The following is a 144,157-nucleotide window of genomic DNA, read 5'->3' as shown; positions in this document are numbered from 1 at the left end:
CGGGAACAAATCCAATTCAATATGCATCATTCCAAATGTATTTCCTGGCCTTACTAAGGGAATCCTGTCCATTTTTTTACTGCCAGAGAAGACCGAAGACGGGAAGACAGTTCTTTGAAATGGCAAAGATTCCTTTATGTCTATACTGCAAAGCCACTAATTGAAGAAGAAAAGGGAGAGGCTTGGCTCCAGACCCAGGCATGACGATGACCTGGTTTGGATGTAATGTTAAATCATACTTTTGAGATGGGTATTTAAGCCCATTTTATTCAAGTGGGGCATTAAAAAAGTGTTTTGTTTTTTTACTTAAACCTTGGAACTTATTCACTTGGTACTAAATTATGATTTAGTGTTACATCTGAATGCAGCCATTATGTGGAGAGAGATGGGCTACAAGTTGATATGTACTCATTTAGCCCACAATTACTGGCTGATCCCGTGATTTCATGGGTTCACTTCCTCCCCCCCCCCCCCCCGGTTCTAATATCATAATCTCCCATTCCCTTATTCTTTAGAGAAATGAGAGCATTATTATTTTTCCATATACAGAAGAATATTGTGTCCTGAATACTGGGGGAATTTGGCGTTTTCGTAACGGCATCAGGAGGAGTTATGTATGTTCAGATCATGTGCGACCAACATGCTGCCATAAACTGTGCAGATCATCCCCAAGAGATGGCCGGACGGAATAATTCCACCATGTTGTTGGCACATATTAACATGAAGGAGACAGCAATAAAAAGTCTATACTCTGATCCCATGGCAAGAGCTCTGGTTTCACAGCAGCCTCTTTACTGCATAACACTTTTACGACTAAGTAAAAGGTAAAAGTAGCAACTTAAGCATTGGTGAGTAATGGTTAAGGCAAACTTGATTCCTGACTCAGTTATATTCAGCTAAATGACAGGCTGAGTTCTCATCACTTTTGACTCTCCCACTTAGTGCAAACATTTCCTGACTTATTTTAAGATCCGGGGTTATTATATATGACTTTAGAGATGACTGATGTCCTCCAGTGGTGTCCAAATGTTTTCAATTACCTTTGATCCAGCAGTGGGGATTATCATTTCACTTCTCCTCCTAACCTCGTGTTCTTTCATACTTATGTCAGAACTGGTCTGCAGCTATTCTCTCAACTACACTTTATTAAATCTGCTTCTCCCTCAGAGACATTTCACAAAGCTGTTTTAAAATATACAGGGGGGCAATCCAGATAATGTTAAATACACTTCAGTACCCTTGAAACCAACATTGAATGTATGCTTAGATCCCATTAGTTTCAATTGGAAACTGGAAATCAGGAGCCCAGATTTTACACTTCCTGGGCAATACCCAACTAAGGAATACTCAAAATAGATGTGCTGAAACCAGTGGACTGGATTTCAATAGGTCTACGGTAATGAATAACATTTCAGATATTGATTCCTGCCACAGTTCTATTTTCTAATGACACATACAATACCATCCTAAAGCTGCAATCCTATAATACCTACCTGGGAGTAAATCCCATTGGGAAATACTTCTGAATAGACATGCATAGGATTTATCTTCCAACTGAGTACTTCTAAGTAGGGTAAATGTTTTAAGTAAATATTGGCAATTATCAGAAAGTTAAAAATGACACTTTTTAAAGCTAATTTAAATGCCATTGTTTTCATCAGGACTAAAATGTGACTAACAGTAAAAAAATCTTTGCAAGTTTACTTAGAAGTGAAGTCCACTGAGTTCACCAGGGCTTACTCTCACATGAGTATACATAGAGTATACCTTGAGTCTCTGTTAGGGGAAAAGGTGGGATACAAATAATAATAATAATAATAATAATAATAAGGATTGAAGAGTAACTTTCTCTAGACTGGGCCCAAAAATGCACCCCAGGCTGCTACTAGAGTTAATTCTCTTTGCTTATCCATCCTGGAAAGTAGCAAAAGTGATTAAGGAGCATTATCAAAATGAGAGTGAACGCTAAAGTGGGGAGGGGGCGACAACCTCCAAACCCTCTCAAATAGGAGAAGTGGAAAGAGAGTTAAGAAGGGAGTTTGAAACATAGAATTCTCTATTTCAGGTTTTAAAAACCTTTTTTCTAAGATTTCTCCTACACACACAAAAATAAAACCAGCAGGGGCACAAATGCAATTTCCTGTCCTATCTTTTCCCCCAGTTCATCTTCTGTCTTAGCTATAGTGGTTAAACACTACAAGAGGTTTTCATCAATAATTAACAATTTGCGAGAAATGTTAAGGCTTTGCTATGATGAACTACCTTGTCAAGAACAGACCTATACTCCACCAATAGCATACAAATCAATATGGCTAACCTGATCCAAAACACCCACCCACCTCACTCACACATGAAAACAAAGATCACCACAGCCAATCACAAGCAAACAATCACACTCTAGGCCAACCCCAACCTCTCTCACCACCAAAGGAACACAAGTGAACAACACAAGCAACGCTGACACCAAACTCTACATACATTAAACATAATAGAAACACCGCCACCCGACCCCACCCCCATCCATCTTCCCTCTCTCCACCCCCCTTTCTTTTTTCTTTTTTCTTCTCCCCCTAATGCCTCAACAAATGAAACGGATTTGTAAAAATGTTACATGGAAGAAAAAAACACACGAGGCATTACACTTCTGTAAAACAAGAAAATCCTTAATAAAATATTTTTTTTAAAAAAAGAACAGACCTATACTCCAGACTTTTTTTCAGGGGGAACTCACTGGAACCCAGTTCCAGCACCTCTTGGGTGGGTGCCATTGCCACTCTAAGAGAAAGAGGGAGATGTTCATGGTGAGTTCCTGCACCTCTTTTTCTAGAAAAATAGCACTGCCCATACATGGATGGCTTGTACACCCCAGGTAGTGTGGTTGCTGACCTTGAGCCAGACATCCTGGAGGGTGAAGTCAAATGGGCCTTAGAAAGCACTGCAAATAACAAGGCCAGTGGAAATGATGGTATTCCAGCTGAACTACTTAAAATTTTAATAGATGATGCTGTTAAGGTGCTACACTCAATATGCCAGCAAGTTTAGAAAACTCAGCAGTGGCCAGAGGATTGGAGAAGATCAGTCTACATCCCAATCCCAAAGAAGGGCAGTGCCAAAGAATGCTCCAACTACCCCACAATTGCACTCATTTCACACGCTAGCAAGGTTATTCTTAAAATTCTACAAGGCAGGCTCAAGCAGTATGTGGACCGAGAACTCCCAGAAGTGCAAGCTGGATTTAGAAGAGGCAGAGGAAGCAGAGACCAAATTACAAACATGCGCTGGATTATGGAGAAAGCTAGAGAGTTCCAGAAAGACATCTACTTCTGCTTCATTGACTATGCAAAAGCCTTTGACTGTGTCGACCACAGCAAACTATGGCAAGTTCTTAAAGAAATGGGAGTGCCTGATCACCTCATCTGTCTCCTGAGAAATCTCTATGTGGGACAAGAAGCTGCAGTTAGAACTGGATATGGAACAACTGATTGGTTCAAAATTGGGAAAGGAATACGACAAGGCTGTATATTGTCTCCCTGCTTATTTAACTTACATGCAGAATTCATCATGCGAAAGGCTGGGCTGGATGAATCCCAAGCCGGAATTAAGATTGCCGGAAGAAATATCAACAGCCTCACAGATGACACAACCTTGATGGCAGAAAGTGAGGAGAAATTAAAGAAGCTTTTAATGAGGGTGAAAGAGGAGAGCGCAAAATATGGTCTGAAGCTCAACATCAAAAAAACGAAGATCATGGCCACTGGTCCCATCACCTCCTGGCAAATAGAAGGGGAAGAAATGGAGGCAGTGAGAGATTTTACTTTCTTGGGCTCCATGATCACTGCAGATGGTGACAACAGTCACGAAATTAAAAGACGCCTGCTCCTTGGGAGAAAGGCGATGGCAAACCTAGACAGCATCTTAAAAAGCAGAGACATCACCTTGCCAACAAAGGTCTGTATAGTTAAAGCTATGGTTTTCCCGGTAGTGATATATGGAAGTGAGAGCTGGACCATAAAGAAGGCTGATCGCCGAAGAATTGATGCTTTTGAATTAGGGTGCTGGAGGAGACTCTTGAGAGTCCCATGGACTGCAAGAAGATCAAACCTATCCATTCTTAAGGAAATCAGCCCTGAGTGCTCACTGGAACAACAGATCCTGAAGCTGAGGCTCCAGTACTTTGGCCACCTCATGAGAAGAGAAGACTCCCTGGAAAAGACCCTGATGTTGGGAAAGATGGAGGGCACAAGGAGAAGGGGACGACAGAGGACGAGATGGTTGGATAGTGTTCTCGAAGCTACCAGCATGAGTTTGACCAAAATGCGGGAGGCAGTGGAAGACAGGAGTGCCTGGCGTGCTCTGGTCCGTGGGGTCACGAAGAGTCGGACACGACTAAACGACTAAACAACAACAGCATACTCGGTGCATTTTCATGGAATGATGCCATCTACCATCCCTTACTGTTAAAAGCACGCTCTACAAAGCTGTTAAATCAGAGTACTTTGATAACTGCCAATTTTATTCTATTGAAGGAAACAGGACAACAGGACTGAACTGAAGGGTTCCTATATATCTTGGTTCTGGATAACAGCCTAAGTGATGTATTCAGTGTGTTTTAGAGAGCCTTGCTTATGACAGGCTCTGTTAACACAAACGTGAAACGCAGTGCCACAATCCAGCCAGGAGTTTCCAGAACACTTACTTTAGCTAACATAAAATAACTTGGTACCCAACGATGAGCAATTAGATGTCCACTCTGCTAAACACCTGGACTACAAAAGATGCTGAATCACTATCTTTTTGTAAACAAAATTTACAAAATAGGGACAACGGGGAGGGGATTATTGCATCTGGATTTTTATTAACGCAACGATTCCACCTCCTTATGCTTTAGCGCTAAATATATCTTTATGGTACTCACACTCCACCTCGGTGATGATAATGCTCTGAATTATTTTATGCGACCAGCTGCTTTTGTTTTTGTACTCCTTATCACTTCTACAAACCAGGGACATATTAACTGTTATCAGGTATCGCAGTACAGTGTGGCACCCCCCTTATTCTCATTAAGGTTTTACATTCTCAAGTGGGGGGGCTTGTTTTCTCTTGCTCAGTCACTTTCTGAGACGTGGCAGGAAGCTGTGTGTCAGCAATATTATATTTGGTTTCAAACATCCCAGGGGAGAGGGTGATTTTTGAAATGAGCTCAGAGTATAATGGATCCCATGGCAGAATGAAGCTTTCTCAATGTACTGTGGTTGGGAGGAAGTCAGTATTCTGTCAGGTATGATACACATTTTTTAGGATTGCTGTAAGTCTATGCTGACTTGAATGAAGGCATAATATAAGACCAAGAGGTTTGTCTTTTAAACATCTAGGTGTCCCAGGCTAATAAGGTTCTGATCTACTATGGAGGACAAGGCAGTGGGGACCACTTCACATTCAAAACACACACACTCACACCTCCAGCCACAGTTATTAAGATACCTTAAGCTCAGAGAGTCCTTTTCACATGTACCCAGTCTGAAGGGCTGGAACACACATTTTGTGTGTTCTTGGTGGCTATTTCAGTTGTAGGACTCTTGTCCCTATAAGTCCACAGAAGTCCATATTCAAATGAGTTTAAAGGCATGGGGAAATTCATACAGGAAGTTCAAGGAAGTTAATGTACTGATTGATTAATCAGTTAAAGCCCTTATGGGTAATCGACTAAGTTTAATAAATAAATCTCATATGGAAGCTGCTTACAAAACCCCAAGAGCCATCTCACATTATGCCTGCAGCAGCAGCCTCTGCAGCCCATCTCCTTCCTCCATGACCAGGATTCCTAATTTTTGGCATTTCTTTCCCATCTCCTCCCCAATCTGTATGTACTATTCTGTTCTTAGTTAAAGGCTGCATACACAACTCTCTCCCCTCCCCCCCCAAAAAAATATTCAGGGATTCTTTCTCTGCGGATTTGTTCCAGCTAATTTGTTAGTTTTTACTCTAAACTGCTATTTTTAGGAAACGCAGGTATAATTGCAGATTGCTTGTTTCAGAGGGTGGAATTAATTTCGCTGCATGAAAACATGCTAAATTTTCCTAGTAGCATATTTTCAGTCTATATATAACATGATGCATTCCAAGGAACAAAACATACGATCAATAGCTGGAGGGGAAATTTATGGCATTGCATGTTAAATAAAAACACTTTCTAATGCAGATTTCCAAAACAGAAGGCAGCATTCATAGGCAAACCATTCCCTGTGTATTTGCCATGCTATTTTGGTATCAGATCTGTAAGGAAAGGGAAATACAACAAACAGCAGCTAGAAAAACTGATGCTCCAGAGGAGAAAACAATGTGGGTTCCTATTCTTAGGCTACAGTATGTACCCATTTATAGCACAAAAAATAATAATTTTTCCTTACCTGGAGACATTCACACTTGTCTCCAACGTTCTGCTTTCAATCTAGATTGATTCTAGATCCCACTGTACATAATAATAATAATATAATAATTTATTATTTATACCCCACCCATCTGGCTGGGCTTCCCCAGCCACTCTGGGCGGCTTCCAAGAAAATATTAAAATACAGTAATACCTGCAGCCATTCGGTTGTCTTCTCAGTTTTGTGTGCCCGTTCATTTCAGTGAAGGGTGTGCATGCAAAGGAAGGCATGTAAAGCTCAGCTCCTTCAGTTTAAATGAGCTTGAAGGTTCATACAGGAGGTCCAGGGAACTTCATGTATTCATTTGGTCACCTGCACTCATTACTACTTAATGGACTCTATGGGCATGACCCAACCAAAGTTAAGAACTTTGAATTTAAGTTGAGGGACTTCGTTGAAATCTCTTCCCCTGAAACCCATGGCATTTGCAAGGGCTCAATTATGCTTTGTGTTCCACTCACATCACATCAGCTTATCGTGACCAGTGCTTGCTTACTAAATAAATGCTAAACACATTGTGGTTGTTTTCCTGTGGTTGGTTACCTAGGCTGGAGTGCTGAATCCCTTATATCTTGCAGGTGCCATCCCCACCCTCATCTTTGTTTTGTACACAAAAGCCATTCCAGTTGGCAAATACGTGCAGCGCAATGGCCCCGTAACATATTGACACATCAATCTAAAGCATTACTCGACACCAGAAAAGGACAGTCCTCCTAAATCATGGCCCTTAACTTTCTCAATTACTGCTGCAGTGATCTGACTGCCACAGCGCTTGTTACAGATCTAGATCAATACCTTGTAGAGGCTTAGGGTGCACAAACTGCATTTCCTTAAGCGCATAGTTGCTTAGATCTAGCACAAAAAGCATTTGGCATTAATCTTTTTTTTTAAAAAAAATGATATTTATTCAAAATTTCATCAATACATAGACACACAAGAAAACCAAGAAAAACAGAAAAAAAATATATACAGCAAAAAACAAAAGAAAAAAACCCAAAAAAGAAAGAAGAAAAATACAAATCTCAGATTACAACTTTTCATTTGCTTAATTCTTGAACCTCCTCACACCTCCCTTTTTGTATTCTAGTTTAATTCGTTATTTCAGCAAATTCTTCCCATGTTTCTCAATTTTAATTTAAATGATTAATCTTCACAATCTATCTTATTTATTAATCAACATAACCTTTCCATCTTTTAATATAATCTGTTATTCAATTTACCTTAATCTCTTTAACCTTATCTTATCTTAAAAATCTTAAAATTTCAAAATTTACATCATATTCATACATATCTCCTTAGATCATTTCTACTAAAGCCAATTTAGTTCCTTTCCAGCATATTCCCTCATATTTCATTAATGTTGCACTAATTCCAAAATCAACAAAAGAATTTCCCTTGATATCTCTAATTTTTATCCAACGTCCCTTCTTCCTGGTTTCGGGTCATGTCAGTCCTTTCTGTCCATTACATCCAGTCCATCAATCTGGTGTTCTAATGTCCGAGGCCCTTAAATCTCTTCTATGCCCCTTCTGCAATTTTTTTTGTTCTTTGTGCTTACGCACTTCTTTGTCTATTGTTGGTTTCTTGGGGAGTGGGTCTCCGGAGGGTTCCATCCGGTAATAGTTTCCATTTTCCTTCATCAGACTGGCCCCTTCCCCCCAGTCCCACTCCCCGTCTTCATCTTTGTAATCCAAAAAATATTTATCCAGAAGATAATTGTTCACCTGTTTCATAGTCCCACTAGAGTTAAAAGCTTCCTTGACTTCACATACTTCCCAGCACTCTCCAAGTTCAATCTTCCAACGCAGTGGCTTTTGTTCCTGCAGGACTTTGGATCTTTCCATTTGTGTTGTTTGAGGAGTAATCACTGCCTCTTCCTTCTCCATCTGCCCTTGGACTTGCCTTGTCAAACCAGATTCCTGAATTGATCGCTGTATAACTTCTTTATCCTTATTCCCTGTTAAATCATATTCAGTGGCCACAGCACTCATCAAGTCCAATTTTTCATGCATCAAGTTCATTTTCTCATGCAGCTGCTCCAGCAAAGCATTAGTCATGTCAAGGGCAGACACCAAACCTTCCTTCCAACACATTTCTGTTCAAGGTCAAGGTCAAACGGCTGGTCCCACAATCCAAATCTCACATCTGTAGAGTCTCCAAGTAAGCTGCAACAACAAACTGACAGGCTCCCTCTAGGGGACACAATTTCTATTGGCATTAATCACCTTGGCAAGCTGGATATATGTTTCAATCAGACCTTTTGTGTCAAGGCTACAAAGAACGTCAATGCCACCCTTAACTCCCACCACATGTTGGTTATCAGGCAATCTCGGAGAAACAAATCTTTTTATTCACCAAACAACCTCCTGGATCTGACCTGAGAACAACAAAACATTAAACAAAACCCCATAGCCATGCCAGCCAGCATTCTTTATCCTTATTCAGAAGAATAGAAAAATGTATCATCATTGTTTTCCAATGCATTTGTGAATTCTCAAAACAAAAATATTTTAACATTTTCAATCTAATCAGAACAGGCAAGGATACATAACATGTAAAATATGCGTCCTAAATCCCAACTATCAAATCAGTTTATCTGAGATGGAGAAGAAAACAGAAAGCATAACAATACCAATCAAACATGCATAAACCCCTCAACAGATTCCCACGAAATTATCCAGAATTATCCCCGAAAGGGTGGAGGGTCGAATCTCTTACGAGCCTAAGTGCATAATGAAAACCTTATATTCATCTAAATTTTGAATACAGATTAAAAATAATGGAAATGGGGATTCCCTGAAAAAGTCATTAGTTCTGGGGATCACAAATTTTAATGATCTTTGTTTATTTGGGTCACTGAGTAACTTCAAATGAAAGCTAAGTTAAAAATTGATAGGAGCACAGTTCCTTATTTCTGAAATAAAAGTTCACTATTATATAATTTTACCAAACCATCCCTTTGGGCTTCTTATTTGAATCTGACCATCCGAAGCCTAAGTTTGTTCAGTAAGTTCAGCCTCAGTTTGTTCTGTGCCCCATCTCTAAAGTGAAGTTAATATATTAATACATGATGTTAACAGTTTCCTTTCTACCCCTTCAGGCACTCCCCTAATAGTTCAGCTTTATTACTATACTGGCCAGAGTCCATAACAGAATCGCAAAAACACAACCCATACATAAAATGGTTAAAAATATTACTCATATCTGAGAAATTGTTTCCCAGAAGAAATGTGAGGTTGCTCTTATTACTGTGATGATGACTGCAGACTCTCTAAATCATAAGCTTACTAGTGAACTGATGCAAAAGATTTGGCTGGGTAGTTCCATTCAATATCTGAAATTCTTCCCCTTTAGGGTCTGGCCTACTTTTTAAGACATCCTTATCCTTAGCTTCAGAATGCTCCCTTATATTCTGGGTACTTTCAGACTGTTAGCATTTTGCAGGAGGTATTCAAGCACAAACTGAGAAATATGGCTTTGTGACTTAAAATGTACTAAAGTGCTCTGTTGCCCCTGGTGCAACAAATTCACTTCAAATAAAACTGGACCGTTTGCAGTTTGGAAAGTGACGGGGAATTGCAATGAAAAGTGTGGAGTGAATGAATGATTGACAGGAAGATGTACAAAGACCCTGCCTGCAATGGCTGCAAGCCCTGGGAGTGACCACAAGCCCTACCTGCTTCCCACACACCTTCTGGCTTCCTCTTTCTTCCCTGTCCTTTGCACCCTGGACTCTCTCACTCTCTGAAGGGATGCAAAGCAGGCAGATGAAGCAGGAATGGAGAGACAATGCACCCTCCCAGTGACCCCACCCTCTCTGACCTACTGGATTGTTGATTGAGAGGCTTCATTGCAACAAGCAAAAGACAAGAGATTTACAGCACCTTTTATTATCTGAATTTCCCAGCTGCTCAGTTAATTTATTAACAAGAGCAACTCCTGAACTTTAATCTCATCCTTGAGTCCAGCGCTGCAAGTTTCCATTTCCTTCTGCACTTTTTCTGTGCAGAAAAGGTGCTTATTCGCAAAAGCCATCACAACGTTACTAATAGCCTTACTTTTTGCAGAAAACTTAGCCAAAGAAAGCAATTTTGTGCTCCGTGAAATTTTAGCTGCCTCGATTCTGCCAAAATGAAACCCTTCCGTTAAGTAAGGGTTAAAGTAAGTTGGGGAACAGATGTTCGTATCTATGGGGATACCCTGGAAAAAGAAAGTGGCATTTAATATATAGTTATTTAAAGGCGCTGTGGTCTAAACCACTGAGCCTAGGGCTTGCCGATCAGAAGGTCGGTGGTTCGAATCCCCGTGACGGGGTGACCTCCCGTTGCTCAGTCCCTGCTCCTGCCCACCTAGCAGTTCGAAAGCATGTCAAAGTGCAAGTAGATAAATAGGTACCGCTCCGGCGGGAAGGTAAACGGCGTTTCCGTGCGCTGCTCTGGTTCGCCAGAAGCGGCTTAGTCATGCTGGCCACATGACCTGGAAGTGGTACGCCGGCTCCCTCGGCCAATAACGCGAGATGAGCAGCGCAACCCCAGAGCTGGCCACGACTGGACCTAATGGTCAGGAGTCCCTTTACCTTTATTCTGCTCTTTCAGCTGAAAGAAGCTCAGACATCTCAATGATAAGACAGCCCATGCTCTCAGGCTTATAACCTAAATGGCACCACATAAAACTGAGACGTATGGGTCGGGTGAGGGAGCACTAGTTCTTGAAACAATATTGAAAGGAGAAATTTGGAAAGGAGCTACCATACGTTGCTGGTCTTTCAGCAGAGCCCTGGTGGCTGTTTCCCCTTTTCTTATCTCCCCAAAGTATCCAGTCAAACAACTGAGTTCCCTCAGCCTTGGCAGTATATGCTATTGTAAAACCTCGGGGTTTTTTGTTTTTACTGTTTATTATTCTGGCAAGGGTGTTTATGGCTCAGTGACTTCGCCCAAACAAGTTTCAGGTTTGCTAACAGTCATTATTTTGTCTTCAGGGTGCAATTTATATACATTACAGGGAAAACAAACTCCAGTTGGACCAACGTTAAATATATTAAAAGGCACTTTTAGAAATGTCCAGCCTTGCAAGCAATCTTATAAGTGGAAAGTAACCAACTCCTGAATCAGCACTCTGCTAATTGCTCTTTGCTGGATATCTTCCCTGTAATAAGCACAGGGTAAAGGGGTGCCATGAACGTAACTTCTGTAAAATGACTGGAACTGGATCACATTACTTGCTCAATCTTCACTTTATGTGGTTACTGCCCACCAGCAGTTGGTCACTTTATTTGTATACAGCTTTTCCGTATACACTACAATGGAAGCAGTTCGCAACAAAGCATGAAAAAATCCAACAGAAATATGCAAAATACAAATAAAGAAACACTACATTATCATTCATATTGTCTCTCTATAAGAGACGAAACAAAACAATCTCATAGTAAGTACCTAACAAAAAAGTACTTCTAAATCAAAATAAACAAATTAAAATTCATGACTAAAAAGAGTAAAGACACCCTTCTGATCTAGGAGGTAGCAGCAATAGAATAAGATATTTTAAAAGGTTGAAAAGAGAGGCAACGGCAATACTGGGTGCTGCAGAAGCCCCCTCTGTCCTCTATGGTCAAAAGCTCTCTTCTCTAGCATGTGTCGGTCATCATGGTCTGTCCATCATCTTGTTACAACCATACCTATGAATGCTCTGTTTGATTAAAAACAGGTTGCAGGGGAGGCTTGGTTTCTCCAGTGTGGATACAAACAACTAATTAAAACAGGCACCTTCAGTGACCACATACCAATGACACCCATGCAAATTACAGTGGTACCTCGGGTTAAGTACTTAATTCGTTCCGGAGGTCCATTCTTAACCTGAAACTGTTCTTAACCTGAAGCACCACTTTAGCTAATGGGGCCTCCTGCTGCTGCTGCCGCACCGCTGGAGCACAATTTCTGTTCTGATCCTGAAGCAAAGTTCTTAACCTGAAGCAGGATTTCTGGGTTGACGGAGTCTGTAACCTGAAGCGTATGTAACCTGAAGCGTATGTAACCTGAGGTACCACTGTACAAAGTTGACTGCAAATACCTACAAACAATTTGCACATGTGTTGCTGATCAATATGTTTCGGCTAATTATTGGACTTCAGATGCTGTTGGAGTAGAACTCTCATCATTCCTGATCCTTGCCATGCTGGCTGGGGCTGATCCGAGTTGGAGTTCAACAACAACTGGAGTGCCGCAGGTTCCCTACTCCTTTGCCAGGCTGTCATCTGCCAATGATTGATAAAAAAATGTCTCACTAAATGAATCCTACTTCCACAACCAAAACGTTGACTAAGCTGTATTCTTGCTCAGTCCATGAGAGAATAGGAAATTTTGTATAGAATAGCAATTACGTAAATCCAAGAAAGCATGTTGTGTTTTCTGTTCTGAAAGAGGTATATTTGAATTAATCTTAAGAGATAAGTAGGGCTATAAACTATTAAAGAATTTGCTATTGATCATTTTGCATGCCAAGGAAGTGATTCATCAGTTGATCAAATCATTATATTTAACTAAATCTGCATATTAACCAAACCTCAATGACAGCACCTTTAGAGATACTGAAGAAGCAAGAATGACCATAACTTAGAATACTCCTTACTACAAAGCGGCAGTGGGGCGGGGGAATCTTTAATGCTTTGTTTGTCACTCTTGGGTTGGAGTGTTGTTTGGGACCTTTTGTTGTGGGGGTTGCTGATGCTGTTTTTTTTATATTTCTATTTTAGATCTTTTTGTGATTTATGTGGAAATATTTCAGTTTGTTTTTTGTGTTTTTAATGCTCTGTTTATTGTTTATGACTACTTTTGTCACGTTGTAGTTATGTATTTTTTTCACGCTGCAAGCTGCCTTGAGCATGGTTTGAACTAAGGAAAGGTGGCATACAAAATATATATATGTATGTATGCATGCATGTATGCCAATACCTAAAACAGAAACAGAACCAAAATAATCTAAAACAAACATAAACAAGTGAGCTCTTAAATCAAAACCCTCCAATTAAAGTTGAACCTTGCAGATTAAAATTGGTCCATTGGATTGGTTAACTAAAACCTAAAAGACGCACTTAGTTAGAAGGAAGCCCATTGATTTTAATGAGATTTACTTCTGAATAACCATACATAAATTTGCTCTGTTAATCTACGAGTCTATTGATCACAATTTGCAGGCCTAATTATTCACAGTGACTACATTTGAATGGCATGCATGGTGCAATGTGAATAAGTTGTAGTAAACCTTGGGTTCACATGCTACCGCTCCACTCGTCCTGTGTGGTCAAGTGGGAGTCTGGAAACTTTCATTTCTGCTTTTGTTTAACTGTAGCTTGTGTCTGACTCTGAACCAGCATACTGTGGTTAAGAATACATGAACTATGGTTTGTTTGAAACAAACAAACTTGAAACCACAGTTCTTTGTACTTCTGATATATGGCAAATGATTTTCATTACAGCATAGACTCGCAGACCATATCATAGAAAGAATGTTGTACTATATTTAAACATTACAAAGAGTCTTGTGGTACCTTACAAAACTTAACAATTTTTGCTTTAGTCAATAAGGTGCCATGCGGCACTTTGTTGCTTTTGCTATAACAGACTAAGAAAACACATCCCAGTTCTTGAAGCATGCCATTCTATATTTACAATAAAAATAGTGAATTGTTTGGCAGGTAATATTGTATTCATGATCTTTTACAGTTTCGGGGGGGGGGTGGCAGGGGTATGCATACCCCTAAACATTTTGTGAATCTTTGTACTTTTGTCCATTTACTGTATTTACTGTATTTATTTTTCCCGATTTGAACTATAAAATGGTGATTTTCTTGAGTCAAAATGAGAGTGCCCCTAAACATTTTGGCACTGATCCTTTATAAGGAAAATGAAAGGCAGCAAATGAAATTTCTCTGAGCATTCAATGGGTTGAATCTAGATCTTGCCACCCCTAGTGTAGACCTATTGAAATCAACAGGATTCAAATTAGTCATGACTAACTGGTAAAGGTAAAAGGACCCCTGACCATTAGGTCCAGTCGTGACCAACTCTGGGGTTGCGGCGCTCATCTCGCTTTATTGGCCGAGGGAGCCGGTGTACAGCTTCCGGGTCATGTGGCCAGCAGGACTAAGCCGCTTCTGGCGAACCAGAGCAGCGCACGGAAACGCCGTTTACCTTCCCGCTGGAGCGGTACCTATTTATCTACTTGCACTTTGACGTGCTTTCGAACTGTTAGGTTGGCAGGAGCAGGAACCGAGCAACTGACTAACTGACTAAAGTCCCTTTAATTTCAGTGTGATCCAAGTCTAGATCCAACCCAACATCTTCCTGGAAAGATTTTTCTTCTATTGATCGTTGGGGTTTTTCTAGAAACAAACATCCAATAATAAGATGAAGAGGTCTTTGAATACCTGCAGAGGACTAAATAAAGCGCAGTATGATTCTATTGCAGCAACACAGGCAGCGGAGTGATATGGTCAAATTCTGTACCAGGCGATGGAAGAACCAGTTGTCAAAGATGCCAGATTCAATCAAGAATATATTTGGCTCGAAGTGACAGGTGTCAAATATACAGAGAACATGGGAAGAGAACCTAATTTCTTCCTGACAGAGAAACGAAAAGGGTCATAAAAGAGAATATTACTACTAGTCTTTCAGCTAAATGGTAGCATTCAGATTCTAGCCAGTACCAGAGAAATTCAGTTGACATTACACCTGAATGCTGTCTCTTTTCCTGCCAGCAAAGATGATGAAAGGAGGAAGATGAACTGTAGAGGAAAATACACTACACATCCAATTTCTTCAACCTTTCCTCATAGGCTGGTTTACAGACCCCTCACCATCTCCATTGCATACTTCTGAACACATTCCAGTTTCTCGATATCCCTCTAAAATAGCAAAACCCAGAAGGATACAGGGAGGAATTCGACGTCATGCTCTTCGGATTGCTCTGTCAGTGTAAACAGGGGAGCATACCATTTGGGGGTTCTCCTGACCCTCCAGAGTGGATTTAGGGGAGGCATAGTGCAGAGAGAGCCATTGCACTATGAGAAGCCCTTGTGCTGGCTTCTACTAGTGTGCCAGATTAGTTGCATCATATAGCCCACACTGTACCAGCTTCCCATGAAGAGTATCACAGGGGATATTGTAAAAAAAACTTGCTAGTAATTCCATCAAAAAGGGAGAAAAGGTTAGTCTACCACAAGGGTGTCCAGGCTTTTTTCAAAGGGGGGCAGATTTGATGAGGTGAAGGGCTATGAGGGCTGACCAAAGGGCCAACCGAAGTTGTTGACTTTTTTAGGATTGAAGTTGCTGAGGAGCTTTTTTTAAGGATTGAACTGCCACAAGGGCTGGATTAAACCGACCAGCAGGCCGGATTAGGGCCCCAAAACAGACTTTGGACATGCCTGGTATAGCATGACATATTCTTAAGAAACACATACAGTGGTACCTTGGGTTAAGTACTTAATTCGTTCCGGAGGTCCGTACTTAACCTGAAACTGTTCCTAACCTGAAGAGCCACTTTAGCTAATGGGGCCTCCCGCTGCCGCCGCGCCGCCACTGCACAATTTCTGTTCTCATCCTGAAGCAAAGTTCTTAACCTGAGGTACTATTTCTGGGTTAGCGGAGTCTGTAACCTGAAGCGTATGTAACCTGAAGCGTATGTAACCCGAGGTACCACTGTATGAGCTCCTTGTAACCATAGAGGGTTTTCACCCTAAATATGTAGAGACAATGGGCAATGGATTTTGGGTATAACATCAAGTATGATGCTTGGGTGAAATTGTGGAATGAGAGTTTAAAATTCACAGCATGTAGCACCTTAAAAGAAAATGTACTGAAAATGATGTACCTCTGGTACCTAACACCTGTCAAGCTAGCAAAAATGTATAAGATGAGCAGTAAAATATGTTGGAAATGTAAAATGAAGGATGGAGATTTTTTCCACATGTGGTGGACATGTGAGAAAACGAAACAATTTTGGGATTTGATTTATAATGAACTGAAAAAGATGTTCAAATATACCTTCCCAAAAAAGCCGGAAACTTTTTTGCTAGGCTTGATGGGAGAGGAAAAAGAAAAAGTAGACCATTTATGTATGCTACGACTGCTGCTAGAACTTTGTTACCCAAAAATGGAAAGTACAGGAATTACCAACAGTGAAGGAGTGGCAGACGAAGATGGTGGATTACGCGGAACTAGCAAAACTGACCTACAGGATCCGTAACCAGGAGGAAACAAAGTTCTGAAGAGAGTGGAGTAAATTTGCGGCGTATATAACTAATAACTGTATAAGTCTGAAGACATTAAAGGTAAAGGTAAAGGTACCCCTGACCATTAGGTCCAGTCGTGACCGACTCTGAGGTTGCGGCGCTCATCTTGCTTTATTGGCTGAGGGAGACGGTGTACAGCTTCCGGGTCATGTGGCCAGCATGACTAAGCTGCTTCTGGCAAACCAGAGCAGCGCACAGAAACACCTTTTACCTTCCCGCCGGAGTGGTACCTATTTATCTACTTGCACTTTGACGTGCTAGGTTGGCAGGAGCCGGGATCGAGCAACGGGAGCTCACCCCATCGTGGGGATTCGAACCGTCGACCGTCTGATCGGCAAGTCCTAGGCTTTGTGGTTTAACCCACAGCGCCACCCACATCCCCTGAAGACATTAGCAGCACTGAAATAAATCTTAGGATGTGGACTGGATATTATGAAACTGTGGAAAGGGAATTGTAGTAAGAAAACCTGCTGAAGGGAGGGAGGGAAGTCAGTGCTCGGCAGAGTGTTGAGAAAGAAAGTGGGTATATGATCATGGAATATTATTGTATTTGGTTTGTTTATATGAAATGAAAAATTAATAAAAAGCATTTAAACAAATATGTAGAGACTGATCTACATATGATCTATTCTAAAATTATTATTTTTTTTGAATTCCAGGTATTGATGTTAAGCTGACTGGTTGATATTTACCTGGCTCCTGGTTCTTCTATCTTTCGAAGGTCAGGACTATGGGATGGGTTTTAATGGGTAGGAGAGGATATATTAATTGCAATTTATCCTTCCAAGCGCCTATGTGTGTGGGTTGAACAGTTTCAAAATCCCACCCTTGGCAGCAAAGTTAAAAAGCATAGGAATTAAGCTGCAAAGCCTTGTTTTGAGCAACTCCAGCTATGAAATAAACTGGCGCCCCTTTCTTACCCCGCTTAATAAACAATCAGGCAACAACCTGGGAAGTAAGCTTAGAAACATACTTTACTTCTAATGTTGCATTGGTTCACAGCAATGGCAGCAGTGAAAACTATTAAGGCAGAATACTTCTATTTACAGGATAACCAGCTTCAGGCATGCACCTAAAGCTGGAGCAAGCACGGACATGTCTGCATCCTTCAAAGATCAAAGGAAGAAAGAGAGGAACAGGGAGTACTATATGCTCCTTTCTCTTCAATATAGGAGGGGAAATGACATCACACAGAGCCCTCTCTACCAATTGCATTTCTATGGTTTGAGTATCTGCCTATCAACAATACAGCTCTGTGGACTTAGCCCCTTCTCATGCTAACTGGTAAGAATATGCATTTGTTAGGTTTGGCTGCTAAACTCCCACAAGGACAACATTTATCCACCTCCACTTTCAATCTCACTGCACTTTGCTCATTCTCCGGTAATTTTTGAAAATGATAGACAGACACTGCAAGATCATAATTCAGAAGTGTCAGATGCAATAGCACTTCATATTGTGGTGGTAACCCGGAAAATGGGAATTGAATTTAACAAGCCCAACTTGGGACATATGGTTCCGCCTGAGGAACCACAGCTTTTGGGTAGCATGAACACCAGGGAATTGCTGCATAACTGCTAGTCTCCCCACAGGAAAAGATGAACCAGCTGGAAAAGCTTTAGCGATCTTATCTATGCCTCGGGGAACCTGCGTTTGTGTTCACAGCCAATAACCTTATGTTAGTTGGGAAGCTTTCCAGTTCCTCCTCACTGTTATTGTTTGGTTTCCCTCATTCCCTAGGAGATTAAATACAGGAAAATAGGATCTAAGCTGATCAAATTCAGCAGGCTGCTTCGGAGATTTTTTTTATCCCTTTTTTGGTTACCAGAAGAAAGGTATATAAAGGATATATTTCCTGGTTCCTACACAAAGAAATACATTGTCAAACAAAGATATCAAGCTATTTTACTACTTAAAAAAAAAAAGGATTAAGATTATTCAGAAATTTCCAGGTTATGACAATAAAGAGTGTAATTGTTTGAAATCAATAATGGTTCTTAATAAAATTAGTGTTGGAAAATTCATTACTTTGAGGAAAGGGGAAAGGGTAGGATGAAGGAGAAATGTGTTTCCCTTGAACTCTCTCTTTCTCAACTCCATACAGAGAAGCTGCCCCTCTTGTGCTGCAGGATGTCTTTATTTCACCCCCCCTGCCTTTGGCTCCAAGACCAAACACGGCAAGACAAGTTCATTACCAGAGTCCTAGTTTTATTTTATTCTATTGGAACTTGGAGACAAACTCTGCCTAAGCCCTGTGTGCTGCTAACAAAGCAGCATACTAGTGTGATTTTTTCTGCAGGTGGCCCTGCTCGGTAACTCAAGTTGCTTTTGGAGAGTAAAACACTTCCCCACTTCTGAATTCCCAGGTGTAATATGAGCATTAAATAAGACACCCTGCCAATCCCTACAGTTATGTTACTTAGGCGTTATAATGCCAGAGTAGGAAGCAACTGAGGTTTGGCATGACTCTGCGGTGGAAGGGAATTATTTAAGCTTTAATCAAAGGTGATCTAAAGTGATGTGTATAAAGAGGAATTATTCTGAGTTTTCCCTAAAGGGATAGGTTAATTTACTCAACCCCAATGTTTCTCTTAGAATTAGCCGCTTCTTATCTGCTATCCCCATGGAGAAAATTAAAATATATGTCTGAAAAATCTGATGTCTCCTTCAGTGACTGCTAGTGAAAATCATAAAAGATGTTTTTAAGATATGCATAATTTGACAATGGAATAGCATTTCAGGAACAAAGCAGGTATCAAGTGCATTGTTTTTGTTTTAGTAAGCCTTTTGTGTTCCCATTTAGTATTTTTATGCTGTGATCTTCAGATGAAAAGTGGTATACAAATTTAATAAATAATATGAAAGGTGGTTGCTGCACCAGGAAGCAAGTTCAGGGCACTTACTTGGATTCACAGCAAGGTTCAAAATTCTCGGAGATGTTCAAAATTGAGTGGCAAAAAAAGAGTGTGTGCTCAATGCATTAGCTGGACTACTTTTTAATATATTTCCCTTACAGAGCTACACTCCCCATAGTTCCTGTGGAAATGGATTGTTAAACCACTTTGTGAATTGCAGCTGTGTGCAGGGAATAGGAGTTTCCTAACAATTCTCAGCACCTTTACCAAACTAAATTTCCCAGGATTCTTTGAACAAGGCCATTACTCTTTTAAAGTAGTATGGCACAGATTTAAATGTAGAATGCACTGAGTAACTAGAACTAGCTTACTATAATAGTAGTTTTCAAACCTTCGTTATATTAATGTACCAATGTATATTAATGTTTCCAAGGGACAGAACATGCCTTTAAAATGTTCTAAATGCTTCCAGAGCTTCTTAACAAATGGTATAAGTAAATAACACAAAATACAGCATCGTTGTAAAACAACGCATCAATACTAATTAAGTTAGAATGCTAGCGAGCTGCTAACAACCCCCTCATCTCTTTGGACTCTTTACTATTTCTACCTTTTTCTTTAATTATTTCATTATTATTATTATTATTATTATTTATTAATATCTTTTCTCCAAAGAGCTCACGGTAGTATAAACAGTTGTTTCCTTTCCCGTTTTACTCTCACAACAGCCCTGTAAGGTAGGTTAAGCTGAAAGGCTGAGACTGGCCCAAGAATACCCAGTGAGCTTCATGGCTGAGTTGGAATTTGAACCCTAGTCTCCCAGTCCAACCAACACTCTAAATGCTACACCACAATGGCTCTTCTACCACATGCTGACAGCTAGGGCAAACAAATCCTTGATTTTCCAATCGGAGAGAATTCCATACAGTAATTATGGATCAATAGTAGAGAATGGTTCTTTGTGTGTGTGTGTCTCTTCCCCTATACACATCCTTGCAAACTTTTGTTATGAGCACTTAGAGCAATGTAACTACAAATATGACTTACTTCCAGCTATGTGGGTATAAGAATGCATCCTCAGTTGACCCTAGAGATTGTAATTAGAGAAGAGGATTTATGTAAGTATATAAAGCCTAAATCATTAGGGACTTTAGAGTCAAAACCACCACTGCATCAAAACCATAACTTTGTCTGGAAAACAAATTTACGGCTTGTTGTACATTGAAAGAAAACTACATGAAAATTATGTGTCATTGGTATTTGACTCCAGTAGAATTAGCAAAAATGTATAAAAGCACCTCCAACTTATGTTGGAAGCATAAAGATATAGAAGGTACTTTTTACCACATGTGGTGGACATGTAAAATAGTAAAAGACTTCTGGGAAATGATATATAATTAATTGAAAAAAATATAATGAATTTATCAAAAAACCAGAAGCCTTCTTACTAGGGTTAACAGGAGATGAAATATCAAAAGATTAAAAAAGACTCTTTATGTATGCGACAACAGCCGCAAGAATGCTACTTGCCCAGAAGTGGAAGGAAGAGAAAGTCCCGACTAAAGAAGAATGGATAACCAAGATGATGGACTATGCCAAAATGGCAAAGATGACCATGAGGACCAGGCACCAAGATGACAAGAAATTCAGTCAAGAGTGGAAAAAGTTTATAGAGTATCTGAAAGACCACTGTGTATGCTCAAAAACGTTAGCAGGATTGTTGACTCATAAAGTAATATGAGTCAAGGTAAAAAAGGAGATAAAAAGGATTAGAAAAATGTAATTAGATGTAAAAAAATGGGGGGGGGATTGAAAACCGGGGGTGTGGGGGGAAGTCTGAGGGATTTAAGTAATCCCAGGAGTGTAAAGCTTGAAAAGGATGTGAATGTATAAGAAGACTGTTAAAAATTATATATATATATATATATATATATATATATATATATATATATATGTATATACTTTGTCTGGAAAACAATAGCCATGACAGATGCATGGTGTTCACAATGAAAAATTATCGTCAAGACACAAACTATCCTCTTCAATACCAGCGACACTTCTTTCCATAGGATTTTTCCTTTGATAGAATTCACTTGGTTTTCAGTTAACTGCAAATGTCAGTGGAATCGAACCATTTGCATGCAAACTTTTGTGTATGAAAATGGAAGGAATAGTCTAGTTCCAAAAATAATGCAATCTAAATTAATGTGCCTTTTTTTGAGTTGCTGGTGGTTAATGTTGGCCTGGGAACTGTATTATCAATTCCTGCTGTGAGAAACGATATGATAAACTGCCGCTTCGCTGTTGTGGATTAATTAAGAGAAAAATTAAAGAAAACTACCTACATAAAAAGCCATGTTTGTCTCTGGGGTTTTGTAAAACTGATACAAGAAAACCACTGTAGAAAAAACATTTTGCAAATTGTTTAATCTAGTTCAGCAACACTGTGTCACTGGCTAATTTATACACGCCTAATAGGTGTTTTTGCAAATACCATAGACTTTTGGATGCCTTTGATAGAAGGCCAAGGATTAAAAAAAAAAAAAAAAGATCTTTGCATTGTGTATTGCTCACATCCTCTCCTAAAGTAAGTACAACTGCTTGCCGTGGGTCAAACTGCAGATATTTCACCACACTGAAAATGTAACCCCTTTCCATGTTTGTAGTAACAGCACAGTTATTCATTAATGAAAATTTTTATATCATGCTTTCCATGAGACAATGTACCAGAAAAGGTAAACTAATTTTATGGTCTATCTTCATAGGATATTCAGCTGACAGTCAAGATTTGTTTTTATCATATAATGGCCAGTATATTAGTGCTTGCAAGCATCATGGCAATGTTTCAAACCTGAGATTCCTAGGCCCCCATGAATTGATTCCCTATTTCTAATTCTTGATTTCTTGCCCTATGACATCCTTTATTCTTCTCCTTTGCTATTTAGGCAATTCTCTAAAGTATATTGTTTTGCGGGGAACTATAGAGATATGGCCATTTTCACTACGGCGATCCTTCCCAATCATTTTTCACAAATTCTGAGGCAGAACTGGCTTGTAAATTTTAAATAACAACATTGCTGTGCTTGCCCAGTTGGATCAGGGCTGAGACACAGAGCATTGGAACTTTTTTTTACGATAAAGGAATGCTAGAATACCAGGATAAACAACCAGAACAGAAATGAAGGTTCAAAACTTTATGTGCCACAAGGACTCTCCAGCTCTCTCCTGCCATTTCCAGATTTGAATTAAAATATTTATTTATTTCCTAGCACCATATGTGTACATGGTCGCAAGTGGGTTGCTTGTGTGTAAGTAAGGGGGGGGGAGAGAACGCCTGTATAATACAGAATAAATATATCATAAGTGTATCTAAGAAACACTAACAGATCAGGTTGTCAAATACATATGTTGTCCCCAGTGTTTCTGCTTTGTAGGGCTGCCAATCTACTACAATCTTGTTTAAAAATACAACATGAATTTTAATCATGGCATAGTTCCCTTTGACCATTTATATAGCTTTTCTTTCGTTGCTTGTTAGACGTTTGTAATTTTCAGATTTTAGGAATGATCACTCCAATACATTTTAGGGAAGGTGCCCATTTTAAAACCCAATGATTCCTGTAACTTTTAACCGTTGGGATTCATATTAAAGTGAAGAACTCCAGATATTTTAAAATTAGTTTGCTAACCTTGCTGTATACAGTACCTATTGTTTCCTCAGGGATACCAACCTTTTTATTTGTCAGGCTTATTCTAACCCCTTTGCTAGAGGTTCTTTAGCCAGGACAAATAATGAGGGGGGAGCCTTTTTTTGCTGCCCCATTCAACACATTCCTCTAATCTTCAAACACCGCTTTCCATTCTGATACAAGCACTCATAAGATACACACACTAATTGCTGATATCCGCTCTTTCAACAATTCAAATTAACACTTCCATTCCAATTTATCAAGCACCTTAATGGCATCCCAAGGGAGTATTGCTAATGGTTGTTTGTATATTTCCGTGGAATCCGTTGTATTAAGTTGTCTTCAGATAGGCTGTTTATCTTTTCCTTACAAACCATACATGATCTTTGTGCATGTAATTAGAGGCTATATTTACCAATTGTTCCACTAGGAGGCTAGTAAAACATGGAAATGAAGTTGTTACTAGGGAGATAGGGCGATAAAATTCAACTACTTAATTATCTTTATTGGCTTTCACTAAGACTATAATCCTTGTTCGTCTCCGAGAACTAATAACTGATCCCCCTTCTTTTATTTTATTAAGTAATTTGGCCAGAAGAGAGCTTACATACTTACTAAATATTTTGTAAAAAAAAACTGCTTAGGTATGTGCCCAATTCTGGCACGGTATTCAGTTGAACGTTCTTTTATTACCAACGAACTACATGTGACATTCCAAGGGGGGGACCTATTGGGTTGTTTTTATTTTTATTATGTATTTTGTGGTTTTATATATTGATCTTATTCTGTGAACCACCCTGAGACCCCCAGGTATAGGGTGGTATATAAATTGAATGAAGAAGAAGAAGAAGAGGAGGAAGAAGAAGAAGAAGAAGAAGAAGAAGATAACCTTGCAAAAGTACAATAGGTATTGTGAGCCCATCTTGGGGGAGCAGCACATTGAATACCCCATGATCTGTGGGTTCAGGCCAGAAGATATCCCTCAAGTTTATTATTTTATCCAAACATAAGCAAGTACAAACATAACCCATCGAGAGAAACAACGTCAGACCAAAAGCACTTTGCGGACTAAATACTTTTCACCAGTGCTGGCAGGTTGGTCTTTCTAAAGCAGCGCAACGAAACATGAATCCTAAGATTGTGATGTACTTTGATTGAAGAAATTACCGGTAATTTTAAGCACAGAATACACACCATGAAAATACTGTGTCTCTCTGTCAAGAACAATATGACCTAAAATTGTGCAAGAAGACTAAGCTTTGCAACGAATTTTTTGTTGGGTGTGTTACATTTTCTGTTTTTCTTCAGTTAAAATATTTTTTTTATCCTGCTTAGTTTAATTTGCATTGCTACATAGAAAGCTGTTTCACGCAAGTTTGATTTCTTTCTAGAATCGCTGTGATATTTATTTGTTGAATTTATATCCTGCCCTGCCTTCCAAAGTGGCACATAATTTGTTTTGCGGAGGAATGGTCCAAATCTAAGAGTGTTTTATCACAAAATTCATACAACAATATGGAGCGCTGTTGATGGGAACGGCATGTATGCAGCTTGTGAGCATTCCTTGATATAGCTTTATCAATTTATTAAAATATTTCTATGCTGCCCTGTACAATTTATTAAAACATTTCTATCCTGCCCTGTATAATTTATTAAAATATTTCTATCCTGCCCTCTCTAATATGACCCACCAAATGTTGGACTCCCAATTTCCACCATTCCTGACCATGACTATTGGCCATGAGATCTGAAAATTAAGCCCATCATTTCCAGGAGACCACAGCTTCCGATCTGTACACTATACATATTTAGCACATATATTTAGCGGTACAGCCTCTTTAATTCACTTAGGTCAGCAAAAAGCCTTTAGGGCTTCTGCGACTGGATACTAAGCTGTTTCTAAGGACATACGCCTTAACCACTTGCTTTGTACAATACCTTTGGTAACAGCAAAATGCAGAATTGTATTATATGAAAAAAAACACCACGTATTCATTATTAATACATTATAAATTAAAAATGCGGCCACAAAGAGATCCAAACAGACAGCATTTTGCTGAGAGCCGCTAAAGGATCAGGCATGCGCTAGATATGGCTTTTACTGTTAATGAAATTCAGAGGGCACTTATTTTAGCAGAATGCCATTTGTTCGGGATTAATGTAATGATCTTTTGTTTTAAGTGAATAAACATTACATACTGGACCAGCTGAGTTTGGGATTTGGGAGTCCCAAACTAAATTGAAAGAAATGAACATGTTCTCTCTGCTCCACCCCCACCCCCTTTTCAAACTGTGACGTGAAGCACAAAAGTAGAAAGATAAATAAAACGGGTGCAGAAAATAGAACAGGGGAGCTTTATATTTTGGAACTGTGAGCAATAGTAACATGGTCAAAATCCCCAGTCAGCCCCATCCTATAAATGTTTACTCAGGTGTAAGTCCCACAGAGGTCCAATGTGGTTTACTCTCAAGTAAGTAGACACAGGCTTGCAGCCTAAGCCATGTTTCCCTTCAACAAATCTTCTGACAGAGAAGATGGAAGGAAAGAGAAAGGCCTGCCTATCTTTTAAGCTGATTCTTCCAGGCGGGAAATATTGGAGGAGACCTCAACTGCAATGGCCATCTTCTACCCACTTATTTTTTTTTGGGGGGGGGGGAGTCCCACTGAGAATTACTCCCAAGGAAAAGACGCTAAAAACATGAAGGAAAAATGGGTCACTATTGGGGGGAAATACCGACTTTTTTTGTCATTCCTGTCAGGTTTTATGGTTTATGTGTGTGTGGGTGTTTTCGTAATAGAAAAATAAAAATTTTCGTAATAGAAAAATTTGTGTTTGAAAACAACTACATAGAAACCAGATGTTTAATTGTCACAACTTTACTCTTTGTGAGGAAAGAGGGAAGATTACCCTCCACACACACCCCATGATGGTGCTTGAGCTTAATTTCCCCCCAAACATAAGGGGGGTGGGGGGGTCAAGAGCCTCCATTTCGCATGTTAATCTGAATTTGATCCCCACTGAGTTAAATAGGATTAACTCCCATGTAACCGTGTACAGGATTGCAGCTTAGGGCGAAGTCCCCATTTTCTGTCCCTCCTCCTGGTTCGCCAAACGCCTCACAACATTTTCCCGCCAAAATGAGTCCTCATGCTGGAGGCAGTAGAAACACAGAGAAATAATAATCCGAGCAGTCATTGCTTGGAGACGGATCTTCAGGGTGCTTTTATGCCCCCCTTTCCTTTTTTTATTTTGGCTTCCAGTTAGGAAGTAATAAAATCCCTCTTTTTGCTGACCCCCTGAGGGTGGCTGAGGTGTTGCTCGACCACAGCTAGAGATGCCATCTTTCATTTCTGGCTATTGTTTTCTATGAAAGGTCATAACTTCCAGGCTTGGGGAGGACGGGGGTCAAGGGTCTGAAGGAACATAAAAGTTGGAAGTTTTTTTGTAAGACCGACGTAAAGTCTGGCTGTTTCCAGAAAGGGCACCGCCGCCTCAGAGTACACATGGTTTCTAAAAGCCACAATTCCTGTATACCGCAACACCAGGATTACCTGTTCACTTCTAGATATTTATCTCTAACCAACTCCGTTTGTATAACTATGCTCAGAGACTATATAAATAACCAAGCAAACTCGACATTATAATAGCACCTCAGTTTTGAACCATCAGCATGCAAACTTTTGTGTATAAAAAGGGAAGGGATAGTCTCGCTCCAAAGTAATGCAATCTCAGTTTCTACGCACACAAATATGCAAAAAGAATCACATTACGTGGAAAAAAAAGATTAGTCAACAAACTAATATGGGGGAGCATCTTCATGGTACATTTATATTACTCAGGAATTTATTTATTTTTTATATTACTCAGGAACTGTCACAATTGGGGGGGGGGGGAAATCATACTCCAAATCTCTTAGCCTCATCTGCCAAGAAGTGATCACAATAAATTGCTATGATGCCTGAAAAGGTTATTTTTTGCAGGTTCCTCCTCACAGTCTGTTCACTGAGTTTGGGGTTTTTTTTTGAGGGGGATTGAGTTTCATTCATGGCCTGTTCTTCTTGCTTCAGAGGCTGCACCATTGCCCTTATAGACGTAGTACATGGTGAAGCTGAATTCCTCAGCTCTGAGGCGGAGAAGGAGCTGGCTGAGGAGACAGCTAGTTTAAATTGCCCCAGATCCTGCAACAAGAGGCTTGCCATACGTCGGGAAAATTCCTGCCATGTCCTGGTTTTCGGGCGTAAAAATGGTGTCGGGGGGGGGGGGGGTTTGCCAAACCAGCAAAATGTCAGGGAAAACCCAGACGTTTTGCGGCCTTCCTAAAAAAAAATTAAAAAATAAAGCTCAAGAACTTTGCGGGTGTTAGGAATTTTACTTTTTGAAATATGGCCACCCTTTGCAACAAGTAGCATTTGCTAACAACAAGAATCTGTGGAAGCCCAGAGAACAGTGAAGGTGTTACAACGAATGCCCCATGGTGGAATTCCCTCCTCCTTGTTCCTTTCTTTCTTATTTTTTTTACCTCAGCACAGTAACATAACAATGTGGATGTTCTAGAGTTGCCGTATTTCAAAAAGTAAAAACCAGGGCACCCTAAATGTTGTTGAGATTTTTTTTTTTAGCAGAAAAATAGTGGTGCAACAATGTTACATTTCGCTTTCAGACAAGCAGTTTACTTTTCAAATGTTAGCAGAAGAACCAGAATTCAGGGTCAAATAATTTCACAGACACCGCTTCTTAAAATGCTATCTGAATATTAATGCTTAATTAATTAATTAAATTCATTTATAACCAATGAGCTAGGTCAGGATTGAGGCAGTAGTCCTAAACACACTTACTAGGGAGTAAGCCCCATTAAAAGAAAATGAAGCTTACTTCCATTAACACACATAAGATTGTGCTTCAGAACAGTTGCGCCTATGTGCCATTGCAATCGATGTGAAAAATTTGTCACCCCTAACTTGCCCGATTGAATTGAACAGGAACTAAGTGCAACACACTTACTCTGAATCCAACCCAGTATGGTTTTAATATGTCTTGCTTGATGTTATTACAGTACAAGGACATTTTATTTCGTTGTAGAATGCATGCCTCAGCCAGTCAATGCAATTAAATGTTTTTTAATTTCTCTTTTTTAAAAGCAAAACAAAACTGCAGAGAGGAAGGATCAGAAGTTTGCAGTGACTGAAGAGAAATAGCACCGTTATTCTTGAACTCTTGATTTGTGTGAAAGGTTACGTATTTAAAACATTTTTATACTGTTCTTCAACATCAGTGCCAAGAAAGCTACTCTAGGATGCTCCAAAACCAGCTAAAAATTCCTCTCTTCCATTGCTGAGTACTGCACCCCTGATAGAGGAAGTATCTGAAATAGGACTTTCTGAAGATATCTGAAACAGAGACCTTCTGTTAGTCTCAAAATGTGGGTTAGATTAGCATGGGAAGAAGCACTCTTTCAGGTTTCATAAGTAGGGACACATGATGGAGTATGCAGGGAATGGCTAAAAGCGCTATCAGCCAGAGGGCCCATTTGAATTAAGCAAATATATTTGGGGCTGTTTTCAGAAAGTGGTTAACAGTGCCCATTGTGTGCTGGTGATGTTCTCAACCCACATTGACCAAGAGCTATTAGCTACCATCTACATGGGGTATGCAGTTCTAGCCCACTCCAGGTTACTATAATAGCTATACTGATCAGTAATGGGAAGACTCTCTTCCATTTTTATTGCAATGTTGGAACTATGTGTGGCCTTCTCTGGTGGAATCCAAGCACATATAAAAAACGCGGTGGAAATGCTTAAAAAAAAGTTTTGAAAAACACATTGAATTTTGCGTAGCTCACTGACACCATCTAGTGTCACATTTGTATATTGCACTTTACAACACATATAAAATGTTTTATTTGCAGCTGTGTCCTCTGTTTATTGCCAAAAACTATGGCTTTCTCCACATTAGAGAGTATTTTGGGATATCCCTCACTCCAAACTTAAATTAAGATTTTCATGAATAGTGGTGGAACCACTCAGGGCTTTTTTTCCGAGAAAAATAGGTGCCAGTACTCACCATGAAGTTGTTACAGTAAGTGTCACACTTTTTAATCCAAAAAAGGAGAGTTGCTGGTACTCACCATGAAGTTGTTACAGTGCCACACTTTTTAACATAAAAAAAAAGATGTGCTGTTACTGCAAACCCTTTAGTGCCTCCCTGAAAAAAAGCACTGGAACTACGGCATATTTCTGTTCTTAAAATGTAAAAAAGTAAACAGAGAAGTAAAGCCTATCATGCTGAATGTCTGAAATACTGATCACTGCTTTTTTTAAAAAAAGGAATGAATCATACCTAGTGCTGTGACCCTAAGCAAATTTATGGGGAAATAAGTTTACTTTAAATGTATGGCCTCTTATTCCAAGTAACTATGTTTAGTACTTTTCTTTAAAAGCTCTGTAATTATATTTTTCATCTTTTAACACACTCCTATGGTAACTGGAGATCAAATGAAAATGATGTCATTGCTATTGTCTCATATGGAAAAATGATAAATATGAATAAGAGAGCACCATGTTACTCAAAATGCATTTTGTTAAATGTATATTGCTAATGCTTTAAATACACAAATAGTTTGCATAATTTTAATTATAATTTGGTTTAAATTTCAGAACAGGTCTCATCAAGTTTTGTTACTCAGAACTGAACATGGAAAGTTTACAAGCACTGCTATCCATATCAGAAGAGATGGAAGAACCATGGCCAAAGAAACTCAAAACAGATAGTCAAGTGAGCTCAAATGAGCAGAGGCAGTTGCTTAAAAGTTTATGCTATGCAGATAAGAAATCACCAGACACACATCTAGGTTTTCCTGAAGGATCTTGGGATTTTAGTCCAAATGATTTGGAATTGCAAGAGAAAAACAGCACAAAAACCAGCTTAAGACAGGATCTACATTTTATGAATGCCCATTTGCATTCCAGATTGTTAGGAAATACACCATTCATAGAAAAATGGGCACTTGAAAATGATTACTGTAGCAAATTAAAAGATTCTGGTTCTGAATTTAATGAAAATATTAATTCATTGGTCACAAAACCAAAACCTTGGACCATTTTTGCTAAAGAAAAAGAAAAATCAATAGACAGTGGCAACATTTCAAAGGAGATTGAGTTACCATCAGTAAATATACTTTCTTACAACACCTTGGCAGAAAATATTGTTGCAAGACTAGAATATTTACTTACAGATGTGCCAGCATTTCAAACTAATGAAAATGGCACAGCTTGTCTTCATGTACATGGAGAAAAAAACCATATTCCCAAACCAGTTGCAGATGGTGGAAGCATCAGTGACAAAATCCCACTGCTACGTTTGTTAGCTGGCAATTTCATGAAAGAAAGAAAATCAAACATTGGATCGTTCTTATATGAATATAAAAATGTTGTGGATGAGGATGAAAATATTTTATTCCGCAAAAAGCAAACAAATGCCTTGGCAAAGACTAACTTAAGAAGGAACAAAGTATATAAGCACATGTATATATCTTATTCAAGAAGCCGTACAGTTGTAAATACCAAATTAGTAAAATGTGCTGCTTTTGAGTTATTTTTACATGGTTGCAGCACTGCAGTTGAAAAGAATGCCTCAATATTCAGCCATTTTTTTCTGCTCAATACCCAACAAAGGGAAATATCCAATGGCACCAGTACCATGGAACACTTTGAATTTTCCAGATATACCATAGAAGATGGTAGCTTTTCAGTAGCTGATAATGTAAAAGAACAAATGGCAAGGCAACTTATAATTTCTAACAAACACATTTTCCCAGAGAATGATTTTCACAGCTCTACTTTATGGGGGGGAAGGTTGTGTAGTCCTACAGTGCACAACCTGTCAGCAAACTTCAGACTATTTAACTATTTGACTTCAGTTCCACTCAAATTTGGGAAGTGCAGTATTCAACAATCAAATCTTCCAATGGTGAGTACAATGGAACCAAATATACAAAAGAGAACTGGAAAATTCTTCAATGAAAACAATGCTTTTCCTGTTAAAAAATTTAAAGCTTCTCATTTTATTCCAAGAGTACATAGCAAAGCACAAACAAGCAAAAGCAAACGTGTCCCAGAATATATAAGAACCTGTAGCAGAGCAATGATGAACAAAACAAGGAATGGTAATTGTAAAGACTGTGGTTCTACTGAAATGAAAGTCAATTTTTATCCATTTGACACATATAAACAAATTTGCCTCAGTACTGATTCAGAGGAAATTTCATTTATAGGAAATGTGATCTTTAATGTTGAAAATAATAAAAAAGATAGCAAAGGATATTTTGTTCCTGATAAAAGAATAGCTTGCAGTGGCTCTGATACATTGACTTCTAATTGTGTTCTCCATCAGTTATATACAATTTGCAATCCTTTTTTGGAACAGAAAAGCAAAAGTAAAAAGTCTAAGTATCCCAAAGATATAAACAGCAATAGTCAAAGGCACACATGTGAAGACAACAACATGCACTTCCCTATTAATGGCCTTAATTCTGGAAATGTACTTAAATATAATGATGACCAGTATTTTACTTCAACTGTTTCCTATGATGTTTGCATAGATCAAAATAGACCAGTGAGTGTCAAAGCTCAGCGTTACAAGATTTCCCAGCATGGAAAAAGAAGAAAACCAAGTGGCTTTGTATTTGAAACTAATAATAGTGTTTTACCATACTACCCTGTTTGTAGTTCTAGAATCTCTAAGAACTTGAAACATCCTATAGTTAAAAAAGTAGAAAATCTGAATTTATTGCTTCAAAAAAGTATTTTACTAAACAGCACACATAATCCAGAGCTAGTGTCTGTGAAACAAAATACCAAAGATGTGGATAAGAAAGAAAATTCAACTTTTGAGCAGAGTTATGTAAGCAAAAGAAATCAACCTCAGAATATAACTACGCTATGTTTCAATTATGGATGTGGGGAAAGGGTTAGTTCTAAAGACACATTAACAATGACTTCATGCACAATGAAACAAGCCCATTTTGAAGATGCCACAGAAAAGCATTTATCTTCTGAAATTAAAAGCAGACACGAGTTTGAACTGAAAAATCAATTTGATCTGGTACTGGAAGAGCTTTTCATGTTTAATGAAATTAGTAAGGAAAATGTGGAAAAAGAAATGTGGAAATGTGGGGAAAGAAATTTTTTGGAGAAAGATCCCCTTGTATTTAATCATTCTGGCAGCATACTAGATGAAGACTCCAGAAATATTTTTGAAAATAAAGCGAATGCGACCTTCACCACTACTGGTAGTACTGTGAACAGTACTATTGTAAAGCATACAACTGGGATGAAGCCAACTAAGGATGAACAAAGTTTATTTAAGAACACAGTGATAAAAAGTCCTGGAGAGCAAGAAGTACCACATGACCACTGTCCTTCGAGTGTAACAGATGAAGAAATGTTCTACGCACCCTCTCAAGGTAACTATATTATTATGCAGTATGATCACATAGTTGAATTGGCCCTCCGTTGCATGTGAATCAAGAGGAAAAGGATGTGTCAGACCTTTCTGAATGTGCTAATACAGATTACATTTTCAAGGTAACTAGTAGGGCTGGTTTCAGGCTTGAGGGGCTTTGGTGGAACCCATTCTCTATTGGTCCAGGCCAACTTACCTGGCAGAAGTGACAGCTGGCAGCAGTGTCAGGTGGCTGAAGGACACCATTTAAGATTTCAACAGTGTTACAGAATGACACTAAAGTTGCATTCCCATCCCAACTTACTTGGGAGTAATTCAGGAGTCCTTACTTCTGAGTAGATATAGTAAATATAGGGGAATGAAGTGTAGGCATCAGGAGTGGTCCGGGTCAGGGTACTGGGGGGGGAAGCTGTCCGGGGATTCAATGTGCTGTTTCTGGTCATGATAACTGGTTAAAGGCATCAAAAGGTTATCTAGCAGGTTATCTAGCATCTGTTTTGCTAGAGCAAAACACCAGTTCAACTTTAAAAAATAAATATACTGTAATACTAATTGTGAGTTTATTTTTTACATTTAAGAACATGGCGATTCTCCTTGTAAACAACCTTTCACTTGGAGCCCAGCATTTGTGCCTCATACATTTATGGAAGAAAGAAGCTGTGGTTTAAGAAATGAAAGAGGTAAATTATTCTGATTTTAGTTATTTACCATAGAAAAGTTGTTACCTTATATTTATTTTTCAATGTAAATCACAGCAAGTAGATGGGTGGGGTATAAATAATAAATTATTATTATTATTATTATTATTATTATTATTATTATTATTATTATTAAAAAAGACAGCCTAGCTAATTATATTCAAAATCATACACAAGCAATAGGCACATTATATGTATAATATGTGTAGAACAGTCAAGCCCTCTGCAGTACTATATTTCCGTAGCACAATTTTGTAAATATAAGTGTTTGTGTACAGTTATATGAATTGCTGCATGAATCTGTTTATGTACCGGCTACTTTAGGAAACTTGGACTGTATATGTGCAATAATATTGTAGATATACTAATGCATATAGTATGTAAGAATTGTATTTATCACCACAATATTAATGTTGGAAATTACAATATCAGTGTTTGATCTAGATAAGAAGAAGATTGTATTATTTCTCTTGGATACTATACAATAGATGCCTATGATGCACACCAAAATGTACATATATTTATTGTTGTGGTGGTATTCACAATTCTGCAGCCTTGATTTGGCTTGGACTAAGAAAAACTTCAAACTCTCATAATGAGAAACTATGGTGAGACAGAGATACACATACAAAGTGCTTTCAGTTTTCATAATGCAGTTTCATATCTTTTTATACAGGAGATTTTTTATTGGATGGAATTGTAAGAGTACAGCCTCTTAAAACATGTTGTGGTCCTTTAAGAGTTGGATTATCAAAGAAAGCTAAGCCAAAACAACTTCATCCATATTTGAAATAGTTCAATATACCATGTTTTAAAAAGCACTTTTGAACCAAAACCATTTACAGTTTTTAGTACATTATATATATGTTATAAATATTTTTGGTTTTAAAGGTTTTAATAATAAAAGTCCTGTACAATGATATACTATGATATGAGTGCTTCATAATGTAGTTTTACAGCATTTATTTTTATAAGGATTCTGTGAAATTTCTAAACTTTCATATTTAATATGATGCAAATTCATTGGATCAATGCATTATCTTTGGTTAAGCTATTCTCATTTCTTAAAGTACACTAACAAAATGTAGCAGCTTATAGCATTTTATTAAATAATCAGCCATTTTTAATTATATAGATCAGCTTTAATGCATTATAGAATACACTGGTCAATAATGATCTAAAGTCATGTCATTCACACAAGGACTTCCTGTGGCACAACATAACTTTTTCTTTTATCCCCATAGCCCCCCATAATCTGCTTTGGAGAGTTGGGGAAGCCCCAGAACAGGTTTTGGGGATGCAGGGGAGGAGGAGAGGGGGGAGAAGCTTTGTTGCATAAGCAGACATCCTTGTGACAATGAAGTGACTTCACTGGATAAGAACCCATAGCCTTCCTTATTTAATATATTCATATATTCTTCTTAAGAGAACTTGTGTCTTGATCAGCACAACACTAGGTTATATGCATGGCTACTGCATATTAGAATCTCTGCACAACTGAATTGTTGTTTGGAGCTACTACCTGTCACAGAGTTGAGAATGGAAGGGAAAAAAGATTGTATTCACTTTTCCCACTTTTCATATTCTGGCAAATGTTTAAGCAGTGTATTCATATTGAGGGTTTCTCCCCATTTTATAAGACTTCTCATAAAGGTTGTTGTTTGCTCACCTTTGGGCATTCCATGAGCTATTATAATCCAAATAAATAGAATATCTCAATTTGGGATGACAGGGTGCTATAGAGTTGTTTTACTGCACATGCCATTAGTATAAGGATCACACATTTAGTTGCATATGTGGCTTAGCTGACAATTCATGAATATTCAAAGCCAATGACAAATAAAGAGAATTGCTTCCTATTAACAATTAACATTCACATAATGGGCAACCCCATTCCCCTTCCCAGCTGCTGCCAATCTCAGAAACTTAATAGATAGTCTTTTCCCTGTCACAGCATGCCACCAAAGTTGTTAACAATTGTATTATCTGTGATCAAATCCGAAAGGCAATTGGACCAAAGTTAGTTGTGAATGAGTAACTTATTCCGTTGTTTTTAGTGAGGCAGTGCAATCCCATAAATGTATATTCAGAAGTAAGTTGCATTAAACTAAAGGAGACTTACTTCTGAGTAGACATGAATAGGAGTGCACTATTAGGCACAGGTGACTTTAACTAGATGGGAACCAATAACTTCAAACCCAGTTCCAAAACAATCACGTTGTTTGTCTCATTGAAACATAGGAGCTAAATAGTCTTACTTTACCTTGCTTTGTGTTTAAGACCAGTTTACTGAGTGATTCCTAAACACTGGGTCACAGCTAGAGTGTGTTATGTAACTTCCAACTGTTAACACTGGAATTATGATAAACAGTTGATTAATGGTGTCTATGTTCACATGTTTTTTGGAGTTATGGGTGATTCAAAGTAAACATGTTTGTTATTAAGCCCTTTTATAAGCATTTTAGTAGTTACTGCACTAAGTTGATATTGAAATTTCCTATTTACATAAGCATGTTATGTTGAAACTGAGCCTGCAATTGTTCATATTACCTAACTCTCTTTTTCAGTCAGATTGACTTATCTTTTAAATAAAACATTAGCAAAAACCAAAATAAAACACAAAGGCAAAAAATGGTAACACCAAATAAGACAGCTAATTAAGATCTGAGAGCGAAATAAAGGATTTTAACAATTTAAACTGTTCTTTTCTATTTCTTCAGTGTTTTCAAATATCTGGGTACTTGTAATTTAACAAAGAGCAAGTCCTAAGCTATGTAACAGGACTGGAATGTAGAACTTTAATTGCAAATTGAATATCAATTTTAGATAAAGGAGAATTGGATTATGCAAAATTACACCAGCTGCATAAGACAAATTATGCAACGACAAGCTATTTTTGAATCTCTGGACCTTGGCAGGATGTTTCCTTTTGATTTCAACAATGGCATCTGAAACAGAAGAATATAGCAACCATCTAAACCCTCTATATAAAGCATCTATTATATATTCTGTTCCTCATTAGATTTTATGCCAGTAAATTGTGGGTGTAAACTGCTGGCATCAGTGGGAAGAGGGACACAAGAGATATACATTATGCTCATTCACTTTGTGGAAATAAGGCTGAAGGTGGAGCTACACATTACACACAAACAGGTGGAGCACAAGCCCAACTGCATTTAGGGAAAAACAGCTTTGGAACAGGGTGGGGACAGCAGAAAGGGAGTATGTTTAATCTGTTCCTACAGACCACCTTGCCACAACAAAATCTTCCTTAAACAACTTCCTTTCTGGGTTCCAGGCATATATTTAATTCTTGCAAACATACACCTGGTACTTTCATGGGGGGGGGGGAGGAATAGTTGGGGGCATTTTCATTAGAAAAGTGGCAGGAGAAAGGGCTAACCACCAGGGGTAGGCAACCTAAGGCCCGGGGGCCGGATGAGGCCCAATCGCCTTCTCAATCCGGTCCATGGACGGTCCGGGAATCAGCGTGTTTTTACATGAGTAGAATGTGTGCTTTTATTTAAAATGCATCTCTGGGTTATTTGTGGGGCATGGGAATTCATTCATTCCCCCCCCCCCAATATAGTCCGGCCCACCACATGGTCTGAGGGACGGTGGACCGGCCCCCTGCTGAAAAAGGTTGCTGACCCCTGGCTACCCACCTTCAGCTGCATTTTAGCTCCAAATTGGCTTGTTATGAGGTTGTTTTTCCTACACGAAACAGCCACTGACGTTGCACCATGTTGCTCCTCTCTGAATGCTAGGTAGTAAGTTTCTGTTTTGTGAACCATTTTTTAAAAAACCTCAACATAATAATTACAAAACACCATTCACATTTTGTGAGTAATGATGGGAGGTTTCCCTCGTTCCAACGAAAAGGTCCATCGAACTGGATTCATTTTCCAGGCATCTGCTAGAGATCCAAAAGTAATCAGATTTAAAATTGGATCAGTTCTGACTGATCTTGACCACTAAACCTGACTGTATTCCTCATTAAATCCACTGGGAATATGACACAGTCAGGAAGCTTCCCTATCACTGACTCATACATTTTGAACTTTCCTCTGCCCTGATCCCTCCTCACTGCCTCTCTTTCCAAATGTACTGAACTCAAGGGACATCAGGGAGAGCTTGGAGGAAGCATACGACTTCAGCCAGAACACGCACAGCAACATTCAGGAGGGAGGAAGAAGAGAAGAAGAGCTTTACTGGATCCGGAAAAAGGCCCATCTAGGCCAGGATCCTGTTCTTATAGCAGCCAGCCAGATGTCAATGGGAAGTCTACATGCAGGACCAGAGCACAACAGCATTTCTCCCTCTTGCAGTTCCCAGCAACAGGCAATGAAAGGGATATTGCCTTTGACGATGGAGGTAGAGCATAGTCACTGTGGCTAGCAGGCATCAATAGCCTCATCTTCCATGATTTTTTCTGATTCTCTTTTAAAACCATTGGTCATGACTACATATTGTGGGATATATCTTATTGGAAATGGAGCATTTGGCAGGTTTGTTCTGGGCCAGAGACTTTCAGATAAAAGTTCAGATTCTGTTCTAGCTTAGGGGGAAGAAAATACACCCCCCCAGGTTTTGGTTCAATGTGGCTCCCTAATTATTGTTATAAATACATCTGAAGATTTCATCCTAGTTTTAGATGAAAGAGTGCATTTGTAGCATAGTCATACATAAATTAAAATGAATGATGCTTATATTAAACATTCTCAATGTTGGATGGGTAGTTACATTAAATATTCATATATAATAATTCTGTACATTTCCTTATCTCATATAAAGAAATATATGAATGAGAATTTAAAATCCTTCTGTGGTATTATGTATACTTACACACACACAATATTTTCACCAATATTTTTTTAATGGGACTGTTTAAAATTTATGAGTTATCGAGTTATGCGATTTCAATAGCTAGCAGCAGTAATTCTGGATTCATTTTGTATGAATGATAGTAATTAATAAATTGTTGCAAATTTTTCATAAGAGAGTGATAAAAATGCAGCTTTAAGATTTAACAAGCAATAAATTGTAACAAATGTCTGCAAAGAGAAATGGGACTGGAATAGATAATGGATCCACTTGAGCTCCTGCTAGGCCAGAAAATGTTACCAAGAAAATCTGCCCATGTAATTGCAGGAAGGAGGCAGATAATAAAGATCAGGGTTAGTTACTAAGATTAAATAATCCTAGCCCATGTGTTTGTAAAGCCAAGCTCTAGAAGAAACTGCAAAACTGTAGAAGAAACTGCAAAAATTGCAGGAGAGCTTTTTGGATAAAGAGCAAGATCATAGATGGAAGCAAATCATTCCATTATCTGCCCTGTAACTGTGTCAAGTGAAAAAATTGTATTAACTTTCTTAGCTATTTGGCAATGGGGAGGGCTCTTTAAAGGGCTATAGTGAGTAAAAAAAAAAAAAAAGTTGTGAAATAAGAAACTTTCTGAATTGGTCTATCACTCTATATTAAAGGAGTTTAGTAAAATAGCCTTTCAATGAGTTTCCAAATTAAAATTAAAAAGTGATGTAAGTGATTTCCCCACTACAACAAAATAAATTAAAGCAATTGCAAGGCTATGCTGGTATTTGTAGACATTTGTTTCTACGATGGGGTTTAGAGCCTTAAATGTAAGTTATATGTCTCAAGGACTGTTGTTGGCAAGTTCTCCAGATGATATTTTCCAAACTAACCCATTGTAACAGGAGATGCCATATTTGGACACTTAGACCACCTCATGTGTTTTCATGCCCTGTATCTCGGATCAAACTGAATTTCAAACTACTGTACCTTATTTTCTTGTGGAAATGTTCTAGAATGGTGTCTCTTTTGGATGTGCCTATACAGTACCGTGTTTGATCAAGTAATTATGCATGCTGGAGATCATTCAAGCTTCCAGATCAGATCTTAAGTCCTTTCCTTAACGGTGGTGATATTGATTATAGGGGCATTTCCCAGAAACATGACAAGCTACCAAAAGCAACAGCATAGGGCAAGAATTTCCAGCTGCTGCTATGTAGCATCATCATACCATGTTTGCATTTCTGTTCCCACTCTAAACATTTTATCACCGCTGCCAAGGGATGCTCACAATAACTATGCATGCCGTTAAATTAATTTTCTGATAGAGGGAGGCTTGTTAATATTCATTCACTGGATTTTTACAAAGGTCAGCATTAAAATAATGTGTCAGGATGGCTGAACAACATAATTTACAAGACGTCACATTTTCATATGAAGAAGGCAGAAGGAAGCTTTTTCAGATAAGGGCAGAAATAGATTATCAGAAAGCAAGAGAGTTGTTGTTCCTGATAGAAGACTAGAAGCCAAACTGGAAGAAAAAGAAAGAAAGGAAATCTGTGTCAGTGAAGGGAACTCACTAAATATATGGAAGAATAAGGCCATTGGCTTTAATATACCTGCTGAAATGCAGGTAATGAATACAGGCTAAGAGTTGCTGGGGAGTGCTTGAATGCTGACCTGAAAAGTGATTAATCTTCTACCCTGGAAACTTATTTTTCAGTACTGTAGTGCACATTCTTATTAAGCAGTGAAAGTTTTGGACTACCCTTTGTGTCTGACCTTGTAATGTATCACTGCGGTCAAACAAATTCATTCACTGAAGCAGATTCTAGAGTAGGCCTTTGGTCACCTTTGCAAGGGAACGCTTTCTGATTTCCAGCTCTTATGGCAGATGTTTCAAGGCCTCATTAATGCTCTGTGCACCGAAGCCTTTCCAACTGAAATCTGACTCGCTGATCAAACCCTGTGCGTGCTGCAAGTCTAGTTGTTTTAAACAACAAAAGTTGAAATGTTTTAGCGCCTTCCTTAGGACCATAGAATTGCAAGGGTCATCTAGTCCAACCCCATGCAATGCAGGAACCACAGCCAAAGCATCCATGACAGATGGCTCCTTGACCTCTGCTGAAAAACCTCCAAGTAAGGAGAGTCCACAAGCCCCATGGTTAGAACTCAGCCTGTGCTATGTGGTATGTTCACAACAAGTGTCAGAATGGTGAGTTTTCTACCTGCATTATATCAACTGCTCAAATGAAACAACAGCAGTCCTCGCTCTGTGCTTGTGACCATTACAGGGCGAGTTTCTTCATTCACACCAGTGGTAGCCAATGTCATGTTTGTCAGGGAGTCCACTACAGTGGTACCTCGGGTTACGCACTTAATTCGTTCGGGAGGTCTGTACTTAACCTGAAACTGTTCTTAACCTGAAGCACCACTTTAGCTAATTAGGTCTCCTGCTGCCGCCGTGCTGCCGGAGCCCAATTTCTGTTCTTATCCTGAAGCAAAGTTCTTAACATGAAGCACTACTTCAAGTTTAGCGGAGTGTGTAATCTGAAGCATAAGTAACCTGAAGCGTATGTAACCCGAGGTACCACTGTATTTGATCTGTGCCTGTTCAAGCTGTAACTGCTGCTATACATTGCACAGAAAGGCTGTTTTTTTAAAAAAGGTGTGCATTTAAACTAACTGTGCTCATGCCCTGATGGGACTTAGCAAGCATGAAATCAGAGCTTTTTTCAGCCAGAACTTGCTTAACAAACTCAGTTCCAGCACCTCTCAGGCGAGTGCCATTGCCATTCTAAAAGAACGAGGGAAGTGTTCATGGTGAGTTCCAGCACCGTTTTTTCTAGAAAAACGGCACTGCATAAAAGAATCAACAAATTAAAAAAGTGGGGATGAACAAAACGGAACACCTACTTGCAATGAAAGGGGAGGACTAAACCACCTCAAAAACAAATTCTAATGCAAGCAGAAATAGTGGATTAACAGCTAAGTAATACTCAACTGAGGACAAGCCCTGAGTGAATATTGGCCTCCTAGCTACTACAATTTCAATGGGAACATTTTATAAGTGGCAGGCAGAAAATATACTGAAAAGTTATCTTCAGTTTCCTGCTTCTCATTTAGATCTCCATCAAGCAACAATATAAAATTGGAAGATCTACCTTGCCACTGTTTCCCACCTTTCTAACTACATAGCAACAGACTTTTAATGTTCCAGTAGAAAAGAATGAGTATAGGTTACAATGCTACATGGCATGGAAATATTTAGATGACTACAAACAGTGTATTTCTCTAAAATTGTACTAACATACATTGTTATTGGGGGGACACAGGTGGGTTAAACCACAGAGCCTAGGACTTGCCGATCCGAAGGTCGGCAGTTCGAATCCCCGCGACAGGGTCAGCTCCCGTTGCTCGGTCCCTGTTCCTGCCAACCTAGCAGTTCGAAAGCACGCCAGTGCAAGTAGATAAATAGGTACTGCTCCAGTGGGAAGATAAATGGTGTTTCCGTGCGCTGCTCTAGTTTGCCAGAGGTGGCTTAGTCATGCTGGCCATGTGACCCGGAAGCTGTACGCCGGCTCCCTCGGCCAATAAAGCGAGATGAGCACTGCAACCCCAGAGTCGGTCACGACTGGACCTAATGGTAAGGGGTCCCATTACCTTTACTTTACATTGTTATTATTAATTGTTTAAATTTGCATACCATAGACCTCGGAATGGTTCTCAACATAAGAATAAAAAATAAAAAAGACAAAATGCATAATAAAAACAAGAAGAACAAACCAACAACCCACTCACACAACACATTTAAAAGGGCTTCAGATGTCAAGCAGCCCAAGGCCCAGTTGAAGATGAACGTTTTCTTCTGGCACCTAAAGAAGTATAATGAAGGTGCCAGCTGAAGCTGCTTAGGGAGAGCATTCCACAAATGGGGAGCCATTACAGAAAAGTCCCATTCTCGTGCTGCCACCATCCAGATCTCTTGTGGAGGAGGCAGATGAAGAAGGGCCTCAGATGATGATCGGATCATATGGAGAGAGGTGGTCCTGGATAAAAAGGAATGTTTTCCCAAATTTACTGAAGCTGTCCCAGTTTCTGATTTCATCCTGGAATGTCCTGCTGTTCTTTAGGACCTCCCTATTTTAAATGTTCCCTAAGACTGTCAGGGAGCGTTACCAGCACAGAATGCAGATGCTGATGAGAAAGTCTACTTACATCTCCATCCACTTTCTCTCTCACATACTGAATGATCAAACCAGAGGAGATCGCTATGCCTCTAGAGGTCCAAGGAGCCAGCAGAGGGAGGTGTCACAATGAAGGGCGTGTCACAAGGACCTCCGCAACCTAGCAACCACCAGCACTCAACTGACACTACTCTCAACTGACACTACTAAGTTTGCTTATTTGGCTTTTTATCCATGTTCAGCCCCAACACATTTTAAAAGGGAATAGGATGTAAATCAGATCACCCAAAGGCCTGGTTAAAAAGGAGCATTTTTGCGTGGCGCCTAAAGGTGTATAATGAAGGTGCCAGGCAAACTTTCCTGGGGAGAGCATTCCACAGATGGGGAGTGTCAGGGAACTGCCATTGGAACTAGAGGAGGAGGCGAGGCTCCACAGAGATGCTGGAGAGGGGCCAAGCAGGGAGAGAGGCAGGTCTCCGGCTGGGGAAGAAAATCAGCACAACACCAGGGATAGAGGGGGGGCCGATGGAGGAAGCAGAGAGGAGGCTCCAGGACTCTTCGCAGGAGACCAGCGAGGAGAGCACAGGTCCTCTGCTGCCCACACCCACCCTGCGCAGAAGTCTTCCGCGCAGGGAAAGTAGGCGGCGACTTGGCGTCAAAGAACTTCTTTGCTGGAAGAGGTTCAAGAAACTCCCACTGACGGATTCTGCTAGTGACTGAACAGCCACGGAGTGGATGGCTGTCCAGACAGAAACGGTTTAACCAGGCAACCTAGCCCAGAGCGGCGGTAACTTACGCACGAGCAACCCCTAAAGCCATTACAGGGAGTCACTGCAGAGAAGGCCCATCAAAAGGTGAGAAATGGGACTCACAGTACTCTCCTGATCTACATCCCTAAACTGGTTTGAACATTCACGACTCAAAGCTCAAAATGAATTCACTTACCTAGGCATATCATTAAGGGTATCCTGTGAAGAGAGTGCTTGAATACTGTAGCCAGAACAGCACCCTCTGGATATTATAAGACAATTATCAGCTCATTGAAAGAGATGGGTTTGCTTAGTGTGGAGAAGAGATGTTTAAAAGGGAAACATCAAATACCACATACTAATATTAATATGGAAGGAACATCAGCCTGCTGAAGGGTTTTGTACCTTGGCTGTCCTTTGAAAGATGGGCCCTGGGAGGCAGGAAGGGGAGGAAGACAATGCAAGATATTACCCTCTCCAGAGGACATGCTTAATGCTCCCTCAGCGAGTTATCAAGTGACTCTTGTGTCACTAGCCCAAAAAGTACGCCCTTTTACAAGGTGTGATATCTTATTAGTTTTCCTTTTCCTAAAGTGTAAGCAGAATCCACACTCACTTCCCTTCACTGTTACAAAACAGCGGGTGGAGTCATACAGAAGCCCAGAAGGGCTGGCTGAAGCATTTATATTATTCCTGATCTTAATCTTTTAAATGTTCCGTAAGACTCTCATGGAGCACTATCAGCACAGAATGCAGATCCTGATGAGAAAGTCTACTTACATCTCCATCCACTTTCTCTCTCACTCGCTGAATGATCAAACCAAAGGAGATGGCTATGCCTCTAGAGCCCTAGTGACCAAGGAGCCAGCAGAGGGAGGTGTCACAATGAAGGGTGTGTCACAAGGACCCCCGCAACCGAGCAACCACCAGCACTCAACTGGCACTACTCTCAACTGACACTACTAAGTTTCTTATATGGCTTTTAATCCATGTTCAGCTTTTTACAAGTATGTAAAATGAAATTTATCCCTTTACATTCAAGCTTCCGTTGTTCCTGCACCTACTGAGCATAAGCCACCTAATCCACCTCTCTGCCTCTTTGGTCCTATATTGATGAACAGTGGAAAACCAGAAATCACCCCGTGTGTATTTATTAATTTTATTACCCCTCTTCACTAGCAGGCCCCAGGTCAAGTTACAGCCATCTAAATTATAATTATTGTTGTTAGTAATTCAATTAGTATACCCCCCCATACCCACAGGTTTCAGGGAAGTTCACAGGATAAGATCACAATATAAAAATACAAAATACACAATAACAACAAAAATAAAAACAACCCAATAACAGGCCCCCAAACACATTTTAAAAGGGCATTGGATGTCAATCATATCAACCAAAGACCTGGTTAAAAAGGAACGTTTTTGCCTGGCGCCTAAAGGTGTACAATGAAAGCGCCAGGTGAACTTCCCTGGGGAGAGCATCCCACAGACGGGGAGCCACTGCAGAGAAGACCTGTTCTCGTGTTGCCACCCTCCAGACCACTCAAGGAGGAGGTACATGAAGAAGGGCTTTGGAAGATGATCTCAGGGTCTAGTTCATATGGGAAGAGGTGGTCCTTGAGGTATTGTGGTCCTGAGCTGTTTAAGGTTTTATAGGTCAAAACCAGCACTTTGAATTGGGCCCAGAAACTAATTGGCAAGCCAGGGTAGTTGGGCCAGGATCAGTGTAATATGCTCAAACTACCTTGCCTTAGTGAGCAACCTGGCTGCCAAATTCTGCACCAGCTGAAGTGTCCAAACTATCTTAAGAGGCAGCCCATCATGTAACACATTGCAGTAATCTAACCCAGTGGTTACCATTTTGTTTTAAATTTTACTGCTTAGCTAAAATGTAGGGAACTGTTTCTCTAAACAGTGGAGGAGGTGGAACAGGGGTGAAACTTTTGGCCATAACCATTTTGAATGAAGATGATCCACAACAGAATTCTGTATGCTCCTTCCCGCTTTCGTGTCAAACTGCTTGCCAAGAGAAAAGGATGGAGGATCGTGCTGAGCACTGTTCAAGATGAAAACTGATTTTCCCCCTACAATGGGTGGCTTGTATTTTGGTAGGAACTTGGCTTCTGCCAAGTTGTGTGCTGAAAAGAAAACCCACAAACATCCAGCACAGCGATGCTCTGTTCATTACATGACACTAATCTGCCGAGATATATTTTTCGTGGTTGCTAAAGTCAGATTGCTATTTGATAACACGTTTGTTACTGAGTGTAAAATGAAAAAGGCAGTCTTAAATGATTACTAGGGTTTTAAGATATCACAAATTTTAAGGGATGCCTATCTCTGGATAGACGCGGGTGGCGCTGTGGGTAAAACCTCAGCGCCTAGGACTTGCCGATCGCATGGTCGGCGGTTCGAATCCCCGCGGTGGGGTGAGCTCCCGTCGTTTGGTCCCAGCTCCTGCCCACCTAGCAGTTCGAAAGCACCCTTATGTGCAAGTAGATAAATAGGTACCGCTTTATAGCGGGAAGGTAAACGGCGTTTCCGTGTGCTGCGCTGGTGTAGGCTCGCCAGAGCAGCTTCGTCACACTGGCCATGTGACCCGGAAGTGTCTTCAGACAGCGCTGGCCCCCAGCCTCTTAAGCGAGATGGGCGCGCAACCCCAGAGTCGGTCACGACTGGCCCGTATGGGCAGGGGTACCTTTACCTTTAGCTTTTTATCTCTGGAAGGGGAAATCTTCATTCTGTAATAATGCAGGCCAACAGACAGTTGTAAATTGAGCTGAAATCTAGGATGGTGTTTCATAAATTATTATAACCACAGGTAATAGCCAGGTTTTTGCCTGAGATTAGAAATGCATTCAGGATGAAAATAACGGAAAATAAATTCATCCCTCTTATTTAAGCCTTGTATTCCCATTGATGAATTGGTTATATATTGTTAGCTACAATCCATCAGAGAGCTCCGAGCCCTTTAAATCCACATTGATTTCAGTGAGATTTAAGAGCGCAAAATTGTGGATTGGATCATGATCTCTGGTATTGTTTTCATTGTTATCTTGCCCTGATGTCAGAACAGTAACATACAACATGGTGAGTGGCAAGATGTATCTCCGATCAAACAAGAAGATAAAACAGAATAGTTTTTCTATTTAAAAAAGTGGCTCATGCATTCAATTTCCTTTATCTTCCTGGCACTGATAGAGTTTGACTCATCAAAGCTTTTCATTTGGGGATATGTTGAATTTAAAAAAACCCTGACATTCACATTTGCTTCTGCAAAGCAAACTTCGAGTTTGCTCTCCTCAACATAAGCACAAACCCATTAACAGGTAGTGTTTAGTTGTGACTTTCTACATCCTGATGCCTTAGTATTGGTGAACAAAGCCAACTCTTTCATGAATAGATCATTTTTCTCTCTATGCCACCACATTTAAAAAAGGAAAATCTGAAGTAGCATTCTCTTGGTGGCAGCTATATTATATGCATCCATTCTTAGATTCAGGGCATGGCTGGCAAGTCCCCAGGAGAATACGCATGTGAGACAACAAGATCAGTTCTGTACTTAACCTTGCATCCCAAATTAAGGATGCTGGAGAATTCAGGTAGAAAAGGAAGAGGAAATTACTTCAGTTCACATGCTTGTCTGTGGTCAGGAATGGAAATCACTGAAATGAGTATGATGCGATCCATCTTTGGTAAGTTTGTGACCTGGTCCAGACTGCTATCTTATCAGCTTAAGGCTATTGGTTAAGAGGTTTATTTAAGGCAGGAATACTGTTCCTGAAAGATTTACACAGATCTTTTTATTCACACGTATTTTTTCCCCTATGTCAAAGTTAAGGAGGAGATATTCTGTAGCTCTTCATAGTCAGAATTTTTGAACTGAACTTCCAGGAGCTCTTTCTATTGAAATTGTATAGAAAGGAAATCCTAAAGGGGATTTCTGCAGTGAAAATGAAATTGGCTTCATGATGCAAATATTTAAAAAGATGTAAAGGCAGTTCATTTTGTGTGTGTCTGGAGTTATGCCAACATGAACACTGTGCCTGCTCACATGCACCAGAATGGTTAGCAGGCACTGAGAAGCATAAAATATCGCCATGCAATCCTATCAACTAGTTCTTGTTCAGGAGCTTATAAATTGACTATAAGGTTTAAAAATCAGCATGTCTTGGTTTAGGATTAGCAAAGTAGACCTGCATTTAAAAAGAGACCAACACAGAAATGCTTATTGATATGCATTTTTGCTGCTGTAAAAGTGAAAAGGGTTATTTCGCCAAGCATGTATATAATTATTATAATGCACTTGCCACAATCTTACTAAATCATAATTAATGACTGTCCTGGTGCCTTCGTTATTCACCTTTAGGTGCCAGACGAAAACATTCCTCTTCAACTAGGCCTTTGGCTGACTAACATCCTATATCCTTTTAAATTTGTTTGTGGGTGTGGGTGAAGGGGGGTTACTGGTTTGTTTTGCTTTTATTATGTATTTTGTATTTTTATCTTGTATATTTATGTTATGAACTGTCCTGAGATGCATGGATGAAGGGTGGTGTACAAATTTAATAAATAATAATAATAAACACCAGGAAGCTTCTTCTAAAAGCCAAGTTGTTCATGGTAGAACTTCTTGGATGACGTGTGTAATGCACCTTTCGAAAGTTCTCTGCTTTTCTGTTCAGAAGCAATCAGTGATAAGCTTTATTCTCTTATCTACTATACTAGGTTTTTGGCCAGTGGAATTTCAGTGAAATAAATGGGAATTTGTCAGTATATGGAGAGAATCACAATACAGCTGCTCCCCAGCAGGAGAGAACACATTGTTGTGAGTTACCAGGGGCAGGTGGCGGAAGGGGTTAGGCTGTATGATCCCTTTTAATTTCTTTTGGAAGATCCTTTTGGAGGATCCCATTGAAAGATTTGAAGAGCTGGTTTAACAATCCAGAAGCAAATCAATAAGCCTTTTCCAGCTAGGTATTTTTTATCAGTGCAGAGTGGTAATTGTAAGCTTGTAGTGCTAACCTTTAAAGCAAAAGCATGGTAACTGCATATTAGAAGCATAATCAATCTGTTTGAATGAAGTTTAAGTGAGGAAAGGAGGATAATCGTGTTTTCTCATTGACCCATAACCAGTAGCACTGTGAAAATAGCATTCCTTGATACACAGAATGCCAGACACTAAGGTAAAATAGCTATACCTCATGTAGTTCGGTGCATGTTGTGTATGATACATTACATCAGTGTTCAGGGTACGGCTGTGTGTCTGTCTTCCTGTCCCAGAGCAAGGCTCCATTGCCCTATCTCCTGCACCATTAAGGCCATATTCTGCTACATGCCTTGGAAGTGGAACTGTGTTCCTCAAAGGTCCAACTAGGCTGCAATACCAGCTGCCCTATCTGACTTGGAACTCAGTCAGCTGTCAGTCCTTAGGACCAATCCAGCCTCATCCTTTTAAACAACTTGTCTTACTAGGACAAGATCCTGCACTGCCCTCTCTGCTTCTGCTGCTGCTGCTGCTGCTGCTGCTATAACTGTCCCCCTCGATAATTTGAAATTCGATGAAAGCAATAACAAATTGAATAGTTAAAACCATACAGCACCTTGTCTTCACACATGCAGCTGCCTTTAGCACCCCTGCCTGACAACCACCAATGTTTCCATCTCGGAATACATAGCACTGGTTCGAAATGGATGCTTACATAAAACAACGTGCACATTAAGGGGGAAAAGGTAGCTGAAAAACAGTAGCTCAGGGAGGAACAGCTACAAAGGACTACGATGGTGGAAATAGCCAAGGAAAGTGGGCATCTCTGAGTCAAAGTTTGGGAGTGCCCCTTCCAACTTTAGGGTTCAGGCCAGACAGCCAGTTGACCAGCCTACCGATTAAAGCATGAAGCCCAATGTGATGTCTTCAAGAATTTGCTTGACTACAATTCCCATCAATCCTGGAAAATTGGCCATGCTGAGAGGGAGTTGTAGCCTACAATACTAGATGGGCACCATGTTGGAAACCCCTGCTTTAGCCTTACTCATATGTGTGGTGTGACTTAAAGTGAAAGACTAGGACCAGGGAGGGTAAGTTCTCTACCTAGCTGTGAATTTCACTTAAGAACTTTTGGTTAACTGACTAATTCTTAGGCTAGCATACATCACAGGATTGTTTTGAGAATTAAGGGGATTGTCTGTACACAGTTGTGAGCTCCTTGGAAGAAGGGAAGAATACAACTGTAAGAAATTTATTTAGATTATTATACCTCCCTGGGCTAATTTGAAGGAGGATAAAAGTTGAAAATATTCAACTCATGAATAATGTTATAAGCTGGGCCTCTTGAATAATGTTATGTATGAATCAAACAATGTTAAATATGTTCCCCGAAGGTGGAGGACTACGTTTTAGCTATGGGATATAATGAAAATTACAAATTAACAGTAGATGAGAAAGCAAGTGTTTGGAAAAAAAATGCATAAAGGATAGAGAGCAAATACTAGCCTCCACTGGAATTACGGATGCTTTGAACAAACAACTTGTCACGTTAGAAGATCAAAAATATATCAAGCCACTAGAAAAGCAATTTCACAGCGTAATGAACAACAAATGCATTGAGGGTGAAGATGTTTAATTAAATGGCAAAACTCTCCAGTTCATCCCTACTAATCTTGCCCAAAGCCTGAGTAATCAACCTTTATGTAAAACATGAAGAAGTGCAGGCCAGCTCCCCCTGAACTCAAGAGAGACACTCCATTGACTACATTGTCCTTTGGTTTACATCCCAAGTGGCATTTGGTAGAGGTCTTGAAGCTGCTTTTGTTTCACTGTTCCTGCATTATTCACAAACCACAAAGCTATTTACTCATACATATTTTAATTTGCCTAACCAAGTGGAACTGAACTGTGAAGTTAGATTATTCAAAGCCGAGAGTGCGTCATAATGCTTACTGTGTACGGATGATACCCTAATAGCGCCCTGCAATTTGCTTTGTTATACATGTGCTTATTTAGACATATCGAATGAAAAAAAACCACACACAACCCACATCATATTCACCACTTCCTGTTAATATCAGTCTTAACTTTCATCCATTGAAATTAATGGGACTTATCTTTGGGTAGATTGAGGCCAACAAGGGAGAGTATAGTTCTGGATAGATCCAGTTTACAGTGGTACCTCGGGTTATGAACTTAATTTGTTCCGGAAGTCCGTTCTTAACCTGAAGCATTCTTAACCCGAGGCACGCATTCCCTACATAGGCCTCCCACGGCCCCGGAAGCGGATTGCGTTCATATCCCAGGGCAAAGTTCGCAACCTGGGACACCTACTCCCGGGTTTGTGGCGTTCGTAACCCGAAGCATTCATAAGCAGGACTGTTCATAACCCGAGGTATGTTAGAATTCCTGCTCCATGATTGCAGTCATGGGATTTTTGTCTATCACATGACGTTGTATGTTTTGACTCCACAAAGTGGGAAGTGACGGAGACAGGATGTTTGTGTTACTGTGTTCCGTGAACTATTGTCCTTTGTTCTTTTTCTCTTTGTTGTCTGCTGTTCTCTTGCTGTAGAGAGAGAGGGAGCCATGTTGCAGTGCTCCGTGTGTGTTTATATGTAAATAAAGTAGATTAGCCAAAATGCTGAGTTGCTGAGGTCTGTCACACAAACTGCACAGACTCTGCGGATCCCTAAGTGTGCCGATGTCTGTCGCTATTATGTTCGGGCTGAAGAAAGCTTTTGAAGCTCCCGAACGAACGACCAGGAGGGAGAGAACATGCCAGTCGGGCATTTGTCTCTGCGAGGGTCCTACTCGAGTGTAGGATGAGCTCCTGACAAGGTACCACTGTACTATCTGGTATTTGGTATTTATCCAGAGAAGGTTGGTCCATTAATATGAATGAAACACTGCTCCATCAACCAGGTCCCACAACTACCCCAAGGAATGTCATTGCTTGTTAGCTTTCTTTTCTTTGGATTCATTATGAAGTAGAGCTCTTGAGGATATATATATTTGTTCTCAGAAAGTGTCTTCACAGTTCACTTTCATTCTCCAACCCCCTCCCACTAGGGCATGCTATTTTAGTGGGGTGAAACTTATTCTTTTTGCACATTTCTTCATTGAGGGGCCATAAAAGTACATTTTTTGGGTGCGAGGAATTCAAATCTACTATTCTTTTTTTTGGGATGGGACAACATTTAGCTTGGCAGGTCTACATTTGATGAAGAAGCACATAAACTGCTTTTGGAAAACCAAAGAATTTTAATGTCACCTTCTGAAAATATCAGGTAGTGCTAAATAAATAGAAAAATAATGTAACTGCAAATAGCTGGCAATCGTTTTTATGCAATTTTACAAACATTTTCCTTACCAAGCAAAACTAAATTATATTAATTTAACCAAAATATATTTTGTATTCCCAAGTCATGTTACAACTTTTTAGCACCCCTCATTTGGGGAATTTGAAAACTGAAAAATGCAACACACCCTACCCACCTTGATTTCTTTAGCAAAAACACCACAAACAGCCTGAAAATTGGGTAAGTGAGGAGAAATAACAGAAACCTTTCTCCCTGCAAATAAATACACCAATTGCTACACTAACCTCATAACTGCTTCTTGATCTGAAGCTCAAATGACACATTATGTGGGAAATCTGTGACTGGAACACTCAATAAAAGTAATAACCCTGAAATACAGTTCTGTGAGCTTCGATTGATCTGGTGCCAGGGTTCAGTGGGCCCTTGGCTTACTGCTACCAATTGCAGAACCACAGAATTGTAAAGTTGGAAGGAACCACATCCCTGAGACGAAGAGTCTCGTGTTCTACTGTCTCAAGCTATCCCGGCTGTCACCCAAACACTGGGTGATCCCCGCTACCACTCTGGCATTGCTATTGGACTGGTCACCTGCCACCACTTTGGCATGCTGGTGGGACCCCACTCCTGCTGGATAGGCAAACCTGGTTGGTTATAACATTAAAAATGCATTATAAAAATGTGAAACCAGAGGGCAATGCAGAGAAGCAATCTCTTGACAATGGGAAATTGCATTGAGAGCTATATAACCTTTTTAAAATAGTCTTTAATAGCGTTTTTACAGATCAGTGTAGATCCGGCCCTGTTGTCTTCACTATAGTGGAATGGGAATTGAGTGGCTGCTTGGCTGCACTTGGTGCCAGGCAATCTCCATGTTTTATGTCTCACAATGTAATGTCATGCATCTGACATTAATAATAATAATAATAATAATAATAATAATAATAATAATTTATATGCCACCTAGGCTGAACTGTCAGTTTGCATTTCTTAGTATAGAAAGTATAGATCTGATGTGTGGAGATCTTTCCTATTCTACTTAATTCAAGAGGCTTCTGGAAGCTTCTCTGTATGAAAGAAGCAAGCAGAAGGCTTCATGATGTTTGGGTTATTCCTTCAGAGAAGCTGAGTACAGGCTGGTTTAAACTGGTTCTGTTATCTCTTTCTGTCAAGGTCATGCTGACTATAAAAGTAAGGCCAGAAGGAGCCTGGGTTTCACTTTCTCTCTCTATCTTCCTTCCTTCTGGTGTGGTGTTCTGTACATAATATGCTATACAGTGGTACCTTGGGTTAAGTACTTAATTCGTTCTGGAGGTCTATTCTTAACCTGAAACTGTTCTTAACCTGAAGCACCACTTTAGCTAATGGGGCCTCCTGCTGCTGCCGGGCCGCTGGAGCACGATTTCTGTTCTCATCCTGAAGCAAAGTTGTTAACCCGATGTACTATTTCTGGGTTAGTGGAGTCTGTAACCTGAACTGTATGTAACCTGAAGCGCATGTAACCCGAGGTACCACTGTAATGTTAAGGTTTAGACTTATTATCAGTTATTGTAAGTTTAAGTTAAGTCTGCTGCAACTGGATTTCTTATGGACAGTGCCAACCCTGAATGTATTGGATTTGTGGCCAGTATGCTCATTTGCCTTCAGCAGCAGTAAAGCTCTACTTGATGAAATACAATTGCCTCTGGTCTATTTTTGGGGAATCCTGCAACGTGTTTAAGTTTTTCTCTGCTAACTATACATTGGGATCTACTCTGGATCAACATTGAGAAGACAGGTCATGCGCCCATAATTTTTTCCCCTGTTTTCCTGTGCTGATGGGTTCCTGAGGCTAAGCAGAGTGCTGAGGAGGTCTGGCTGTGCACTGAAACGTATCTTACTGCCTCACCTTGAATGTGACAGGAGCCTCTCCACAAAGGATCCAGGCTTGTACCTAAGTAACATTTCATAACAAAAGCCATGGATGGACAATTCCTGGCCTTGCAGAGTTGAGTTAATTAACTATCATGCCACAGGGTGAAAGCCTGGCCATGTGGGCAGCCCATTTATTCAATCTATTTCTAGCTGGGTACTCTTGCCTTTTTCTGGAAAAAAAGATGATCTTTAGAAGTTCTCGGAAATGCAAAGAAATACCTGACCTAATTAACACAATCTAGCGGCAACGTGGTCACATCCATTCTGACAGGGAATGAACTTCCCTTTCTTGAGAAATGAAAAAGGATATTTAATTACAGTGAGGCATGATTGTCAGCAGATAATCATTTGTTCCTAATAAGTGGTCATCTGCCGATTTAAGGCTGTTACTTGTATTTTGAGATGGCGTTGGGTTCTGAAATTAATTAGCCACCAGGGATGTGCTGGGATTATCACCGCCACGCACACTAGGGTCTTCCCCCGGCCACGGCAAGAAAACTCATGGCTCGGAGCAAAGGCAAATCACACACGCAGTCTTGGGGCACGTGCAGAGTTCCAGCTGAACCAAGCTTTTCTGCAAGTGTGAGTTAAGGGTCACTGGTGGTGGTCCCCAGCTCACCGTTTGAGATACACCACATTGATTGGGAAATCTCATCTGAGGGTGGGGTGGGGAGATCAGTGGTGGCTGGCAGCTGCATGCCTTGCTGGGGTGGGTCAGAACCAGTGGCAGCATAAGAGAGAATTTGTAGGGGGGTGGTATTAGGACAGGTTAGAGCCCTGGTAGAATCTGCTGAGGTGTATCAGCTCTGGCAGCTCCCGAGTAAGCCTGGGATGCCTGCATTTATAAATTATTCCTCGCTGCTCCTGTAGGCAAATGGATTAGTCCTTGTAAGCAAATTTCACTGAAAAATAATAAAAAAATCAATCACTGTATAATTCGTACCCTATTAAAAGTGCTTTCAGTTTCTGAGAGGCAATGAATGTGCATTCCACAACACTTAAGATTTTGACATCTGCCTTCACTTGTGGGTTCTGTAGTGGTTCTCCCTGAAAAATATCTCTCTCTCCTCTTCACGTCCATTTGGAAATGCCCCCAAATCAATTCATTCTTCCCCTCCATATCTTTCTTCATTCCTCTGTATCAGGCACCCCCAAACTCCAGATGTTTTGGGACTACAGTTCCCATCATCCCTGACCACTGGCCCTGTCAGCTAGGGATGATGGGAGTTGTAGTCCCAAAACATCTGGAGGGCCAAGTTTGGGGATGCCTGCTCTGTATTTTACCCAAGAAAACCTTCTTCACCAAAGCCTATACTCTGTGCACTCATCCACTGAAGGGCTGCAATAAGTAGAATTGTTCAGCCATTTTTTTAAGAGCTAAGGTATTGCCATTCCTTCACACACTTTTGCTGCCCCTGATGACGTTAGAGAGAACCACAAGAAACAGTCCACTTTTCTTACATGATTCCTCTTTACAGCTGTTATGTGTCACTCCACCAACCTATTAATCTGATGGTGGTTATACAGTGTTGTTCACACTGACCATTTCCAGGAAGCGCACCTTTTCCTTACATAACAGCCAGCATGGCTGACTTACTTTTAGCAGATGCTGGCTTCCTGCTGGAAAATACGCTGCATTTAATGCTGATTCAGGTTGGCAGGTGTGATAATCAGCCTCCAGGATCACAGACTAGACTATTCAGAGACAGAAATTCTCCAGTAGCGGGAAGTCTAGGAAGGAGCCTAGCCTGAGGAAAAGCTGGCTTGCAATTTCTTCTCTAGACGAAATATTTTCTCGCGGAGATATTTTCTCCCTCCAGCTTGGGGCTGAAGAATTGTAGCAATATGTCAGAGTCAGACAGTAACACTCTCTCTCTTTTTTTAAAGGTCTCTGATCTCCACACATGCACTTCCTTCCATGGTCCAAGCATTAAGATTTCCTGCTGATGTGAGGGAAACTCATACTAAAAGGTAAAGGTAAAGGACCCTGGACGGTAAAGTCCAGTCACAGGTGACAATGGGGTTGTGGCGCTCATCTTGCTTTCAGGCTGAGGGAGCCGGCGTTTGTCCACAGACAGCTTTCCAGGTCATGTGGCCAGCATGACTAAACCACTTCTGGTGCAATGGAACACTGTGTTGGAAACAAGAGCGCACAGAAACCTTCCCACCACAGTTGTACCTATTTATCTACTTGCACTGGCGTGCTTTCGAACAGCTAGATTGGCAGAAGCAACGGGAGCTCACTCCATCACAGGAATTCGAACCACCAACCTTCTGATCGGCAAGCCCAAGAGGCTTAGTGGTTTAGACCACAGTGCCACCCACATCCCAAACTGGTTGCTAACCTGTTTTCTAATCTACCTTGCAAAACTGCAGACGGTAAGACGTTAAATCTTGCGAGGGAAAGAGCTCTGCGTAGGTGGTGATCGTAAAGCTGGTGTAAATATGGAGTGTCCTGGCCAAACGAGAGTGGAATTTCCAGCCCAAATGGGAAAGGTTTTATTGGCAGCACTGCAAAGGGTTTGGAATTCAATCTCTAGGATTCTGCACTTGATTGTCTGGAATGCTTCCAACTGTGGGAGCATAAGCAGCGACTTGAGTGATAGGCCACAGGTTCTGATTTTGCTCTCAATGCAAGCTAGCCGTTTGGAGTGGTGGGATTCTGCCAGCATGTGGAAAGTCAAAGATGACGGATTAGACATAAAATGTAGGCGGAGCCAGAATTTTAAAGAGGTGAGCCACGCTTTGGTTTCCAGCAGCCTTTGTCCAGCTTCCAGACACATGGCTGCATATGGCACACAATTTGGCAGCCCCAGGATTTTGTGCAGAAATTTGGACCGGATTCATTCCAGCAGTTGGTTAACTGCACCAATCCATAACGGAATGACCCACAGGAGTTTGGGGGCTACTTTGGTGTTAAAGACCTGGTACGAAGCGATTCCCTTTGTTTAAGAAGAAACAGGTGATAGCCAGAGCTAGAGTATATCTGCTCTGTTAAATGCAAGCTTACAAATCCAGTCGAAACAAGAATTTGAACATATTGCTATAATAATAATAATAATAATAATAATAATAATAATAATAATAATAATTTTTTATTTGTACCCTGCCCATCTGGCTGGGTTTCCCCAGCCACTCTGGGCAGCTTCCACAAAGACCAAAAATACACTAAGATGTCACACATTAAAAACTTCCCTAAACAGGGCTGCCTTAAGACGTCTTCTGAATGTCAGGTAGTTGTTTATCTCTTTGACATCTGGTGGGAGGGCGTTCCACAGGGCGGGCGCCACTACCGAGAAGGCCCTCTGCCTGGTTCCCTGTAGCTTTGCTTCTCGCAATGAGGAAACCGCCAGAAGGCCCTCGGCGCTGGACCTCAGCATCCGGGCAGAATGATGGGGGTGGAGACGCTCCTTCAGGTATACTGGGCCGAGGCCGTTTAGGGCTTTAAAGGTCAACACCAACACTTTCAATTGTGCTCAGAAACGTACTGGGAGCCAATGTAGGTCTTTCAAGACTGGTGTTATGTGGTCTCGGTGGCTGCCCCCAGTCACCAGTCTAGCTGCCGCATTCTGGATTAGTTGTAGTTTGCGAGTCACCTTCAAAGGTAGCCCCACGTAGAGCGCATTGCAGTAGTCCAAGCGGGAGGTAACTAGAGCATCCACTACTCTGGCAAGACAGTCTGAGGGCAGGTAGGGTCTCAACCTACGTACCAGGTGGAGCTGGTAGAGAGCTGCCCTGGATACAGAATTGAGCTGTGCCTCCATGAACAGCTGTGAGTCCAAAATGACTCCCAATATTAATACATTCCTAGCTGCATTGTACTTTTGGCATCACCCATGTAATTGTGCTTTGCAGCATAAATGGCAAAGGCTGGAGACAGTGGAGTGGCAAAGAGCTGCATTAACTCCTTATTCTATCGTTTTGCTAGAGGCTCCAGACCCAGATGTGTGTCTGCTTTGCCCCTGTGAAAATGGCATCTGCTCTGGTCCTTGCGTATCAGCTGTGCCTCCAAGGAATGTTAATAATCTGGCTGTCATACAGATGCCTTTTGAAACTGCAATACTCTGCGTCTATCATACTCCAGGCCATTTAGCCTTCCTTCCCCCTTAACGAAAACGCCATTTTAATTGGACGCTGATTATTTATGATTAATGCGATAACAGGTTTGAATATAACCTTCAGATATATTCATGCGCCAAAGAACTTCCATGGCAAGCACACGTTTTCAAAATCAGACATTTATCATATAATTATTGAGGGCTTGAAGTGCCTAGCTTGCATCCATGTCAGTGCTTTATGTATATTTTGTTATAATTTCCAGAACGGTAGCGGCAGCCAGAGCAGGAAAGGGCCTTGTGGCATTTAAAAAATGTATTATGACATAAGCTTTCATGGACATGAATGTATTTCATTGGATGCATGCAATGTAATCCAAAGTTGACAGGTAATATCTACATGGACATGAAGGGTGGTAGTGGCGGCCAGGAAACCTATAAGACCTGAATGGGAGTTGAATGCAAAAAGGTGCATTCTGTCAATTTTAGTTTTCCATTTTTTTCAATCGTAAGTTTAGTTCCCTGTGTTTGCATCAGTTTGCATTTTAAAAAAACAACCCTGGTGAAAACTCATCAGTGGATTTCTCCTAATCTACATATCTTTGTATGCAACGTTGTCTATTAAGCACATTTACACAAAGCACCTGCCCTCAGTAAAATGCATTTTTGTATTCTTTTCACTAATATGTGCATGTTTATACGCACTTTAGGACATAGATTTTTGTACACATTACTTGGCATTGCAAAATTCAGAGGAGTGTGAATTGCAAAGGATGGCTCTGTTTCGACTTGTGTATTGTGTCTGAAGGCGTGAGTCAGGTAGGAGCACCTTTAAATATCCTTTCCTTTAATAATAATAATAATAATAATAATAATAATAATAATACAATAATGAAATAAATAGTTAACAATTTGCTGCCCTTTTATGACATATAAAACCAGCTGTTTAAGATGGCGGGGCTGCTTGGCTGGGTTGGCGCTTTCTATCTACTGCTGCAGAATTATCCCTCTCTTAGCAATATTCATTGAGAGATAGCTGTGAAGTACTTGCCCTGGTACTTTACAGAACAACAAAGGCAGGTGAATTATATCATACCTTTTATGGCATCAGTTAGGTGTTCAAAGAAACTGTAGGCCGGAATTCCTCAACAGATCTATTTAGGTAACAATTCTGAGCAGAAAGACCTGTGAAATCACCCTTTTGCAGTAAACAAATCTCCCAAAGCAGATTCTAGAGTACCTTTAACACAATGTCCTTGTCCAGGGTGCTGAACAAAGACAAGTTGCCATGTGAACCACTGCGTTTCTTCAAGGACAGAGGCTGTTTAGCGGGTACAGATTTTTTCAGCATAGCCACAGAAAATGTACTTCAATGGCATTTCTGCATTAAATAAGGAGCTCCACAAATCAGTTACCTATTACCTAACTCCCCCCCCCCCCGTAGTCTCTTCTGAATGAGGTGGCTACTCCTGTATAACTTGCATTTTCTGCTTAAAGAAATAACAAAGCCCTGGGTGGAATTCAGTGTTGAACGATGATGGATGTTTCAACTGCACAAACATTTCAACTTGCCAGATGAAATTATCGCCCCTCTCCTCTCTCCATGCATTATTCCGGGGGTTCTCTGGATCTTCTCCAGACCCAATTGCAAGGGGCATGTGAGGGGAGGAAAGCTCCACTATGCAAGCAACAGTCCTTGCTCAGAGCTTCCATTCAATCAAATCCATTTATTGTGAGGACCATGCTTGTGCACAAACATCAACACTACAATAGTTAAAAATATTAAAATTCATTACATACTATGCCAACAAAACCTTCTTCCCACAGAATAGAAAAGGAGGGAAAACGAGCAACGAGTTAAACAGACGATGAAGGGGTCTTTAGATTGTCGTCCATAAATCTTTCCCTGGCTTTCATGGCCTTCATCACAAAAACCGCTACCACATGGGTAATGCGTGGGTTTGCATCAACTAACAAAAATTTTACTCTATCTTCAGGACTGGTTATAGAATTGGGTATAATTTGCAGCAATGCGTCTCTAAAGCCCGAGTAAATGGGGCAATAGAGGAGGTAATGTGTAAGATCCTCTTTAATTTTCATAAGGCAAGGACATAAACGGTGTTCTACTGGGGTTTTTGTGTATCTACCGGTCAAATAAGCAGTTGGCAATGTTTGGAACCGTGCCATAGTAAAAGCTCTCCAAAGGGTGGGATCAGTGATCTCCACCAAGTAGTTGGCACAGATTTTGACTGCTTTTACTCGAGGGAACCAGTAGGAAAACCCAGAGTTTTTTATCTTAGTGGAGTCCAAAAAGGCGTCTTTTTCAAAGATCCATTCCCAAACTTTATCAGGGCTCCACAATTTGAGAGTATTAAACTCAGGTAGGTTGTATCTAGATAAAATGTCTAGTAGATTTTTATGCCAAGTGGTATTATTTTGTAATGATACAAAGGCTTGTTTAGCCAATAAGGTGTTCGGGGCATCTATGAGGTTGGTGAAAAAACGCAGGAATCTTAAGTGGGCCCTGGCAGACACAGAGGGTAATCCTACTTCCACTCTTAGGAAAGCTGCCGGAGTGCAGAGCTTCCATTGATGGGGCTCAGTAGGGGAATCCTGTGCCCTTGGTTTCATTTTTTCAGTGCACTTTTGCTAAAGAAAACAAGAGTCGCATTCATTCTTCCCATTGAGGTTGGCAGGAGGTTTCCCAATTTTTTTTATCTCATCCCTTGACTCGGCTATTTACATTTTTCCCTTCAGATTTATGAAATGATGTTTCTGGAATAGACCAGTGTAGGTCATGTGGGTCTGTTCTGTTCATTCCAATCTCCCAAGGCTTTAGTTAATGCTTTCATTTGTGGCGCTTTCATCTTATTTTCCACCCTAGTATTCATTTTACCCATTACATCAAAGAGAGGGTCTAATGAGGTTCTGACTGATTCATCCAACTGTTGTCTTTTGGCCACTAATGACAGCAACTCTAAAGAAAATCTTGATGAGGTTTGCTATGTGAAAAATAGAAGCTTTGAGCTTAAAAATATATATAATCCTATGTGCTTCATTTTAATTTTGGTTCCTAGGCAACTTTCCTCATTCTGACAGCTGCAGCGAGCTGGATAGTGCCTTAGGCCAAGGACAGAATCCTATTTTAGTTAAAGCCCGAGCAAACATATTTCTGAAATTGGCCCATTTTGTGGAAGATTATCTTTCTGCTTTCTCCATCAAAAACTGAAAAGAAAACAGAATAAGATTTGTCATCCTAATTTTTATTGTAATTCAGGTTTAGTATTTTATCTTCGGTTTGTTTCTGAGGAAACTGGGTAAGGCCCAGATGTTCAGGTATTTGAAGCACACAGTCTCTTGCCTCTGATGAGGTGGACTCTGGTTCACAAATGCTTATGTTAAAAAACGTATTTAATATGCCACAAGAATCTCTGTGGGTTTTGCTGCAATGGACGGAGGCTCAAAGCTGACAGCTAGCCAGAAGCCAGCTGAGGGGGTAGGGAGCTCAGGAACATGTCCTCTGCTGGTGGAGAGAAACTCCATCCATGGAATAACACCCATCTTTCTGGAGGAGCCTCCCATTTGCCCAAGGAAAGCTCTGCAGGTGCAGATGGTGGTGGCGGTGGCAAGTGGTGTGTGTGGAGGATCCAAGGCCACCTTACACTCACAAAATACAAAAAGGGGGAATGGGCCACAACAATACCAATCCTGAAGCTGGTGTAGTTCATACCCCCCACTGGAATACTGTGTCCCATTCTGAGCGCCACAGTTTAAGAAGGATGTTGACAAGCTGGAACGTGTGCAGAGAAGAGCGACCAAGATGACCAAGGGTCTGGAAACCAAGTCTTATGAGGAACGGATGAGGGAGCTGGATGTGTTTAGCCTGGAAAAGAGGAGACTGAGAGGAGATCTGACAGCCATCTTCAAATCTCTCAAGGGCTGTCACATGGATGATGGCTCAAGCTTGTTTTCTCCTGCTCCAGAGGGTCAGACTTGAACCAATGGCTTCAAGTTACAAGAAAGGAGATTCCGACTAAACATCAGCAAGAACTTTCTGACAGTAAGAGCTGTTTGATAGTGGAACAGTCTTCCTTGGGAGGTTTTGGGCTCTCCTTCATCGGTGGTTTTTAAACAGAGGTTGGATGGCCATCAGTCATAGGACTATGGCTGAGATTCCTGCATTTCTGGGGGTTGGACTAGATGATCCTCAGCTTCCAGCTCTATGGTTCTCTAATTCTGTGGTGTGCATGGAAGGCAAAATAAACCAGAGAATAAAAGGCTGCCATTTGCCTCTCCCTCTGACCACAATGATTTTGCAGGCTATAGGATGTGGCAGTAGCATTCTCCCGCTGCCATGACAGCTACCCTTCCCAGACCCACCAGCTGACCCTCTGGTAGCCATACACTCTCGCAAACAGTTTAGTTTGAGAAAATAAATAAATGTATTTTCTAAGCCAAACCCGGAGATGTGAAATGAAACCATCCCTCTGCAGCTCACCACTTTCATCTCTCTGACATCTGTAAAACAGATGAAAAAGGCTTTAAAGAAAGCACATAGATTCAATTGTAAAAATGGCTTTCGCCCGCCCTGCCTTGTGACTCACATTAATGGTGTTCACAAGTTCTGAGTTTCAGGTAAAAAGAGTCCCTGCTATTGTTCTTCTTCAGAAGTTGACCCAGGCTCGTTCAGGCGGTGAGTGTGTTTGCCTGCTCTGAACAGAAAACACATTCTATTATCCATCCATTTCTCTTGGAAGTATGTGTGTTTGGGGGCAGGGGGGGAGGAAGTAATGATACAGAAGGGCTAGCTCATACTTTTATGCCCTCAGCCATATCACTGGCAGTTGGCTTGCAAAAATACAAGCCTCGGGTTAAAAATTCGTTCCGGAGGTCCATTCTTAACCTGAAACTGTTCTTAACCTGAGGTACCACTTTAGCTAATGGGGCCTCCCACTGCCGCCGTGCCGCCAACGTGCGATTTCTGTTCTCATCCTGAAGCAGAGTTCTTAACCTGAGGTACTACTTCTGGATTAGCGGAGTCTGTAACCTGAAGCGTCTGTAACCTGAGGTACCACTGTATAGCAAAAGCCCGTGTTCTCAGGCACTGTAGGGTTAGGTTACTTTACAGAATAAAGTATTATTATTTTTAAGGAAGTTTTTAGACTAGGGGGAGCAGCTACTTTTCCAGGAGATTGGAGGAGAAGCAACAGAGAGTTAATGAGGCTGAGAATTATAACAGCAAAGCAGAAAAAACGGGGAGAAAACGGTGGCTGCTGCAGAGCAAACTGCTTTTGAGCAAATCTTCTCGTGAGCAAAGACAGGATAAAAATTGCAGGACAAAATGCATTAGGTGGAAACGCTGTACTGAACACTCCCCCCGCCCCGGCACTTCAAAACAACATAAATTTGCACACGTTAAGCTTATGTGAAAAAATCATTTATTTGAAAAGGTGCAGTTCTCCCAGCTTAAAAAAAAAAAAGATGTCGGCACTGCACAGATATCCTAGAGTTTGTAGCAGTCTCTGAAGAGAACACATTCAAATAACAAATTCCTGGCTTATTAGTGCTAGAAAACATATAAACACACACACAGCAAGGGGAGAGAGAAACACACAGCCTGGACCATGCACCACTCATGAAGAGAAACTGCATGTTTCTGTTATGGATTCTACAAAAGTCCACATTGCTCAAGGCAGGGGTTTTTTTGGGGGAGGGGGGGAATAGTGCAAAACACTTTTTTTTAAAAAAGACAAAATGTTATCATGTTACAAAGGTCAGGTGAGACCTACAGAATTCCGAAAGGAGGTTCCCTGTTGCATATCTCACCTTTCCGACACGATGAAAGGGTTGGCTAATGTAAAATGCATGTGTTGAAATGTTACATATAAGACCTGCCTTCCACCCTGGTTGCTGATGAAAATACATAGTACTCGCTCCCAGTGCTTTGAGCTCAAATCTGTTTTTATATGAATGGAAAAGAGTTGTGCTCTCACGGCGGGGGGCGGAGGAGGGGGGCAATCCTTCCATAGTCGCTGCAGCTCCACTCCCCTATCCCATAATGTTCTGGAGGGTCCTCCAATCCTAAGGCGGAGACTTTTAGGTGGGCACGGACAGCGGCGTAGCTAGCCACTTGGGTGCCTGGTGTGGAGGCATGTCCTGCATCTGGGGGCAGGGCGATCCGCACCCATGGGGCGGGGCAATCTCCCCATGGGGGCGGGGCAAGCCTCTCCAACACTTGGAACCTCTCTGCTGTCTCCCCCTCAGCTGTAGGGCGGCTGAGGGAGAAGCGGTGGGCAGGTGCAAGTCCCACGCTGCCTTTTCCGGCCGCGCACAACCTGCGGGCGCCTAAGCTACCACGCCACTCCTAAAAAGTTTCATGAGCCCATTTTTAAAATAAAAATAACTCATTTTGTCACCCCCGTCAGTGATGACATCTGGGGCGGACTGAAGCCCCCGCACCCCCTTCCTCCGCCACTGGGCACGGAGGGCTGTGGTGGGGAAGGGGGTCAGAAAAAATGGGGGACCTGCCTTGTGTAAAGGGGAGAACCCATACATCTCATGCACAATTACCTTTGGATACCATCCATAGAAATTTCCTCGGCTGTGTAAGAACACAGAGGTGAAGGGGATCATGTTTGACAAGAATAATTTTTTTAAAAAACATCTAAACATTGTCAGGGATCTAAGAAAAATTATCAGTGTTGTTTTCTGAGTGGATCGTATGTATTCGGCTGAGCTTTGTTGAACTTATTGAATTTACTTTACTCCCCCCGCCCCCACGGTCATGAACTCTTAAAACCCACCCCAACCTTTGCAGGTGTTTAACCGAGCAGGATGCAATGAGAGAATGCTTTAGAAACTTGGAAGGTTTGTGGGCTACATTGTGTAATGCATCCCTCAGTCACGCCAATCTAGTGAGTCATGTGCCATACAGATAATAACAGGAAGCTGTGTATGTGCATTTCAACAAACCAACATAGCCTTCTCTGTATCATTTCCTTGTTTGTGTAAGGGTCTCCTTGGGAAGGTGCAAGTGTCTCCCTCATCATTAACATTCAGGAATGCGCTGCAGCATTCCTGTTCGCTCAGGTATTTGATGCTTGAAATACATTGTTCCTGGAAACTTTGAAAGTGTTAGCAGTGGTGATATGAAGCCGTTTTAAAAGTATGTGCTAGTATTTTGCTATTTAATGTTTATTTAATGTTTTTGTTGTAAATATGTTTCTATTTTATATTTTAACTTAGTGAATGTGCCTAGGTGAAGTCTTATCCAACTGACCTGGGTATAAAAATACAGTGGTACCTCGGAAGTCGAACGGAATTGGTTCTGGAAGTCCGTTTGACTTCCAAAACGAACGGAAACCAAGATGTGGCTTCTGATTGGCTGCAGGAAGCTCCTGCAGCCAATCGGAAGCCACGGAAGCCACGTTGGACATTTGGGTTCCAAAGAATGTTTGCAAACCGGAACACTCACTTCCAGATTTGCGGCGTTTGGGAGCCAAAACGTTGGACTCGCAAGGCGTTTGGGATCCAAGGTATGACTGTACTAGAATCATAGAACTGTAAAGTTCGAAGGGACCACGATGGTCATCTGGTCCAGTGTTCCCCAACCCTGGGTCTCCAGCTGTTTTCAGACACCAGTTCCCATCATCCCTGACCGCTGGTCTTGCTAGCAAGGGATGATGGGAGTTGTAGTTCAAAAACAGCTGGAGACCCAAGGCTGGGAAACACCGCAATAGTCCAACCCTCTGAAATGCAGGAATCTTCTGCCCAGTGTGACCCTGAGATTATGAGTACCAGCCTCTACCAACTGAGCTATCCCAGAAATCCATTGAGATCAGTGGTATATGCAGATATGATTAAGACTAGGCATAGACATGGGTGGCACTGTGGGTTAAACCACAGAGCCTAGGACTTGCTGATCAGAAGGTCGGTGGTTCGAATCCCCACGACGGGGTGAGCTCCCGTTGCTCCGTCCCAGCTCCTGCCAACCTAGCAGTTTGAAAGCACGTCAAAGTGCAAATAGATAAATATGTACCGCTCCGGCGGGAAGGTAAACGGCGTTTCCGTGCGCTGCTCTGGTTCGCCCGAAGCAGCTTAGTCATGCTGGCCACATGAGCCGGAAGCTGTCTGCTGGCTCCCTCAGCCAATAAAGCGAGATGAGCGCCGCAACCCCAGAGTCGGCCACGACTGGACCTAATGGTCAGGGATCCCTTTACCTTTACTTATAGACCAATTCAGTTAGTGGTAGGCTACTGAAAATGGTTCATAGATTGTTGCCTCTGTGCACACACATGCATACTATTTTCTCTGTATGATAATCAGAGAGCCGCTGAAATTTTGTGAGCAAAACATTTTGTCACTGAACTGTAATTCACCATATATTTATTTTTGCAGGGATGAAAATTGTAATTAAACCCGGTGGCATTTCAGCTTTCGGAACGGGACTGATAACACCTAGGTTAATCAGATTTGAATGTGAAAAGTCCCATCCGGAGAATTGAAAAGAGGCGATTTGCAAATGATTTGCATCTAAAAGCAACTGTTTCCTAGATACCATTAAAGCAGACACTTCAGGAAATAGGATTTGTTAGACATGTTAAGTGAATTATAGCCTCAAAATAACAAATTGACATTTTACAGTGTAAATCAAGATTTCTCATGTAATTAGCTCACAATTCATCATGCTTGTTCTCTGAGCTATCCCAATGAATTGGGACCCTGATATTTGATTCATAGCTACCAAAGGCAATGAGAATCCCCCCTTTAATTCTACCCAGGAATAAGTCATTGTGCAAATCTTTGTGGGAGTGAGAATTCTATGTCCAAAGATTTCTGCTCTTTATAAATCAAGGAGACCCTACAAGAAGGAGAAAAAGACAATTGTGTCACCCTGTAGCAACTTCTCATTATAAACTCAGACAGAAGGCAGTTTCAGTCTTGTGGCCAGACTGAAGTGAACTGGATTTTACCCAGAATGTGGGCAACTGAGTTGAGTGGAACTTCATTATTGGTACTGGAGAAAATATATTGAGTTGAGGAGTGAGGAAAAAGCTGTGAGTGAATTTAATGTTTTAAGTGCAAGAAAGAAAAGAGGTGACACTTTGAAATTCACAAATGTGGGCTGTCACCCCTTCTTCCCCTGGATTTTTGCACATTTGGGATGGAGAGCAAGTTTGTTTATTTACTTTGTACTGGGATATCTACCCTGCATCCCAGTCAAAGCCCTGGAGCTACAATTATGCATACACTAGATCTACTTTATTATTAATCCACAGGGAATTTCATCCAAAGTCACCCAGTCATTTTAATTTGATGACCCGGACAATATTCAAAGCAACTTATAGTTTCCATAATGTAAAGCACAAGATCAAAAATCTCAATTAAAAGACACCATTGAGCACTGAAATACCCCCCCCCCCAATTATTATTATTATTTTAAATGTCAACAAAACTAATACAGGATAAGGAACCATTAAACAAGAGTCAACCAACAGTTTGAGAAAATAGCTGTGACTCAGCACATCAGAAGAAGTTCTAATGTGACTCAGCACATCACAAGAAGTTGCGGCTTTACCAAAACTGAGTTTAAGGTTTGATCATTCACACACACACACACACACACACTGCCGCCGCCCTCTTTTCTCATCTTTGGAAGGTTATTCAATTTACATATAGATGAGTTTTAAGCCATTAGCAGGACTTTTTGTATCATGCAAACTTCATTTAAAATGCTAATCTTTGGGAAAGTGGCAGAGAAGCACACCATTTTAGATCTCTCTCTGATGCTAGGTATGTCACGTGGAAGCAAAATATTTTGTGAGTGCTTGCTTTTAAATGATTTTAAGGAAGGAAAGCCGTAAGATACCTGGAGGAACATTTGCACAGAACACGATGAAACATTTCCACTTATGTTTATTGTGGGTGAAACTTACAACAAGCCAAAGCTTGTGACACATTTTGGCAAACATATTCCTACAGTAGCTAGAAAAGACTTTCCTATCCCCAAATTTCATTACTACTACTACTACTACTACAGGGGACACGGGTGGTGCTGTGAGTTAAACCACAGAGCCTAGGACTTGCTGATCAGAAGGTCGGCAGTTCGAATCCCTGTGACGGGGTGAGCTCCCGTTGCTCGGTCATAGAATCATTGGTATTGAACTTTATTACGGCCACTGGCCCATCACACAACAGTTTCCCATACCAACATAATGTACTTAAAACTCCAATTTTAAAACCGCCAAAACTTACAAAAAACAGACAAGAACCAAAGCAAAACAAAAACAAAAGACCAACATCATACATTACAGTAAATTTGTAACATAAACATCGCCCTCTACTCATAAATTAGTAGAAGACATCAATGGTGATATCACCTAATTACATCCTAAAACATAGATCATAGTTTAGAGGGATTATCCGAGCCGCACAGGAGTCCGTTTCTCTTCTTTAGGGATAGAACGCTGATCAAGAATCTGGCAACCATGAGTGATCTTAAGGGGTCATCATCATTTAATAGATATCTCAGTTTGGCTTCATTTGTATCATCGGCAATTCCCTTTAGATATTGAGCAAGAAACTTGCTCCTGGCCGATGAATGAAATGCACAATCAAAAATTATGTGATGCAACGATTCCGGTGCCCCACAATTACAATCACATAAGAGCGATATCTGTCCATTGGAGAATCTATTTCTCAGCACGTTCGATGGGAAGGTGTTGAATCTTGCCTTTACAAAAGCATATCTATGAGCCGAAGAAGTTAAGGAATTCAAATAGTTTGGGAGCCTTAAGAGGGGTAATAAACCAAGGTTTAGAGGTGAGCAGGTACCATTGCCCAAGACCATTTTCTGCTGCAAGTCCATCTCCTCTAGTTTACAGGCTACTGTTCTTTTAGCTGGAACTATATCCTGCTCTAGTAATTTGGATGGGGAGATTCCCATTGCCGTAATTTTCAGTTGTAAATTTTTTACCCATGGGCTCTGGAAATCATCTCTCCACATGCATTGTATCAAGTACAAGTTTGGGAGATTGTGCCATAGAGATAACCAGTGACAAAGTATGTGCTTCCACAGAGCGTTTTCCAGGGATACAATATTAAGTTCCATGCGTAGCGCTGTATTACTTACACAGTTGGGCAGTTTCAATATCCCTCTTAAAAACTGATTTTGAATAACCTCTAGGTGGGATAAGTTGACAAAAGTCCCCCAAATTGAGATGGCATAAGCAATTGTTGGGATCACCTTGGCCTTGAAGACTTTCAACGCCGATGGGATATGAAGGGCCCCATCGGTGAAGAAAAATCGCAAGATCGCCAAGGAGATAGCTTTGGCTCTATTTGTAACATAGGCTACATGGGCCTTCCATCTAAGGTTATGTTGTAACCAAACTCCCAAGTATTGGAATCTATAGACTTGTTCGATGACTCTCCCATCAATTCTCCAATTATGGAGTTTCCGGCTCTTTGAGAAAATTAGAATTTTAGATTTCTCATAATTGATTGTAAGGGAATTTGCATTACAATATGATCCAAAAATTTTTAAGGCCCTCATAAGACCTACTCTAGAAAAAGAAAGGATGACAGCGTCATCCGCATATAGTAACAAAGGGCAGCGATAAAGTGCTAGGCGGGGTGCATGAATCCTTTCTTGAGCCTCTATTAGGGGAGTCCTCATGTCGCTTATGAACAAATTAAACAGGAATGGAGCCAATATACAACCCTGTCGGACACCTCTGTTAATGGGAATTGAATTGGTGAGATCGCCCTCCGGGGTGAGTCTCACTCTAGCCGCTGAGTTCTCATGGAGTTTGATTATTAGCCAGAGAAGCCTTCTGTCGATGCCCCAGCGGGTGAGTTTTTCCCAGAGGATGCTCCTGGAGATACTATCGAATGCTGCCTTTAGGTCAATGAATGCCACACAGAGTTGGCCACCCTTTGGGGTGGAATATTTCCAGGCAAGATGCTGTAAAATTAGAATATGATTTATTGTTGACTGTTTTGGGCGGAATCCAGCTTGTTCGGGCCCAATTAATTTTTTCTCTTCGGCCCATTGAATAAGTCTGTTCAACAGGAAGCGGGCATATAGTTTCCCCACTATTGAGAGCAGACTGATATTTCTGTAATTCCCCGGGTCATCTGGTGAGCCCTTTTTGTGGATTGGAACGATAACAGCGTCCTTCCATACTTCCGGGATCATTCCAGAGTTGTTAACGGCATCGAAGATGGTTGCCAGGGCTTTGGCCCACCAGTCCGCGTGGTATTTTATAGCTTCTGCCGGGATCAGGTCTGGTCCAGGCGCTTTCCCTGTTTTAAGTTTAACGATCAAGTCATGGATGTCTTCCGGATCGGTGGGGGGCCAGAGGGGAAGCTGATCCTGAGATTCATCTCTTGTGTTAACAGTACAGTCAGTTGTGGCAAAGTAGTTTTTTAAGTAAGATTCCCAAACCGGGGCAGGGATAATAGTTAAAGGGTATCTTTTAGTTCTTTTATTTACCAGGAGCCAGAATTGTCTGGAGTTCCGTGATGATGAGGCTTCTATGATTGCCCGCCATTGATTCGCTTGCCATTCCTGTCTGGCTCCCTTTTGAATTTGCTTGTAGGCCAATTTTGCTTGGAAATATTCTTTTGGCAGGACCGTTGCCCCGGAGGCTTTATACTCTTTGTATATGTTACCAAGAAGTTGTCTAGCCTGTTTACAAGCACTATTGAACCACAGTGCACCTATCTTCCTTTGTGTTCGATTTATTTTATGCGTCGGGACAGAGAAAAAAGACGTTAGATCTTCCGACAGGTTCGAGAATAGTCTTAGAGTTTGATCATGATCGTAATAATCCTCGATTAAGCCTGAGTATGCTTGTTTTAGTCGTTGTTGGAATCATAGAATCATAGAGTTGGAAGAGACCACAAGGGCCATCGAGTCCAACCCCCTGCCAAGCAGGAAACACCATCAGAGCACTCCTGACATATGGTTGTCAAGCCTCTGCTTAAAGACCTCCAAAGAAGGAGACTCCACCACACTCCTTGGCAGCAAATTCCACTGTCGAACAGCTCTTACTGTCAGGAAGTTCTTCCTAATGTTTAGGTGGAATCTTCTTTCTTGTAGTTGGGAACCATTGCTCCGTGTCCGCTTCTCTCGAGCAGCAGAAAACAACCTTTCTCCCTCCTCTATGTGACATCCTTTTATATATTTGAACATGGCTATCATATCACCCCTTAACCTCCTCTTCTCCAGGCTAAACATGCCCAGCTCCCTTAGCCGTTCCTCATAAGGCATCGTTTCCAGGCCTTTGACCATTTTGGTTGCCCTCCTCTGGACACGTTCCGGTTTGTCAGTGTCCTTCTTGAACTGTGGTGCCCAGAACTGGACACAGTACTCCAGGTGAGGTCTGACCAGAGCAGAATACAGTGGCACTATTACTTCCCTTGATCTAGATGCTATACTCCTATTGATGCAGCCCAGAATTGCATTGGCTTTTTTAGCTGCCGCGTCACACTGTTGGCTCATGTCAAGTTGGTGGTCAACCAAGACTCCTAGATCCTTTTCACATGTACTGCTCTCAAGCCAGGTGTCACCCATCTTGTATTTGTGCCTCTCATATTTTTTTTTTTTTTGCCCAAGTGCAATACTTTACATTTCTCCCTGTTAAAATTCATCTTGTTTGTTTTGGCCCAGTTCTCTAATCTGTCAAGGTCGTTTTGAAGTGTGATCCTGTCCTCTGGGGTGTTAGCCACCCCTCCCAGTTTGGTGTCATCTACAAATTTGATCAGGATGCCCTTGAGTCCATCATCCAAGTCGTTGATAAAGATGTTGAATAAGACCGGGCCCAAGACAGAACCCTGTGGCACCCCACTAGTCACTCTTCTCCAGGATGAAGAGGAACCATTGATGAGCACCCTTTGGGTTCGGTCAGTCAGCCAGTTACAAATCCACTGAGTGGTAGCATAGTCAAGACCACATTTTACCAGCTTCTTTACAAGAATATCATGGGGCACCATGTCAAATGCCTTGCTGAAATCAAGGTAGGCTACATCCACTGCGTTCCCTTCATCTACCAGGCTTGTAATTCTGTCAAAAAACAAGATCAGGTTAGTCTGACATGACTTATTTTTCAGAAATCCATGCTGACTATTGGTGATCACAGCATTCCTTTCTAGGTGCTCACAGACTGTTTGCTTAAAGATCTGCTCCAGAATCTTCCCTGGTATTGATGTCAGTCTGACTGGGCAGTAATTATTTGGGTCCTCTCTTTTCCCCTTTTTGAAAATAGGGACAACATTTGCCCTCCTCCAGTCTGCCGGGACTTCGCCTGTTCTCCAGGAATTCTCAAAGATGACTGCCAGTGGTTCTGAGATCACACCTGCCAGTTCTTTTAATACTCTTGGATGCAGTTCATCTGGCCCTGGAGACTTGAATACATCTAAACTAGCCAAGTATTCTTGTACTATCTCCTTAGTTATTCTGGGCTGTGTTTCCTCTGCTGAGTCATTTGCTCCAAATTCTTCAGGTCGGGCATTGTTTTCTTTATCTGAGAAGACTGAGGCAAAGAAGGCATTGAGGAATTCAGCCCTTTCTGTGTCCCCTGTTTGCGTTTCACCATCTTCTCCTCTGAGTGACCCCACTGTTTCTTTGTTCTTCCTTTTGCTACGAACATACCCATAAAAGCCTTTTTTGTTGCTTTTAACCTCTCTAGCAAGCCTGAGCTCGGTCCCTGCTCCTGCCAACCTAGCAGTTCGAAACCACATCAAATTGCAAGTAGATAAATAGGTTCCGCTCCAGCAGGAAGGTAAATGGTGTTTCTGTGCACTGCTCTGGTTCATCAGAAGCGGCTTAGTCATGCTGGCCACATGACCCGGCAGCTGTACGCCGGCTCCCTCGGCCTATAGAGCGAGATTAGCACCGCAACCCCAGAGTCGGCCATGACTGGACCTAACGGTCAGGGGTCCCTTTACTACTACTATTACTACATCATTATTAGTTACCTACCCTTTACCAAAAGGTCCCAGGTGGGCTACAAAACAGAAAGCAACTATGTCAAAAGTCATAATAAACATAGCATTAAAACAAGAGTCATTAAAACCATAGGCCAGCAGTTGCCAGCCTTTTCGGACAAATGGGCACATTTCAAATTTTGAGGGAGTGCTGTGGGCACCAGTCACAATATAGTTGCCATGGTGGCATGGCATAATACAAAATGGCTGCCATGCGAGGCAAGGCATAACATAAAATTGGAGGAAGCACAGTCATAGTGATGCTTTTCTCTTAGTTGTAGATCCACACAAGAAAAGGCTTAACCTATCAAATTTCTGCCTGCCATACAGCTGTTAAAGGCACAAGACATACCCTCCAACATTTCTGTAATGAAAATAGGGACGTCCCATTCCATAATGATAATTTTATTATTTATACCCCACCCATCTTACTGGGTTGCCCCAGCCACTCTGGGCAGCTTCCAACATATATAAAAACATAATAAAACATTTTTAAAAACACATTCCCTATACAGGATTGCCTTCAGATGGTTCAGGGGTCGGATAACACCATACCCTCCAACATTTATCCAATGAAAATAGGGAGATCCTAAGGAAAAGCAGGACATTCTAGGGTCAAATCAGAAACTGGGGCAGCTTCTCTAAATCAGGGATATCCCTGGAAAATAGGGACACTTAGAGAGTCTGCAAAAGATCCCTGTTTTCCTCCAATGCCAACTCTAAATCAAAGCCTTGGCTGCTATCCTGTCACCACATCTGGGAGTAAGCTTCATTAAACACAAAGAGACTTACTTCTGAGTAGATATCTATACCACTGTACTGCAAGCTAACTGCAATGAATTCTTAACCTAGTTTTTAGCTCCCGTAGAAGACATGGCTAAGCTACCCAATACAACTTTTATGGTTTTCTAAGGAGCAATGGAAGTTACTGAGCAGCTGAATGTCTTAACTAGCTAATTCCAAATTCTGCAGTTCCAGCTTTTAAAACCTTACGTGGGGAGGTTATCATTCAAGAAGGAAATTGAGGTGAGTGCTATGCAAATGCTTTTACAGACAGTTCAGCAAGTCCCACCTGCCTGGAGGCTACTCTCAGAGGCTTGTGAAGCTCCCAGAAGATGAGACCAGCGAATCGGCTACATGCAAATATATCTGCAGTTAACTGTGTTTTTCACTGGGTGGCCTGTGCTGTAGCAAGAGGATAGGGGCCAGCATACGTCTGGATTTCCCCGGACATTACTGGGATTTCAAAGGCGGAATTGACGTCCGGGGAAGGGATTTCTGAAAGGCAGTGCTTTTTCCGCCCCACAACTTTGGAGTTTGGTCTTAAAAAAGCTCAACAACAAATTAGAGAAACTGGAAAACGTTTATTGAATACAGTCGTACCTTGGTTTTCAAACAGAATGTGTTCTGGAAGTCTGTTTGACTTCCAAAACGTTTGGAAACCAACGCGTGACTTCTGATTGGCTTCCGATTGTGCCGCGTGCCAGAAATAATAGTGGAAGCCACATTTGACGTTTGGCTTGCAAAAAAAGTTCAAAAACCGGAACACTCACTTCCGGGTTTCGATCGTTTGGGAGCTGAAACGTACCAGTACCAAGGCATTCGACAACCAAGGTATGACTGTACAGTGGTACCTCAGGTTAAGTACTTAATTTGTTCCGGAGGTCCGTTCTGAACCTGAAACTGTTCTTAACCTGAAGCACCACTTTAGCTAATGGGGCCTCCCGCTGCCGCTGTGCCGCCGGACAACAATTTCTGTTCTTATCCTGAAGCAAAGTTTTTAACCTGAAGCACTATTTCTGAGTTAGCGGAGTCTGTAACCTGAAGCGTATGTAACCCGAGGTACCACTGTATATGGGGGAAAATTGTGTACACCTGAAAACGTTGGCAGCATTAAGATAAATTCAATAGTGTAAATAAGTTTTGATGGATGTAATAAAGGAATACTAAATTGTTTAGTTCTTGTAAAATATGCAGGGATTTATGATATGCAAAACAAACCATGGAAAGAGAAGAAGGGAAGTCATTGATATTTTAAGGATTTTTAAATGAGTATTATAAATTGTAAAACAGAAAATTTAATATTAAAAAAAAAGCTCAACAGCTTTCGGGGAGTTCTGAAATACAGCGACCCTACAGGAGGAGGACATCAGAAGATAGATATGAACATGAACTGAGATCAATACAAAATGCAGTTAGCAGCTGGTGAGCTCATTGCCAATGTGTCGGTGTTGTCTGACAAAATCAGGTTGAAGGAGATTTTCAGCCACTGTTCCATCAAGGGCTCTTGGAGCTTTATCAGAGAGGATGCATGGCTGCTTTCTATTCCCAAAGGTGCTTAATATTCAGCTGTGGTACTGACGGGAATCAACTGGGCATGCTAAAAAAGAACAGGGGCGCCTCACCATTCTGCATTGTACAGTTCGCTGTCATTCCCTGTGGGAATCTATGTACCTACTCACTTTTTATGGACTGTAATTCCTATAGTCCAGTCAGTCTCTAACTGCCAAGAACAAGAATTGTGATGCCACCCGTCACTGTAATGCAGTGGTTTTCTGAAATAGAGAGCAGGGGAAGCGGGGAGACTAGGAATTTGGAACGTGACTGGGAGGCAGCAAAGAGGAGGAGGAGAACTGAAGGAAAGATGGCTGCTGGGGAGAGAGAAAGAGAGATGCAGGAATATAATGGGCTGCAAATTTGTTATGTACTGAGTTGAATAGGATTCAGAATGCAGCGGTCTGATTGGTCCTAGAACAATAGGATCCAGAATGTAGCAGTCTGATTGCTCCACAGGAGCCACCCAATCCAGCTCCAGGTGGAAGTGAAACCGCAACCTGATTGGCCTACAGGAGAATCCCAGAATTAGCCAGTCACATGGGGCCCATTGTGTAAATAATGTATATAAAGCAGACATTCTGGGAGAACTTCCACTCCTCCTCACCACTATGAGCTGAATAAAGAGCATGAAATCCACTCTTGACTCCGAGTATATTTCAAAGTTAAAGTTACTGGCTTTCCTGAATGTTTCCTCAGAGGGAGAGAGATACCAGTATGTTTCCGAGCACAATTCAAAGTGTTGGTGCTGACCTTTAAAGCCCTAAACGGCCTTGGCCCAGTATACCTGAAAGTGCGTCTCCACCCCCATCTTTCAGCCCAGACACTAAGGTCCAGCTCTGACGGTTTTCTGGCAGTTCCCTCACTGTGAGAAGTGAAGTTTCAGGCAACCAGGCAGAGGGCCTTCTTGGCAATGGCACCCGCCCTGTGGAACACCCTCCCATCAGATGTCAAGGAAATAAACAACTTCCATGACTTTTAGAAGTCATCTGAAGCCCTGTTTAGGGAAGTTTTTAATGTTTGATGTTTTATCATGTTTTAATATTCTATTGGGAGCTGCCCAGAGCGGCTGCGGAAACCCAGTCAGATGGGCAGGGTATTATTATTATTATTATTATTATTATTATTATTATTATTATTACTATTACTACTACTACTATAATTATTATTCAGGTCAAAATCTGTCTCTTAAATCTGAAGCTCTGTAGATAATAACAGGGAATTGAAAAGTGGCTCCCCTGAACATTGAGAAAGTCATGACTGAGTTATTTGTAGATCACTCTCCTTCCCGGGCTGAAAGGAAAAAATGGCGAAAACAAGTTATTTATTGGGACAGTGTGATTTTTGCAGCTGCTGTTAAAGTTGCAAAACAATGAAGCACGGGGTGGAACAATGGAGAACTTCTGAAACAACAATGGGATATTAGTTCCGCCCAAGGCATGAAGGAGAACAGCAACAAACAAGAAAAGATAGATATAGTATTTTACAAAGACAGTTAGAAACATCACGGACAGAATAATGACCACACACAGGAAGAACAAGGATATAGTTTGAATGCTTCACCTGTAGCTTTATAAATCATTTAATGTGTCAATACGAACAGAATTTGTTAATATTGCAGTTGTTGTATAAAGGATTGTTATTTTGACTGGAGTAGAATTGAAATTAATAAGATTTTGGAACACAGAAATAAAGCAAGTCTTTGAGCAATCAATTCTAGCATGCGCGGGGGGGCGGGCACCTAAATTACATAATTTGGCATCTGAATGATTGGTACAGTGGAACCTCGGTTTTCGAGCGTCTCGTCTCAGAAGCCGAACGCCGAAAACCCAGAAGTAAATGCTTCTGCGTTTCTCCATTTTCTCAATTGAGTTTGCCGACCGCCCATTCCGCTGGGGCTATTCCTGTTCCGGGTCTGTTCTGGTGTAGTAGACAGCCAATTGGTGCGGCAGCCATCTAGGATCAGAAACTTCCGTGCAAATTGATCTACTAATTGATATACTGTGTGACTCTTTGCCTGTGAAGTTGCTGTTTGCTATAAAAAGCGCTTCAGCGGCATTGTGGGAAATTTAACTACTGACTCCCAGACCCAGCTGTTTAATGCTGATTGTGCCTGTGGGGAGCACATTTAACACAACCAATTGCCTCTTTTGCCCGCAAATGTGCGATTTCCTGAAAACATCGCCCCTGCAGTTAGGCAGGGGACAATTTTAGCTGATTGGGGCCTTACAACTCCCCCACTTTCTTCCAAAACAACTTGTGCCGTTTGGCTCAGGCGACGACCAAAAGATCATCAACATTTTACATATAGCGTTGAATTAAGACAATGCATTCCATCCAGTCCTTAAATACAAATGAGTACACAGAGAGCAAAATGAGGGTAGATACTGAAGATGCAAATACTAAGAAATAAAGGAAAGCTATTCTGCTGGTATGATGCCTGGGGGGGGGGGAGCTCTGTTGGGTAAACAAATACAATTTAGTCTCTCCAAAGCAGTGCATCTGAGGTTAATGTAGTATGCCCTCTTTTCCAGCGTTGCCTTTATTAATCTTTATGATGGAATATGTTATTAAGCACAGCTAGATTTAGCCCTAACACAACACTGAAGATTACTGTACACTACAGATAAATCAAGCAACTCTTATGTAGGTGAAGCATACAGATTTCCCACCTGTTTATATCCAGGGAAGCAACCTGGTCAATGGAAAGCCCTGCCCTTTTTCTTTGAATGAGCAAGGCCTCACAAATCCCAGTTGCGTTTTGCAGCTTCTTAGTGTGGAAAGTGCACATGCCCTTTGAACACCCCCAGAATCCACTCCTGGAAATCAGGTGATCCCTTGGAACCAAAGTGCTTTCCCAAAAGGCAGACCCTGCTGGTAGGCTCTTGTTATAGATGGTTTCATGGGCAAATTTTTATTTTATTAAATTTATATCCCAGCCTTCCTCCCAGAAGAGTCCAGGGCGGCAAATATGGTACATAAATGGTGGAGCAATAAGAACATCTTAAAAACAATTCCAGTAGAGATGCAGATTGGGAAAGATCTCTTGTTTAGTATAGGATCCTGTTTAAAAGGCAGTGCAAGCCTGTTTGTGATACATCAGGTGAGCCCTAGGCTGGGTGATATCTGGTTTTCAACATTATGATATATCACCAGCTAAGCATCACAATATACTGATATATCATGTCTAAAATAAGGATGGGACTAGGTAGTGGCATTGGCTGGCTTCTCCATTTCCCCCTCATCGTGATTTTTGCATAGCACACAAGCACATCATGATTTGCAATGTATTGCCAGGTCAAAGATTATGACACCTGTCAGGACTGGTCGTTCTCCTCTTCAGATCACCACACAAACGCTTCTTGTTCTTTTATAACTTTTTATTCGTTGTAACAAACAATATTATAAACGGTTCTTATCTTTAGCTATTATTCCTCAGAGTCACTTATTTCAGATACAGTGGTACCTCGGGATGCCAACGGGATCCGTTCCGGAACCCCGTTCGCATCCCAAATGGAACACAAGATGCGACGGAGTGTCTGCATGTGTGCGGGTCGCGTTTCGCTGCTTCCGCAAATGCACATGACTTCATTTTGAGCGTCTGCACATGCGCGAACGACGAAACCCGGAAGTAACGCATGCTGTTACTTCTGGGTTGCCGCGGAGCGCAACTCGAACATGCTCAACCTGACGCGCATTCAACTCAAGGTATGACTGTACCTTCTGAGCTCTGCTTCTCCGTGACCAGCAACTCTCAAAATGGCGACTGCGTCGTTCCTTTCGCTTTCCCGTTCTTTTTTCTAACCTGGCTAGAGCTGGCTTGTATCTCCCCTCCTCCGAATCTGAGCTATAACTTAACCCTTGCTTCTCCTGTGAACATCCGGTCCCTTCCTGTTGTTCCTGTTGCTCTTTCCTATTAGCTTCACTGCTCTCCTCCCCCTTGGGAAAAACTTTCTCCCTCTGGAAAACTGGGAACTTCTAACTCTAACTCTTCCCTGACAACACTGACATCACAATATGCCCAGCCCTAATGAGTCCTGCTTCTTCATGTGAATGTTGGATGGATACTTTTTAAGAATAAAGGAAGAGCCCTGTTGGGTCCGACAAAGGTCCACCACCCTAGTCTACCACCCTTTCCCCCCACAGTATCCAATCAGATGTTTTGGCTGAACTCTTGGGTAGTTCATGAAGGCGCATAGCTGTCAACTTACAGATTTGAAAATAAGGGACCAGCAGCCTTGAAAATAAGGGATCAGCAGTCAAAATAAGGGATTTTCTGGGCACAGGTATGTTCAACTTCTGAGCCCCTCCGAGTCAAAGGCAGAAAGCCCAGCCAGCAGCCAAACGAAGCCTCAAGCGGTGGTTCCCACAGTGCAGCAACCCGGCAAAGGGGATGCAGCAAGGAAAACCACCGTCACCTCTCCACTGGGAAGCGCTGAGCAAAGGTGAGTCCCCAGGCAATGCGGCCGATTTGACCGGCACAAGGCATGCAAGCTCCACCCCCCAGTATTTCTTAGACTCCTTATTGGGTGAGCGACGCAGCCAAGCAACACAGTTGGAGCCTCCCTCCTCCTGGCCAGCAGGGAGGGAGGGAGAGGAGCTGCTTCCTTTGAAACCCTGGAAATTTAAGGGACATCATCAATAAGGGACAGCAGCAGGACACGGCACTGGGATAAGGGAGTTTTCCGCCAAATAAGGGACGGTTGACAGCTATGTGAAGGTGCCACCCTGACAAGTGAAATGCAGTTTCAGTCTGCCTCCTAACATGGAGCTTCCGCTTAGCAACTGCCTCTGAATAACCATTTGCCCTCTATGCAGTTATCTAGTCCCCATCTGAAACCATCTAAGCCAGTGGCATCGTTGCCTCTTGTGGCAGCCAATGCTACAAATTAATTGTGTGTGTGTGTGTCCTTTTGGGTCGAATCAAGCGAGCTGCTGCCAATCTGTTTCATTGACCTGTTTCCAAATTCTAGGATTATGGAAGAAGAAGGGAAATAGCTCTCTCTATCCACAGCCGTGCTTCATTTTCTCACTGACCAGGTCCGACTCATGTGGACTTCCTCATCTGTGGAGACTCCTCTCTCCCTGTCTCCATGCACAAACTTCAAAAAATTAACTTATTTGAGTCATTAAGAGGTTTTCCCGAAGCCTAACTGTGGCACATTTGCAGCTGTTTTCACTGGGTCCCCTCCTTCACCATGTTTAGTCTTCAAATATCTCATCTATTGATTCCAGCAGAATGGGTTTCGAAGTCTAAATTTGGAGCATTTGTGCGACTGTAACAGCCCCACTGGAAAAGCCCCCCAGGCCACATTTAAGATTAAAACAAAACAAAACTCCTCCTGATGGCTGCATTGAGTCTATAAGAAAGCTTTTGTTCTTCCATATTTTTCAGGCAGTAGTGTTTTCAGGCATCTACAAGCTCAATTCAATCTCTCATTCTTTCAGCTTTTCAAGGCACAATCTTGGAGCAAAGGCCATGTCAGTGTGCTTGAATTTCAGAGCAAATCTCAGAGGTGCGGGGTGAAATGGCAGAAGTCAATTCTGGCTGCAGCACCACAGGGTTAAAAAGCCATTATCTGAAATGTCACCTTGCCAATTGTACCCACCTGGAAAAATGTTAATCCTCTCTCTAAGTGCTCTGCAGCAATTTTCATAAGTATTCTTCAAAATGGAAAAATCAATTATCGTGCTATAGCAGGTTGCATGCCGAGGCCACGATCCATGCGCACAGTGTATTCTAACTTACCTCTCTTTCAGTTACTCCCTGAAATATACTCGGAGCCGAGAGTGGCTTTCATGCTCTTTATTCAGCTCATAGTGGTGAGGAGGAATGAAAGTTCCCCCAAAGTATCTGCTTTATATACATTATTTACACAATGGGCTGCACGTGATTGGCTAATTCTGGAATTCTCCTGTAGGCCAATCAGGTTGTGGATTCACTTCTATCTGGAGCTGGATTGAGTGGATCCTGCAGACCAGTCATACTGCTGCATTGTTCTAGGACCAATCAGACTGCTGCGTTCTGAATCCGATTGTTCTAGGACCAATCAGACTGCTGCATTTTGGATCCTATTCAACTCAGTACATAACACCCCCCAAACAACTCACCTCCCCCCATCTCCGGCACATAAAATTATTTTTTTAAAATCTTAAATCTTTGTGGCAAAATATGACAATGACTGAAAGTGTCATATGGAAAAAATGCACACGCATGCCTATGTTGTTGCTAACTTGTGTGACTGGTTGAACCACAGCCGTTCTGCAGTCCAAACATGCACTCTGCTATTCTTCCAGATTGTAATTTTTAACATATGGATATCTGCTACCTGTCTTCTGAATAAATCAACTCGATCAGATTGAATCAATATCCCTGGGAATGTGAAAATTCTTTTGGAGAGGGTGGTCTTACTATTAATATAAGGCTTTCTTTCCCTTTCCTTTTTATACTTAAGGAAAAGGTCTTGCTACCATTAAAAGGGGGGGGGATACATACACATAAAAGGGCGGAGGGCAGAAATCTACACACACATTAACACATGCAAGGGTAAGGGCAGGGGCTCCCAAAATAGCAGGTGAAAATCTTGGTGGCTTAGCAAGTATCCCCCGAAAACAGAGGACAGGGTCCCCCAAGACAAAGTCACAGGAACTGAAGTGAAAATGTGAGTTATAATCATCATAAACAACATTAGAACATGAACAGGGTGCCCATTAAAAAAAAATATGTCTGTAACACTTGTCCCTTTTTTAGAAAAGCAATTTGCTTCTCAGAGGGAAGCTGAATTTACAGTTTCCACCCCCTAGATCTGGAATTCTGGCTGGTCTGTGGCTTTCCAAAGTTGTAGTACCTGAAGTCTAGGAATAAATGCAGTGTACCGGGTATAAGCCAAAAGCTCACGGCCTTAGAATATGGGCAAGACAAAGCTGATTTCCAAGGGATGAGAAGAGCAAATTGTAAATGGAATTTGCATAGGCACTTACTATATAAACCCAAATGTCCCAGGACTCTGCAAGACCATAACAGTAGAGTGAAATAAACTTCCCTTTCAGTGCATCTCCAGCACTTTGAATTATTATAAACATTAATTAACGATTGAAAGGCCAATACGGGACACACAAGGTAACTTTGTCCTTTTAATCTTAGGTACAAATCTTGTACCAAACCTTGGAGAATACAGCAGTACCTTGGGTTACAGACGCTTCAGGTTACAGATGCTTCAGGTTACAGACTCCACTAACCCAGAAATATTACCTTGGGTTAAGAACTTTGCTTCAGGATGAGAACAGAAATCGTGTGGCGGCGGCGGCGCAGCAGCAGCAGCAGCAGCAGCAGCAGCAGGAGGCCCCATTAGCTAAAGTGGTGCTTCAGGTTAAGAACAGTTTCAGGTTAAGAACGGACCTCCAGAACGAATTAAGTTCTGAACCCGAGGTACCACTGTAGCTTCTATACCATGGACTTTGAAGAAGCACGGACTCAGGACGAAAGGGAGAAACAAGCTAAGAGCAAGGTATGTTTGGCAAACCCTCACCATGATCAACTCCCACCTGGAAACCTATGTCCCCGCTGTGGAAGGACATGTGGATCCAGAATTGGCCTCCACAGTCACTTACAGGCACATCAATAAAACTGTGTTCATGGAAGACAATCTTACCTGGCTACAAGTGATTGCAGAAGAGGAAGAAGAAGAAGATGACGAAGAAGAGGAGGAGGAGGAAGAAGAAAAGAAGAAGAAGCGGCAGCGGCTCTGCAGTAGTCATGGATAGGTCATTTCAGCAGCGGCTCTGCAGTAGTCATGGATAGGTCATTTCAGAACTCATCCATCTCACTTGCTTAGAAGAGTCGTTGAGCTGTCACCCGAAAGTTTGTGCAAGTAAAAGGACCGTCTGGTAATTGGCAAGTTCAGGAGAGCAGAAACTTTTTCATCCATCTGACAACTGTAGGTTTGAATTTGAGATTTCTGGCCATTTGTCACCTCATAGTTTATTGCGGAGCATGGAATTTATTTAACAAAAAATAGTTGAATAAGGGTTCCATTTTATCTTACCTGGGAGTAGGTCCCATTGAACTTCATGTATAGGACTGCACTGTTAAACAATTCCATGTTGAGCTCTAAGAAACAACAGAATACTTTTTTATTTAAAAAACAAAACAACATAAAGTTCCTACTAATAAGAAAATGCTTGCCAGCATTTCAAATCCAAGGTTATACTGGGTAACTGCATGCCCGTACTAACCTGATCATTTTTTGTTAATTTGTTTTAGGATCCAAATATCTAAATGCTTAAATTTATCTTTGAGCTATCTAAAAGGTCTCAGGGACCCTACCAGAGAGGAATGGCAAACTAAGCTGATGGACTACGCCAAAATGGAAAAAGCTGACTGGGAAGCTCATGAACCAAGAGGACAAAAACTTTATCATTTACTTAGGAGACCACTGTAAGCAGATGAAAACATTAGCAGGATTTTAATTTCACTTGTAACGTAACAAATGCCTGGGTGGCGCTGTGGGTTAAACTACAGAGCCTAGGACTTGCCGATCAGAAGGTTGGCGGTTCGAATCCCTGTGACGGGGTGAGTGCCCATTCCTCGGTCCCTGCTCCTGCCAAGCTAGCAGTTCGAAAGCACGTCAAAGTGCAAGTAGATAAATGGGTACCGTTCCAGCGGGAAGGTAAATGGCGTTTCCGTGCTCTGCTCTGGTTCGCCAGAAGCGGCTTAGTCATGCTGACCACATGACCCGGAAGCTCTACGCTGGCTCCCTCGGCCAATAAAACGAGATGAGCGCCGCAACCCCAGAGTCGTCCGTGACTGGACCTAATGGTCAGGGGTCCCTTTACCTTTACCTTTAATGTAACAAATATTATGGATAATATGGATGGATATAAAATGTAAAGTATGGAATAATATGCAGTTGAAAATGTTGACAATAGGGCTCATGGAGGGGGTGGGGGGAAGTCTAGAGATTCAGAGAATTCTCTATACAGGGATATGTATTTGTTATTATTATAAATTTATATCTGTAAAATAAAAATCCCCCTCCCAAATAAATAAATAAAAGGTCTCGGGGAGCATTTGACTCCTCCAACCTGGCATCCTTTAGTTGTTTTGAACTACACCTCTCTCTGTCCCTGACCATTGGCCATGCTGACAGGAACTGTAATTCCACCATATCTGGAGGGCGTAATTCAACCATATCTGGTTGGAGATGCCTGGCTTCAACTGAGTTCCCAAGCCAGCTAACTCTAATTCTCTTCTACCTCAGTGAGTTGAGTAACCAGTGTAGCATCCAAAGTGTGTTTTGAGCTGCCACAATTCACCTGTAGATTACAGAGGATGAGGCAAGAACAGGCATCATGCCATCTCTGCAAAACATCGCCCTTATATTTATTACCCTCTTTCCTTGAATCAATTGTCTCATTAGCCCTGATTGCAAACTGTAATGACTCCAAAGCAAGGTCAACGAGGAAAGGAAACACGTCCCCTTGATGTGGAAAGCCTCTGACACAAATCCAGTGACTTTTGGATTTGGGGAGACACAATATTAATGTGAATCCGCTTGATGAACCTTTCAGGCAAGTTTAATTGTGCAAGGGCATAAAATATAAAAAGCCAATGTTTATTGTCAGATGCCTTCAAGCATCCAGATGCAAATGGCTGAACAGCTACTGGAACAGCCTTTTCCCCAGTGATGTTCATGACCTGTCAATGAGGAAATGGATGTGATCTGTCAATACCTTATAAAACCGACTTGGCCCAGGGTAGACAATATCATCTGTATGAGAGGAAAAATTCTTCCTCCACATAACCTCAGGCACTATGCAAAAATTATGCACATCGCAGATGACCCCTACTTTATTTTTCATCTTCTGCATATTATCTATTTTTCATCTTTGGCATACAGTGGTACCTTGGGTTACCTGAGGTACTATTTCTGGGTTAGCAGAGTCTGTAACCTGAAACGTATGTAACCTGAGGCGTATGTAACCCAAGGTACCACTATAGTGCCATTCAGGAAAAGTTATGCCAGAGTAAAATGCTACATCGAAGGTTGTCAGCGTCACTTTTGAAAGAGACTAAATTATACAAGTGTCTCTTTTTCTTTCACTTGGTTGCCTGGAAATCGGGTTTCCTGTTCAACTTTTTAATAGTATGACTGGTTAGTTCTAACACAGTGTGTGATGTAGTGAAGGCGCTCGCATTCATTTAGACATTTTCTTTTTCTCACAATGTTCCAATATGAACTGGTTTCATTTCAGTACCCAGCTCACAAAACGCCTATCAAATCGGACCACTCTTGCATTTTGCAAAATGGTGTCATTGACTTGGATTCTCCAGGCTGTACTACGAGAACTCCTTATACAATGGATTTTACTATTTGCAGTTCTGCTGCTGCTAACCGCCAGTTTAACACTGCGATTTGCTTGACCTTTATTTTCTTACTCTCCCATCCTTTTACACACACTCCCAGCTCAGAAAGAAACATTTTAATGAACAATTATTCACATTCCTGCAGTTTTCTCAGGCTGCGAGGCAGGCTCCGGAGTTCATTACACCAACTTTGGTGGCCAATTGTAGAATCAAAGAATCTTAGAGTTGGAAGGGACTCAAAGGCCATCTTGCCCAACCCCCTGCCATGCAGGAATCTCAGCTAAGGCATCCATGACAGATGGCCATCCAACCTCTGCTTAACAGAGAGCCAGTGTGGTGTAGTGGTTAAGAGCAGTAGACTCGTAATCTGGGGAACCGGGTTCGCGTCTCCGCTCCTCCACATGCGGCTGCTGGGTGACCTTGGGCTAGTCCCACTTCTCTGAAGTCTCTCAGCCTCACTCACCCCACAGAGTGTTTGTTGTGGGGGAGGAAGGGAAAGGAGAATGTTAGCCACTTTGAGACTCCTTCGGGAAGTGATAAAGCGGGATATCAAATCCAAACTCTTCTTAACAACCTCCAAGGAGAGGAGGGGCTTGCTTGATTTCCAGTGTGTGTGTGTGTGTGTGTGTGCCCTGCTCACTCTGCCACACATTTGAGTGCGCAAACACACCACAGAAAGCTACATTTTTGCAGAGAAGGATGGTGAGCTGTCTTACCTGACCGTAATTGTGCACGCGTACGAGAGGGAGAATGTACGAATAGTTCTATGTGCATCGTCTGTGAAGGAGGGAGCAATGTGCAATCTCTGTGATAGAGATAGAAAGAGGGGGATGTGTGGTTTCTGGGTGTTTATGTCCGTGACAGAGAAAGGAGAGGGGTGTATTGCATGTATGTGTGTGAGAGAGAAATGCCCATAGGCAAAGGGAGAGAAGTTATGTGTGGCTCTCTATATGGGGATGGTCTGTGCAAGGTTGCCATATGTCCTCTTTTCCCAGGACATGCCCTCTTTTTTATGGGAATGTAAAATGAGAGTCACCACAGTTAGAAGTCGGCAAATGTGTCCCCTTTTTTACTCTTCAAAATATGGCAACCTTACGCTGTGGTCTGTACATATATGGTGAGTGTGGGAGAGAAAAATTGGAGAGCCACTTTGTATATTTTTTTCCGGAACATGGGAATGACCCTTGCTATTACACAACAACAGTATCATTGTATGGGGGTGGGGAATCAATAGTGTGTTCTCCATCATTAGGACAAGCTGACTTCCCATTGTTAGCATGAAGTTGCCAGTGTATGCTTTCTAATTTTGCGTTGACATCATGACTCCCCATTGTAGCCATTTTGTGCTAGTGTCCATGGCGCTTCTATCAAGTTAAGAGTACTGGTACCTCCTTTCTGCCTATCTGAGGACTGAGCCCAAGTATTATGAAATGACCTACAGACTTCAGTTCCCCAGGCTATACTTTGGATAAATGTTTTCCCCTGTGCTCTCGGTTGCCCGTTCCGAATTGTACATCCAAGGAAGAGTCCTTTATGTTTACAACATCTCCCTTGGGAGTGATTTCTTTCTGTCTGCCCTCTGTTCTTCCAGCTCCTCTGCTATTTTAGGAAACGCTCGCAGACTCTTATTGAATCTTCCTGAGAATGCATCCCTCAGTGTGCTTTGTCCGATGAGATAGCGTTCACCAGATGGCTTGGGGGTTCTATCAAAATAGGGGGGGAGGAAATGCACTTGAAGCCAACACAATAAGAGGAAGCTCCCATCATAGAGTCCTCAGAGAATGAACAGAGTGGGCTGCTGCCTTTCCAACTTTTACTTCTCCCTTGCGAAGGAAGAAACGCTGCACATTTTTCACCTCAGAAATTTTTTAAAGAAAATGGGGACACTTTGAAAGGTGTCCGTAACATATAGCCCTATGAGAGGCTACTCTGTGCAGAAAACAGAGGTGGTGGTTGCATTTGGGGCGAACACACTGGGACAATTTGGTTTCTCTTAAGTTTCTCTTGCTCGAAAGCAAATAAAGTGAAGTTTCCCTGACCGTACTGTCTGCCCTGCTCTGTGACTCTTTTCAGAGCACTGGGTTTGCTGCATTGCAGCATTCTGTTTACTGTCTCAGTTCTGAGGAAATAAGCTAAAGGACGGCCTGGAAAGGAAAGGAGAAAAGTCAGTCATTGCAGCATACATATTAATGGGTTGGGGATAAAGAATTAGATAGACGTAACACGACGGGAAAGCTTGCTTACCTAACACCTATAAATCTTTGTTGAAGGAGGGTCACCGCCATGGGAATCTTCTCCCAGAAACAGCAGCTAATCAAACATATTGGAAAGGAAGATGCCGTCATCCTACTGATTGCATTTGGTTGCATTCCAAGGGTGATGTTATGGACAACAGCGAGATTATGCTATGGAACAACCTCCACATGGAGAGCCACACAGGATCGGGGGCTAAACCGACTCTGTCGACCCCATGGCTGAAGTCAGTAGTGTCCCTTTGCCCAACAGAAACCCAAAACAGCCTTCTTCCCTCCACAATCCCTTTCCTTTCTGTGGTTTGGTTGGAGTGCTTTTGTTTCCTTCCTTTAAACCCCTTCCGTTTCTGGTTACCTTGGTTTTTTATGTATAAACAGACACAGAAGGAAGGCATGGGCATATATTAAGACATGAGTGACAAACACATTTAGGGGCTGTTCACTGGGGGAACGGAGTGTCCTGTGCACAGCCAACTCCCTCTATTATTATTATTATTATTATTATTATTATTATTATTATTATTCCCAAAGTTCTAGACAGGAAGAAGCTTCTGTGCCTCTTTTGCATTTACTTCCAGGGTAAGGAAGTATAGAGCAAAGGTTTTGAGCATGGGGTGGGGGGTGGGAAAATGCTGTTTATTGTGTGTTGCTTTATCTTTGTGAAGACAGATGAAAATAACCTCAAGGTTAATGGATTTATGGTATTGCACAGAAACAGATGTGTATTATATCCACAGTATCAGAGATGCACAATTTACTTCCTTATACAATGGTACCTCAGGTTACATACGCTTCAGGTTACATATGCTTCAGGTTACAGACTCCGCTAACCCAGAAATGTTACCTCAGGTTAAGAACTTTGCTTCAGGATACGAACAGAAATCGTGCTCTGGGGGCGCAGCAGCAGGAGGCCCCATTAGCTAAAGTGGTGCTTCAGGTTAAGAACGGACCTCTGGAATGAATTAAGTTCTTAACCTGAGGTACCACTGTATACCCTTTGCTACAGGTGGGATTATTATTACTGTGATTTTTTAAAATGAACTTGTTTCTAGTTTCCAGGGGAATAAAAAGAAGCCCCTTAGAAATATAGTGGCAATGAGTGGATGGGAGACCTGTTCTTTGGGATTGTGTCATATTTGAAGGGGACGGTCTCTGAGATTCAAACTTTCCAGATATGGGTAGAATTGCTATCAGTCCTGGATATGTAAAAAGGTACAAGAATATTGGGAAATGATTTATAACGAGTTTAAAAAAAAGTTTTAAACTACTTTCCCAAAAAGACCAGAGTCCTTTCTACTGGGAATAATCCAGACAGAAATCCCTAGGTGTCAGGAAAGCTGATTGATGTACGCAACAACAGCGGCCCGTGTTTTTCTATCCCCCAAATGGAAAGTGAGCGAGGTCCCTCATAAAGAGGACTGGCAACTCAAGATGTTAGAATATGCAGAACTTGCAGGTTTAACAGACAGAACAAGAGACCAAGAAGAGTGTATATTTAAAGAGGATCAGAAAATATTCTTTGAATATATGGATAACCACCAAACTCAGCTGAAAACATTGGCAGCATTAAGATAAATTCAACAGTGTAAGTAATAATTGATTGTTGTAAAAGTGGAAATCTGATCTGAGTGGTTAAGGTAAAATATGCAGGAATAGAGGACATACAAAATCAACCATGGAAGGAGAAGAAGGGAAGTCACTGGATATTTCAAAGTTTGTAAAATGATTATTTTGAAATGTCAAAAATGAAAAATCTAGTATTTTTTTTTTAAGAACTGCTATCAGACCACCCAGGCTTCAGACATGCATGCTGCAGTGCAGAAGAAAAAGCTACTGGTAATATGCTGTAACGCCCAGGCTGCCCCAACTTGGGTAAATGACTGCAGAACGTTTCTCTTGTGGACTTTGGTCGAGAATGTGAAGGCAGGAATGAGTTTGGAAGTGAACCATAAAAAGATTGATATTGTTGTTGTTGTTGTTGTTTAGTCGTTTAGTCGTGTCCGACTCTTCGTGACCCCATGGACCAGAGCACGCCAGGCACTCCTGTCTTCCACTGCCTCCCCCAGTTTGATCAAACTCATGCTGGTAGCTTCGACAACACTGTCCAAGCATCTCATCCTCTGTCGTCCCCTTCTCCTTGTGCCCTCCATCTTTCCCAACATCAGGGTCTTTTCCAGGGAGTCTTCTCTTCTCATGAGGTGGCCAAAGTATTGGAGCCTCAGCTTCAGGATCTGTCCTTCCAGTGAGCACTCAGGGCTGATTTCCTTAAGAATGGAGAGGTTTGATCTTCTTGCAGTCCATGCTCAAGAGTCTCCTCCAGCACCATAATTCAAAAGCATCAATTCTTCGGCGATCAGCCTTCTTGATGGTCCAGCTCTCACTTCCATACATCACTACTGGGAAAACCATAGCTTTAACTATACGGACCTTTGTTGGCAAGGTGATGTCTCTACTTTTTAAGATGCTGTCTAGGTTTGTCATTGCTTTTCTCCCAAGAAGCAGGCGTCTTTTAATTTCGTGACTGCTGTCACCATCTGCAGTGATCATGGAGCCCAAGAAAGTTATATATATATATATATATATATATATATATATATATATATATATTGGGGGGACAAATATGGGGAAACAAAACAAATAAGCTTTGTGCCACAAAGAAAGCTCACAGTTCTTAGAAAAGATTGCTACTTCAGTGTGACTAATCAGTTGGCACAGTTCTTTTTTTCTGTTATGAATTCAAGTCCATCTATGTTTTCTATTACCCCAGAGACTCTTTAACCATCCAGACAGTACAGACAAGGCAATATATTTTCAAGTGTCTGAAGCAGACTGTTTTGGGATCAAATATCTGATGTTGGGCTGCAGCAACTTGCTGTGTGTAACCCACTTCCTTCTCTCGGGAAGATCCCAGTTGGGCTGCAAGATGCCCACCAGAACCATTTTGCTGAAGACTTTCCGGATTGTTGCTGTTCCTCCTGTTGCTGGGCAAATATCCGGAGGGAAAGACCCATGCAGTTCAAGGGTTCAGGCCAATAACTGACAGCGTGAAGCTGCCACATTGGCATTTGCAAGAGCGGATCATTAGCACGTGTGATCTTGTTGCTTGCAATAGTCTCTCTGGGAACTGTAGTTTGTTAAGGGTGCTGGGAACTGTAGCTCTGTGAGGGGTAAACTACAGTTTCCAGGATTCCGTAGTGGAAGGTATATTCTTTATTAATGGAGTGCACACAGCCTCTATGCAGTGGTACCTTGGGTTACATCCGCTTCAGGTTACAGACGCTTCAGATTACAGACTTCGCTAGCCCAGAAATATTGCTTCAGGTTAAGAACTTTGCTTCAGGATGAGAACAGAAATCGTGCTCCGGCGGCACGGCAGCAGCAGGAGGCCCCATTAGCTAAAGTGGTGCTTCAGGTTAAGAACAGTTTCAGGTTAAGTATGGACCTCCGGAACAAATTAAGTACTTAATCTGAGGTACCACTGTATCTGCATTATAACAAAAGAACAGATGTGTTTATTTCTCTTTCTGTGTTTATGTAAAAATAAAGAGTAAATTAAAAAAATAAAAGCTATGCAGGCAGTGCTGAGTAGGGTTACCAATGAGCTTTTAAGCACTGGAGTTATGTGCTGGCAATAGTCTGTCCCCACCAACAGTCTAGCCTCTGTTTTTCTGCACTCCTTCCAAAGAAATTAACATTCTGGTAATTCTGTGACCAGATTTTAAAGTATGACTGCAGCAGACTTATTGAGAGAGAAGAGAAATCCTGCTGGCAGGTAGGAAGTTGGATTCCAGAGAAGATGGGAGAGGAAGAATTACAGTGGTACCTTGGGTTAAGATCTTAATTCGTTCCGGAGGTCCATTCTTAACCTGAAACTGTTCTTAACCTGAGGTACCACTTTAGCTAATGGGGCCTCCCGCTGCTGCCGCACCGCCGCCGCATGATTTCTGTTCTCATCCTGAAGCAAAGTTCTTAACCTGAGGTTAAGAACTATTTCTGGGTTAGCAGAGTCTGTAACCCGAAGCGTCTGTAACCCGAGGTACCACTGTACATCACTTCCAAAAATGCAGTGCTCTGTCCAGGACATATTCCAAGGGTTCAGATCCCACACCAAAGGGCTGCCACAGGGTGGATGTCCCCCCCCCCTTGTTAAGTTGTGGGTGAGCATATCAGACGACACAGCGATTCTTCAAACAGCTCTTGTTTATTCACAGGCCAGAACAGAACTGAACTGAAGGGTTCAGTCAGCCTGCTCCAGTACAATGTTACTGTAACAACTTTCTAAAACTATCCAATCACTGAACGTCACTTTCAATCCTCCATTTGCATAACTATCTACAGTATCCCCCTGCTGGCCCAGGGTGAGAACTTCAGTACATAACACCCCTGCTCCAGAGGGTAGGATAGGACCTGAACCAAGTTACAAGAAAGGAGATTCCAACTAAACATCAGAAGAACTTTCTGAAAGTTAGAGCCTCTCCACAGTGGAATAAATTTCCTGCGAAGGTGGTGGACTCTCTTCCTTTGGAGGGTTTTAATCTGAGGCTGGATGGCTATATCTGTCATGGATGCTTTAGTTGAAATTCTGGCATTGCAAGGAGATTGGACTAGATGACCCTCAGACTCCCTTCCAACTCTATGATTCTGTGATTCTATGAACTTTCTTCCCACAAAAAAACCCCACCACTCTAGGAATCAACTCTTTCCAAACGGCACATTTCTGTTCTCAGGTTAAGACTGTATAATAAACATGCCCGTTTAAACAGCGCCACAGCTAGAATGCTCAAAATAACAATTAAAAACAGGGATTTTTTTTCTTTTTCTTCTAGAGCTGGTGAAATGCCAATACTGAAAGGCATTTCAGTAGGTTGGCAGACCCAGCTGATGGAATATGCAGAAATGTCAAGACTGACGGGAGAGATCAGAAGCCAGGAAGACCAAGTATTCTTGAAAGACTGTAATAACTTTCTAATATATTTGAGAGACCACTGTAAACACAGCTGAAAACATTGGCAGGAATACAATGACACTTGTAAAGTAACATGAATTTTGGATTCTATGATTATATAACACTGGTCAACAACAAATTTGTTGTCTGCGTTTTTTCAGCTGATTTAGGACAAATCTGATGTGCTGAATCCAAAAATCACATTGGTTTTGCTCAATCAGGTCAAGTTTTTGAGCTATGGCCACATGTCATTTTTTTACGTTTTTGTTCACATGTACGCTTGTGTGGAGCATTTTAGAAGAAGTTGGTGGGGGTAAAATGCCATGTCGAATAATTGTTTTGATTGGAAATGATTATTTTAATGACAAGAAGTATTCAGGTCCGATAGTTTTGGGTGATTATGTCGAAAAGGGATCAGTTTGAAGTCATAAAACCTCAAAATCTTCCATAAATTGGTGCGGCAAAGCATAAAGTTGGGGGATCAAAACCCCTGGCTCACTCAAGTACACTGAAGGAGAACTATGAAGGGGTGAAGTATGTGCTGGAGAAAATTCGTTATGGTCAGCATAAGTGGTTTATTTGTGTTGACCTGAAGATGGTGAACTTTTTGTTGGGACAACAGTCTGGCTTCACCAAGTACCCATGTTTTCTGTGCATGTGGGATAGTAGGGACCGTGCTCAGCATTACACGAAGAAGGACTGGCCTGTGCGGGAGGAATTGGTGCCTTGCAGAAAAAGGAACGTCATCAACGACCCTCTGGTGGACAGAGACAGAATACTCTTCCCACCGCTGCACATCAAGCTCAGCTTAATCAAGCAGTTCACCAAGGCTCTGGACAAGGATGGTGACTGCTTCACTTACTTGTGCCAGGCTTTTCCAGGACTGACCATGGAGAAGTTGAAAGCTGGCATCTTTGACGGACCTCAGATCCGTCAGCTCATCAGAGATCCAGAGTTTGGAAACTCAATGAACGAAGTGGAACTGGAAGCGTGGAAGGCATTTGTTCTGGTAGTGAAGAACTTTCTTGGCAACAATAAGGCCAGAAACTACGCAGAACTTGTCAACAACATGCTGACTGCTTTCAGAAACCTGGGCTGCAACATGAGCATCAAGATACACTACATATTTTCACATATGGACCGGTTTCCTGAGAACCTGGGTTCAATGAGTGATGAGCAGGGGGAGAGATTCCATCAGGACATGAAAGAAATGGAGACCAGGTATCAGGGTCGCTGGGACGCAGTCATGATGGCTGACTACTGTTGGACTCTGAAGAGAGACCTCCCTGCCGCTGAGCATTCCAGGAGTTCCAAGAAACGGAAGTTCAAGCCCTGAAATTTGAAAAATGGTGAAGCAACATGCAATTTATGTGTACTTACCTTTATCAATGCCCACCATTCAGTTTACAGTAATTGATGTTTCTATCCGGTAATCAATATATATTGTTGGAAAAACATTTTTTTCTCTTAAAAACATATTTAGGATGATATGTGTTGTCAAAAATCAGCTGATAATGCCACAAAAATGTAATCGCTTTTGGCACAAGATCTGATTTTTTTCAAATCAACATAGCACAAAAACCTGACCTGATGGAGAGAAACGGATGCCATTTCCTGATTCAGCAGTGCAAAAATACCCTAAATCAGTTGTAGAAATCTAGACAACATTCAAAAAGTAAAAAATTGTTGCCCAGTGTAATAGATAAAAGGTAAAGGGACCCTTGACCATTAGGTCCAGTCATGGCTGACTCTGAGGTTGCGGCACTCATCTCTCTTTATTGGCTGAGGGAGCCAGCGTACAGCTTCCGGGTCATGTGGCCAGCAGGACTAAGCCGCTTCTGGTGAACCAGAGCAGCGCACGGAAACGCCGTTCACCTTCCTGCCGGAGCTGTACCTATTTATCTACTTTCACTTGACGTGCTTTCGAACTGCTAGGTTGGCAGGAGCAGGGACCGAGCAACGGGAGCTCACCCCGTCGTGGGGATTCGAACTGCCGACCTTCTGATCGGCAAGTCCTAGGCTCTGTGGTTTAACCCACAATGCCACCCGTGTCCCATATAATAGATAGATTAGTAAAAGATGCAGGAATAAAATTTAGAAATGGAACCCATGGAGGGAAGGAAGGAAGTCTGAAGGTTCGAAAGAACCCTTTTTTAATGTTGAAAATGTTATGTTTGTTGTGCACAAGTTTTATGTAAAACTAATTTAAAATTAGACATACATATATGTGCATTTCAGTAGGGAGAACATTCCAAAATACTGGTGAAAAGCCCCTTTTGCATGTTACCATGAGCCAAGAATCAGGCTGTGACAAAATTAATTGGGTTCCACTAATTCATCTTAACACTCTTACCAAACAGTCGATGGGAAGAAGGGCCTTGTTGTTCTTAGTCCTGGTTCTTACTGAGGTGGTAAACACATGCCTAGGCTCTGTCACTTCAGGCAACAAGTTTGGACACATCTCGTTGAATGTCCTTCCATACAACAAGCATCCATTTCTATGGAAAACAAGCAAGATAGGAAGAGGTTAGAACAGTGGTTCCCAACCTTTTTTTGGCCATGCCCCACCTAAGCATCTCTAAAATCCTTATGCTCCCCTCCCCCAGTGACATAAAATTCTTACGATTCAAAAAGCGAACTGCTGTTCACATGGGGGAAGCCTAAAAGGCTTTGTTTAACTTGGTCTAAACAAGCTCCCAAAGAACATGGCATCCATGAAAGAGAAAAATAAAAGGATGGTTGAAGTACTGAGGAAGAAATCACTAAGAAATGGTTAAAAAAATAATTGTAATATGAAGTGATATGAAAAAATAGCAAATAAAGTTTCAAAAAATATAATAGAGAACTGAAATGCATAAATATAAAATAATTGTAATGAAAGTTTTTTCTCTAATACTTTGATCATTTTAAATGCTATACAATACAATAAAATAAAGGTAGCTAACAAATTCAAAATACAATTTGAGCTCGCTAGTGAGATCCTTGTGCTTCATGCCTGCTGCAGGGAGATTTCATATTAAACACCAATTTTGTCAGCTTCAGTCTCAAGTCACCTCGTTTAGTGATATCCAGTCGATTTCTTTTCAAGTAGGGTCAATGGAACAAGACAATGCCCAATTAAATATAGAAAGCCAGATGTTACTGGGAAGTGTTAGAATATTGTCTTTTTTTCCAAATATTTTTTATTATTTTCCTTAAACATACTTTTACAATACAATGCAGTAAATCACATAAATACTTTAGCTCTGCCGAGCTTGCAACTTCCCTCCATCCCTTCAGCGAGTATCCCTTATTTTCTATTCTATTTATTTACCATATCTGCCATACATTATAAGAGCTATTTCAAACCTGCCAGTGTTTTTAAAGCTTTACAATTGTCTTTTATATACACCATAAATTTACTCCAACTTTCTTGAAACCTCTGGTCCTCCTGGTCTCGAATTTTTCCCATCAGTTTGGCTAACTCTGCATAACTCATCATTTTCGTCTGCCACTCTGCAATAGTGGGAGCTGCTTGCAATTTCCAGTTTGGGGCAAGGATATTTCTTGCTGCAGCTGTGGCATACATGAAGAATCTTTGATCCACTTTCTTAATTTCCTGGGAAGTGTTAGAATATTGTCTTGTTCCATGAACTCTACTTGAACACTATGCCTGTCAATGGAAGGCACTGCTAACAGTGTCAAACATTTCTGCATCAGCTTGCGATTTTCTTATAAGTCCTACAGAAAAGCGACCAGCATTTTATCATGCGAATTTATGCACCATTTTGCAAGAAAATCCCAATATAATGCATTTATATATGTTGTTTTCACCAATATATGCATTCATATGCACATTTTAGTATATGCATTTTTTTTGGTATAAACGTTGCATAGCATTGCAAAATTTGGAGAAACAGGGATTTTGGAGGATAACTGTGTTTTGGTTTGTGTAAAGGTAAAGGTAAAGGGATCCCTGACCATTAGGTCCAGTCACGGACGACTCTGGGGTTGCGGCGCTCATCTCGTTTTATTGGCAGAGGGAGCCGGCGTACAGCTTCCGGGTCATGTGGCCAGCATGACTAAGCCGCTTCTGGCGAACCAGAGCAGCGCACGGAAACGCCGTTTACCTTCCCGCCGGAGTGGTACCTATTTATCTACTTGCACTTTGATGTGCTTTCAAACTGCTAGGTTGGCAGGAGCTGGGACCAAACAATAGGAGCTCACCCTGTCGTGCAGATTCGAACCACTGACCTTCTGATTGGTTTATGTACTATTCTTAAAAAATGTGAATTAGTGTAAGTACACCTTTAAATGTGATCTGAATTAGGGTTGCCATATATCTGGAATTTCCCAGCCTTAGCCAGTATTCAGACCTCATAAGTGGCGTATGAAAGCCCATGTTGGTAGTGTAGATTTTGGCGAACATCATACAAAATTGCTCAAAAACTCACTCTCTTTTTTTTAGTTTTTGGAAGAAAAGCTCAGCAACTTTTTGTGTCCAGATTTTCACTTTTTGAAAAATGGCAACCTTGTCTGAATTAAGGGCTTAGTTACAGGATGCCTTCACCACCCACATTTCTAAAGAGCATCATGGTAACCAAGCTTTGAGTCGACCGTATTGCAATCCAGGCTTCTTCTATGTCTACACAGTAACCTCAGATAACCTGCTCAAAACAAGATAGAAACCTGTGTGCCGAACTCTGGAGAAAGAGACTAAATGAAGCTGGTGGGGTGGGGGCAGGGAGCTATGCCACTGTAGTCTTTTAGTGAATAAATTTTGCATGTTAGCAAATGAATTATTCTGCGGGAATGAATAAATGAATGAACTAAGGCACAATAGAAAAACCCAGAGGCAATTAAAGATGTGTGCGTGGGCATGTGACACCAACAGGCCTCTGCTGCTAAATCAGGTTGTGCGTGTAGCAGAGTCATGCATAACTCCGTCAGTGCATTACCTTTGAATGATGCAAGGCTGGTGATTTGAGGAGCGCAGATTTCCCTTTTGTTTACTGCAGCACGTAGCATCGGGTTGCCATATTTCAAAAAGTAAAAGCTTTTTTTTTTAAGGAACCACCAAAATTGTACACTGTTAGTTTGAGTGTGGGAAATGCAAAATTCAAATCACTACTCAGGTATGAACCTCACCTATAAGCCTTGGGTAAGTTTATACAGTGGTACCTCGGGTTACATACGCTTCAGGTTACACACTCCACTAAGCCAGAAGTAGCGCTTCAGGTTAAGAACTTTGCTTCAGGATAAGAACAGAAATCGAGCTCCGGCGGCGCGGCAGCAGCAGGAGGCCCCATTAGCTAAAGTGGTGCTTCAGGTTAAGAACAGTTTCAGGTTAAGTACGGACCTTCGGAACGAATTAAGTACTTAACCTGAGGTATCACTTAACGTTAAGCACCGTACAAGGTTGTTGTGACCTCCTTGCATGATAGGAGCATCGCAAAAATGATGAACCCCTAGCTCAGGCTTCCTCAACATCGGTCCTCCAGATGTTTTTTGCCTACAACTCCCATGATCCTTGCTAGCAGGACCAGTGGTCAGGGATGATGGGAATTGTAGTCTCCAAACATCTGGAAAGCTGAAGTTGAGGAAGCCTGCCATAGCTCATATTTATTACTATTTCTATCCTCTTGGTCAAGTTTCTCATTTATCCCAATGGAAATAATTTAATAGATTATTGTATTTTAGTGCTCTGTTGGAAGCCGCCCAGAGTGGCTGGGGAAATATTAAATAAATTATTATTATTATTATTATTATTATTATTATTATTATTATTATTTGACGTAACTTATTTGATTTAATGATAACCCCTTCCTTTTGTTGTTTTAAGACCAAGGTTAAGGTGCTCCCATATAGGCTCACACTCTACAAAGCTAGGAAGCTAAGGCTGATTCCTCAACAAGACGTGTCTCATGATCAGCAATGACGTTGTGCAATGTCAACAAATTGTGCTATCTTATAAGAGATCAAAATGATGGAAAGTTTGTGGAAGAATGGAGGCCTCTTTTGGATTATTATTTTTTGGGGGGAGGATCACAACCAAATGAAATCACAGGCAGCAGTGTTATTTTTCTAGAAAAAGAGGTGCCAGAAATCACCATGAAATCACCCTTGTTCTCTTATAGTGTCAATGGTGCCCACCTGAGAGGTACCAGAACTGAGTTCCGGGTGAAAAAAGGCCCTGACAGGCAGGATTTGAAATTTGAGAAACAGGAAGCAAATGATAACATATGAAACAGAAGAATATGTATTAGATGAAATGTGTGGTATTATGCAGTATGTGGAAGGGATGGGTATAAAAACAGCGTGGAAGGAAAGGTGGGATGTCAAATTCTAAGAGAAATATATAACAAATTTTAAATTTTAAATTAATTGGTTAAAGCTGTGAAAATTTAATAAATATCTTAAGGGGGAAGCACCCACAATTGTGCCAGCTTACAATTTGCCCTCTGTGCACCCACATGACGGGAATCTATCCCCTTTCCCTCACTTCTGCGCCCTTTTAACGTGGATCCCTTTCTGTTGTTTGTGAAGTATAAAGTAAAAAAATAAATAAAATGCTTTGCAAGAACATCTCAGGTACAACCAGAGCAAAGCTGCAGATGGGTGAGGGAACACATATGGTAAAAGCTTTGTCAAACCCAGCAAAACACACACGCACACACTTTATTTCTCCGAAAAGCAGTACAGTACTGGAGACAAATTGCCGCAGATGATTCCAAGGCCGAAAAACAAGAAAGAGCCTTTTCCCTGGTGGAATGGCGGCGGCGGACATAGGCACAGAGATGCTGACTCTGGAAATTGGTTCAGAAAACAAATTTGCAGACCTGAAAGGAGCTGTCAGTGACTTATCAGGACGATACCAAAAGTCAAGAAGAGGGAGTTGAAATGCTTTTGAGTTGCAATGAGGGGGAAATGGGGAGGGTGGACAGAGTTCAGTTTCCTCCGCTGGACACAATTTGCTAAAGGATGAAACACCTAGGGTTGCCATATTTCTTATTTACAAAAATGCCAAAAAAAAACCCTGCAATTGACTAGAATGAATAGTGTAGCTGTACTATGAATTAAAGAAAATACTACTGGGTAGGTTTGCCGTATTTCAAAAAGTAAAAAACAGGACACCCTGGAGGTTATTGAGCTTTTTTTAGACAAACCCCAAATTTGTTGAGCTGTGTTTACACTTAGACTTGTCTAAGATCCAAAACAAAGTGCCACCTTTCAGAAATTCCCCCAGCATGTCAATTCTGCCTTTGAAATCCCAGTGATTTCTGAATGTAGGGCAGCCTAGAAATGCCCCAAATGGCAAAGTCTTTCCTCAATCACTGTGGCTTCAGGAAGGAGAATAAAGGTTGTCATCACAGAGGAAGCCGTCTCAAGAAAATCTCAGCTCCTTCTCTCCCCCGCCCCTCCAGCCATATTCATTTTAATGGAGAAGTGAAGGCTTTTTGCTGGATCACCATTGTGCAATAGACCTTAGACTGAATCGAAAATTTTATTTCAGCCGCGGAGCGTATTGTTACTGAGCTCAGTGGGGCTTGCTTCCACATAGGATGGCTTCTTAGGCAATGCCCAGAAAGAGGACAGAGCTTTGCATGTGGTAATTTAAATGTACAGATGCAAATTTAAAATCCCTATAATAAGTAGAGGACATGGCCACCCTTTCTGTCATATTTGTAGCCAGTGGCATAGCGTGGGGGGTGCAGGGGGGGCTGGCCGCACCGGGCGCAACATATGGGGGTTAGGGTTAGGGGGCGCAAATCCACGGGTTAGGGGGCGCAAATCCACGGGTTAGGGGGCGCAAATTACTTGCCTTGCCCCGGGTGCTGACAACCCATGCTACGCCACTGTTTGTAGCCTTCAAGAAATACCGTATAGTTCAGGATGTTCTAGCAAAGTGAGATTTGTGCAAGGACTCACAACAGCTCAGGGTAGGGCTGGGGGCTTTCCACAGTGTGGTTTTTGGCCACAGTCTTATCCATGGGAGAGGAGACACAGCTATTTCTCCCTCTTGAATTTTGCACACCTTCTTTAGTAATGGCCAGGATACGTTGAAAGTTATCTCCTCAGGTTTTTTTCTGAGGTAAAATACCTGCAGAGGGCAGGGAGGGCAAATCATGGTAAATCACTGTTTGCTCTGTGAAATCGTCTCTGCAACCCTGTTTTGCTGCATCTGCCATTTCTAGGGCCATCTTCCAAATCCAGATAAGCTGTATTGCTAGCTGCGTTGGTTAAGCTAATAAATTGGCCTTTCCTTCCCCAGAAGGATGGATAAAAAGTGACCACTGCTTGTAGAATATCTACAAGCGGTGCTTTTTGAAAATTAAGCCTGGACGCCATTATTTTAGCCCCATGTTCAAGTGGATGGGAAAGATAGCAAGGCTGCCAGAAGAGTGCCTTGCCTGCCTGAGGCCTGGTAGCAAGCTCAGGGCTAAGATGGCAGTTGGACCATAAGCTTCCCAGCTTACACTCTTAACCACTACACTGAGAGTCCAAGAACATGATAATACGACTTTCTGAGTTTTCTCGAGCTGGTTTGTCCGTGGAATTAAGTATTTGTGGAATTCAGGTGGAAAACACCCTCCACCTGCTTTATTTTCCAGATTTCTCACATCTGTTGGCTGCCTGTTGTCAGCTTGGTGCTCTGTGTATTTTTGGATGTGCCCACACCATACGTTTAAAAACCCTGTGACCCCGTTTTAGATAGTCACGGTTTCTCCCAAATAAGACTGGGAGCTCTGGTTTATTAAGCACACTGAGAGTCGTGAGGAGACTCATGGTTGAACAAACAACGCCTCAGGGAACTCTGAGATATGTGCCTCTGTGAGGGGAACAGGGCCTGATAACATATCTCAGTGCCCTCAGCAAACTACATCTCCCAAAGACCCTCTGATGGTCCCTATTTTCCAGGGACAGTCCCGGATTTACAGAAGCTGTCCCGGTTTCCGGTTTGATCCCAGAATGTCCCACTTTTCCTTAGGGCGTCCTCCACGAAAGTCTTAGGGAACATTTAAAATAGGGAGGTCCTAAGGAAAAGAAGGACATTGCAGGATCAAATCAGAAACTGGGACAGTTTCTGTAGATCTGGGACTGTCCCTGGGAAATAGGGGCACTTAGGGGGTCTGCTACCTGGCCTTTGACATCAGAGAGTTAGAATCATAGAATAGAATCATAGAGTTGGAAGAGACCACAAGGGCCATCGAGTCCAACCCCCTGCCAAGCAGGAAACACCATCAGAGCACTCCTGACATATGGTTGTCAAGCCTCTGCTTAAAGACCTCCAAAGAAGGAGACTCCACCACACTCCTTGGCAGCAAATTCCACTGTCGAACAGCTCTTACTGTCAAGAAGTTCTTCCTAATGTTTAGGTGGAATCTTCTTTCTTGTAGTTTGGATCCATTGCTCCGTGTCCGCTTCTCTGGAGCAGCAGAAAACAACCTTTCTCCCTCCTCTATGTGACATCCTTTTATATATTTGAACATGGCTATCATATCACCCCTTAACCTCCTCTTCTCCAGGCTAAACATGCCCAGCTCCCTTAGCCGTTCCTCATAAGGCATCGTTTCCAGGCCTTTGGCCATTTTGGTTGCCCTCCTCTGGACACGTTCCAGTTTGTCAGTGTCCTTCTTGAACTGTGGTGCCCAGAACTGGACACAGTACTCCAGGTGAGGTCTGACCAGAGCAGAATACAGTGGCACTATTACTTCCCTTGATCTAGATGCTATACTCCTATTGATGCAGCCCAGAATTGCATTGGCTTTTTTAGCTGCCGCGTCACACTGTTGGCTCATGTCAAGTTTGTGGTCAACCAAGACTCCTAGATCCTTTTCACATGTACTGCTCTCAAGCCAGGTGTCACCCATCTTGTATTTGTGCCTCTCATTTTTTTTTGCCCAAGTGCAATACTTTACATTTCTCCCTGTTAAAATTCATCTTGTTTGTTTTGGCCCAGTTCTCTAATCTGTCAAGGTCATTTTGAAGTGTGATCCTGTCCTCTGGGGTGTTAGCCACCCCTCCCAGTTTGGTGTCATCTGCAAATTTGATCAGGATGCCCTTGAGTCCATCATCCAAGTCGTTGATAAAGATGTTGAATAAGACCGGGCCCAAGACAGAACCCTGTGGCACCCCACTAGTCACTCTTCTCCAGGAAGAAGAGGAACCATTGATGAGCACCCTTTGGATTCGGTCAGTCAGCCAGCCAGTTACAAATCCACTGAGTGGTAGCATAGTCAAGACCGCATTTTACCAGCTTCTTTACAAGAATATCATGGGGCACCTTGTCAAATGCCTTGCTGAAGTCAAGGTAGGCTACATCCACTGCGTTCCCTTCATCTACCAGGCTTGTAATTCTGTCAAAAAATGAGTTGTATTTTCAAGACTCGCCCTGTTGACACCCAATGCCCTTTTGTGTTGGGGGGGTTGTTTATTGGGCTGTTTTTGTTTTTATTATGTATTTTGTATTTTTATATTGTGAACTGCCCTGAAATCTGTGGGTATATGGTGGGTATAGGGTATAGGGTGGTATACATATTTAATAAATAATATAGGGTGTTATCCATATTTAATAACAACAACAATAATAATTTTAGATGGTTGTAACTTGCCCTGGGACCTGCTAGTGAAGGAGAGTAATAAAATGAATAAATATGCAAGGGGTGATTTCTGGTTTTCCACTGTTCATCAATATAGGACCAAAGAGGCAGATAGGTAGGTTAGACAGCTAATGCTAAGTAGGTGCAGGAACAACAGAAGCTTGACTATAAAGGAATAAATTTCATTTTACATACTTGTAAAAAGCTGAACATGGATTAAAAGCCATGTAAGGAAACCTGGTAGTGTCAGTTGAGAGCAGTGTCAGTTGAGTGCTGTTGGTTGCTAGGTTGTGGAGGTCCTTGTGACACGCCCTTCATTGTGACACCTCCCTCCGCTGGCTCCTTGGTCACTAGGGCTCTAGAGGCATAGCCATCTCCTTTGGTTTGATCATTCAGGGAGTGAGAGAGAAGTGGAAGGAGATGTAAGTAGACTTTCTCATCAGCATCTGCATTCTGTACTGGTAACGCTCCCTGACAGTCTTAGGGAACATTTAAAAGATTAAGACTGGGAATAATTTAAATGCTTCAGCCTGCCCTTCTGGGCATCTTTATGACTCCACCCACTGTAACAGTGAAGGGAAGTGACTGCGGATCCTGCTTACACTTTAGGAAAAGGAAAACTAATAAGATGTCACGCCTTGGAAAAGGATTTCTTTTTTGGCTAGTGACACAAGAGTCACTTGATAACTTGCCATGGGAACATTAAGCATGCCCTCTGGAGAGGGTAATATCTTGCCTTGTCTTCCTCCCCTCCCTCCCCCCCAGGGCCCATCTTTCAAAGGAAAGCCAAGGTACAAAACCCTTCAGCATGCTGATGATTCTTCTATAGTAATATTAGTATTTGGTATTTGATGTTTCTCTTTTAAACATCCCTTCTCCGCACTAAGCAAACCCATCTCTTTCAATGAGATGATGAGAATTGTCTTATAATATCCAGAGGGTGCTATTCTGGCTACAGTATTCAAGCACTCTCTTCACAGGATACCCATTATGATATGCCTCGGAAAGTGAATTCATCTTGAGCTTTGAGTCTTGAATGCCCAAACCAGTTTAGGGATGTAGATCAGGAGAGTACAGTGAGTCCCATTTCTCACATTTTAACGGGCCTTCTCTGCAGTGGCTCCCCATCTGTGGAATTCTCTCCCCAGGGAAGTTTGCCTGGCGCCTTCATTATACACCTTGAGGTGCCAGGCAAAAACGTTCCTTTTTAACCAGGCCTTTGGTTGATCTGATTGACATCCAATGCCCTTTTAAAATGTGTTGGGGCTGAACATGGATTAGAAGCCAAATAAGGAAACTTAGTAGTGTCAGTTGAGAGTAGTGTCAGTTGAGTGCTGGTGGTTGCTAGGTTGCGGAGGTCCTTGTGACACGCCCTTCATTGTGACGCCTCCCTCTGCTGGCTCCTTGGTCACTAGGGCTCTAGAGGCATAGCCATCTCCTTTGGTTTGATCATTCAGGGAGTGAGAAAGAAGTGGATGGAGGTGTAAGTAGACTTTCTCATCAGCCTCTGTGTTCTGTGCTGATAATGCTCCATGACAGTCTTAGGGAACATTTAAAAGATTAAGATCAGGAATAATTTAAATGCTTCATCGGGGAAATGGTGGAGGGGATGAAGTGATGCGACCCCCCAAGCCTAGGAGATAAATAAATAAAATCAAATAAATAAAGGTGGGGTGTAAATAAATAAATAATCATTACAGTGGAGTCCCAAGCAAAGGGAAGATTCTAAGTGCATTTACCTAAGCCCATTTAAATAACCCCTCCCTGCTAAATATGAGAATGTCTGCTCTCAAGCTAGCACAGGGCAGCCCTATTTAGGGATGTTTTTAAATGTTCAGTGTTTTATTGCGCTTTTAATTCTGTTGGGAGATGCCCAGAGTGACTGGGGAAACCCAGCCTAAGGGGCAGGATATAAATTATTGTTGTTGTTGTTGTTGTTGTTGTTATTTACTATACGATGTTTAGAAGACATCTTACAGCACACCTGTATAGGGCAGGGGTTTTTTTATTTTAAAAAATTAATGTTTCGTTATGCTTATTAAATATGTGTATAGCTGCCCACAATGGCTGGGGCGACCCAGTCAGATGGGTGTGGTATAATAATAATAATAATAATAATAATAATAATAATAATAATAATTTATTTATACCCCACCCACTCTGGGCGGCTCCCAACAGAATATTAAAAACATGATAAAACGTCAAACTTCCCTAAGCAGGGCTGCCTTCAGATGCCTTTTAAAAGTCAGATAGTTGTTTATTTCCTTGACATCTGATGGGAGGGTGTTCCACAGGGCAGGCGCCACTACTGAGAAGGCCCTATGCCTGGATATTAAAATAAAATAAAATATAATAATGGACTAGGACCTCCCAACTTTCATCGGATAAATGTTGGAGGGTGTGCTCCCAGAATTCTCGGAGGGGAAGCCATGACTGGTATCGTCGTGCTTTGAATGTGGGGTGTGAATGTGGCCTTTGTCTCTCTGTTTCATTGCAAACAGCCTCCCCTTGCTCTCTTTCAAAGCCTCTCGCTGCAGCTGTCTGCTCCCGCTGCTTTTATCTTTCCTCCTTCATCTTTGGCCTTTCCTTCCCCTGTCAGTCTCGATTAACGGCTTGCCTGCTGGGGCTCTTGCAGCATTCGACGGCAGCCTCTTTCGTATCATTTCTCTCCCTGCCTCCCCGCTCCTGACTTTTATGTTTCCCCAGCTCACAAACGATAGCCGGGGATTTCTTTCTGGCTGTTAGGAGAAAAACTGATGTCATCTTCTTGACCCTGTGGAACGTGAGGCACCGTGGCGCTGGAGAGCAAAAAATTGGTTTAGCAAAACGGGCCGGTGACCAGTGCTAACGGCAAGGAAGGATTGGAAAATTCATTCTTGCTCTGTGAATGGAGCCCACGTTGCGTATATCGGAAATGGAGACAAAGGCTTTGGTTAGCAACTGGATCTTGGCAGAGTAGGAAATAACCCCTGAATATGGGGTGGGAAATAAATTTGGTTAGCTTCAAATTTCAGTGATAACCTATTGAGACCTCCGGGTATAGGGCAGTATATAAATTCTAATAATAGTAATAATAATAATAATAATAGTAAAGGTAAAGGTAAAGGAACCCCTGACCATTAGGTCCAGTCGTGGCCGACTCTGGGGTTGCAGTACTCATCTCGCTTTATTGGCCAAGAGAGCCGGCGTACAGCTTCCGGGTCATGTGGCCAGCATGACTAAGCCGCTTCCGGTGAACCAGAGCAGCGCACGGAAACGCCGTTTACCTTCCCGCCGAAGCGGTACCTCTTTATCTACTTGCACTTTGACGTGCTTTCAAACTGCTAGGTTGGCAGGAGCAGGGACCAAGCAACGGGAGCTCACCCCGTTGCGGGGATTCGAACCACCAACCTTCTGATCGGCAAGCCCTAGGCTCTGTGGTTTAACCCACAGCGCCACACGCATCCCTATAGTAATAGTAGTAATAGTAGTAATAGTAGTAATAGTAGTAATAGTAGTAATAGTAGTAATAGTAGTAATAGTAGTAATAGTAGTAATAGTAGTAATAGTAATAATAGTAATAGAAAGGGGACGCACATGACAACAGAGGCTAGATTAATATAAGCACAGAAATTTTGTGAACCGCCCTGAGACCTGTGGGTATAGGGCGTTATATAAATTCAATTATTATTATTAATAATAATAGTAATATGGAAAGAAGAGCAAGTTCCAATGAAGCAAGAGTGGCTTTTGACTATGCAAAGAGTGGGCTACACAGAAACAGCAAAGCCGACAGCAAAATTAAGAGATCAAAAGGATGAACCTTTCATAGAAGAATGGAGGCCTTTTGTGGACTATATGAAATCGCGGGCAGGATTCAAGATAAAAACAGCAGAAGAAAAATGTTAAAATAATTGCAATAGAGAAACTCTGTGTAGCAGATAAAGATACAACGCAGGAGAAAAGGTCTGAGTAAAAACACTGAAAAAGTGGGAATGGGAAGTCAGTTTCACAATAATCTTCATATCAAATAGTTACATTGTTTCATAAACAATGTAACTATTTGATATTTGAAAATGTTCAAAAAAAATTTAAATAAAAAAATTATATTACCTCAACAAACACGGGCAGAAACACACTCCTTGATCCCAGGAGCCATCCTGCAAAATAGCCTTGCGATATCTTTAAATGTATTCAAAGGCATCGCAAACAAGCAGCTTTTCCAAATATATAGTGAAAGAGCTGGTAGCCTAGTAACCCGCTAGCAAACTATATGGCCAGGATTACATTCACAAGGGTATAATCTGCCTTGCCTGCTGTGTGTAGGGAGGCTGGGTGAAAACCAATTATACACCTTTAATAGTTGTGCAGAAGAGGGGATTTCAGGGGATTTTTTCACTGGCTGAAATTCCCTTCTCTGCACCGCTATTAAAGGCGCAAGAGCTTTCTCACCCTGAAGTGTGTGGTCGCTGTTAGATCGGCACTGATCGCTGTTAAATACGAAGGGAAGGTGGCGCTTGCTCCCTTTCCCCCTGAAGGAGCAGAAGGGCTTGCATCTCAGAGTGAGATGCACTCGGAGGCACTTGGCTTTAAAACAACCAAAGATCTGTGGAGTTTTATTTAGTGGCACACTCTCGGCAGCTGCCGCCACACTGCAAACATCTTATTTTGCTACATTATTGGGGTGAGCAGAAGAGCTGTCGTGTCACATTCTCTGGTGATGCAAGCCTCTATCAGATAAGTGGAAATGCAGCCTTGAGCAGCTGACTGAAAAATAGAGGCTTCCTCGCTAAATACAGGCGAGACCTCTCCGTAGTTGGCCCAGCCACAGATAGAAAGATGGATATATCTTTCCCTGATACAGAGCTGCTAAGCTGCCACTCTCCTGGCCAATGAGATGATGTTGATAATGGTGATGATATATTATTTACAGGTGAAACTCGGACATGGCGTACAGCTGATGAAAATCCCCAATTATCCTGGTCTTCCATAACACCTCAGCAGTGCCACAGGCTGATAGCATCCATGCCACCCTGCATTGAGGCAGTAACTGATACAAAAGGGGCCCAAACCAAGTACTGAGTACATATGCATGCTTCTATTTCTCAGAGGTCCAATATTGCTCTATTTGCAGTCCTTGTTTCGCTGATTTCATTTAATATTCTAATTTTCTGAGATTGTTAATTTGGGGTTTTCATCAGCTGTACGCCATGATCATCACAATTATAACAAATAAAGGCTTGACATATCTCACTTTGCATGTCATGAGTCTATCTCATATATTAGTTTCACCTTTTAAGTTGAATTACTGAAATAAATGAACTTTTTCACGATATTCTAATTTTCCGAGTTTCAGCTGTATACCCCGCACTCTGGGTGGCTCCCAACAGAATATTAAAAACACAATAAAACACCAAACATTAAAAAATTCCCTAAATAGGGATGTCTTCTAAAAGTCAGATAGTTGTTTATTTCCTTGACATCTGATGGGAGGGCATTCCATAGGGCGGGTGCCACTACCAAGAAGGCCCTCTGCCTACAATGTTTACCCCCAAGCAAGGGCAGAGGAAGAAACCAAAAAACTGTTGAATAATATAGACTGCCCTCACAATATTACTCAACACCTTAAATTCTCCATTGTCCTATGAAATAAAATTCCCTTTTCTAGTACCGGGTTCTATAACCTGGGAATCTGCCAAGCTGGAACTAGGCTATACAGCTGCAAATAAAATGTTTTAAGTGTGTTTTAAGTGCAATATGCAATGTGACACTAGACTGCGATGGCAGGCCTTATGGAAAATTCAATGTATTTTTTTAAACGACAATCATAAACTAGAAATATCTGTCCTTTTCTAATGCATAAGCCAAATGGTAGGCCCAGCCCTGCGGGTGTTTGCTCATCACCAAACCTAAACCGCCACAACAAAAAATGCTCTTCTTCAGAATCTCTGGAAAAGATTCCATGAGTTCTGAATGTACTTGACTCAGGGCCTGGCACTGAAGATAAGGCGACATGTCTAAATCCTAGGGCAGCTCAGCTGCGTGGAATTCTGTCAGATTATGCAGCTCAGAGGAGAATTTCACTTGCCTCATGTGGTGCCATTAATTTGATTTCTTATCAGCGTGGGAAAACCGATGACTATCTTTGTGTTTTGATTTCCCTCCCGTTTAAATCTAATAAATTTGGATTTAATAAACCACTTAAATGTTGCTTGTGAGGCTGAGCTTTAAAAGCACATTTTTAATATTTAATATCCGGCTTCCCTCTCGGGTCATTGTTATTCAGCCCAAACAGCTATGCAGTTTTATTTATCCTGTGGTCTGGCTAGACTTACAGTGTTTATGGTGTTTTCCCCCTCCTGCTAGGTCACGCTGAACAGATAGTGAGGGAGATGGATAATTCATGTTAATGAACCGTCTCTTTTCGTTGACAGTGTTGTTCAACATTATTCTGGTGTCCCTCCCAGGGTGCCCAAGGGTCTAACTTTTCAGAGATACATCCTGTACCTGAAGGACACACTGGGGACAATCTCTATTTTGCCTTATTAATTCCGGCGTAGAATTAGAATGGGAGGAAGATTCAAGTTTGCGCGGCGCCAGTTTGAAGGTGTGGGCAAGACACACAGGAGGTCAAAGCACTGTTGGATACTATGGATCTTTCCCCCTCAAGCAAAGCCAACTTCAACCTAACCATACTTCAGAGGTTTTGCCCACTGAGACTGCTGTTTTGCTTCATTCTCCTTTTTCAGCCTGGTCCACGGGAAATCTCTGTCTTCCGCAGCATATGCATTGTAACAGATTTCCATAAAGTTTCCATTGTTTTCTGCTAAGGTAGAAAGAAAAGGGGCTGGAGATATGGGCCCAAAAGAAGTGGGAGAAAAAAATGGGGATCCCTAAAGGAAGAGGAGGAGAGCAAACTCATTAATCCAGCCATCCTGATGTTGTTGGACTAAAACTCCCATCAGCCTCAGCCAAGATGGCCAATGGTCAGGAATGAGGGCAGTCATAGTATTACAATATTGTTGTTATATATTTATTATTACCCTGTCTTTTCCCCTGATGGGTAGCTGCCCAGAGTGGCGGGAACAACCGAGGTAAATCATCATCATCGTTGCCATTATCACAGGGAAAAAACAACCATTAAAAACAATTAGACATGGATAGAATTAAAACAACATACTGTCACACGCCATTCCCAGGACAAATCTACCTACTGGTTGGTTATAGCGTTAAAAATGCGTTATAAAAATGTGACACCAGAAGGCACTGCAGAGCAATGGGAAATCACATTGAGAGCTATGTAACTTTTTAAAAAATAGCCTTTAATGATGTTTTTACAGATCAGTGTAGATCCAGCCCCAATCTCCACAGCAGGATGAGATTCCAGGGAGTTCTAAGCGCTTACCCAAGGTCCGTGTTTCCTTTTGGAGAATGAGGCACAGCAGAGACTGTGGTGTCTTTATGATATATGGTTTCTTTTCACATCTATATATACAACCTGCCATGGAGGGGTTCAGAACATCTGCATTCCAAGGGGGTCCTATTTCTCCCTTAGGCACACCAGCATCCTTGCTCTGCTGCCTTGCAGCTTGCCTCACATCCTAGGTCACATTCCAGCTTTCCTCTAACTGCCCTTCTAAATCTAGAGCCATGCCTAAAACATTGGCATTGTCTTTTTAAACCAAACTCCCAGTTGAGGGTGGGAGGAAATCACCCATTTGCAAATTAGATTTGCCCTTTTATTCTCTGTCTTGCTAACTGTTCGTTGCCCCTAGGCTGACACCTCATGCATGAGGCTAGTCCAGTCCTAATTGGTTTTTGACACGGTTCAAATGCAGATTGGGCTTAATTATATTCTAGCAATGGGTCGTGGGTGGTGCTGTGGTCTAAACCACTGAGCCTCTTGGGCTTGCTGATCAGAAGGCCGGCGGTTTGAATCCCCATGACAGAGTGAGCTCCCATTGCTCTGTCCCAGCACCTGCCAACCTACCAATTTGAAAGCATGCCAGTGCAAGTAGATAAATAGATACCGCTGTGGCGGGAAGGTAAACGGCATTTTCGTGCACTCTGGATTACATCACGGTGTTACATTGTGCCAGAAGCGGTTTAGTCATGCTGGCCACATGACCCGGAAAACTGTCCTTTACCTTATTTTTTTACCTATATTCTAACACCTGGGGGTCTGATCACAGCTCAAATACACACATGGGCCACTTCCCACCAGAGACTAGCCTATCTTAATAAGCTTTCGATGCCTCAAGCCTTAATTACATTCTGACACTAACTTGATTTGGAATTTAGGGTGTCTTGAACCCACAAATTCATAACAACACATATATAGTCCCTCAATTCTATACATATATAGTCGTTCAACACCTGCAGCCTGATTCTTTATCTACATTGTTCAGAATACTGCACATAAATGCTGTTGTTATTTCCTCCCCTGCAAACACTATATTGGCTAGTTTGTTCAAGTTCTCATTTACATTGTCGGAGTGGGAAAATGCACCCCTGTCTTTCATAAACTCTGTTTGTAGATGGTAAACAGATTTCAAGGAGCATTTGGGTGGTACACAATTTCAGTTAACAGATGGAATCCATCATAAACATTAAATCGTACACAGTGATGTTTTGGGCATAATAGAATATGTCTACCTCTAGCAAATGAGTCTTACAGGATGGGGAGAAAACAGTCAAAGAAGAAAATGGGATAAATATGTAGGCACTGAACTCAAAAGGAGGTGTCTGACTTGAAAGTCAACAGGTGTGTATATACTTTGGATAAATCCAGTTAATTACAGGTGCAGATTCTCCTCTTTTATTGTTCTGTAGGTTTAACAAGGTTTAACTGGGATTATATATTCTAAAAAGAATTCTGGGATTGGGTTATGTGCAGGTTGCCATGTCTTTTGATTTCTTTCTGCTCCTCTATGTCTACATTGCATATGTACCCTTTGGTATGGATAAAACACCGCAAAAAAGCAATCTCAGTGCAGTCATATATACGCAATTGCACCAAAATTCTTTCAGGGAGCATCCATTGAATCCAGACGTTGCCTCTCAACAAATATGGAAGGGCTCATTCCATCTGCGGAGGTCTTCTGATCCAGTGGATGAATTCTGCTAGTGGGGTGAGGAAGGAGGCCATTTTCAATCTGTTCCCTCTCTACGTCTCCTGAAAATCTGCTTTGCAAGCTTGGGGAACACTCTGGGATAATCTGGGAGCCCTGGGAGCTGCAGGGGGAAAGGGACTTTGGCAAAAATCACCTCTCCATGTTTCTGCTGATGGGGATGTCCTGTGTAGGACCTTTGCTTAAGTGGATCTGATGTCCATATATGCATTGGCACTACAAAAAGGGGGAGGGAAGACACAAATGAGCTGAAGAAGCTTAACATGGTGGCAAGATGGACAAACAAAAAGACATACATGCATACATAAAGGTAAAGGTAAAGGGGACCCCTGACCGTTAGGTCTAGTTGCGGACAACTCTGGGGTTGCGGTGCTCATCTCACTTTACTGGCTGAGGGAGCCGGTGTTTGTCCGCAGACAGCTTCCAGGTCATGTGGCCAGCATGACTAAGCCGCTTCTGGTGAACCAGAGCAGCGCACGGAAATGCCGTTTACCTTCCCACCAGAGTGGTACCTATTTATCTACTTGCACTTTGTGCTTTCGAACTGCTAGGTTGGCAGGAACTGGGACCGAATAATGGGAGCTCACCCCATCACGGGGATTCGAACCGCCAACCTTCTGATCAGCAAGCCCTAGGCTCAGTGGTTTAGACCACAGCGCCACCCGCGTCCCTTACATACATACATATCTGTGCCAAGCATTTGAATTTTCACAAAACCATACAGGAAGCAAGAAGGACGTCACCAAAACACATAAGGATATACATAGCAGAGCAAAACCCCAAAGGAAAGCTCATGTCTTGCTGCCGGAATTATATTAGTGAAAACAAACCTTATCTTGGTACTTTGTATTCCAGTGACTTATATACTGCATTTCCCAATAAATTTATTAGGTACACATCCTTCCTTACACCTTTAATAAGAAGCTAGTTTAGGAGATATATAAAAGCTGTCTCCCAGACACTGTTGCAGACTTAATAAAGGCTTGGAAGATTTCCTGTTCACAGAGATTACCTGTCTGACTTTTAGTAACAAGAATGTAGTGAGTTCTAAATCTTCTTCATTAACAATTCCTTTCAAATAAGGAGGGCACTTTTGAGTGCCAAGGGGATATAATAACCAGATATATCTTGAATTTTATTGGGCATTTCTTACTAGAATATTTTTCTGTGGGGCAAGACCAGAATAAATAGAAAACAACTTTCCCAGTCTGCTGCCCTGGATTACATCTTTCCTTAGCCCCAGCCATCTTAGAATCATAGAATCATAGAGTTGGAAGAGACCACAAGGGCCATCAAGTCCAACCCCCTGCCAAGCAGGAAACACCATCAGAGCACTCCTGACATATGGTTGTCAAGCCTCTGCTTAAAGACCTCCAAAGAAGGAGACTCCACCACACTCCTTGGCAGCAAATTCCACTGTCGAACAGCTCTTACTGTCAGGATTAGGTGGAATCTTCTTTCTTGTAGTTTGGATCCATTCCTCTGTGTCCGCTTCTCTGGAGCAGCAGAAAACAACCTTTCTCCCTCCTCTATGTGACATCCTTTTATATATTTGAACATGGCTATCATATCATCCCTTAACCTCCTCTTCTCCAGGCTAAACATGCCCAGCTCCCTTAGCCGTTCCTCATAAGGCATTGTTTCCAGGCCTTTGACCATTTTGGTTGCCCTCCTCTGGACACATTCCAGTTTGTCAGTGTCCTTCTTGAACTGTGGTGCCCAGAACTGGACACAGTACTCCAGGTGAGGTCTGACCAGAGCAGAATACAGTGGCACTATTACTTCCCTTGATCTAGATGCTATACTCCTATTGATGCAGCCCAGAATTGCATTGGCTTTTTTAGCTGCCGCGTCACACTGTTGGCTCATGTCAAGTTGGTGGTCAACCAAGACTCCTAGATCCTTTTCACATGTACTGCTCTCAAGCCAGGTGTCACCCATCTTGTATTTGTGCCTCTCATTTTTTTTGCCCAAGTGCAATACTTTACATTTCTCCCTGTTAAAATTCATCTTGTTTGTTTTGGCCCAGTTCTCTAATCTGTCAAGGTCGTTTTGAAGTGTGATCCTGTCCTCTGGGGTGTTAGCCACCCCTCCCAGTTTGGTGTCATCTGCAAATTTGATCAGGATGCCCTTGAGTCCATCATCCAAGTCGTTGATAAAGATGTTGAATAAGACCGGGCCCAAGACAGAACCCTGTGGCACCCCGCTAGTCACTCTTGTCCAGGATGAAGAGGAACCATTGATGAGCACCCTTTGGGTTCGGTCAGTCAGCCAGTTACAAATCCACTGAGTGGTAGCATAGTCAAGACCGCATTTTACCAGCTTCTTTACAAGAATATCATGGGGCACCTTGTCAAATGCCTTGCTGAAATCAAGGTAGGCTACAGCCACTGCGTTCCCTTCATCTACCAGGCTTGTAATTCTGTCAAAAAACGAGATCAGGTTAGTCTGACATGACTTATTTTTCAGAAATCCATGCTGACTATTGGTGATCACAGCATTCCTTTCTAGGTGCTCACAGACTGTTTGCTTAATGATCTGCTCCAGAATCTTCCCTGGTATTGATGTCAGACTGACTGGGCGGTAATTATTTGGGTCCTCTCTTTTCCCCTTTTTGAAAATAGGGACAACATTTGCCCTCCTCCAGTCTGCCGGGACTTCGCCTGTTCTCCAGGAATTCTCAAAGATGACTGCCAGTGGTTCTGAGATCACATCTGCCAGTTCTTTTAATACTCTTGGATGCAGTTCATCTGGCCCTGGAGACTTGAATACATCTAAACTAGCCAAGTATTCTTGTACTATCTCCTTAGTTATTCTGGGCTGTGTTTCCTCTGCTGAATCATTTGCTCCAAATTCTTCAGGTCGGGCATTGTTTTCTTTATCGGAGAAGACTGAGGCAAAGAAGGCATTGAGGAGTTCAGCCCTTTCTGTATCCCCTGTTTGCATTTCACCATCTTCTCCTCTGAGTGACCCCACTGTTTCTTTGTTCTTCCTTTTGCTACGAACATACCCATAAAAGCCTTTTTTGTTGCTTTTAACCTCTCTAGCAAACCTGAGTTCATTCTGTGCTTTAGCTTTTCTGACTTTGTGTCTACACGTGCTGGCTATTTGTTTGAATTCCTCTTTGGTGGTTTCCTTCCTTTTCCATTTTTTGTACACATCCTTTTTTAATCTTAACTCAGTTAAAAGTTCTTTAGATAGCCACCCTGGCTTTTTTAGGCACCTTCCATGTTTCCGTCTCATTGGTATTGCCTGAAGTTGTGCTTTTACTATCTCCCTCTTAACAAACTCCCAGCCATCATGAACTCCCTTTCCTTTTAGTATTACTGTCCATGGGATCTCACCCAGCACTTCCCTAAGTTTTATGAAGTCGGCTTTCTTAAAGTCGAGAAATTGAGTCCTAGTATGCTTGGCTGCTCCTTTCCGCTGTATAGTAAACTTCAGAAGAGCATGATCACTCGCGCCTAATGATCCTTCCACTTCTACCCCACTAACCAGGTCATCAACATTGGTTAGGACCAGATCTAAAATGGCTGTTCCTCTTGTTGCTTCTCCCACTTTCTGGACAATGAAGTTGTCTGCAAGGCCAGTGAGGAATCTGTTTGACCTTATGCTCTTGGCTGAGTTTGCCATCCAACAAATATCCGGGTAATTGAAGTCCCCCATTACTACTATCTCCCTTCCTTTTGCATGCTTGGCCATCTGCTCCAGGAAGGCATCATCTATGTCCTCCGTTTGATTTAGATTTAGATAAATTTATTGTCATTGTCCGTATATACACAGTATACACAACAACGAAAATCAAACACCCCCCCAAAGACCGGGTTCACATACACATTTACACGTATCTCCAACACTCTCATCCTATTCAGACATAATCTATAAAACATAACATAATCCAGAATATAACATAACCTATTTAAAGGCATAACATAACCTAAAACCTATCTCATTCCTTCCTACTCCCTGCTTGCTATTTCTTGCAACTGGCCCTGAGATCATTATTTAGTGCAATCAGAGCTCTTGGATAGAAACTATTCAGAAGGCGTGTGGTTCGTGTTTTCATTGTCCTATATCTTCTGCCCGAAGGCAACAGTTCAAAGAAGTTGTGAGCAGGATGGGTGGGATCTCTCAGGATATTGTGTGACTTCTTCAAAGTGCGAGACGTGAAGATCTCATCCAGGGTTGGTAGTTGGAGCCCAATAACATTCTGGGCAATTTTAATTATTCTCTGTAAAGCTTTTTTATCCGTTTCGGAGCTGCTCCCATACCACGATAATACACTATAGGTTAAGACACTCTCGATGGTACTGTGATAATAGGACAGAAGTAGGTGCTGAGATAGATTCAGTCCCCTGAGCATTCTCAGGAAATACAACCTCCCCTGCACCTTCCTCACAACCATATTAATATTTGCAGTCCATGAGAGGTCCTCAGAGATATAAATGCCCAGGTATTTAAAACTACCAACCCTCTCCACCTCCTCGCCATTTATGTACAATGGTAAAAATACACTTTTCTTTCTCCTAAAGTCAATTATGAGTTCTTTGGTTTTTTTGGTGTTAAGCATAAGATTGTTTTCTTTACACCATTGAATTAACCCCTGTACTTCTTTCCTATAAGCAGTCTCATTGTTCTCACTAATGAGCCCCACCACTGTTGTATCATCCGCAAATTTGATGATTGTGTTGGACTTATACAGTGGGGTGCAATCAAATGTGTACAGGGAATAGAGAAAGGGACTTAGCACACATCCCTGAGGGGCTCCTGTGCTTAATACTAGAGTAGAAGAATAGTAAGGTCCCATTCTCACTGTCTGCGGCCTATCAGTCAAGAAATTCCTTACCCACAGACAGATCTTCTGATGTATACCCAAATTGGTCATTTTAAGAAATAACCTGTCTGGCAGAATTGTATTGAAGGCAGAACTGTAGTCCACAAACAACAGCCTTGCGTAGGTTCCCTGTCGTTCTAGATGACTCAGTACAGTATGGACAGCGATGGAAATAGCATCATCAGTAGATCTGTTTCTTCTGTATGCAAACTGGAACGGGTCTAGAGTGGATGGAAGACCAGCCTTAATATGATCTAGCACCAATCTCTCAAAACATTTCATAACAACAGATGTTAGAGCTATTGGTCTATAGTCATTGAGAGATACCACCACTGACTGCTTGGGGACTGGCACTATAATCGATGTCTTCAGGCAGGTAGGGACAGAACCCTGCAACAGGGATAGGTTAAAAATGTCCGTAAATACCCCAGCTAATTCTGCAGCGCAGTCCCTAATAACCCGTCCCATAATTCCATCCGGTCCAGCTGCCTTCCTAATGTTAATGCTCCGAAAGGCACGTTGTACGTCAGAGGTCTGTAATAAAAATGGTTGTCTATCAGTAGTAGTTTCTGATGATGTGCTGGTAGCCAATGCTGTAGTGACGGTAGTTCCAGTTCCCACCTCAAAGCGACTAAAAAATTGATTCAGTTGATCAGCCAGGTGCGCACTGCTACTGGCCAGTTCGTTTTTAATATTTTGCCCTGTGATTTGTCGCAGGCCTTGCCATACTCGACGAGGGTCGGAGCTCTCAAAATGTTTTTCAATCCTCCGGCAGTACATAGCTTTGGCATTCCTAATGCCCTTTTTCAATTTGGCTCTGGCTTCTCTATACTGTTGCGCATCACCAGAATGAAAAGCAGCATTTCTTGCCTTTAACAGAAGATACACATCCCTGTTTAGCCAGGGCTTGTTGTTAGGGAACACCCGTATTTGTTTGGTGGTAGTGACAACATCAATGCAGCTTTTAACGTAGAACAGTACTGTTGAAGCGTATGTGTCCACATTATTCTCCACAAAAAGCGACCACTCGGTGCTCCGAAAGCAATCTTGAAGTTGCTCAGATGCACCTACTGGCCACACTCGTATCTCTCTAGTTGATGGTCTAATTCTGCATACGAGAGGTCTATATGATGGTATCATAAGTAAAGATATGTGGTCTGACTGCCCCAAATTGGGCAAGGGCTTGGTCTTGTATCCATGCATGATGTTACTATATACTCGGTCCAGGGTATTTCCCCCCCTAGTGGGACAATCAACATACTGGTGGAACTTAGGAAGCACAGTCCTTAAATCGGCTCGGTTAAAATCACCAGCAACCACAAATGCTCCATCCGGGTGGGCCCGCTGCTGTTTGCTAATAGCAGTTAGCAGGTGGCCCATAGCTGTAGTAGTGTTTGCATCGGGAGGTATATACACCGCTGTTATTATAACAACATTAAACTCACGTGGCAAATAAAAAGGGCGGCACTTCACCACTAGGTACTCCAAGTCAGGAGAGCAATGCGTGTCCATTTGTTTGATGTCCGAGCTCCAGTTGGCTTGGGGATCTATAGTAAACTCCCACAATGAGGTCACTGTTATTCTTCTCTCCCTTAATTTTGACCCAAATGCTCTCACTTTGGCTTTGAGGTTCTAAATCTTGGATCTCTTCACAGGTATACACATCCCTGACATATAACGCCACTCCTCCTCCTTTCTTGTCTGGTCTGTTTCTCTGAAATAGATTGTATCCCTCCATTATTACATTCCAGTCGTGGGACTTATCCCACCAGGTTTCAGTGATGCCTATTATGTCATATTTAGTTTGCTGTACCAATAACTCAAGCTCATCTTGTTTATTTCCCATGCTTTGCGCATTAGTGTACAGACATTGAAGTCCATTAATCATTCCCCCGTGTCTCTTATTTAAGGATTTTTTCCTCCCACCACTAGGTCTGCGTGCTGTTTGCTCCATTTGGTCTATGACATTTGGATGATCATCTTCATCAATTGATAGACTCCTACCTTCAGGAGCACTGTCTCCCTCCCCCACATTAGTCACATGCAGTCCAAAACATCTGGAAAGTTCCATGTTGGGGAAGCCTGAAAATATCAGTTCCTCCATTCTTGCTCCATATGGTGGGTCCAGTGGTCAAGAAGGCGGCTTCTGCACATGGTGTAGAGGTAAATATTTTACACATCACATGGGAAGACAGGCGAACTAATGCCAGTGTGCTGGAAGAAGCAAAGATCACCATTGTCGAAACAATAATTTTTCAACATCAACTTGGTTGGACTGGGCATGTTGTGCAGATGCCTGGTTATCATCTTCCAAAGCAACTACTCTATTCTGAACTTAAAAATGGAAAGCGTAATGTTGGTGGTCAGCAAAAGAGGTTAAAATACTCAAGGCAAATATTTTTTTAAAAATGTATTATAAACTTAAACCTCCACTGCTTTGTGGGATATCTTCGGGAGATGGAAAGGCTAAGAAGTAAACTCTACACAAATCCAGAGTGGAGTCCCTAAGACAATTGGGCGGTGCCTTGTATGACCTCACTCCCAGAGGCATACTCCATTGTCTTTCGAGACAGACACATGGCAACATTTTTGCATATGTATGCAAAAAGGTTCCAACTCTTCATTTCCATCTCCAATAGAAACCAATGATAATTCTGTACATCTCCCCCATTGGAGCATCTCATTTATATAGAAATTTATGCATTGAATGTATTTATATTTATATAGGTTAATGTTTAGTACGTTTCCGAGCATAATTCAAAGCGTTGGTGCTGACCTTTAAAGCCCTAAGCAGCCTTGGCCCAGTTTACTTGAAGGTGTGTCTCCACTCCCATCATTCACTGGGGTCCAGCTCTGAGGGCCTTTTTCTGGAATGAAAGTCATTCCCCCGCTTCCCAAAGATATGTGTGGCAATGCAAGGTCTCCCCAGTTGAAACAGATCAACCATGCTTCATTTTGAGTCAGGCTCCAATTTAAGCCCATCCAAAGTTATTTCCAACAATTTTTTTCAATTCATTATAAATCATTTCCCAGAATGCTTTTGATATCTTACACAGCCACCACATGTGAAAAAGGTGCTTTCCTTCTCTTTACATTTCCAGAAGGAACTACTGTTCTTGGACTCCAAATACCACCAGACCCAGACAGAATGGCCAACTGTGATGATAGGAGTTGGGAGTCCAAGAACATCTGATGGGCACCATATTAGCTACCCTTGGATAAATTTATGCATTTGGGCGTTCTCTTCCTTACCCCAGGACTCAGGTGACCTGAGCCAACATACAAAAAATATTTACCTTGTACCATGTATCATAGTATGCATGTCTGAATTGTTTTTACTTAACTTGAGGGCAAAACTAATGCAGAAAAACCTTGCTAAATATTTTTCTCTCCTTGCAGGAAATCAGGATCTCTAGAAGTGGGCTAATTTCTTTGGCACTTCAGGGCACCAGGAAGTTTAGCTTCAGTGGTGGAAGACTGGAATGTATTTGGTTGTATTTTTAAAAAAGCTTCTTTCTAGCTAAATAATCTACTGATTTTTTTAGGGCGACTGCTATGATTGATGTTTTGCTGCAGAAATGAAAATGTTTGCAGTGTTTAGCTCTCATGTATATTTCATTAGCACACGGCTCAACACCTTGATCAATTTTAACTGCCTCGCCAAGGAAAAGGCACTGTTACGTAACTGCAGTCGCCTATAAAATGTTTTTGATAGCCTCTCCCGAGAGGATCATCAGCACTGCAGCGTTTGAGATAATATTCCCAGCATCTTTTAGCCACTGAAATTCATGTTTATGAATGAGGCCGAAAGCTGGGAGAAATGAACGGGGAAGCCACAAAGATCTCAACTCAAAAGATGTGGCATACTCTGGGATGTGACAAACTGATAACAAAAATATGCTTCCCAGCCAGCTTTTGGCTATTTTCCCTTTAGAAAAGCAATATGTGCAAAAATTGGAAAAAAAAAATAGACATTCAGAAGCCATGCATAAGTTAGATAAGTTAGATATGTATTTCATTTCAATATATGGAGAAGTTTCTTAGGTGTTTTCTCTTTTCTGCTTTGCAAGCAGCATCCCCACTCATTGTGTTTAGAACTACAATTTCCATCAGCTACAAGCAGCACATCTAAAACATCTGGAGGGCAGCAGATGTACGGGAAAAGTAAAGCTATATCCAGCCCAAGTTCCTTTTATTGCACCAGAGTTTATCCAAGAACTTTTGGAAGCTTTTGCAGAAAGGGAAGCATGAGAACTGCTACCAGAGCTTCCTATGGCGGGTCAACTCTGTCGTATGCCTTTGTACCACACTTGCAAACGTTCCTTACAGGGGTGTCAACTTGAATAAAATATTGGGGGGGCAGGTCAGCCCCACCCCACATAATCAATCACATGATGCAACGCACACACACCATTTGATTGACAATGCCAATCAACCTGGGGGGCCTGGCTCCCTCAAATATTTTTTTTGGGGGGTGGTGAAGGGACCTTGCCCCCTAGAAGCTGGCTCCTATGATTTCTTATGACCTCCCAACACTTATGGTTCCATGGATCAAACTCAGCATTCTGATACTATTTGAGAAAGACGTAATCCGCATAGAAATTGATATTGAGCTGTTTCACATATGGGTGAACATCATTTGATCTTCTCAGTGAAAGTCTACTCAGTATTGATCCATAGTAGAGTCCAATGTATAGTTAGCAGAGAAAACAACTTAAACACATTGCAGGATTCCCCAAAAATAGACTGGAGGCAATTATATTTCATCCAGCAGAGCTTTACTGCTACTGAAGGCAAATGAGCATAATGACTGCTCCCCGCTTAAAACAGGGGGGGGCGCCCTTTGCGTGGACGCGTGCAGCCCCTGGATCTGGAGCGGCTCCATCAGCATAGGCTTGGCTTTGCCTTCTCTCAGGTGGGATACCTGGAGGTCTCTGCCTACCTCAGTCAGTTGTCCAATCCCACCTGGGGGAAGTGTTACCAAGGACACCAGGCCAGGTAGGGGAGGGATTACCTGCCCACACAATAGAGGGAGGATCTTACCTGGGAATCCTCACTTGGCTCCAGAGCTTCTCCCACCCTACCCACCCTCAGTTAATGTCTTATTTTGCAGGTTAACTTTTCTTCACAGGTTTTGCAGGTTAACTTTTCCTCACAGGTATGCGGGCGCTGCTACGTTAAGGTCGCTGTTAAAGGGCCGGAAAGGAATTTCCCTGCATTGGCAGGTTTCGCCTTTCCCGTAGCAAAACGTCACAACTTTGGCGGTATCAGGCCTTGGGCGGAATCCTTTTGTCCATCTTCCTCTTTGCGGCGGCGATACCAGGGTTCCCCGTTAAAGGGGTTTTCTGAAGGGAGGCTTTGACCGTACGCCGAAAGGTCGTCATTGCTCTCCCCTGCGGGGGCGGCGTTACGGGGGCGGCTATCTCTGCTTGAACATATGTTCTCCAGAGCCGGCCCATCCCCCCCCACACACTGGATAACCCTGACGCTCCCTAGGTCCCCGGCTGGGGACTGGGGAGGGAGAACGCCCAATGCCTGAGCCAAGGTCTACCCACATTTGAAATTTAATAAAGTTGTGGCCAATTTAATCCCATAGCACGTTGTCTTGAGTCGTTATTCCACATGACGGGGGGGACCGCTCGGGATCTGGGGACTCCGCCTGTCCACGCAATGGTAACAAATCCAATACAGTGGTACCTCAGGTTAAGTACTTAATTCGTTCTGGAGGTCCGTTCTTAACCTGAAACTTTTTTTAACCTGAGACACCACTTTAGCTAATGGGGCCTCCCGCAGCCACTGCGCCGCTGCTGCACGATTTCTGTTCTCATCCCGAAGCAAAGTTCTTAACCCAAGGTACTATTTCTGGGCTAGCGGAGTCTGTAACCTGAAGCGTCTGTAACCTGAAGCATCTGTAACCTGAGGTACCACTGTACATTCAGGATTGGCAGTGTCCATAAGAAATCCAGTTGCAGCAGACTTAACTTAAACTTACAATAACTGATAATACGTCTAAACCTTAACACTAAGTGTACTGTGTACAGTGGCTCCCTAGTTGCTGGCCATGGTGCTTAGCGGCAGTGCAGAAGTTGAAGTGGGAAGCTGCAATCCACCTGCTTACACACAATGCCCCCCAATGTAGTGTTGTTCTGAGGACATTGTTGGGGGGGGGAAATCCATTGGTAAAGTACCATGGAAACTTCCCTGATTGCCCCTCAGGGGCGTTGTATGTCATTAAAGGGACGCAGGTGGCACTGTGGTCTAAACCACTGAGCCTCTTGGGCTTGCCTATCAGAAGGTTGGCTGTTTGAATCCATGCAACAGAGTGAGCTCCTGTTGCTCCGAGCCAGCTTCTGCCAACCTAGCAGTTTGAAAGCATGATGGTACAAGTAGATAAATAGGTACCGCTGTGGTGGGAAGGTAAACGGTGTTTCCATGTGCTCTGGCACTCATCACAGTGTCCTGTTGTGCCAGAAACGGTTTAGTCATGCTGGCCACATGACCCGGAAAGCTGTCTGTGGACAAATGCCGGCTCCCTCAGCCTGAAAAGTGAATTGAGCGCTGTACCCCATAGGCGGCTTCGACTGGACTTAACCGTCCAGGGGTCCAGGGACGTCACATTGTGGTGGTTCTTCCAAGGCCTCTCCAGGTCTCGGAGATTGCGTCCGAGACCTCGCAAGACCTCCGAATGCGACTTCTGGTTTCCCCCAGAAGTTGCATTTGGGGGCCTAGCAGGGCCTCCGATGTTGCCTGGGAGGCCGTGTCAGGGCTCCATGTGACTTTCAGTAACCAGAAGTCATGTTGGAGCCCCATGTTGTGGGTTCCCTCGCACCCATGGCCCCCTAGACCTGGCGTCGATGCCATCCACATAGTTCCACTCAGTGCTATTTTTCTAGAAAAACAGGTGCCAGAACTCACCATCGTCTCTTAGAATGGCAGTGTCACCCACCTGAGAGGTGCCGGAACTTAGTTCCTGTCAGTTCGTCCTGGTGGGGGGAAAGGCATTGGTTCCACCCAGAATCGAAACCGAGTGAGGCATACCTGGGAGTGGAATCAGCACTGGTTATTACCCTTAATCACAACTGTTACATACCCACTAACTCCAATATTAGATATTCTACCGGGGGTGTGTGTGTAGGAATTGTACTTACACCGTGCAGTCTTGTCTGTCACAAGAATCAATCAATATATTACTTTGCAGCACCAGAGTCCAAAGTAAAAAGGTTGAGGCATATTTCAACACAGTTGTCTTTTCTTATCTTCTGGCAAGAGACTTTTCTTGTTGAGAGGACTTCTCAAAGAGCTGTCAAATTAGTAACTCCGGCCACAGGTTAAGCCTTTCTAAAAAACAATTTCAGCTATGCCTTTCCTACCAGGGTGCCTTCAGAAGAAGATGGGCAGCGTGGTGTGTGGAAACTATGATGATTTCAATTTATATACAGTACCTCCCTTTATAAAAAGATTCCAGGACGGTGTACAACATTAAAAACACATTTCAGAACATCAGTGATGATAAAAACATAATAAAAAGCATACTAACTAACGGTTGCAAGAGCTGTGATCGACATCAGTACTTTTGTCTGATCTTCCCTGAAACTTATGTTTATGCAGTGTTCTATACTTACTGAATTTTGGGAGAATGTGCTGGATTGTATAACTATGACTGTTCAGAAAAAAAGCTAACATTTTCAGCAGAGAATATTCTTCTGAACTATATACCTACTATATGGAAGTTAACAACTAGACAACAAAAATGGATTGTATGGTCTCTAATGGTTGCCGAGAGGCTGATATTGATGAACTGGAAGAATAAAGACATGATCTCCTTTAATCAGTGGATTGATGATAACACCTGCAACCTACGAACGGACTGCTTACAGACATAGACTCTGCTTGGATAAATGTGACAATATTTGGAACAAATTTATACAAAATGTAGTAGGCTATGAATATTTACATTAGTATTAGGATAATAATTTCAAATTTATAAAAGAATGCATGGGTTATGGTATTTTTGTATTTATTCATATAATTTCCTCTCCTTTACACAGTTGTGTGTTTTGTTCCTCTTTCTTTCTTTCTTTCTTTCTTTCTTTCTTTCTTTCTTTCTTTCTTTCTTTCTTTTTCTTCCCTTTTTCTTTTTTTCATATAACTTTATTGCTTTATACAGCGGTACCTCGGTTTTCGAACGTCTCCATTGACAAATACTTCTGTTTTTGAATGTTGTAAACCCGGAAGTAGCTGCTTCAGTTTTTGAACATGCTTGGGAAGTTGAACATGCCATGCTGCTTCCGTATTAAGTTTTCCATATTGAGTTTTCAGTTTTTGAATGTTTCGGAACCTGAACGGTCTTCTGGAACGGATTACGTTTGAAAACTGAGGTACCACTGTAACTGACCCCCCCAATAAAATATCAGTTTTAAAAATAAAGCTTTTACCTAATGAAATATACACAAAGTGATTTCATGCTCTTTATTCAGCTCATAGTGGTGAGGAGGAATGAATGAATGTCCCCTCAAAGTATCTGCTTTATATACATTATGTACACAATGGGCTGCACATGATTGGCTAATTCCGGAATTCTACTGTAAGCCAATCAGGTTGTGGATTCACTTCTATCTGGAGCATGATTGGATGGTTCCTGCCAACCAATCATACTGCTGCATTGTTCTAGGACCAATCAGACTGCTGCATTCTGAATCCTATTGTTCTAGGACCAATCAGACTGCTGCCTTTTGGATCCTATTGTTCTAGGACCAATCAGACTGCTGCAGTTTGGATCCCATTCAACTCAGTACATAACACCTAATCTACATTCTTGATCCAGATTGGGTCCTTGCACCTGATACTTGCCTTGAAAGAAAAGTTCCCGTTGGTGCCAATGGGAGCTATCCTTCCAGTGCAAACAGCAAGTATCAGGACCGCAGTAGAGGTAAAGGGTTAAAGCCCCCTCCCAATACTTTTGCCAAGTTCTTGATCTGGATCAAAGGGTTCTGTGTCTTCTGCCCCCCCCCCAAGAACCATTAACATCATGACTAACTGTCCGAACGGTGTCATGTCTAGCTTGGCGAGCTGCGCTTGAATATATATAAGCCTGTTATAACCATTTAAACAAATTCTGTGTAAAAACGGCACCCTCCAAAAAACTACTACAACAAAATACCCCACTTTATCTTAAAAGATTGCACTTAATTCACATCCAAATCAGGCTGCATGTCCTGTCCCCCTGTAAGCGCATTTATAAATCTCAATTACGATGTTAAAGGTGTACCGTGTCCACCTTAAAGAAAAATAAATTATAATAATCAGTTTGCTGTACTCAGTGTGGCCATTTTACACACTCCCCAATCAATAAATAAACCTTTAAGGCAGCTGTCAGGTTCAAAGCAGCCTGTAGATTAGAAATAAGTCAAAACATGAAACCTGCAGGCAAAAGCAATGCCACAGTGATTTTCATCCCCCCCCTTTGGTTAAAATTAGTTCATTTGTTGTTCCCTTCTGGTACAATTCCTCATTCTAAGGAAGGCAAGCCTGTCACCTTAGTTTCCAACTAGCTCTTACGTAACCCACCAAGTGAGCACATTTCATCTTAATTCGGAGCCATAGATCTGCTTTCTTTGCTTAAGGGAGCAATAATACCCCACATATCGAAAGACCAGAGCTGTTACATAACTAAAATGAATAGACTTTACGAGGCAGCTTAAGGTCAAAAGTGTCCGTTCGCTATATGATGAACCGGGTTTTCTCAACTTTTGTGCTGAATAAATTCCATATATTTTTGCACTTTGATCCACCGGGATCCCAAGTCTTGTTCAGACAAATTCAAAGCAATTGCCTGTTCTGTTTACCATGAAAGAGAATCTTAAGCAGTCATCTGAAGATTCTTGTATCCATGCAAAAAATTGTTCTTATAATGCCCATAATGTCACACGCCCTCCCCCCAGTCATAATATAGTATGAAGGAAACATAAAATACTCCATTGCAACCAATATTCTATAGGAAACCACATCACCTTGTAAAGCTGAAATATAATAAAAGAATAATTTCTTTTTTTACTTCTTAATTAAGGGCTAGAGAAAGGTGAGTGCCGCCCAAAATGGACCAGGATATTGAAAATGATTCCAATCCAAGCCGTGATGTGTTGGCTGTGTTTATTGGCTATTCAATGATGCTGCATGCTTGGATAGAGGCTTCAGCTAAGAATTCATATTTACTGAATGTGGGTACAATATTGATATATTATTGATATCGGATATTGCTAATCGAGGCAACGAACTGCAATTGTTGAAATGTTGGTGGTGTATTATTTTTTATTTCTTGTGCATTTGTATTTAAATTATCCATTCTCTTACCTGCTTCGAGTGCAATAGAGTTCTACAAAATGTGGTATATAAATAAACTGGTAATAAAAATGACTGTCGTCTGGAAGTTTAGATAAATGTGAACACAGAATGCTTTCCTCTCTGTGTTCCTTATTCTGTCCACTGCAGTATGGGGTTGGGGAAATCTCAGCCCTTCACATCTTCCTGGGCACAGAGACCTGGAGCTGAAAATAGTTTGAAGCTTAAAAAGGAGCTGGTTTGGGTCTAATCTGAGCTCAGTGCAAGTTAGATTGCTTTAGGTGAGCTCGTTTCAAACCGAACCCTGTGAAGCTTGTCCCTCTCTAACACTGGCTAAATTTGTATTTCATACACTATCGCCTTGCATTTAGGGAAGCTTTTACTACTGGATGAATCATTGTATTTTAATATTCTGCTGGAAGCCACCCAGAGTGGCTGGGGAAACCCAGCCAGATGGGCGGGGTATAAATAATAATAATAATAATAATAATAATAATAATAATAATAATAATCACGTTCCCATTCTCTGTTCAGACATGACACCTCAATTTGGTTCCCCACTCCTTGAATCCTAATTACATACGCAATAAGAGGCAGGGTTGAGACCTTCATCTACAACTGCCACTTACTGAAACTTTCTCTCCTGGGAAAAGAGATGGAGTTAAAAAAAAAAAAGCCTCTAACATTTCTCAGATGAAAATAGGGACGTCATATTTCATAACGACGACAACAACAACTTTATTTTTTTATACCTCGCCCATCTGATTAGGTTGCCCAGCCACACTGGGCGGCTTTCCACCTATATAAACACATAATAAAACATTAAACATTTAAAAACTTCCCTATACAGGGCTGCCTTCGGATGTCTTCTAAAGGTTGTATACCTACTTTTCTCCTTGGCTCGGGGGTCAATTAACTCCATACCCTCCAACATTTTTCCAATGGAAATAGGGACGTCCTAAGGAATAGCAGGACATTCCATGATCAAAGCAGAAACTGGGATGGCTTCTCTAAATCTGGGACTATCCCTGGGAAACAGGGACACCTGGAGGATCTGAGAAAAGGAAGTGTGTGATCAAATGGATGTAATTGACGAGTGGAGCACTAGATCATAAAATGCAAGGGGAGGTGAACTTCCCTATCCTTTCCCAAATGTAACTTTCCTAACATCCTTTGACCAGGGCTTTTTTTCAGCCGGAACTCACTGAAACTCAGTTCTGGCATCTCTCAGGTGGGCGCCATTGACATTGTAAGAGGACAAGGCTCACTGTGAGTTCCGGCACCTCTTTTTCTGGAAAAATAGCACTGCTATAGACCTGTTCCCTTTATTTATGCCACTGGCCCTTCTACTCAAGTGCTGACAGGAGCATAGCTGTCAACCGTCCCTTATTTGGCGGGAAAGTCCCTTATCCCAGCGCCGTGTCCCGCTGCTGTCCCTTATTGATGTCCCTTAAATTTCCCGGGTTTCAAAGGAAGCAGCTCCTCTCCCTCCCTCCCTGCCGGCCAGGGAGGAGGGAGGCTCCAACTGTGTTGCTTGGCTGTGTTGCTCACCCAATAAGGAATCTAAGAATGACTGGGGGTGGAGCTTGCATGCCTTGTGCCGATCAAATCGGCCGTGTTGCCTGGGGACTCACCTTTGCTCAGCGCTTCCCAGCGGAGAGGTGACAGTGGTTTTCCTTGCTGCATTCCCTTTGCTGGGTTGCTGCACTGTGGGAAGACACCACTTGAGGCTTCTTTTGGCTGCTGGCTGGGCTTTCTGCCTTTGGCTCAGAGGGGCTCAGAAGTTGAACATACCTGTGCCAGGAAAATCCCTTATTTGGGCTGCTGATCCCTTATTTTCGAGGCTGCTAGTCCCTTATTTTCAAATCTGTAAGTTGACAGCTATGGACAGAGCAATGATGTGCCCCGGGTGAAACAGCCACTAATTGAGTCAATTATAAATCACGTGCAAGGAGAGCTGAGTCCTTGGTGCAACTCTCTTGTTTGACCCTAGTGGCCTTTGTCCTAGAGATGCAAAAATGCACCAAAAATATCTTTAAGCTAAAAAACAAACAAACAAACAAACCCACAACAACCCTGTTACTTTTTATAGAAAGACATACTCTGTTGGAATTGCCTCAATCTGTTTATAAGGGCCCAATAAGATAAGATATCCCTCCTTAATGCCACTTAATTAAAAGGCTTCCCTTTGACCTCAAAGTATCCGTTTCATATCAAATGCATTTCAGTTTGATTCCAAAGGCGTTGAGATCTTACTCTGTTTTTTGTTCAGTGTGCAGATTTCCCAGAGCTTGCAACTTGACAGTCTCTCCAAACAGCATGGTCATTTTTAGTAAGTGCAATTTAGGACATATTCTACATAACTGGGAACTAGGAAGCCATGCTAACGAGGCTTAAAGGTCTATAGTAAAGTGTCAGCAGTGCGGTTAATACTTGCAGTAATACTGCAGTACAGAAACTCAGCCAAGGACTGACTTGAGTGATGCGTGCAACAATGAATAAAGAACAGAGGGAGGCTTATCAGCAAGATATGTAAAATGCTAGCCCTCTAAAGGAGCTGCAGTTAAGATGCAACCCTTTCCTTTCATTTTCAGCTATGTACATGCAGAGGAACTGAAATGCACAGCATACCTTCCTCACCACACTTTCCCCTTCAAATAATTAATTTTATTCTATGTAATTATTTGAAACTTGAAGACACCTGTTAAGTTGTGGGTGAACATATCAGACGGCACAGCGATTCTTCAAACAGCTCTTGTTTATTCACAGGCCAGGACAGAACTGAACTGGACTGAAGGGTTCAGTCAGCCTGCTTATATAGAACTCCAGTACAATGTAACTGTAACAATTTTCTAAAACTATCCAATCACTGAACGTCACTTTCGATCCCTTATTTGCATAACTATCTACAGTATCCCCCCGCTGGCCCAGGGTGAGAACTTCAGTACATAACAACACCCATGCACACTCTCTCATGTACACATACATGCACCGATAGCAGGAGAGCACAAAAATAGGGCTGCCATACGTCTGGGATTTCAAAGGCAGAAGTGACATCCTGGATCTTAGGCGAGTCAATCAAAAAATCACGTGCTTTTGGCGTAAATAAAGCTCAGCAACTTTGGGGTTTGTCTAAGAAAAAGCTCGACAATTTTGGGGGTTTCCTAAAAAAGCTTGAAATATGAAATACCAATAATTTTGGTCCTTCTTTGTGCTCTGTTTTCTGTATATATATAAAAAAGCTGAACAAGTCTGGCGTCTTCCTTAAAAAAAAAAGTTCAACAACTTTCAGGGTGTCCTGATTTTCACTTTTTGAAATATGGTGACACAAAGAAGGTGTACAGATATCCCAGTGTATCAGTAGAAACAGTTTTAATGTGTTGCGTGTCGAGGTCCCCAGGGCTACCCCAATAACTCACACATCACACAGAAATTTTGTTTAAGGTTTTGGGCATAATTTTGGCCACAACTTTATTAAAATACAGAAATGTGAGTGGTTGCTTAGGCATTGGTTGCGACTATCTGCCCCCCCCATGGGGGTCAGACTGACATTCCGCACACCTGCGAAAGTCAGAAAAGGGGAATACACTTGGGGGTAGCGACGGAGCAGGGAACCTGCCCTCAGCCCTCCCCAAATGCAACCAGGAGCTCTTATAATGGCCCAAGCCCCCTTGACAGAGTGGACAAGCAATAGTGAGCCCCTGATTCCTTTAACGGAATCCCTTGCAGCAGCAGCATTAGAGGGGCAGGCACAGCCAATCCATGCCCCTCAATCAACCAAACCATAAACCAATGCCTAACCGCAACCTTACAAGTTGTGACGATTTGCTACGCAGTAGGCAAAAACCAAATGGCCCCAGCCAATCAGCCAGATGGACAAAATTCCTACTGGGCCCCTGCCCCAAGAGCAGACGACCCCATGACAGGCATAGCAAGGTCAAAGCGAACAACCCTAAATATAGGGAGGGGGGACGGGCAATCCAATGCACGGGGCGAAAAGAGGAAGCTCTACGCCTCATGCAGGGAGTTTTAGTATTTCTGGCTGTCAATCAACAAATGGCAACATTAACTTCTTCCCAATAACAAGGGAAGCCCAATCACATCAGTGGCCAGCGATCAAATAGCCCGCCCTACAACTTTGGAGTGTCCTGTCGGCCCCCACCGCAACACGTGCTCTCCATGAAGGAGAACACGCTTTCCAAGTACAGAAAGGCTGCATGGTATGAAGGTGTCTGCCTTTCCTGGCTACAGAGATTTGCAGCGCTGGTAGGCAACCTTTTTTGTGCTGTCACTATTCTGTCACAGGGAGATCCTGACACGCAACGTGAGCTCCACATCAAGCACACTTTGATGAGGCAGCATTGTCTTGCCATCCGGTTGACGTGTGCGACCTTACGCTCCGACTGTCTCCGGGTAACAGCGACAGGGCTTGTTTTGTAGCACCTGTCACTGGTACAACAATGTCCTTCTTGCGTCTTTCAGGGAGATGTTGTTGACAACTTTACTGGGTTTTAAGCCGTGCTTTTTATCAGGGGGTCCTCAAGGGTACGCAGTAATGGCTCCCCCTTTTCTGTTGTTAAAAAGTACAGTGCTTACTGTAAGAACTTCATGGTGAGTACCGGCACCTATTTTTCTAGAAAAAAGCACTGGTTTTTAGAAGTTTAACATGTGGATGGACGTTGGAGATGACAGACAGACAGACAGACAGACAGACAGATAGATAGATAGATAGTTATAGGTAGGTAGATAGATAGGTGTGTGTGTGTGTGTGTGTGTGAGAGAGAGAGAGAGAGAGAGAGAGAGAGAGAGAGAGAGAGAGACTGAGAGATTACCGCCCTTCATCTGCAGATTTCAGGGCAGTTTACAACATAAAAATACAAGATCAAACCACAAAATACATAATAATAATAATAATAATAATAATAATAATAATAATAATAATAATTTTATTTATACCCGGCCCTCTCCGGCCAGAGCTGGGCTCAGGGCGGCTAACACCAGTAAAATTACAGTAAAAACAGAATAGGAGAAAAACCCCAATTTAAAATACACATTAAAATGCAATTTAAAATGCAGCCTCATTTTAAAAGTAGCCCATAGTGCAAAACCATAAGGGGAGGGAAACATAAGGGTCAGACTGAGTCGAAACCAAAGGCCAGGCGGAACAACTCTGTATTACACACATATATATATATATATATATATATATATATATATATATATATATAGTTTTTATTATATTATATTTTGTATAATAAAAACAAGAACAAATCCCCCCCAAACCGATAACCCCCTCATCCCACAAACACATTTAAAAGGATATAAGATGCTAATCAGCCAAAGGCCTGGTTGAAGAGGAATGTTTTTGACTGGTACTTAAAGATATATAATGAAGGTGACTTTGGGTTAAGATTCTTGGTTAGTAAACATTGTCATTTCATTAATTCAGTGGGACTTACATGTGAGTAGACATGTATGAGATTGCACACAACGAACTCAAATGCTGAAAGCAGAGCAATCTACGAATCCAAGCATTTTGAGAATAACTCCTGATGAGAGGAATTAGCTCTGCTGCTGAATATATTCCGTTTGCTTCTCCCAATGTTGCCTAATATTCTACACACCCTTCCTCATAATAATAATAATAATAATAAAAAATTTGTATCCCGCACTCCCCAGCTGAAGCCGGGCTCAGAGCGTCTAACAACAGTAAAATAATACAGCATTCTAAAATCAATTCATTAGAAAATCAGTTCAGATCAAATGAATGGCAACCATTGGGCTAGAGTTCTGTGAAGAATTACCAAAGGAGGTGGTCAGGCTAAAACACAGCCTAAGAACATAGGATTAGTTTCTAATTTATTTTGTTAGCTTCTCACTCAGAGTGGGTCTATTGCAGCCTGTCAAAGTCAAAAATAATGTGCATGTAAATGACAGAAATCTCGAGAACTGCAGTTTTCATTCAAAATAGCTTATCTAAACACTGGTGATAGGGGACAAATTTGAAAATGTTTGTGGGTTGGGGCTTGTTGAAACCTCAGGAGCATGCAGAGGTCCTTGTTTTGACTTCACTCTCCCTGCTTTCATGATTCATCCTTCTTTTAAATGTCTTGTCATAGACTTTTCTTTCAGAATGACTCTAGTATACGCAACAGTGCACCATGCTGTGAACTAGGCCTCCTTATAAGTAGCACACTGGGGTGTCTGTTTGGTAATAAGACTGGCATATAAAACGAAGTTTCTGTATGGCTTATTAGACATGAACGTTGGGTGACTCATTCCTTATGTAATCAACTTTATAAAAATTCATGGCGAAGTACTTGTTTAGTTGCTCGATGCATTTTTCATAAACTTTCCCAAGGAGATGAAGGACTGATGGGGAGAACAATAAAGTACATGAAAATCCTAGGATGGAATTGGAGTTCTAGTGAAGGCCCATCTCTCCAGAAAAGGGTGTGGAAAGGTAGAAACGCAAGCTACCTAGGAAAAAGATTCTGAAACTTAAAGAAGATGGCTTTATACCACTTCATTTTCAAGTGAATTTCTCTCTCTCTCTCTCTCTCTCTCTCTCTCTCTCTCTCTCTCTCATGCCCTACAACCACTAGACAATGCCACCCAATCTGACTCCTACTGACTTTTGGCCCAGAACAACACCTAAAAAGTAAGCTGCAGGTTTTCTAATATAACTATTATTACAATGCTTTTTCATTTTTGCTCTGCATCTCGTAAGGGACCTAGGCCGGGTGTTCAAATAAAGGATTGAACTGAGACATAATTGTTTAACTACTGGATTTGATATTCTCAAAGATGGGGGAAACATCCATTTTTTGCTTGGTTGTCTCAATAGCCCTGGATGCATCATAAAAGCTGCATTCACACGTGGAGTTTATCGTTTTCATTTTTCTGCTTAAAAAACTAGTGCTTCCGACCCATTTCCTAACATTCATTTCATGCCGCAGTACATTTGCAGTTTGTTCCCCTCATGTCACCCAGTGCTGGGCCATCAATATATATTTCTGCTGGTTCCATAGTCTACATCAGGGATAGTGAACCTGTGGTCTTCCAGTTGTTGCTGGATTCCCAGCATTCCTGACCAATGGCTATTCTTGCTTGTGGCTAATGGGAGTTGGGGTCCAGCAACATATGGAGGGCTACAGTTTTCCCATTTCTGACCTTTAAGGTAGCTTTCAGAGTGATCCCCATGAATGGACAATGGATGGATGTAAGAGCATCATGCCATAATACGTGTGCTCCTTGAATATTCCATAACCAGCATCTAACTGGACTCCAGGATCTTCTAATTTACAAGATTGCTGAAGTATCTTCTAGTGTTGCAGAAGGTAAAAGTAAAGGTAAGGGACCCCTGGACGGTTAAGTCCAGAAAAAGGCAACTAGGGGGTTGCGGAGGTTGCGCTTTCAGGCCAAGGGAGCTGGTGTTTGTCCACAGATAGCTTTCCAGGTCATGTGGCCAGCATGACTAAACCACTTCTGGCACAACAGGACACTGACGGAAACCAGAGAGCACGGAAATGCTGTCTACCTTCCTGCCACAGTGGTACCTATTTATCTACTTGCACTGGTGTGCTTTGAACTGCTAGGTTGGCAGGAGCTTGGACAGAGCAATGGGAGCTCACCCCATTGTGGGGATTCAAACTACCAACCTGCCGATCAGCAAGCCCAAGAGGCTCAGTGATTTAGACCACAGCGCTACCCGCATGTGCAGAGTTAGCACAACAAAGGATGTCCGACTTCCATTTTCAGACCATTTTGGACCAAAAACGTTTGAAACTAGGCTGTCTTTGCTTACCTTGCAGGTACTGAGTTGGCAACGTGGTGAATGGCATAATAGAAGTTTTATATTCTGCAATATATGTACTCAGTTCCAGTCAGGAAGAATGAAGAGCTATGGATGGAGCCATCTGCGCAACAATGAAATTGTAGCCTTCTGTATCATTATCCCGTCAAGGTTTCCATCTTTCCAAGCCTTGTGGGCAGCATGCAAGAATCTAACTTTATGGGTAAAAAATTAATGGTACCATCTTTCCAAGCCAAACAACATTTCATAAATCCATATGCCAGCAAATGACACTGCAATTCATCAAAAGAAGGGCGAATGGAAGATAACAGCCATCTTATGTTCCATCTCAGCATTTCATTAAAAAAGTGTGAGCCTTCTGATGAGAGTTTCTCATAGACGCACATTTGTACTTAATATTGATGTGTCAGCTTTGTGTAAAACTCTGGCTATTTCAGTAAACATTAAGCTGTGCATAATAAAAATCACCATGGAGAATGCACAATTGCTTCACAAATACACTTTTACTTCTTGTCGCTGTAACAGAGACAAGCATTTCTCTCTCTTTTTCCTTTTTATGTGTGGGGAGTTCATCTGGAACTCACTGGAACTGAATTCCGGCACCTCTCAGGTTAGCGCCATTGCCATTATAAGAGAACAAGGGAGATGTTCATGGTGAGTTCCAGCACCTCTTTTTCTAGAAAAATAGCACTGCTATAAGCCAAAGGGAAGTGTTCTTGTGTATTAAACTTCACTGTGCATTTCAGAATGAATTTCTCTCCAAATACATCTTTTTCTGTTGTCTTTGTCCATGGAGTTTTCTTGGCAGGGATACTGGAGTGGCTTGCCGGTTCCTGCTCCAGGTGGATCACGTTTGGTCAAAACTCTCCACTATGACCTGTCCATCTTGGGTGGCCCTGCACGGCATAGCTCATAGCTTCTCTGAGTTCTTCAAGCCCCTTCGCCACAGCAAGGCAGTGATCCATGAAGGGACAGCATCTTAAAAAGCAGAGACATCACCTTGCTAACAAAGGTCCGTATAGTTAAAGCTATGGTTTTCCCAGTAGTGATGTATGGAAGTGAGAGCTGGACCATAAAGAAGGCTGATTGCCGAAGAATTGATGCTTTTGAATTATGGTGCTGGAGGAGACTCTTGAGAGTCCCATGGACTGCAAGAAGATCAAACCTATCCATTCTGAAGGAAATCAGCCTTGAGTGCTCACTGGAACAACAGATCCTGAAGCTGAGGCTCCAGTAATTTGGCCACCTCATGAGAAGAGAAGACTCCCTGGAAAAGACCCTGATGTTGGGAAAGATGGAGGGCACAAGGAGAAGGGGACGACAGAGGACGAGATGGTTGGATAGTGTTCTCGAAGCTACCAGCATGAGTTTGACCAAACTGCAGGAGGCAGTGGAAGACAGGCATGCCTGGCGTGCTCTGGTCCATGGGATCACGAAGAGTTGGATACGACTAAACAACAACAACAACAACACATCTTTTTCTACAATTTCCCCTAATATATGCGTTTTTCCAAGCTCCCCCCATATACAATGGTACCTCCAGCTGCGAACGGGATCCATTCTGGAGGTCTAGCCGGATCGGTATATTGGTGGTTAAACCCTAGATCGATCATTTTTATTGTTTGTGTAGAGAATTATGTAGAAATTCTGGTTTAAATATGCTAGCTTTTGCCATAATAAACATTGATTGATTGATTGATCTTTGGTTACTTTTAGCTTTGTTTAAGGATTTTATTGTTTAATTACTAGTTTATTATTGTTTTATTGTGAAATGATTTAAAATTGCACACACTGCCCTACAACCTGAATAGTGTGAAGGGTGCTATAGAAATATTTTATATGAGTAAAGGTAAAGGTAAAAGTAAAGGACCCCTGAACGGTTAAGTCCAGTCAAAGGTGACTATGGGGTTGCAGCGCTCATCTTGCTTTCAGGCCGAGGGAGCTGGCGTTTGTCCACAGACAGCTTTCCAGGTCATGTGGTCAGCATGACTAAACCACTTCTGGTGCAATGGAACACCATGACAGAAACCAGAGTGCACAGAAATGTCATTACTTTCCTGCCACAGTAGTACCTATTTATCTACTTGCACAGGTGTGCTTTCTAACTGCTAGGGTGGCAGGAGCTGGGACAGAGCAACAGGAGCTCACCCCGTCATGTGGATTTGAACTGCCAACTTTCCGATTGGCAAGCCCAAGAGGCTCAGTGGTTTAGACCACAGCGCTACCCACAGCTCCTTCTATTGTGTCTGCATATAACCTGAAATGGGTGAGGAATCTCTCTGTGAGTGGAAACAAAATAAGAAAAAGCCTTCCAGTAGCACCTTAGAGACCAACTAAGTTTGTTATTGGTATGAGCTTTTGTGTGCATGCACACTTCTTCAGATACACTTCTTCAGATTCTCGGTGTGTGTTTGTGTGTGTGTTGAAAGCTACATGCCCTTGGAGAGTAACCTGTTGGGGGTGGCATGGCAGCAGTGGGAGACCAGAGACAAAAGTGGGTGACGGTCAGCTGCTCTCTCTTTTGCAGTGGACGCTTGGGTTGCGAACATGATCCGAGCGGGCTGCACATTCACAACCCGCAGTGTCCCGTCTGTGCACATGCGGGTTGTGATTTGGCACTCCTGTGCATGCGCAAAGCGCGATTTAGCTCTTCTGCACATGCACGACTGCCGAAACCTGGAAGTAACCCGTTCCGGTACTTCCGTGTTTCGGCGGTCCGCAACCTGAAAAAACACAACATGAAGTGTCTGTAACCCGAGGTATGACTGTACTTTCTTTCTTTCAGTGGGAATATCAAGTTGCTGACAACAAATTGCCAGTATTTGAAAGGAAGAAAGGAAGAAAGAAAGAAAGAAAGAAAGAAGGAAGGAAGGAAGGAAGGAAGGAAGGAAGGAAGGAAAGAAGGAAGGAAGGAAGGAAGGAAGGAAGGAAGGAAGGAAGGAAGGAAGGAAGGAAGAAAGAAAGAAAGAAAGAAAGAAAGAAAGAAAGTTCAGATTAGGGGGTCATCTTGCTACCAGTCACTTTTCCAAGAACAAACTGAAAAGTGCATACTGAAAATTCATGCAGTGTAAAAGGAAATCAGATTTCCCCTCTTTCCAAATCCTTTCCCTGTGATTTTAATTTGCCGCACTGATGGAACTCTAGAGAGAATTTATTGACTTCCACACATCTTTATCCTGATGGATATGAAGCGAGCGCCTTTCATCTTGCCTTATGCGATGGGGGACTTGCTCCAGAATATTTGTTGGTTAAGTTTGTCAGGGTCCCCATGGGATATGATCGAATTACATTTGTGAAGCGGGAGCTGATGACAAACAATGCACCGTCTTGGGGAAGCGAAGAGAAAATAGCACGCCGACTGTGCTACCCTCTCAAAGGTGCGGAGGGACAAATAAACACAATGCTCACCATTCAAAAAGCCATCTGAAAATATTCTTTTGTAAAAAGGTTCATTTGTCACTGCTAGTGCCAAATGCAGATACTTGTTTTCCTTTGTGTTCTAGCAAACTGGAAGAAGAAGCAAAACGAGCAGAAAAACAACCACTGAAAAGTGCCCGTTTCTCTCAATGGGCCACAAAATGGAACATTTCATTGCCACAAACATCTTCCACTGAACGCTTACAGCCCGTAAAACAACATTTAAACAGGAAGGGAGGATCTGACAAATGGCTGATATTGAGTCCATCTCCAGTGCTTTTGTTTTGATGAAGCAAGAACTTGCTGGTGAGAAGGCAATTATTTGCTCCATAAAACCTGCCACAAGATTACAGACCCTCCAAGTGTCCCTATTTTCCAGGGACAGTCCCGGATTTACAGAAGCCCAGTTTTTTATTCGATCCCAGAATGTGCCGCTTTTCCTTAGGGCATCCCTATTCTCATCAGAGAAATGTTGGACGGTATGGAGTTATTCGACCCCCAAACCAAGGAGATAAGTAACTATACAACCTTTAGAAGAGACCTGGAGGCAGCCCTGTATAGGGAAGTTTCGTAATGTTTCATGTCTTATTCATTTTATATATGTTGGAAGCCCCCCCAGAGTGGTTGGGGCAACCCAGTCAGATGAGTGGGGTATAAATAATGAAATTGTTGTTGCTGTTGTTGTTGTTGTCGTCATCATCATCATCATCATCATTGAGTAGGATGTACCAGACCCTCCAAGTGTCCCTATTTTCCAGGGACAGTCCCAGATTTACAAAAGCCAACCCCCAGTTTCTGATTTGATCCTGGAATGTCTCGCTTTTCTGTAAGGTAAAGATAAAGGGACCGCTGACAATTAAGTCCAGTCGCGAATGACTCTGGGGTTGCGGCACTCATCTCGCTTTAAAGGCTGAGGGAGCTGGCGTTTGTCCACTTCCGCATACAGTTTTTCTGGGTCATGTGGCCAGCATGACTAAGCCGCTTCTGGCGAAAACAGAGCAGTGCACGGAAACGCTGTTTACCTTCCCGCCAGAGCGGTACCTATTTATCTACTTGCACTGTATGCTTTCGAACTGCTAGGTTGGCAGGAGCCGGGACCGAACAACAGGAGCTCAGCCCGTCGTGGGGATTCGAACTGCCGACCTTTCGATTGGCAAGCCCAAGCAGCACAGTGTTTAACCCACAGCGCCACCCGCATCCCCGTCCCACTTTTCCATAGATTGTCCTTATTTTCATCAGAGAAATGTTGGAGGATATGGCCGGACATCCCTATTTTCATCGGAGAAATGTTGGAGAGTATGGAATAGGACGCCGCATCCCTGTTTTCATTGGAGAAATGTTGGAGGGTATGAGATTGCCTGCTTCTTGCTATCATGGTCAATATCATTAGCGACAAAGTCCTTAGTCTCTCCAGGCCTTGTGATCAGTGTCAAAGTCCTTCCAAGTTGCATAAGGGAGTCATTTCTCAGCCATGCTCCTGTTTACAATATACGCAAACCTGAAAGAAACTGCTGCATCCCGTTTATCTTCATTAGCAGTTAGACTCAGTCTGGCGTCCATCTTGAAAAACAGAAATATGTTCAGTCTTAAATATTTAAGGAAATGAATTTACCTTTTTGGCCACTGGGCAGCAACAACATAGTCATATCTTACACATTTAATCAATGTGCGGAGCAGAGCACATTGATAGCTATGGCACATAATACTAAGGATTAATCTTTCTCTCTTTCTGGCTTTTTTGGCAAAATCACCCCCCAAAATGCCATTTTTGAGCTATTTTTATGGAAAATCGGCGCTACCAACATGGGCTGCCATATGTCTGGATTTCCCCAGACAGTTTCTTGATTTCTGTCCAGTCACTGCTGCCAACCACAGTATTCCGGATATGTCCTGGAAATCCCAGATGTATGGCAACCCTATGTTCTGTTAGAGCATGACACCCGAAGGGGCATCATGTGCCATCACATTAAACAAGCTTTTTAAAAGTTCTCTTAGGTTGACAACTTTCATTCTGAAGGTGAAACAGCCGTGCAGAGCTCTGATCTAATCCAGTTCATCTCGGCTTGGGATTGTTGCTGTTTTTCAATAGCTCTTGTTTTCCACAGTTTAAATAGCTCACTTTAATGTAAGTTGTAAATGGATTTGATTATGGTTTTATCTTTTGTGCTCTCGTGTTGAGTATTCTGTGGAAAGTAAACAGCAAATGGTTTATATGCATAAATAAATATAATTACGGCATTATGGCCTGTAATGTTTGGTACAGGCCATAACACCATAATTATATGAATTTATACACCCATTACATGTATTTACACACCAGTAGTAAGAGTTCCTTAGAACACAGAATATTTTCCTTGAAATAAATCAAAATTTCTATCCACATGGAGAAGTGAAGTTTGCAGAACAAGTAAGCGTTTTCTTCATATTAGTACCATTTCAGAGCGTGAAAGTGCCACCGATTTGAACTTCACTTATTATCTGTTTGAGAGATCTTGAGCACAGCTGGAAGCTATGTTGAGCTTTTTGCACATCAAAAGGTAGGGAAGTGACTGATCGTGCTACCATTTCCTCTACTCTTCCTACACTATTCAAAATAAGCATTGCAAAGATATATACTGAGTTGTGTGGAATAATCTGCCCCCATACTTTAGGGATATATCTTAATGGAAACTCAGACCAATGTGGTGATTCGATAAGGTGATTCATCCTTAACAGAATCAATATAATTGCATAATACAGTGGTACCTCGGGTTAAGAACTTAATTCATTCTGGAGGTCTGTTCTTAACCAGAAACTGTTCTTAACCTGAGGTACCACTTTAGCTAATGGGGCCTCCCACTGCCACTGCGCCGCTGCATGGTTTCTGTTCTCATCCTGAAGCAAAGTTCTTAAGCTGAGGTACTATTTCTGTGTTAGCGGAGTCTGTAACCTAAAGCGTCTGTAACCTGAAGCGTCTATAACCCGAGGTACCACTGTATATTATCACAATATTAGGAGAAAAAGTCTGAAGGCAAACTTTGCTAAGATTTTTTTCACACCAGGTGGCCTCAGAAGCACACAGGACCTTTCAGATCTATCTATCTATCTATCTATGTATCTATCTACGTGTGTGACAATATATTATTTACAACAGTTAATGTAAGTTAGCAGTTAAGAAAAATCCCTTTAGACTTCAGATTCTTGCCCTAATGAACCAATTAGAAATGCAGAAAAAGTCCCTCTGGCTCATTAAGTGGAGGAGATGCACTAGGGTTCCTTGCCAGTCACCTTTTCTTTCCAGAATTTGTGCGACAGATGAAGAAGAATAGAGTCCATGGAAGGAATGACCATCAGGTGACCTTTGTTGCTTTTATCTGCAAAGTGTTATCATCCTTGGGAATGCTGACTGGGAGCTGAGATTTAGTGGATAACAAAAGCGACTTTGGGCATGCAAGCAGACGAGTGGTGGGGGGAGTCACACTACGCAAGCGGACCTCATTCCTGCTGGATATCACCGTTGGCGAGAGCGTGGTGCTAATAACACCAAGGTTGCATGTTTCATCTCCATATGGGACCGCTGCATATTCCTGCATCACAGGGGGCTGGACTACAGTCCTTAGGGTCTCTTCCAATTTTATGATTCTATGATTCTGCTATTCTGTGGTGCAGTGGGTCAGTGCATCCATTTGTTAACCAGAAGGTTGGTGGTTCAAGCCCACCTTCTGCAGGAGTATACCTGAAGGAGCGTCTCCACTCCAGTAATTCAGCCCAGACACTGAGGTCCAGCTCTGAGGGCCTTCTGGCAGTTCCCTCCCTGTGAGAAGTGAGGTTACAGGGAACCAGGCAGAGGGCCTTCTCAGTAGTGATGCCTGCCCTGTGGAACGCCCTCCCATCAGATGTCAAGGAAATAAACAACTATCTGACTTTTAGAAGACATCTGAAGGCAGCCTTGTTTAGGGAAGTTTTTAATGTTCAATGTTTGATTGTGTTTTTAATATTCTGTTGGGAGCCACCCAGAGTGGCTGGGGAAACCCAGTCAGATGGGCAGGGTATAAATAAATAATAATAATAATAATAATAATAATAATAATAATAATAATAATAATAATTATTATTATTATTATTATTAACAGATGACCCTCAGGTTCCCCTCCAATTCTACAGTTCTGTGTTTCCCCACATGGATACCCCACTTAGTGTCATGTTTAATTCCTCCCAATTCCTCCCATACTTCTTTGTATGTCTGGGTTTGTGTGAAGAATGTGCAATGTTGTGTTTGTATGTCCCATCCAGTGCAATGCCTTGCTCAACACCTCACAAGCTGAAATGGACACCACCTGCCACTGGCAAAGTATCCTTCCTTTAAAATGTGAATTTAAGCTTGACTCCTACATCTGTTTACACCTGCTTGCTTGCTTGCTTCCTCCATCTCCTGAAGGTGCTACTACCCTGTGGTTTCTGCCAGACAGCTCCAGTCATTCATTTTCAAATGGGGACTTTACAGTAACAGTTGAACACGTTCATGTGGACACAACACAACACACATCTGCCTTCATTTGCATTTTGAATGGAAATAGAAAAACAAACCCGAACAACAGAACTGTGAAATCCCCATTGGCCATGCTCGCAAAAATGCCTAATAGTCTCATTATCGGAGCGGGGATTTTAGCCAATTATCTATTTTCTTGGATGAGGAACCAGAACAGATTGGATCCATCTGGGATTTGTACTGTGATCTCATCTGACAGAATCCCAGAAGCGGAACTTCATACGACGAAATAATGCAGAAACCGCATGACTGACAGCCCAGTCTTAGGACGTGCTGTGCCAACCCTTAAGGATTCGAGGTAGAGCATAGCGACAACAAGCCCAGCATAAAAACACAATATAAGAGGTCACACTAGAGTTTTTGCCCTGTGCTGCGCTGAAGACATGGGCAGAATTGCCAGAGAAAGGTTTGCAGTTTTGGTCTAACTCCAGAACTGCAGTAACGCATTCCAAGAATATCTGGGTGAGTTCCACTGGAGATAACAATTGTGTGTCAGTGTGATCCTTTGGCCCTGCTGTGTTGGCAGCCTGACATTGACAAACCACTGTCATTGGTTCACTGGGTACTTCCAGCAGGAAGGTTGAAAAGAAAATTATATAATTTCAAACTACACAGAAGTGCCGGAAGACACTTGCACAAAGTCTATGGTGGCGTTGCCAACACACACCAATTGTAGAGCAGTACCCCGACAGCCTGTAGCGGTCTTTGGGGTGGCATAGACAGCGCAGCCTTCCTCCCCTGCCTTCTGAACACTGAGGATTGCTTCAAGTTCCTGAGAGGGTGAGGGAGAAAGGCAAATCACAGACCCTCCAAGTGTTCCTATTTTCCAGGAAAAGTCCCAGATTTACAGAAGCCATGCCAGTTTCCGATTTGATCAAAGAGCGTCCCACTTTTCCTTAGGACGTCCCTATTTCCATTGGAGAAATGTTGGAGGTATGGAGTTATGTGAACCCCTAGCCATGGAAATAAGTATCTGTACAAACTTTAGAAGACATTTGAAAGTAGTGCTGTACAGGGAAGGTTTTTTTTAATGTTTAATGATGTTTCTATATATGTTGTGTATCATTTTTATTAAATTTTCTGTTTTACAATTGAGAATGTTAATTTAAACAACCTTAAAATGTCAGTGACTTCCCTTCTCCTCTTTCCATGGTTCATTTTGCATATCTTAAATCCCAGCTTATTTTACACTAAACTATTTGAACTAAA

The 144,157-nt window shown here is 42.0% G+C and overlaps 1 protein-coding gene and 3 long non-coding RNA genes across 11 annotated transcripts; 3 read left to right on the top strand and 1 right to left on the bottom strand.

Annotated features, from left to right (window-relative positions):
- The first annotated feature begins 24,376 nt into the window (after positions 1–24,376).
- RAD51AP2 (RAD51 associated protein 2) lies at positions 24,377–36,114 on the top strand. 8 transcript variants are annotated; one of them, XM_083607201.1, is made up of 5 exons: positions 24,377–24,537; positions 28,398–28,489; positions 29,918–32,719; positions 33,297–33,398; positions 34,093–36,114. In XM_083607201.1, the coding sequence occupies exons 3-5, from the start codon at positions 29,950–29,952 to the stop codon at positions 34,209–34,211; spliced, it is 2,991 nt and encodes a 996-aa protein (XP_083463327.1). In that variant the 5' UTR covers positions 24,377–24,537; positions 28,398–28,489; positions 29,918–29,949; the 3' UTR covers positions 34,212–36,114. The 8 variants fall into 8 exon arrangements, with proteins under 8 accessions (XP_083463327.1, XP_083463325.1, XP_083463326.1 ...); XM_083607199.1 differs by lacking the exon at positions 24,377–24,537 and adding an exon at positions 24,780–25,200; XM_083607200.1 differs by lacking the exon at positions 24,377–24,537 and adding an exon at positions 25,640–25,728.
- A 7,961-nt stretch (positions 36,115–44,075) lies between these two features.
- LOC310759850 lies at positions 44,076–56,378 on the top strand. The gene is made up of 3 exons (XR_014546566.1): positions 44,076–44,168; positions 47,890–47,986; positions 55,270–56,378. It is a non-coding gene; the product is annotated as an uncharacterized lncRNA (long non-coding RNA).
- A 1,773-nt stretch (positions 56,379–58,151) lies between these two features.
- LOC310759887 lies at positions 58,152–92,418 on the top strand. The gene is made up of 4 exons (XR_014546613.1): positions 58,152–58,256; positions 64,450–64,526; positions 89,154–89,345; positions 92,207–92,418. It is a non-coding gene; the product is annotated as an uncharacterized lncRNA (long non-coding RNA).
- Positions 61,900–72,975, bottom strand: LOC310759892. The gene is made up of 3 exons (XR_014546617.1): positions 72,424–72,975; positions 62,042–62,149; positions 61,900–61,955 (listed from the first exon to the last, which is right to left on the bottom strand). It is a non-coding gene; the product is annotated as an uncharacterized lncRNA (long non-coding RNA).
- Positions 92,419–144,157: the final 51,739 nt, after the last annotated feature.

This window comes from Podarcis filfolensis (assembly GCF_964270895.1).
Source record: "Podarcis filfolensis genome assembly, chromosome: 3".
NCBI lineage: Eukaryota > Metazoa > Chordata > Lepidosauria > Squamata > Lacertidae > Podarcis > Podarcis filfolensis.
Note: the sequence above shows the minus strand (reverse complement) of the source record. Positions and strands in the feature narration are given on the sequence as shown.

Coding starts and splice junctions, on each gene's coding strand:
- RAD51AP2 (XM_083607201.1), top strand. CDS start 29,950: ATGGAAAGTTTACAAGCACTGCTATCCATATCAGAAGAGATGGAAGAA. Junction 32,720..33,296: donor GTTCTACGCACCCTCTCAAG/GTAACTATATTA, acceptor TTTACATTTAAG/AACATGGCGATTCTCCTTGT. Junction 33,399..34,092: donor TGGTTTAAGAAATGAAAGAG/GTAAATTATTCT, acceptor CTTTTTATACAG/GAGATTTTTTATTGGATGGA.